Genomic DNA, 112021 nt, shown 5'->3' with positions numbered 1-112021 from the left:
GGCAGTGACCGAGGTCCCAAGAGGTTAATTAAGAGTCTGGAAGACAGCGGGCCTGAAGGGTGCACCATGGACACAGCAAAATGTAAGCGTATCCCCATAGTGTCTATAAGGGCCACTTGCATTGGGATGCAAAGCTGGACATGGATCACTTATTCCTGGAGTAAATCATTAATTGCCCTCTTCCAGAGAGCAGAAAAGTTTTGATTCCTGGGTGTGTCTCCAAGGCACAAGGTCTCCTGGAGCCATCTTTCATGTGATAGCTTGCCTGCCATCCCCGGGAGGAGCCTGCACCCTCTCCACCCTGCTTCCCAGGAGAGCCCGGGCAAGGACCGTGCAGCCCTTGTCCTCCCTCCCTCTTGGTTTAGCAGCTCTCATTCTCCAGCGGGGTAGGATAATCCAGCCACCCTGCCCACAGTCCAAATACAGATATTTTTTTTTCCAGATGATTTTTAACATCTGGACGCTCTTTGGGCTGAATGGGTTTCTGATGGCACGGGGGCCAGGGGCGGTTGGGGAGGTGAGTGGGAGGGCTTCTCTTGGTACTAATTTAAAATGCTTAAACAATTTATAACCATTCCTGAGGTATTTTAAGAAAATGAAAGCTGGGTAAGAAGAATGGTTGTCCTGTGGATGTTGTTGACTACCCCATATATGCCTCAAATTCTGAAAGATATGCTTGGATCTAACGGTATTTGCATAGGCACAAAGAGAAATATTGTTAGCACGCAACCAGTTGTTGTATGGGGGAGGGCTGAAAAGTGGATGGAGAGGGGGGAGGATGGGAGAGATAAGGAGAGAGGAATACCAGAAACAGAACTGCACAAAACGTTTTCTGTAGCTCTGCTTCCCAGGATTACAAACAACCCTCCAACATATTCACTAATTGACATGCCTCACGTGCAGCAACATTAGTGTCACTACTATTTCACTTGGCTTGGTGCATGCATTCTGCTGACAAACTCTTCTGCCTTCGGATGAAATTGTGGATGGTTTCAAACCTTTTTTTTTTTTTTTTTTAAATAGTCTTCTTGGCTCCCAACAGCTTTGCCTGGTTAGATTTCCCCTTCTGGCTAAAAAAAGAAATTAGACTGATCTCTTTTGGCAGCTGTGAAATGGTTGCATATTGTGTATGTTTTCTTGATGAGCTTGCATGAAATGGAATTTGGTTTTCTTTTGATGGATACACCACTTTTAGCACAATGTCCCCACAAGATTAGCAAGTGTTTACTTTTTTTAGAGGAGTTTTTATGTGCATGTAATGTCATGTATGCCATTTCTATACAACATTATGAATAGCGCATAAAGCCGCTTGAACAGGGAAATGGAACCGATTGAGGAATGTTTCCCCAGTGCATGCGCAATATGATTTGTGATGGTGTGTAATTTGCTAATCACAAAGCTTCAGTCGATGGCAAAAATTCCATGAAATTCAGGTTTTAACTCTTACCACTTCCCAGAGCCAAATTCAGGTGCTGCATAACCTATGAAACCGGCTGTGCTGGGACTGCCCTAAGAGCAGTTTAGCCCTGTGTCCTGTAATGACAGTGCCCAGACGCGGATGCCTGGGCAAGAGGGCAGACGTATACGGTAGTTCTTACTTTCTTGCTTCCACAGCCTCCAGTTTTTTTTAGCTCAAGCTCCCTGAGCTCCCGGTTTCTGCGTATTTTAGAGCCCACAATGAAGAGAGAGAGGAGGTGCAACTTCCACTGAAGACGACAGATATTACACTGAAAAGCACCGTGGGTGAATGTGATTGCTCTGTCGTCTTGTATGGTTATGTGCACGAGCCTCAGTCTAGCCTGTGTTTCAGGGCGATGCTCTTATTAAGAATAATATCAATGAATGACAAAGGAGATGTTCCGAGACAACAGGGAAAAGGCCAAAATGAGTATAAAAGGGTAATAACATTATACGAGATCTTTATTATTATAATATTATGAAATCAAGTGGCTGGCATTCTGCCATTCTCTTGTCCAATGTCTAATTTACCCATGAAGGTCTTTTTTGAAATTAGATTCAAGAGAGTCTGGAGAGGACAGGGGGGCACGGAATCTATTCTCTCTTGAAATTAAAAGCTTTTGTGAGGTGGAGGTGGCATCATTTAATTGTTTGTCTGACAGGACTTCTCAAGATCAAATTCAAATGTAAGAAACACTAAGTAGTGGAATAATTAACAGAGTGTTTTGGTTTCATTTATTATATACTCTTGGCCTGCCTGCTTGCTGAAACTCTTCAGCACTGGTAGGAGCCATTAATGGCTAATGGGGAATGACAGACTCTGGCCTTGTAGGCTGCAGTTGGACCACCAGCTGAAGCTGGTTTAACTGTGGATTGCCAACAAAAGTCTCCCCTGTGCCTCTCTTTCCCATTCTGTGCCTTCCCAAGGGGCTGCTGAGCCAACTGCGTGGGGTGGGGTGGGGTGGGGTGGGGTGCGGTGGGCAGGCGGTCGAGGGGGCTCCCACAGGATTAGTGTTCAGGCTGATCTTTGAGCTTTTCTAGCTCATCATGCTGCTTCGCATTGGCAACTCATGCGGGGAAAGTGGCAGAAAGGTGCAGATGAGGAAACAAAACGGGGAACTGAACCTACCCGCAGCAGCTTCTTGTTAGATCACCTTAACCCAGCACTAAAGCTGAAGTCCCAGGGTTTTTCCTACCGTGACTGCCGGCAGAGCGCTGCTTCTCCAGACAGGCTTCATCAGCCCAGCCGCCGCTAAAGCTGGGGCTTAGGAGGCTTTCCGAGCCAGTGTAGGCAGTCCACCGGGCACTGCCTTCTCCAGCTTGGTGGATCTCCGTGGAACCAGGAGTCTTCCCAGGCAGTCTGTCCCAGGCCCAGGGCATGGAGACACACGGTCGGTCTGTGGCTCTGGGGCAGGGTGCCAGGGACACAGGCAGCACTCCAGCTGAACCTAGCTTCAACTCTGCAACTGGCTTGTTTCAAGTAAAGCACTTTGGCATCATCATGTGGGCATTCTTCCACCTGATTTTGGTTACACAAGAGTATTTTCAACCCGCTTGTCATCGGAAGTCTTCAGTTTGGAGTAGGGACAAAGAAGTAACAAGGAAGAAGTTCTTTTCTGAGTTTTTCCGAGTCTTTTCTTTTCACTTCTGCCTGAAGTGGTAATTGTGGGTTCTGCCCTTTGACATCAAATTTGAACTTGCCAACAGGAAAAAGGGAAGTGTTCAACAGGAACTCCACTGGAGTTACCACTGGTGAACTGAAAAAACTGTAAAACGGCTTTTGTTTTGTTTGAAATTTCCCTATTTCTTGTAAAAATTATACTGGACATAAAACATTAAAGAACAAAATTCTGTTTATCTACCAAGTAACAGCGGATAAATGAAGTTCATCTCCAAAGAGAGAGGGGGAAAAAGCAAGAGAGGAAACATAGTGCCCTGGAAAGGGTTACTGTAAGAATTTTTTTACCCTTTCCCCTCAAGATAGTAGCCAAACAATGACAGTTTTATTGATTTGTAGCTGTTACAAGTAGGGTCTTACTTGTACTCTTGCAGCAGCTTACACTGCACTTAACTGTTTCTTTGTGGCTGCAGCAGATAATGTAATATCTGCCTGTATAACAGCTGGAACAGCTCCAGCTATTCAGACACCAAAACTGGAAGAGCTGATAACAAAGGAGGCCTATGTGAAAACCAGCATCGTTCCAGCACATTTAGCATACTGGGCTCTGCCTTCCTCCTCCTCCCTCCTCTTCTTCCGTTTACAGTTTCCTTTCCTTGTGTATCTGTTTCTGAAGTTGCTCAGCCTCTGTCCTCACCTAACCTTTTGACTTCCCCCTGTTTTTTCACCTCTCCTTATTTCCTTTGATTTCTCCTTGTGGCTTTTGGGCACCAAAGCCAGTTCTGGTAAATATAAATTTTGTTTGGGGGTGTTCGTGTGTGCACATATGCTGGGAAAAATATACTGTGACTTATGTTAGCTTATGTTAAGGCTGTAGTGAACTCCAATTTCAGACCACTCTGTTCTCCCTACCCTCAATGCCTCTTTTTCCCTCTTCCTTTCAGCCAGCTGCTCCTTTTTCCTATCAACTGTGCTTTTCTCTTGCTGGTCACTGTCGTAGCAAATCTACTTGCTCCAGAGCTTTTGCTTCCTTTCTGGCTTCCTCTGCAATTGCAGCTACCTTCTGCCCCTTTACATCACAGAAACAGCCCCATCTTGATGACTCTTCCCATGCTGCAGCCCTCCTGTTTCTTTTCTGGGATTCTTTGCATGGGCATGTCCAATTGTTTCGTCGTGTTCACCACATTTTGTCCTCCAAGTCTCTCCTCCATGGGCATGATCACAACTACCGTGTCCTTAACCTTGCCTTTCTTCACTCTGCAGGCTGGTACCACTGCAGATGCCCGCAGCCTCTCGGTTCTGTTTTCACCTCTCTGCAAGGCACTGGGTGTGCAGTCTGCGATTCGGGCTGGCCACGATGGGCAATGCCCTTCTTTGCCTGAAGCAACTTTTCATAGAAACCCACAGTCACTTCCTCCTGACAGGGTCAAGTGTACACCCAGGAATATGAGTTTTGGGGAAGGGCAAGGTGCGGCTCAGTGATGTGAGTAATATAACTGCCCTACCTGGTCATGGGGTGGGAACGGGGATCAGCAGGAAAGCTTCAACACCGTTGGTTTGTTCCCGGGTGTCCTGGTAAGTGTAATGCAAAACAGTCACTCAAAATAGCAATTGTCTCTTGAAAAATATGACTCATTTTGACACTCTTGGCTGCTTTAACCGCATAAACCATTTGTAGGGCTCTAATGACTCAGTGTGAAAACTCACCCACGCACCTTGTGAAAGGCGAGGGCAGCGCTAGAATTAGCCCCAAGCGGAGTCCACCACAACACTTCTTCTAGGGAGCCGGTCCCGAATGAAAGGAGACCCTGAGCGCTGGCAGCTGTATTTCCAACACGGGGTGAAAAGCACCAAGAAGTGACTTCCAGTACTAACCTGACCAGCCACTGGAAACAGATGCCTTTTTGTCTGGCTTTTGTTTTCAAATGGCCAATAAGAACAGATCAGCACTGGCACCATTGTCTGTAATAAGTGTGTTTTCACCCAGTGGAATAGTGTGGTGTGCTGTAAACAATTATGGCACTGAGTAAAGCATAATCGATCACAGAAGTGCCACAAAGGGTACATTTGCCAAAGCATGGTATAAAGACCAGGATCTGTATGATGGAGCTAGCAGACTTAAGACAGTGAAAAAAGAGGTATCAGCATTCTCTGGAATGAAATATAAAATGGAGTGACATAAAGATATTGCATAGCCCTTTAGCATTGCATTTTCTGCATCACAGCAAAGCTCAGTCTTCTGCTTGTCAGAAGGTCCCTCATTCTGATAAAGTGGTATTTTGTGTTCTGAGTAACTGAAAAACAAATGCCATGTTTCTTCTCAGATGCAGACTTAGTTTACTGTTGCGCAGTGAGAGATCTTTCTGTATGCTATGGGTCTTCTTCATTGCTATATTCTTGATGCTTTTTGTTGTGGTCACTCTGCTAAAATCAAGAATGGCAAATGCGGGTGTTCAGAGACACCTCACAATACGTGGCCACAGAATAAAAATCTAGGTCCTATAGGGAATATTACAGCTTTCTAAAGGCTACATCCTGTGGCCATAGCTTCTTGCATTTCTCCTTTTCTTCCACCCCTGGACAGAACATCTTTTTATCACAGATGAAAGGCTCCCTCCTCCTAGCCAAAGCTTATGCTGATACAGGTGAAGTTAAGCTGCTCTGAAACTGTGGGTAGCAATACAGCTCTTCAAGATGCAGGTAAGAAGGAAGTTTCTTTGCAAAAGCAGATGGTTGAAATACAAGGGGGTTTGAAAGCAGCAACACAAAGATGTCTCTCCTCCAGACAGAGAGATAAGCAGATCCATCCAGAGTTCTGAAGCTTTAGGCATAAAGGTGACAGAGTATGAAGAGAGTAGGTGGTGAAGATGTGAAGGTGGTGAAAAAAAGGTGAGGTAGGAAAGCTAATCCTGACTCAGAAGAATATTTAGCCTGACCCCAAGAACAAGCCAAGAGATCAAGTCTAGCAGAAGAAGACTTGCATTTGGGAGCAGCTTGTGTGTTTTACTTTCTGTTTTTTGTTTGATTCATTCTGGGCACAGCAGTTACCACCTGGCTTCATCACCGCTTTCTCCTCCCCCTGATTAGAGATGAGTTTTGATTAGCTGCTTTTAGCAGTAAGGTGACAAGCACCATGGTGTTCACCTTCCTCTTGTATGTATCTGTAATAGCAAATTTAGTCTGCCTGGCTTTCTACGGTCTCCTACAGGGTTTACTTAAAGACCCTGTAGAGAAGCTAAGGTTTATATGACAGGATAGGTGGGGACAGCTTCCTGCTTCTGATCTCCTCTTGACACCCATGCTGAATCGATGTCAGCAGGCCTCCCGGCAGTGGTTGCTCACATGTGGGACTCTACAGAGACACATCAGGTAGCTTCCACGCAGGTTAGCAGACGCTCAGACAGACCGACTGCATCAGTTATATTCCTGTCACATTGTCAAACTTTCGAGTATTTGGAGAGAAGCATCATCACAGAGGAGTAAGCTGTGCCCCAGAGAGGGATGAGGACTAACTAGAAGCAATGAAGGGAATATAACTGAGGCATGTTTTCTGTATCTAAGCAAAGATAAATTGGAAGAGCTTTTTAAAGGAAGCTTTTTCACTCTATCCATTTGAATTTGTTACCCATATATCAATCCTGTTCACAACTGAGAGAAAACGTAATTGACTTTCAATTGTTTATCTTCTCTGCAGTTACCTGCAACTCTGCTTTTCAATAGACATCTCACAAACCCAAACATAGTATTAAGTACATTCTTATTCAAACAGAAATGTCAGAGTACTGGAGTACTTAAAGCAAAAAAACCTCTCCAAAACTGTCACACCTAGGGTATACCTTTCTGCCCCAGGAACAAAGTCTTCTCAGAACAGTATTTTTTATTCTTTATTGCCAGTATGATACAGCTGAAGATGATGAAAATCTTCAAGTGTGTTTCACTTGAGCTTATAATATGGGCATTCTACAGAAGGCTGTAATGAAATGTTTCCTAGACAGATTAGTACAAAATTAATGAACGACACTCTCAAGATCACAGAGTTTTCATTGTTTTTACTGTTGTTTGATAGCATTTGTCAAACTTGGCAGAAAGGGCCTGCCATCATACTGGGAACTTGTGCACTTCCTGTAACAAAGGAAACAACAATCACCAGATGCTGTTAAACCTCTTGAAACCCTTTGCACCATTTTCTGGCACTAGTTTCCGGCAAAATTTCACAAGCGGCCTATCTCCCTTGGTCCGACTGCACGTTTGTAGTCTTTCACAAAAGGAGTCTTTGGTACGTTCACGGACCAGCAATGCTGGGAGAAGGATAGAGAGAACTCTCGAAAACCTTGCAAGAGCCCAGCCCACCTCCCAAGATACAGTGAGAAACTTCAGCCCTAAAACTAGAGGAGGGATGGGGAAACTTTTGGTCCAGGGGATGCCTACAATCCACAGTTTAATTCTTCCTGTTACTACTGAATAACACTGTGATGTCATTGCCATCCTTTGAAAGCTACAGAAACAGGAAAATATTTTGAATGAACAAGTGCAATTGGTGAGTCATCAAGAGGAATATTATTAGAAATAATTATTCTGTACTTCTGACCTTAAAATATTAATCTTTGTTGATTTTTACAATAGGTAGCCATGACACGTGACTAGCATGTCTCAGCCACTTCCAGGATGGAGTACTGAGACACAACCACTCTTAATTACTTAAGACCAGGAATGAAAAAGAATAGAGTAAAACTAGCCAGTAAGTGAAAGACTAACATTATTCAAATTATTATTTACTCTCAATAAAAAAAGCTCTCAACCCTGCTCATACCGGCATTGACGGGGAATAACTTGTTTGAAAAATGCTAGGGCTGTTACTAGGAGGCCGAAAGACGGATGTTTCCAGCAACGCCAAGCCCTGGAGCAATAGCTAAGTATTAGCTAATATCTGAGAAAGCCCTGGTCATGGTGTTTGCTAAAGAGAAAGATACATCGAGAAGAAGAAACGGCAGACAAAAATAACTTTTGCAATCCCAGAGCCTCCCTTGGAAATTCCCCACCTATGAACAGTATTCACACAGAAAAGGTGGTGCTCACATCCTCTGTTTACTTTATCTCATAGGCACTGACATCATAGGCCAGGCTTTCCCGGAGTTTTATGCCAAGCTTTTGTCAGAAAACACCTAAACATTTCCTAAAGCGTGAATACATCAACAAGAAAGCGGAAAGCGGGGACACTGCGGGAACTGGGAGTGGGTATTCCCAGGCAGGTTGTTACGCTGCCGAAGTCTGCTGCTGGTTTCAGCCAAGCAACAGGCAGGAGGATGTGCAGCGCGTCTGCGCATCCACGTGCAGCTGCCCGGTGGAAGCACACTGCCGCATTGACATTCAGGGAGCGGGCTGAGTGCCAGCGCGAAGAGAAACAGCCTCATGCTAATTTCTTCCTTTTTTTTTTTTTTTTTTTTTTTTTTTTTAATTAACGTTTGTCAAACTTGGAGAGAAGCCCAGGCTGCAAAATTTGGACACAGAATTCAAAGAGCTCAGAAGCTGGAAATGTTCACATACAGGCTCTTCATTTATGCCTAGTTTTTTTTATAGGTCGTACAGAGATGACTTAATTGGTCTTACAGTAACTTATAATTAACAATACAGTGATTTTTATTTTTTTTTATTTCATAGTGCACAGCGGAGCTATACTCGAAAAAAATAGTGCCAATGTTTAAAAGTAGGCAGGCGTCTGTTTTCCTTTTCAAGAAGAAATTTTCCCTGAAGTTCCTCTCTTTTGGGTAGGGGAAAAGGGGAAGGCCCTTAATGCTGTCAGCAGAAAAGAGCGAGAATATTTTGACCAGATCTGGGAGTTGTTTTAACAGTTAGTGGTTTCTCAAATTCATGTGAACTTCCTGCACAGCACTCACTGGTACAAGTTCAAATGATTAAGAATGATTAACCTGTGTCGTTAATGAAATACTGAATTCTTGGCATAGGATTGAAAGCCGCTATTACACTCTTGCAATTTCAGTACTAAGCCACTATCTCCACAGAAGGTTCTCTATGTGAGAATGGGATTAAGAGGTAAAAATCCAGCCCTTACTTTGCACTTTCTACCAGCACAGCACATAATATTCAGCAAATCATCCTGTCTGCTGACATTAGAGGAGAATGGGTATTGGAATATTATATTTTTTAAAGACAGTCATGCATGTAACATCACTCAAACATCCTAAATGGCCTGTAAACAGCACCTCTAATAGGGTACCAAGCACTAAGGCTATTTCCAGTTCCTAGCAGGGCACTTTCATCCATTGGATCCTATCCTAGAGATAGGATAGCCCAGGGAAATAAGACAATGAGTCACATTATGAGGTTCAGAGGGATTTCAGAGCTGCAGAAACCCTAAGAAGACGTTGCTAGTGTTCCTTTTCTGGAGCTTTGAGGAATACAGGCAGGAGAATGAGCTGGCTGCAGAGGAGCCTTCCTCAGCCATATGTTTCCAAGAGCCAAGTCTCAGCTCTCCCTGAGGCCACAGATGAGACTGAACTATTGCAGTGCTCCCAGCAAGGACAAAACCCACGGCTTCTCTGACCAGATTCAGCAAATGAAACTCCTTGTTTGTCCTTCTGCGCTACTTCTAGCTCCATCTACAGTGAGCTTCTATTTTCCTTCTAGATGACATGTAACAGTGGCACCGTGCCTCCATGCTGACGTATTTCAGAGGACGGAAAATGTTAAGAGACCTTGGAAGAGGAGCGCTGTATATGAAAGTGAGCTCTTACGAAAGTCCTTCTGCCCCAAATACTCTTCAGAAGACGACTGTTGTATAGCACAGCACAGCCTCACGTGCATCCTACTAACTTAGGGACACCTTCATTTTTTTGGTCTTCAGTTCTGACATTGCATTTGCTAATAAGCAACGTATGAAATCATGTGAATCAAGTGATTTAATTCTAACGTGGCTTCTGCTTCCTGCATTGATCCAGCAGTGGAATAATTACACAGATAATTGCTTTTTTAGAACAGCCTTTCAGGCTGCTTGTGACAGACCTCATTGCTCTCCTCATGCTCTTAAGGCGGGCGGTGTGGCTGCTTGCTGCATCAGTGAGACTGCTTTCAGAGCAGGGTCAAGTAATTTTCCTGTCAAAGTGGGCAAATGGCTTGCTTTGCCAGATGACAATTAAGGGCCACGTATCACTCTTGAGACAACAAAAGTGTCCTGCTTAGATTAATGCAGTTTCAGACAGTACCGCGAAAAATAATGTAGATCCATTACATATAATTAGCACGCTATTTAAGAATTACTTTGGCATGAAGGAGGCTAGCTTGTCTTCTGGAGATTTTTCTACCACATTGGAGGGTTTTTGGCCATGCTTGTCTCAACAGATTCACTTCTAATGGAATAAGAGGCTCTATTCATAAGGGAAGGTTTTTGATTAATTGCGTTTGTTATATTAGCACGAAGGAGGAGTTTTGTGGGGAAAGTATTTACATAAACAGCATTTATACAGCACAACATTTGCAATCCAAAAGCGTCAGTGAGCTGCTTTGCAGGCAATGCAGAAGGGGATTGCTTTATCTTAAGTTGAAGTAAACCCACTGTTAAAGTAAATATGCAGTAGCAACACCAGCTAACAAAGGGAACATGAATAACTTTTCTAATTTAAGATGAATGTGGGAGGATATAGGTAGGCAGCAAAAGAAGTTGGAAACTGATTTCCAGTGTGATTCATAGAGATTTTCAGCAGCTGCTTGCACAGGTAAATTATAATAGTTGACATTTACATATAGCTTTTCACTTATTAAAATCTGATAGGTCTAGGGCTTTTTCTTTTGGGCAAATGAAATACTGAAGCGCAACAAAATTAAGAAACTGGCTTACGGTACTGACTGTGTCAAGTATCTTGTCTTTCAGACACAGAACTGATCCCCTGATTCCGCAAAATACTGCTCACCTTTAAGTGAGAGAAATTAATTGTAAGATGAATGGATTTGCCTTCAGAAGTTAGAGGAGGATTTTAATATCGCTGGAATTGTAGCACTATTGTCTGTGGCTTATGAACAATGGTAACCAAAAGGATGTACTAGTACTTTAATAAGGTTATTTCTTTGTTCCCCACTCCTTCATTACCAATAACATCTAGAATTACTCCCTACCTACGCGTTTACCAAGACCGAGGGAGCTCCCTGTTGCCGTTACATTTCCAACCCCTTCCTCCTACATTTCTCTTCTCATTCGTATTACACAACTAGATTTGGCAGTATTTTTCCTTAACAGAGATCAAAATTAGGTGTTCTAACACAAGAACAGAAAACAAGAATAATCCAAATGATGTCCACGGAGCTCTACTACATACTATAAATGAAAGCGGCATTTGACCCCATGCATAATATAAAGTGACTCTGGAACGGTGACAACACATGGAAAAACATTAGAAAGCCAACAGTAATTTTCAAACAGTACTTTCCACATTCTTTGGTCTTATATAGATTTTGTTATCATTGCTTTTGTTAGAGGCAATGTAAAAATAATTGCAAAAAAATATCCATACCGGTCTATCTAGGGGACCACCCCCCCACCCAGGAAAAAAAAAAAAGTGAGGAATAACGTGGTTGTCCATTCACAAATTTGTGTAGGGCTGCCCTAGGAGCATTCCAATATTATTGAAAGGTTAGTTTATTACTTAATTCATAAACTTCAATTCAAAGCAACAATTTACTTTTGCTTGCAGCTGATAGCAATTTTGACCCAGCCTTTTAGAAAGGGTAATGCTGTATTATTTCAATATTGTCAGTTAAATACTTTATACTAAATGTATGTAAATGGCAGTGATAGACATTCTAAATTCCTTTAAAGTCCTCTGCAAGCAATTTTCTTTCAGCACTGTAGCATATCAAGATTACAGGCTGTCAGTATCCTTCTATAGACCTTCACACTAAATAACACTCTACAATGAAGTAGAGACATGTTCATTAATAAGAATTTATTAGTATATTTGGAAGGAATCTGCAGTAAATCTTTACAGCACAAAACTAAACATGGCTCCATGTTGAGTTCAAAGTGTGCACGTTACTTCTTAAAAGTGCATGACAAGCATCTTGTTAAAAACAAACGAGAAAAAAAGAACGTTCCCCCTTCCTCAACAAAAAGGAACCTCTAAACTCACAAAAAAGCAAATGGTAGAAAACTGTATTTTGGGCAAACCAAGTCAGCTCCAAACAATTTTAATAAGCACCTATTGTGGCTTCTGAAATCATTGTTGCATGCATATCTGTAGTCATATTGGATTTCTCTTTCAGCTTTGACTGGAGTAATGTGTGTTCCATTACACCAATTTGTATGTCCATCTGAATGGTTTCTTGCTTCAGTTTTGTTAAGGCCTGTTTAATCTTCACTAGAGGAGCTGTTCAAAAAAAAGATAAACAGTGCAACTCTGTGTCAGCTATTTAACACAAAAGCATTATTTTCTATAATTCACTCCTTAAACAAAAGGGCGTTCTACTCTAAAGACATGACTGTACTGATACATCATTTTTAATATGCAAGACACTTTAAAGATAGAAACAGGCAATGACAATTTTGCTGTCTTCTTGACATCTAAGATCTGCATAAAGACGTGCATCAACATTGAGACAGATTTTTCAATGATGTGTTTTGCTCAGCTGAAGGCCTCATCCCAATACCTAACTTGGAGTTTGGTAGAGAACTGAAGACACTTTCAAGCAGGAGGTCATCTTACCTGTGAAAAGCTAATAAAATGTTTTGTGCTCCATACTTTGTTTCTAATCCCTCAGCTCCCACTAATATCACCCTAGGGATGCTGCTGCTGCATCATACTGATCCTTATAATTCTGGGCTCTAGATTTTACCTTGACCCTTGGCCACGCCATAATACAGAAAAAGCGTTGCGAGGCAGGTGAGTAGCTCCTTCAGAGTGAAGCAAGGGTGCACAACATTTCCTTAAACAGTAACACTTACAACTACTTGAATAAATTAGTGGTAATGGTTACAGTTAAATATGGATACAGTTTGCATATTTAGCCCTACTGTAACGTGCATCCATTTATTCCTGCATTCATACTCCTTATACATTTGCAACAGAATGCATTTATCAGCAAAAATCTCAAACAACCAGATCCTGAGTCTGAGATAAACTAATTCAAATAGGTATGTAGCTTTAAGTATTAAGAAAAAGTACAAACATCAAAACACCAAAACAAATTTTCTCACTGACTCCAGCCAGCCTTAGTCGGGGAATCTAACAGCTACTGCCAGCAACTATTTCAGAGTAAAAGGGCTTGAACCTGTAACGTGTGATATTTTTCCAATGAGTTGATAAATATTCAAAGCAGAGACAACGCCCCCCTGCCCTCGTTTTTTTTTCTTTTTAATTTTACAAATACTTACCAAAGGGGGAAATCCTGGAATCTCTACCTTCTGCAGACTTATGTAACCTTTTCAAAGAGGTTTAGACTACTGAGTTTCTTAGACACTTCTTAAAATTTTAATATTGATATTTTGGATTAGTCACTCATTCTGGTCTTATTTTATTTTTCTTTAATAAAGGACAAATTATGCACCTGTCACTAAGGAAATGGGCGTGTGATTTGAGGCAAAAACATACTTACCACCATCAGTCATGCTGCTTCCTTTCTCTTCAGTTTCCTGCTTTACTCTCTCTAATACTTCTGTAATCTTAAAATAGACATTTCTTTCTTAACTAAACCAGATGAATGTCAAGTTAAAAAAAGAAAACAAAAAATTATCTGCTGAATAACTGTATTACTTAAAAAAATGAACTAATCTTAGTTGTTGTATATGGAGAAACAATTTTTTTTCAAACATTAAGAAAATTTAACTGAATTAATGTTGTAAAAATTACAGCAAAAAGAGTAAGAAGTTGGCCAAACAGCACGGTGTTACGGCGAATCTGCGCATCCCAAAGCAATAGAAAGAACAGTGTGAGTGTTGCAGTATGATGCTGGATGGCAGACAGGAACCAATGTCCCTGCAGACCAAGATTTACCAAATGACCATGCCAGCTGCCCTTCTGGAAGTGTCAGGACTTCAGCAGATGACAGTGGAAACCTGAGAAACAGCACTGCAGCAACAGACGGTGCAACAGTTAAGTCTGCTGGCAGTGGCAGGGGTATGGGTATGTAAAATGCACGTATGAAGAATAAAACTGCATTTCAGCACTGACTATCGACAAAATTTGCCTTTGTACACAATGAAGAAAAAGCAAAGACATGATTCTAAGGTACAGTCTAGGTAATAATTTAGTATTTTTGTCTATAATATAAAAATGGCCTTCATTCAGGATTCAATAAGACTTTTCAGTAAGAAAAAAGAAGCACTGCTGCATTGTTATTGCATGCCTGCAGTGGTACTGGTGTTGCCGAGTGGGCTGAGATTTGATTCCGTGTCTGTAAGATCAGTAGTAACATCCAATGTGTCGTTTATCTCAGATATGCACCACTGCATCTACATAGTTTGAAGGCTGCCTACTAGTAACATGTTCATCCTTACTAATCAGACAATAATTTCCAAAGCACAAACACATTACAAATCTGAAGTCATCATAAAGTACTCTCTTTTTTAAACTTAATTCCTTGAGAGCAAAACAGAATGAAGCTCTAATTCTGCAGAATCCATACACAGAAATCTTTGCTACAGAACTCTCGTTAAACTGCTGTGTTTATTACCTACTGCGTTGGACTAGATGATTGTGCTGGTCTCTTCCAACTGAACTATTCTATTCTATTCTGAAAAGTCTCAATTTTACAATTTCCAGCACGTTGTTATGGTGTGATCTATTTTATGTGACTATTCCGGACACTTTATCATCTAATAAATAAAGTGGGTTTTTCAAAGCCAAACAACAGAGAAGTTTAAAAAATTCTGAATTGGACAAAAGGTTGAAAAATTCTAAATGAAATGCCACGAAACACATTGAGGCAGTTAGGAGTCAGGGGATTTTTTCTTTAAATTTGTCAGAGCACTGTTTTTTAAATTTTTTTTTAAACCACAAGCCCACAGAAAAAGTTTTAGGTATTAACATAATTTGCCTGGTATGGAAAGTTGCTATTTAGTCAAATATTGGTTTTAAGTGCTTGGAAGATAAAAATTTCAAATTTTAATTTTAACTAAAAATAAGAGTTAAGCTTTTCTTCTTCCAAAGAACTTATGGATATAATTTGATTAGTCCTTGATAATTCCAGGACACAGGTTATAAAATGCAGAACATTTACCCTCTTTTACAAACTGAGAAAATTAAGATCTCACAATAGTTTGCCCAAATTCACAAGTTAAAAATCAGTGGCAGCCTGGGTCTAAAATTTAGGGACTGGACTAGATCGCCTCCACTAAACAAACAGATTAATATTTAATATAAGAACAAATCAGAAAGAACTAGGTTCATAAAACCACAAACATTAACGAATATTGTTTTTAAATAAGCGGAAAAAAAAATATGCGAAGATGTGTTTTACCTCAGAAAGCACTCTAATCCGTTCAGTTACTCCTCCACTCCCCTCCTGGTACTTCTCTTTAGCCTGGAAAGAAACATATTTATTGCTGTAATGACAAAGCTAAAGAGATGTATGCAGACAGCTCAGAGAGAACACCAAAACTTGCTCTCACACATCCCAGTTCCAGAATTCTCCCACAAAGTCACAGGTTTACAGTGCTACATGTATGAGGACAAGCCTGAAACATCAGTCCCTGTAAAGAATATAATTCAAAAATTTAAAGCAGTTTTAAAAATTGTAATAGCCCTCATACACACACAATAAGAAGTATGTTTTCTAATCATTTACATGAGGAAAAAAAACACAGAAAATTTGCCAGAATGCAGACAGAACTGAGTCCTGAAACCCAGAATATTTCTTCGTCAATAGTAAATTACTATCGTGAAGTTTCTTAAAGTTTGATAGTAAGGTAAACAGAAAGCAAAGAGCTTAAATCCTGTTAGTCTTATTTTAATGTCACACCCACAAATCGGAAGGCTAGCCAAATGGCAGCTTATACAGGCCTCCTAACTAGGGGATCAAAAAGCTTCTCAAACAGCACTTTATTGGCATAAAAACTAAATGAAGTAAAGAAGTAATCAGAGTGCTTTGTGCATGTTAGCACGAGTAATCAATATAAGAGATGAGTGGTGGACTGAGACTGTTTCTTTTCCACTCATCACAGATGCATGAACTTCACAGGGGAAGCAGAACTAGCAATTTACTAGCTGCTAAAGATTGGCAACAGATTTTCGTAATAGTCAGGCAAAAAACATTTACTTTCCCCTGTAGAATAGTTGAATAAAAATAGCTAGCTTAGCTTAAAAACTATGTAATTTGACAGCCATTCAACATTTCCTCTGCTTTATATCCAACAGCAGAATTCCCAGATAACTCCTCCGAGTCTTCTTTGCTTTTACCCTCACTTAATAGCAAGTTAATATTAGAGAAGGCAACAACAAAAGATCAGTGCATTACCTCACTCAGCAAGGCTTGTGCTGAACGGTACTCTTGAACCAAGTGCTCCAACTGATTGTTGATGTACTTTTCCCTGCTGTTGATCTTTTCCAATGTTCTACTGATTTCGTTATGGAGTTTGTCAAGGTAACCCTAGAAAATCATATTCTGTGGGTTGACGGTATACAGAGAGTATGTAAAGAGTATTAAAACGGTGCTGTAATTAAGAAAGGATACGGAAGCCTACAAGCGAGAGAGAAAAATAGTACAGAAATGCTGTGTTTGGCCAACAAAAAATTATTCCTAATGTGTTCTGGTTTGCCCACCTCCCAAACATGTATTTTAAGCTTTACTGCTTCCATCACTCTGCCCCTCTAAATTAATTACAAATATCAATGTCAGTAAGTTACTCTAGCAGCTGTATTTGACAGTATTTTGGTTTTCAGATTGTATTATTGTATTATTCTATTTTGCCCTCTGTAGTCAGGATGTACTTATGGTAATGCATACGTTAATGAACCCTAATATCCCTGTTAATCTTCACATATACAACTCTTTCCCACAAGATATTTTGCCAGTCCCGCTGTCCCTAATCATCATTATCGTATGTTTCCCTTTTTAGTTTTACAGCATTAGCACAAATAAAATGAAGGGGGAAAAAAAATGAACTTAATTCTTAACGTATATCAAATAAAAGAGAAAATAAAACCACTGACAGATCAGTGAAATATTCTGCACATACAAGACATACCCTAGTTTCTTTCAAAGAAGATTCAATTCCATCCTTATGCTGATGCATTTGATCTACATGAATCCTCCAATCCTAAAAAAAAATGCCACAAAGTAAAACACAGGTAAGTACAACTTTTCTCTTTCTCTGTTTACTTGCTGGTATGCAAGGCAGGGTCAGTTCTCTTTTATACTGTTACCACGTATCAGTCTGCCACTGCCATGTTCATATCCAAAGGCACTTGCTTAATGTGACACAATTCATAAATATCCTAAACGTGACACTCACATCCATAAACAAACACTGATATCCCCACAGTAGCTATGCTTTTTAGAGTCTGTTTGATCTTCATGGAACTATTTCTGCTAGAAACCACTCTGGATACCAATACTGAAAATATTGATTATAGCTGTGCTAGTTCAGTTTATTCTTGGACAAAATGGGTGCTTCAAATGCCCAGCACCTACCAGTTCCAGACTATCAGACCTTCCCTTTCTACTTAGTCCTTACTATTATCAGGAGAAGAACAGAAAAAAACGAAAAAGGCAGAAATGCCTAAACTTGTTTTTGATAGTGGGACAAATTTACAAGGGGGAAAATTACTTGCAGCTTCTGGGTCATAGGAAACATACATGGACTCAGGGATGGGGGAGGAGAAAAGGTGCTGGTTTAACTTGATAGGTAGGCATCTTTTACTTAGAAATCAATTCCAGTTCCCAAGCTTTATCACAAATTTTTCCTTATCAGTGCAAACTTTTTACATCTCCCAGACCCAAAGCACAGCTGCAGACAGACTGAAAGTTCGAAATGAAGCAGAGTAGCAGCACTGCATAAGTACTGCTATTTCAGTATTGTGTTTCTGAACACGCTAAAAAATTTTTTTAAGATTTTTAAGCTTTTGGCACTGTACTGGTCTAGGTGTTAAAAAAAAGAGTGATGTTAATAAATCTTTATCACTTGAAATCAAACCTTAGGAGACTTTCTTGTAAAATACGTACTGTAAGGATACGTGGAAGGTAACCGTGTTTGCTTCAGTAAGATTATCTGATCAAGGATCTTTTCAATATGGATGCTAAGCAAAACACAGAGACACAAACTGATCGACAAACAGTAGTGGAGGCATTAACAACAAACAAACCTGGCTAGTTACACTAATGGATCAGGGCACGCGGACTGCGAGACTGTTCACACATTAGAATTATCTGACGGAGGACCTTGTCAAAATGGGATGATAAGGAAAAGGGGGAGGGGCAAACCCAAAATCTATGCAGACACAGACCTGTCTAAACACTAAGGAAGCATTTAGACAAACACTTCTTTAGCGACAAACACTAAAGAAGACAAGAACAAGAAACAAAGCTCTGCTTCTGAACCTGCAGATAAAAAGCAGCAGCTGCACCCACCAGTCTGGGATGTGGACCCGCAGGTCGACAGGCACAGGGGGCTGGGCTGCAGCACCTGAGCAAAAGGAATTCCCAATCCCGGATCTCCTGGAGGATACAGCCACTTATAATGTCTCACAACAGGTACAAAAGAAATCCTGTCTTAAAATAGCTGCACACTTAAACACTTGCCATCCTTCAATCACAGGCCGTGCCACTGATTTGAAGCGAGGCTATCTCCCTGCATAGGACACGCACATAACTACCGCGGGACCGGTGCTTCTGTCTCACTATCTCGGAAGGGCACAGACAAGCATCTGCAGCAGCTGCTCAGCCCATGAGGTTCACCCGCTGTGGTGCTGCTGCCCACAGTTCTCTTCCAGAATGAAACAAAGGCTAGTAGAGAAAACGTGCTTATGTTGTACGTTGGGTTTTAAGTTTACAGCAGACTCAAGGTCTTCTGTTGGTCTGGTGACAATTGCTCCCAATTTGTCAAACTTTAGAGTTTAAATAAAAACAATCCCACCCCTTCCTGCCCAGGACTTTACAAATCAGTTCTAGTTTCTAATGCCATTGATTAAACCATTAACCCTCTCCTGGTACTATGTACAGATGTACTGTGTAGGAAACAGAACATGATGCTTTTGTTGTAGAATGGAAAAAACACCAAACACTTCTCTCCAGTTATTCCTGAAAGAAAAAGAAGAATCCTCTCTTCATGTTCATTTTGACATGTTCCTTAAAGCCAAGAGATGGTGCATTAAACTGGAAGGTAGTAAACCTCCATTCTTACAGTGGCTTTCATTTTCCACATATGTCTTTATTCAGTTTTAATTTCTTAGTGTGAGAATCAAGCATGATGTTCTGTGTAACAGATGGGTTCGCCAAGGATCACAGAAAGGTGGCTCAAACCAGGCAATTCTTCACGTAGAAGAATGCAGTATAGCTTAAGACAGGCAAGCAATTTAACAGATAGTTGAGAGCTTATGCTATTTTTGGCAAGATAATTATCTTTCATTGAATTCTGTATCACTGCTACAGATTGCTCCAACACCCCAACTAGCTGGGTCACAGCAAATGAACAGTTTCAATACTGCACTGATCTCTGTGTGCTACACAAGCTCCTAGCGAGAATGTTTACCGCAATGCCAGGAATAGGTCCTAGGTTTGGACTTTGACTTGCCAAAGATAGACGTCTGCTTCTAAGCTGCTCATTCTAGACTCCTTGGAATAGACTATGGTGAGAAATACTCATGTCTAAGAAATGATGAATTTCATCTTGAGGTAGTTATCTGGATAGGTAAGTAAAATCAGTCAAAAAGTACTCACTTCATTTTGCTAAACATAAGGAGAGACCATGATGACTAGATCAGAAGTACAGACATACTTTATTGCCATTTAAAGTTCAGCAAGATGAATGCCATGCAAACAACCTTTCATGTGGTTGACAAATGGAACAGTTGGAAGGTAAGTTCCTCAGCTGTCTTCCAGGAAGATGTTTTACTAGCTGCTAAACTGAGGGTATAATTTTTCAGAACTATGAATACATTGGAAATGTTTAACGATTTAAGATGTTTTTACTGAATAAACATATGGAAATAGGGTGCCCTGTAAGTAGCAGAAAAAATTATTCGTATATAATATTGGAAAAAAACCTACTGAAAATTATTGCTTCTAGGGTCAAAGTAAGTGACAAAGATTCAGACAAGATAGCATTGGAGAGCCCACTATTCACAAATCTTGGCATGACAAAAGAAAAAAAAAAGTTGTAAATAGAAAGTAAACAACACTGAAATCACACTTTAATCACCATGTGTACACATGCAAAGCCATTCTGGCATACCTTATTGTCAGTCCTGACTGTAACTTTCAGCTGTGGAAGCACACGTTCCACTTCCAGATTCCATTCTGCTGCATCTATCGTGGACTGTAAAATCTCGTCGTGCTTTGCAGAGTCATTCATGTCCTGTGTAAAAATCACAACGTTTGTATACAAAATATCATCATTATGCACAGTGAGAACTGTTAGAAATCATGTTATAATGGCTTACAATGTTCATAGGCAAGAAAAAAATTACATCCAGAACAATCTAGACTATAGACATAACAGACTTCTTTAATGGCTTTCTTTGAATTCATAAAGACTAGGAATTGAAATAAATATATCTTATCATCATACTTAGAATTGAAAAGAACAAAATGTGTATAATAAGAAATTATAATACATTCCAGAAATAGCAAGGGGGGGGGGGAATTAAAATATACTCAAGAAACTAATACTACATTTCCCTAAAAGTCTCTGCAAACTTTCTTGCAAATGTTTCTAGCAACCTTGCAGTGATAACAGTTTAGAAACCGGATGCACATTTTTCTTTTAAAATAAGCTAATTCATTTTGGTTGGAATGTTTTTTCAAGTTTAGACTATAAAAGGACTTCCACACTTAAATCCAACAGAAATAAATGGCTGCTACAAACATAAAAATCTCTCAAGAGAGGACTGATGGGTAACAACTTACTGATCTGTACGTCTGTGCCTTTAGAACATTCAGGTCAATAAAATTCTCTTCATTGTCCGACTCTTCTTCCTTAAGGAAAGTTACAAAGTAAGACTTCAGTAAGTATTGCACAATCTTTCTCCATAATTTTATTTTGCAGGAGCACAGGACAAGAAGTATTAAATTCCAAATTTCTGACATGGAGAGTTTATGATAATGGAGCTTGCATTTACTTAAAATCTTGGGAGGAGACACAATATCTGGGACAAGATGAAAGATGAAAGCTACCCCACATTTTCCTCAGGGTGCCACAGTATTAAAAACTAAGCTTATCAACCAACTAAGAAAACCCCCAAAACCTAAGCCCTCTGTCATCAAACGGGCCATTATCAATAGCTGTATGGTAACTGTAATTTCTTATGCATTTCCTAAAGCTTTGCATTAAAAATAAAACCAACCCAAAACGAAAAACAAACCACAACTAGACCTATACACAGTTTTCAAGATGTTGTTTGCACTACGGATTTGGAGCTGCAGAATGATGCCACATTTGAAAAGCATGCAGAAAAACAGAATTCAAATTGAGGCAATTTATTTGTTTTCTTGCCCATGACACTACACACTGGGCTGACAGTTTTACAGAATTATCTATTATAGCCTCAAAATTGCACTCCTCAGTGATCACGATCGGCTCAGAACCCATCACTGCGTAAGTCACAGATGCTTTTGCCGTACATTACCCTCCATTTATCTATACTGAATTTCACTTGCCATTTTATCATCCATACACTTCACTCTTATACACCTTGTCATTCTGTGGCTCTTCTGTTAGCCATCATCTTTTCCACCGAAGTTAAACTTCATCATTCACCTCCTTTCTAGACAAGTCGTGTCTATGCTGCAATAACACGGGTCTTAGTGTAGAACCCTCCAAGACTCAGTGAAAACCTGAAAGCTCATTCCTGTACCTTACCTAGTTCTTAATTAACAGGGCCCACTTTATTTTATGCTGGTATATTTGGCCCCTAGTCCCCTGAATACTTGCAAAAAATTAATGGTGACTAGACTGGGACTATCTTTTGCTAAATGGACAATATATATTTGTACAGCACTTAGAAGAACATACTACAACACTACCATGACAACAACAAGACTAGTTATCAGAACTGAGGAGCCAAACCGTGCAGAATTCCTTGCACAGCCAGCCTCGCTGGCTTCTGTTCAACTAATTCCCTAAGATTTGCAGAACAAGGCTTGTTTCTGTCTGCCTCATCAATTTCATTCAGAAGAATAAAAACCAGAAGAACAATCAATGAATCTCATGATTAGCATTTAACTACTGGAAATACTGCTAAATTCAATTATGGATACAGCTAATACATACAAGACATATCAAAATATTGGCAGCAACAAAGGACCGGGAGGAAAAAACCCAAACCTTAGATCAGCGTATAGTTAATCCCTGTAGAACCATTATAGGCTCTAAAAAGTGGTTATCCACTTGGTATAATCCTAGCTCAATGGTTTTATTAACACACAAAATCAGAAGAGCTAATAAAACACATTAGTTGTGAAAATCATGGCCTCAGATACTACCTGAGAGCAAATCCAGAGGTTCTTTGAAGGGTTTCAACTGTGCCTTAGTTAACTGTTTCCTCCCCACTTCCCAATTTAACAGCTTAGACCTTAATGAGACACAGAAAAGAGCAGACCGCTGACTGTTTTCATATTTAAAGCTTTTAACCAGCAGCTTACATTTCTGAGGCTAGTCAAACATGCAATACAGAATGTCTCTTATTGCTCTCAGAATTATTCAAAACTTTTTCTGTGGAGACTTCAAAGCTGGTAAAATGCAACCAGGCATCCACATCACAATATCTGCATATTGTATGAAACTTAAGAATAAAAGTTTGGAATTCTTCTGGGCTAATAAAAATGAGAAAAATAATGCAATACTTCGGAAAACTGTGAGAAGAGGAAGAAGGGAAGCAAATTCTTCAACTGTTCCACTTTTGTGGACTACTGGTATGTAAACTGGGAGTATGATCAGAACCATATGACAACATTACTGGCACTCTATTTCAAACTTCTATGACCTTTAATTTTTCCCAAGCACTTGAAAAATGTGAAAACTAAAATGGGACAGTTGTGGCATTTTCTATCTAGTATTGCTGGGCATTAACACTCCAGAAAATTGGTTTGTCCTCAAGTTATTTATTGACACAGCAAGTGAACACTTCCAGGCTCACAGCTTTCATTATTTCGGTTTTGATCTGCATTTACTTTGCACAGAATCATCAGTTTTTGGAGAAATCAGATGTGAAACTAACTTGTTTTTGTAATTTTCACTTGTAATTGTCTTTATCTAACTTCCCTCTCCAGAAATATCTTGTTTAAGTCATCAGTAAAGAGTCACTTCAAGAAGACTGACAGAGGCCTGTGTAAATGACAATGTCTTGTGATAACATTATGCTATCAGGTAACAGCGAGACTCCAACTCTCAAAAATAATCATCTGAGAAAATCAATCAGCAAGAAACAACTTCTATTCAACATCCATCCATCAGTTAAGTCCTAAAATCATATTTGAACTTAGAGGTGTATTTCACAGGCTATGAAAATAGACGTGACGTCTTCACTGTAATTATTATAGTTAAAAAGCAGGAATAAACAAACCAGTTCATCCTCAAACACTGTCATCTTGTTGGTAAAGACTTCTGCAGCCAGAATGGATGATTGGGTATTACCATTTCATTCGTGGAATATATAGCAATGCGCTGCCATGACCTTTCTCTAGAGAAACAATTCTGTAACCTTTATTTAGGTCTTTGCTGGTGTTTTTAAACAAATGCTCGGTTTCCAGTTGTCTTTTCCATCTATGCTGTTCCCAAATCTTACGATCAACTAAGTACCAAAGTTACTGTTTCCAATTTACAGTGAAATCTGAGTTACAATAGTGAGCACTCTATTAATTAAGCACTGCACAAATTTTAACCAAATATTAGCCAATTCTGTAAACAGGGATCAAAGTTTTGTTTAACATCAACAGCTTGTATCAGCAGAAAACAAACAGTTCTGAATCTATGTGATTTTAATGTACGGTTAAATTCCACTTCACATTAACTGTAAATGAACATAAGAACATAAGTTCTGTCCCGATGAGTTAACAACCTTATCTGAAAGGAAACAAAAAACTCTATAGAGAAGCTGACAATGCAGGAAAGGAGATGCAGGAAAGAAGGGCGATGGAATAGCCAGCAGAAAAGACTTCTTGAACAAATCCAAACAAAATGAAGAGTGAGAAAAATTTCCTCAAACCTGAACAATACTTATATAATCAAAACCAGTTAGGTAAACCTACCGCAACATCCTCTTCCAGTTTATTAAGCGTTAATTCTGCATCATCTTCTGTTATTTCTTCTTCTTCTAGCTCTTCTGTTGGATATGCTGGCCTGAAATCAGTACAAACAACAGTAGAGCTTTTAAACACAGTAAATTGGAAATACCTCTGTAAATTGTTCCTAAGCAAACAAAACAGTTCATGAGAAGTATGGATGATATAGAATACAACTAGACAGTGTCTCACACACTTAAATAAATAAAATTAACACTCGGCCTTTAAAGTCGTTGTTAAAGTCTGTCTTAAAAGTGAGAGTTGGTTATTATGCCAAGCAGTACACTACATTCATACTGCAAAGATATCTTGGGAGTCAATTTCAAGTCATTTTCTGTTTTGGTCTAACCTCTTAAAATTTAAGTGCAAGTCACCCCACACTCATTTTTGGCTTGCAGTGGAATTTGTGTACTAAACAGAGGTACCAGTAAAATAATTTTGAGGTAGAAATTACTTCACTATATCCATTTCAAAACCCATCAGAGGGAAGGAATGAAATCAAGAGCACTTTTAAACAAATTTTCATATTCTTGAAATTATCCGTGACCTAATTTCTCCTAAGATTTCCTTCGGATTAAATACTCAAAGTTACTGTAGCCTACTTGTAACATGATCACATATTGTGCATACCTCCAACTGAAGAGGTAAAGATTAATTGATAGGACCTAAAAGAACATTAATGTGTTTAAACTCAACTGTCGGATTAATGAGCAGTTATGCCTAGGAAAATGACCAAAAAAAGGTCATCAGTCAAATCTTTATTAATTAGCTAAGTCTATTAATGGCCCAAACTCATCCTTGCTGGTAATAGACTAAATTGTGTGAAATTGCATTAGAAATTAATTTGTCCCACTGCTTCAAGCCTAGTTGAGTTCTGGAGCTCATGAAACTTCAAGTAAAACATTTTTGGTAATTACTATGTTTTGTCTTTACAATTATAACTTACATTTGTTTGCTGGAAAACAAAGCATAAGGGAGGATACTTAAAAGTGTACTATACCTTTTCCAGCTAAAGCCAGTGTATTTCAAGGCTTCTTCAGCCAAACAATCAAGAACATAGCATGCTTGCTCTCCGTAGCCTGCCTTTAATTTTGAAGGAGGAAAATCCACAGGCCTTCCCTAAAATAAATAGGTAAACTGTTTGTTAATGGCCACCCATCGATCAAGTTTCCTCTCAGGTAGGTAACAACATTTACTATGCTAAAACCAAAGCGTCCATTGTATATGAAGATTTTACCAATGTGAATACATATTCTTCCCCTATGCAGCTCCAGTCAGGCAACAGAAGGGAAAACAGAATAACCCAAGGAACAGATACAGCGTAGAAATCTTAAAGCACCTGGTAACAGAATACTCACAGGGAGCAGAAGAGTTGGAAGCTGCAAGGGAGCTAAATGGTCAAGCACACAAGTGGCACGCCAGCCAGGCAAGAACAGCTATGGAGGAACTCAGGTACTGAGACTTAACCACCAGCTTTTCAACTTTGCCTTGTTTGTTACAGGTTTTGTTTATAAAACACTTTATTTATTGCTATCCTATAGAATAAATATCTTAGGGTTTTTTATCAAGTAACTCCTTTAGAGAACAGTGTTCTTAACATCATTCACAGCTGTACCACAGTATAATCTCCCGTAAAATCATACTTTCCATAAGTTGACACACTCTCCTAACCTTCAGGGGGGAATTTAATATTGAAAAAAATCCCAATAATTCCTGGCAGTTTATGCAACCTTTTGCTCCTTAACAAAAAAAAAACCAAAAAAAAAAAGAAGAAGAAAACACGAACACAATTCTAAACCATTTCCTTCACTATGAATTATACTATTGACTTTGGCAGGAGCAGGATCACAAGCACTGTGTAAACTTTCAAGATAAAATCTTTGTAAATTCATAGAATGGTTTAGGTTGGTAGCGGCCTTAAAGACCTACTAGTTCCAACCCCCCTGCCATGGGCAGGGACACCTCCCACTAGACCAGGCTGCTCAAAGCCCCATCCAGCCTGGCCTTGAACACCTCCAGGGATGGGGCATCCACAGCTTCTCTGGGCAACCTGTTCCAGTGCCTCACCACCCTCACAATGAAAACTTCTTCCTCATACATAATCTAAATCTATCCTCTCCCGGTTTGAAGCCATTACCCCTCATCCTATCACTACGTGCCCTTGTAAAAAGTCCCTCTCCAGCTTTTCTGTAGGCCCCCTTCAGATACTGGAAGGCCGCTATAAGTTTTCCTCTAAGCCTTCTCTTCTCCAGACTGAACAACCCCAACTCTCTCAGCCTGTCAAGAAATTATACTACTACAAATGAGCAACATATGTGGCACTATAAGAAGTAAGTCTGATTTAAGCAATTTTACAGATTGTGGAACAAAACTAATTGGAATCATATATAATATTGTAAGACCATTTTCGTAGTGCCAAAAATTTGGCAAGTAGGTACACACAGTGTAAACTTCCAATTAACTAATTAACACAGTACACACTTACAGATAGGAAGTCTGTCCAGTCCTTGGTAACATAATCAGACAGCAGAGAAAGTATGTCATTACTGTTATTTCTGAAGGTGATGCACGTGCTTGGCAAAACAGCATGTTCAACACTTACGAATGATCGCAGTTCTGAGAGTACATTTGATATTACTGCATTGGGGTCATCATATTCTTGTGGCTGTTCGAAGGGATGTCCCGCTTTAGTGATCAGCCAAGCGGCAAGTGTGCAAAACATAAAGAACTGCTCACCCGGATTAGTGGGCAGTGCAAAGTAGTGCCTGTTTAAAAAGCGGGAAAAAAATGGTAAATATTCTGAGCTCCAGAAGTTCTTACAGCACCGGCTAGAAAGCAGTTTCTTTAACTGACTTTCTCAATGAATGATCCATCTCAACTAAATTCAGGATATCTAGTTTCACACATAACCACAGTAGACTAAGTTTTCTACGTGCAGCTCATCTGTTTCCTGCTTTGAGTAAGCTATTAATCAACACTAGGCTTCAAAGGAATCAAAAGGAAACCAGCTACTCCTCTCTCCTCCCAGTAGGATTATAAACTTTCAGTTAAACACCACCAAATTAAAATTTCCACATAAACCCAAGTTATTTCTCTTATTTACCTGAGCAGTCTCAAATCATGATGAGCTCGATTCTGTTCCCATTTAATTTTAAGGATGCAGAATCCATCCCATCACTTCATAAAATACCACCACTAACTAATTAAGAGCCCATGCAACGGATTCATTCAAATGTCCCTTACATAACATAAAATACTTAAAAGCTCAAAAGAATCAAAAGTCAAAGGTCAGTAATTGCCAGTAACTTGTAGACCATGAATGAGCTAAGATTTTGCTAAATCTCAGGCATTTTTCACAGGGCAAGTGATTTACAGTGCAAAACAAAATTTAAATTTGAAAACCATCCTGTGAATTGATTAGCAAAGTGATTGATAACTACTGCCAATATGACACACCAAACAGCCTACTTCAAAAACAAAATTCAAATGATCCATTGCTAAAGCTTTATATGTTTACCCATGACACTGGAAGCCAGGGTGGATTTGTCTTACCTTTTATCTACTTTAAAACACCTTGAAAAATGCTTTAGAAGCACATATTGCTCTCTGTTAAAGACAATTCAGACAAACAGCACAAAGAAAGGTATCTGTATTGGCAAATACACTTGAATAAACTTAAATGGCACTTCCTTGAGGGAGAAAAAATTTACTGAAGCCTTATTGCATAGAGACATGCGTCCTTTTTCTGCATATTGTCCTCATCCATGCTATTATACTACAGAAACCTCACCTTCTGTTCCCTTCTTAACATCGCCAAATACTCTTTCCTGAAACAGCAATACATACAGTTCCTTTTGCTCCAAAGTTCCCCAAACCTCTTCCCTTTCCCATATTCCCCCAGAGTGGCAAAAGGCCGGTGTACCTAAATCAGCACGTAAGCTCAGATCAGGAGCACATTTTTGAAGCAATCCTTCCAGCCATCCTCATCTACTGTGCTTTGGGTCACTTTAGACAGCAAGGTACACTAACTGGACCTATTTTGGATCACGCTGAATTGGAAGATGTGGTCCTAATGAGAATTTGGTCCACAAAATCAGACCACAGTGAGTCCCTCCCAAAATATAAATTGCGTGCACACTGGATACTTGGAATGAAACACTTCCCCTTAGACACAGCTGCTCGCTAATGGGGACAAAAGTTCGCTTCCTTGCTCCGAATACACTGATGGTCAGACAACTGGCTAAAACCAGCTTACAGCCACTGAGCTCATACTTGAGCCTCCCTCTCAACAAGAGAGTAATTTGGACTACGGTTTTCCCCCCTATTAAATTGCTGCTTACAGAAAGCTCAACTATGTTATATGCTGCTGTGGAGCATGACTGAAACTGATGGATGGATTTGAATGTTATATGGGCAGGCAGATGTTGGGAGCACATTGGTCTCATTTCCCAAGTTTTCTGTCTCCCACCGAAATTAAAAAAAAAAAAAGAATAAAAAAGATGTTACCTATAAAACAAATATGTATTGGAAATGAAAAACCAGACTTAAAAACAACAGGTCCAAGCCCCCTTACGAATACACCCCCCCACAAATAGTTACCCTGAATAACAGAAATTCATTTAAGGTAAAATTATTTTTTGCAGAGATACACTGGCATGCAAATATTCATGGAATCACGGAATTTCAGAGTTGGAAGGGACCTCTAGAGATCATCTAGTCCAACTCCCCTGCTAAAGCAGGATTGCCTAGAGCACATTACTCAGGACTGCATCCAGGCGGGTCTTGAAAGTCTCTAGAGAAGGGGACTCCTACTGGGGGGGTGGGCAGGGAAGGTCAAGTGACTAGTGACTTATCACATCTCAGCCTTTAGAGGAACTTCTCATTTTGAAAGCTTCAAAGTCATACAGGATGCGGTGAAGATGACAGGTTTTCACTTGACTCAGGCATCTTGTCATCTGAGAGCGAGCCAGCCTTCCTTTCCCAGTCCCTGACCGCAGTGGCGTAACCCTCCCGCCGGGATTTCTCCCCGCCAGCACCGAGGTCGGCCCGTGCCCGACGACTCTCGCTGCACCCGTGGCGGCTGCGGACCCCCACGCGTGGAGCTTCGTACCAGGCGGCGCGACCCCCCGGCCCCAGCCGGCCCCCCGCCGCGGCCAGGCCAACGCCTTCCGGGCGAAGCCGCCGCCGCCGCCCTCCCCGGGGCTTTCCGCGCCCCCCGGCGCCGCCGCCATCCGGCCGGCGGAGCGGGCGAGGGGCACCTGGAGAGCGGCCGCATGTTGTGGCGCCGCAGCACCTCCTCCTCGTAGCTGAGCAGCTTCAGCTTGTCCAGCAGGTCCTCCATCAGCACGAACATGTGATAAGCCGCGCCCGGGCCCCGCTCCGCCACCACCTCCTCGTCCCGCTCCCCCGCCCCGCGCCGGAGCCCGCCGCCCCCCGCGGCCTCTTCCGCCATCTTGGAGCCCCGCCGCCGCTGCCCGTAACCGAGGCAACCGGGCCCTACCAATCCTCGCCTGCCGCGGCCCCCCTCCTGACCCAATCACAGGCGCCGAGAAGCCGGGCCCGTCCAGTGCGAGCCACCAATGGCGACGAGGCATGGCGAGCCTACATCCAATCACCGCTCCATTGGGCTTCGTCACTTCCGCTCGGTAGCCACGGAGACGGCAGGCCGCGGGGTGGGGGGAAGATGGTGCTGTTACTGTGCTCCAGGGGCCGGGCGCGGGCCGGCAGGGGCCTGGCGAGCCGGGGCGGGCAGCTGATAAAGCCTCCCGGTGTGGGGCCCGGCCCGGCGTCACCCTTCAACCCGCGAAGGGTGTAGTTCTAAAAAGCTTTGCCGCTCCTCTGCCGGACGCGTGGCTCAACCTTGGGCTTGTGTGTGTAAGCAAGTTAAACGTTTACCCGATTTAATACTAAGCTGTGAGTGTTGTCCCAAAACTCGTGGGATCGTTTACCCGGTGTGCAAGCCGATAACGCGCGGAGTCGAGGTATTAGCTTTTTATTAGCAGTTCTGCGCAGAAAAGGGCGCTAGGGGGTATCTCCGCAAAGCTAGCACACCCAGCACTGATACAGGCATTCATTTATACATTGTAAAGTCGCATAATTAACGCATTCGTTGTTCCTCAAGCTTTTACTCGTGCTCGTAATTCCTTATCTTGAAGGTGATTGGTGTAAAATGTCCTCGTCTTCAATTAAAGGTACAGTGTCTCTTAATTTTACTGCGCAGGCTCACTGGGCGAGGGTCTTCAAGCGGAGGCGTGTATCCTAACTTCTAGAGGAGTGGTTTTCTTATGTTAATCAGTCAAGTTCACCTAAAGGGCACGTGTGGAATAGCCAAGTTTCTTCGTCAATCAGGCCACTAAAGTTTCTGGTAGCTGGTTTTAGGTCTGATTGTTCCTTCTATCCTATTGTCTTGTCAAGAATCATTTACCCAAATGATTTACAGAGTTACAATTGTAGAGATTTAGGTACCATGAGCACGTTAAGCCATGCAGGCTGAAAGGAGGCAGCAGCGATACCTACGGATAGCTGATAGCAAAGCTCATGGCCTGAGGTGCAGTAGCTTGCAACTGGATGTATGGAAACAAGTCTCGCGAGCAGTGGAGCTGTAGCTGGAGATCAGTTGCAATTGCCAGCTGGAACTGTTGCAGGGTGGTGGTAAATAGAGCGGCTGGGAAAGCTGGTTCTCCCAGAAAAGCCGGAGACTGTTGCAGGTTGTGTGTGTACTGCAAACACCACTCGGTATCTTCTAGGACAGGTACTGCATCCTTTCACTTGTTCCTGCGTTTTGTTTGTTGTTTTTTTTCTAAGCCTTCTTCTCTAAAATACTTCATACTATCAGTTTCTCCTACTGGATAGCACATACAAGGCTAGAATTGTTCAGCAAAAATTAAGCACTAGTGAAATAACGTTAAAGAGAAAATAGATTATGTAAACCTGCAGATAGCTCAAGGCATCTATGGTTCTTGTTTCAGATTAACAGCTTTCTGAGAAGACTGTCATGATAATTTGTATCTTAAATTCTTCTTGTCCTGTGCCTGTACAAGATTTACCTTGCTCCCTGCGTCAGGTTCCTGCGCTCTTGCCTTAGTAAGAGAGTTGCCGGTCTCTACAGTGGCTGTGGTGCTTATGCTCTTGTAATGCCAAGCACAATCCCAAAGTGGCATCGCTGCTGCTGTAGAAATCACATTTCTGACAATAAGTGATTTTTCCTGTTGCTCAGTTACAGCTTGCAGGAGTTATTAAAAAGTTTGTTCAACAAAGCCAGGCAGAAGAAATGTTTAAGGGAAAAAGCTTTTTAATCCCAAAGAGGGAGAAGAGAGTCAAAAGGCATGGAAGTTTCGCTTGTATAGAAATGTGGTTCACGCTATAGAAACAATCACTTTCATTTGTGGAACAGGAATGAACTTGCAGATTAAATAGCTGAGCTCTGGTATGCATAGGTGTGTCTGTGAAAGGAGCAGGCAAGAGGCAAAGTTCCATGGCTTTAGCAGAGCTGTATATTCATTTTGTGTATATGTATATATATATTTTTATATATATATATAAACCCTGACTGAAAGAAGCACCTGAAACAAGACTCTGGATTTTTTGCCTACTTGTGAAATCAGAACAGGTAAAAAAACCTGACATTCTTATTAACAGCTCTATGGCGTTATAAGTGTATGGGGCAGATGGGGCGGGGGGATACCTGGTATGTGTACATTGAGGTAAAAAGTGGTTACTTCCTGAGACAACTTTGGATGTTTAGAATGTGGTATTCTTCCTTTGGGGGTATTTCTCAATAACTGAAATATGGAGTTAGCATTTAAGTCGTAGGTGGTTTCACTGGGGGGAAGCAGAGAACTAATTCTCTTTTCTACTACAGAAAATGCCTCCCGAAGATTCAGTGAGGAAATTCTGGAAAGCTAGTACATTTGTGGCTAGTTTGGGATTTTAGCAGTATATGATTAACATGGGTTTTTTAGAACTTTACACATTCGGTTTTCTTGTTTGCTTATTGGTAAAACTTGCAATCCTCGGGCATTTCCAGTCCTCTTAAGTGTGTGTGTCCTTGAAATGTGCTGTTGTTAAGTTGACTTGAAAAGGAATTAATCAGAATTGTTTTACTAAGGAATAAAAAACTTTTGTTTGAGAGGGTTAGGAGAATTTTGTAATACTCATAGCTGCTCTCAAAATGGGTCACAGAGGAAACTTCACTGGGCAGAGATCAATCCTAATGACTGTATGCTAGGGGAGCCCTCTGTTCAGGGATCAGATTGAGTGCAAAGTTCAAAGGTGATGCAGGATGCAGTACATGTGGTTTGGTCACTGACTAATAGAAGAAAAAGAGAGCGTGTGCCTTCTGATATTTGTTTAATATAGTGGCCAAAGCAAGTGCAGTGTTGCCCCTACTGCTATCTGAGCTGTTCAGTGCTTGACTTCGCTGTGTGTCTTTTAAGATGCATTTTAGTGCCTTGCCTTGCTCTCAGAAACCCTGGCTGAGCTTCTGCTGCTCAATTCAGCCTGTGGAGGTTCAGTATGAAATAAGCGTCCTGCAAACTAGAGCGTCAGTAACTGACATGACTTCAGTGATCTTAATTCTAGTTGTACACTTTCTGTGTAAAAAATTTTGCATTGATATTTCACTACAAAGCCCTAGGGAGTAATTTCTTGGTTGTGTCACTTAGGTCTGTAACAACCAGGAAAAGCATGTTTCTTCAGTACTTTGCAGTGTGACTCTAACTATCAGCGTACATATACTTTATGCCTTTAAGACCCCAGACCTGCTGAAAAGAAGGCTGGCCAGGTTTTTTTCCAGAAGAACATTTTTCTCAACACACAACGGTGGGATTTGTGCTGAACAGGAAAATTTTCAGTTAACTAGTTATAGTTCTGTATTTCAGTACAGCGTTATGGAGTACAGCTAGAAGAGGTGAGGGAGCCTGCACTGTCCAGGCTTCACTCCTTGATGCAGCCCCCAAAGGCATTGCAGAGGTACTGTTGGAACCATGTTACTCTCAGAGCATCACTGCCAAACTGCACAGCAGATCACTCACTAAGGGAAATCTAGCATTGATTGCAGTTTCTGAAATCCAAACATCAAGCACAACGTATTGTATTAACCAAGTTGGAAGTGATGGGCAAATGAGCAAAAAATCCAATAAAACATGATGCACACCACTTGCGAAGGCAAGGAGGAAAAGAAGGCAGATACTGGCAATTGTTGCTAACGTGGAACAAAAGTATGTTTCATAAGTGTTTGTTTTACTCTTGCGTCATCTCTGTCTCAGGTTTAATATTTTGGTGCCCTTCTGTTGTTTTTTCCCCAAACAGAAAATTGAGAATACATAAAAGAATTGCACCAGCTTTACAAAATAAATAACATGCAAAAATCCTTGGGACATAAGATTCACATCCATCATAAATAAAGTCATGCACACCAATCAAAGTTTTTCACTAGTATTAAAAGAACTGGCTAGTAAGCCTGGCTAAACTTGTGCCCTGTGTTAGTTAGGAGTGGTAGATATAGCTGTCCTCTGGGGAGGGGAGAAGGACTAGGGGAAGCTCTTTAGACTCTTTTCAAGCAATTTGTTTCATGAGGTAATTTCTCCACCATGGTACACTGTATTTTGGAATAGCATGCCTAGGTGGAGGAAGAGTGCGGTCTATCAGTTACAATAAGATTATTCTTTTTTCATTGTGCTCAAGAGCTTTCAGTTCATTGTCATTTAACTGACAAACTAGAAGATATGATGGGAGAACATCCTCCTCCTCCTTTGCATTCCTACCCTAGACTTCCATACACGTATTTTTGGAAGTTAAGCTGATGCCCTTTCGATCTGGTGAAGAGTAAAATGTGAAAAGTTCTTTATATCTCTAATATTTGCAAATACAGGCAAATTTTCCACCTCAGAAAGTCAAATGTTGCAGTAATCAGAAATGTATTTTAGGAAGTAGAAGAATCTGGCTTGACAAGGGACGTCTTAGATCCTTTTGGAAATAGCACTTGACTATTTTTCCTCAGTGTCATGTTCATGGATGATGAAGATCAATATTCCCTAGCCCTTTAAGAATGCTGAGGGTAAAAACTTTCTATTTATTAAAAAGAAACAGAAAGTATCAGTCTGTGAAGGTTTACATGTTAATGAGAGGGCCTCAACCATTATGAAATGTGTAGTATTACATAATGACCGTAACACCAAAAATCTGGGCCAAGACGGTTGCAAACAAAAAACATGTTACAAAGGCCTACAGTCCTTAATAAGCTGTACGAAGGAGTAGAGTAAGTCTTTTACCTGCATTTAAACAGGTTTTCTCTCCTACTTTTATGATGTCAGTTTGGCATGAGTCTACTTAAGAACCAAAGAAGACATGAAGCGACAGAAAATACCATCTCTTCTCATCTGTTTATTTCACATAGGTGCTACGCTTTGGGGTACGTCTTAACTATATTGTTTATTAAAAATAATAAGACAATTTTTACTATTTTTTTAATAGGAGGGAAATAATTAATTCAAACACTGCTTAATAATGGTGAAGAATCTATTTGGGGCAATGTAAGATACTCCTGAAGCAAAAGACAACTGGAAGAGGTCTGCACGGATGGCCATGGCCATCGAGCACGTTGAGCACCCAAGCTGTTACCTGCCAACTTTTCTGCCCCACGGCTTGGCTGGTGGAGTATGACTGTTCAGCAGGCAGTAGTTGGCAGTTTGTACTGAATATCGTTTCAAGTACATTGGTTGAATTTGCATTGGAATGACTGAGGAAAAGTCACCTGGCTTACCCTGTCAGCTGAACTGGAGAGGGCATCAAAATTTCCGAGAAAGCGGCTGCAGCTGGAGACTAGGTACCAGCCGAACAGGTTGTGCTGCCTACCAGAGCATTTTTTTTGGTCAGGGATAAGGAGGGGCCGAAATATACTTGCAGACTAAATTTAAATTAACTTGCTCATTTGTACTTACGGGCTTTAGGTTTTACAGAACAGGAAACAGTAACAGGGCTGTTTTCCAAGGATTGCATCCTCCCTTGTCCTTTCCCACCTGGGGATGATGAAGTAATTTACTGGAAGAAAGGGGACAAAAACGTGCACAGCTATTACTACCAGAGGGATCAACTGGAAAGACAAGACCCAGATTACAGACACAGAACACACCTTTTCCATGAGAACATTCCTGGTGGAAACGCCTCCTTGAGACTTAGTAACTTGACCTTGACTGATGAGGGCCCTTACAGTTGCTATGTGGGAACACAGCAAACTAAAACAGAAGTGGAAGTCACGCTGCACATAAGAGGTCAGTAAGATGTCAAAGGTGCTTGGATCATGCTAGTGGAAACAGGATTACACCAACAGATTCCCTTGTGTTATTTCTCACATGAAATCAAAATCCTCCAACCCAACAGAGCACCTTTTGGGCCTGATGGTGTTATCAAGCAATTCATTTTCTCTGATGAAACGTTGTAACATGAGTTGAAAAAATTACAGTGCAGCACTTGTTCTCATCACCTGCTGCACTGTGATTTCTAAGGGGTAATTAGGTAGTATACTTGAGGTTTAAAACATTATGTGGCTTCTCAGAACAGTACAGACCCTGGCATTGACAACAAGTAATGCTGTGCTTTCTTCTGAAATCAGTCACGCGTTAAATTTTGTTATCAGTTATGTTTATTCTCCCCAGTGTTATTTCAAAAGACCAGTCACTTCAGGTGAAAAAGGATTTTGATAGTGGGAGTTCGTTCTTTATTTCTTTATTTCTTTATTTTTAAATCTACAGTTTCCTCTTACTATGCATTGGAATACCGAAAGACAGATACAGAAAGGATGCTGAAGTGCTATGCCTTTCTCACTTACCCAGCACCACGTATCTCTTGGGTACGAGGCAATACGTCCATCCCAGAAACAGATCGGAAGGAAGCCAGGGATGGAGTTCTGTATTCTCTTAGAAGTGACCAGAACATTATAAACACAGCTGATCCTTACTACTGTCATATTCATCTCCCTCATGAAGAGTGGGCTGCTGAATGGAAGATGCTAGGTAGGAATGAATGGAAGTCTCTTCCTGCATTGTTACTGAATGTCACGGCTGGTTTCAGAGCCAAATTACATACAGTATTTCTGCAGTGGGGCAACACAGATAAACGATGCACCTTCCTCTTTGAAACTCATCTGTTACAACTACAAGGCAGCATATGTCCAAGAAGTAGGGATAAGAAGGGGTAGCTCACACATCTATAAGTTAGCTTTACTCTGAAAATTTTTTCCATATCGGTCTCAAGTTTCAAGAGGTGCATAATAATCAAACTTTACACTCTATCAAGAAAAGAATGAAGTCAGGCAAAATAAATGAAAACCTTAGTGAATCCATGGGTTATATGAGGGAGGGGAAAGTTTGTCTGCTGCTCTAGATGCATATGCTCCTTACTCAGTCCATACCCCATCTTTTAGCGAGAGAGTCTTCAGTCCTGTTTGGCGCATTCTTGATGTACTTCTCTTCAAGTGCTTTCTGAAGTGCCTGGGTTGAGTGCTGGGGGTGCATGGGAGTGGAGAGCAGCAAGCTGGCATTTGAGCGTACCGCAGCTCATTTTGTCAGTTAAGGAAAAACAGGGCTGTGAAATTTCAAATCTCCATTTTGTCCTCCTGAATTTCACTGGAAAGTCAGTTCAAGGAGGTAACTGGTACTTTTCAGCTTCTCCTGTTTCTTAGGAAATATTTTTCAATTGGATCAAGAGCAAAGTAAGAGCAATTCTCTTGTGAGATGCGCATGGCTGCTGCCATCGCCGTGATTTCCCCCTAAAGTGTACCCAGACACTCAGTTCCTAATCCCTTGTATGTGCTTCAGAATAAGAGTGCAGTTTCTAATTTACATACAATATGGAAGGTGTCAAGTATGGCATCACAGTAGGTAACAAGTGCACCATAAGTGTCTATTTTGTTAATCTATCCTTCTGATCCACAAGAGAAAAAGGTACATTTCATTACACTTTTGTTTGCATACATCTGTCCTCTCACGGGGACATTTGGAAAATATACTGCTTTCCTGTTTCTTATATAATAGCAGTGTCGGGTAAAGTGTTGGGTTTTTTTGTCCTCAAGGTTTTCAACCCCACAGCTCTGTTCAGCCCCATACGCAGAAACCAAGCGTGGTTATACCATGTAAAAATAACGTATTAGTTTCCCCTCCAGAAGACTGCCAGCCACCACAGCCTCCTCTGGTTTTCCTTCCTTTGCAATGGATCCCTGCTGTCAAATTGGTAGTTGTGCTATGATATTAATTTGTCTTGCATTACTATTTTATACATTAGCTATGAGTTCCACTCACCTGCCCTTTCCTTCCCTTTCCTTTTTTTAAAAGCTATTAATTAATTGTAAGTGTTCCACACAGACAGGTCCACTGTAGCTGAAAGCTATTTCAAACTAAATACAATCTTGTTATTCTTTATATTAAATTATGTTTTAAGTTTTACCCTTTTGCTTTAAATGTGCAGGTATCTGATTAGTTGCATTTTCTCTCTGCTCCAAACGTGGAATTTCATGCTGCTTTGCACAGTAGCTTAGACTAGGCTGAGTCACTTTTATTAATGAGCCCCCAATTAGAGGAGAAATAGGCAAATGAAAACAAAATAATTTTCATAAGTATAGCTAGTACTGATTAGATATTTTTATTTTTTAATGTGAGATAGGTTTGCTTTTAAAATCTTCAGATGCTTCTAGAAGCCTACTGTGATGTTTGAATATAAAATCAAAATAGTGCATATGATATCAAAATCGTGAAATATGTTTTTATGTTTGTCCACAATAGTGTCAAACTTCATTAAAAAAAACCCGGAAAATATCTAATTTTCACTATTCACAGTATTTTCCCAAAAAATTGCAGAGGGTTCTTCAATTATCTGTTTCAGACCAACTGTCTAACGTGGAAGGAAGCAGCATTGCCATTCCCTGTGAATACAGCAGTAACACTGCAAACAGTGAAGGTTTCAGTGTTGTCTGGACGTTAAACAGAAATGCAGTGATTTCAGTCTTGGCCTCCTTCAATGGTACATCTCACTCTTACCAGCCTCGAGTCCACATTAACCAAAGTGACTTTTCCCTGATGTTGCATGATCTTGCTCCAAATGACAGTGGAGAATATCTGTGTAATATTTCAACACCTCACTACACAAAACTTACTGTGAGAACTTTGCAAGTTGGTAAGTTGCTACGCTGTCCGTTTTGGAGGATGGGGACCAGTGAGAGGAATGCAGAGCCAAAGGGTCAATCAGAAATCTAAAATATTGAGAAAAATTATCTTGTGTAATAAGTACAGGTGGGTAGAAAAGACATTTTATTATTGTTGTCCCAGGAAAAAAAGTTACCTAAGATGTATTTATTTAGAGAATTGAAGTTTCTTTTTTTTTTTTTTCCCCTCAATCAGCAGCTTGTGGCAAAGATCTCAAAATCGGTGACTGCCCTCAGTTGCCACCGACTGCCCTCAGAGCAGAGGGCACAGGGAAACTCTCAATCGTGTCCTAAATGCTCCACTAATAGCCGGCACAGGCTTTAAAGGTAGCAGGGAGATGAAGGGAAGCCCAAAGATGTGGTATAAATTTGCCTGCAGAAGAAATCTTGTAGAGGAGAGTGCACAGTTGTTGTTTTCAAAACTTTAATTCTACACAGGAGGCCTTTTTTAGGCCTGGGGATGTATATGTTTATATGCATGCCTGCATTTTTAGGACCTGTACTAAATTTCCAGTTGTGAAGTCTTAGTTACGGTTTTATTGTCTCCAGTTTCAAGCGCGCTTACTGATTAACTTTTCTGTCTATTGAAAACTCTTACTAAAGGTTAAAAAAATTTACTCCTGCTTTCTAAAATTGTAGTGCAAACAAATTACAGATTTGTTCAAAAATAGTATGCTCTTTGGGATGCAGCCTCCTTAAATCCCAGTCCAAAGGGAGGAGGGAAAAACTCCCGTTCAAGCAGTAGCACACTGGCATTTTATGCAATTAAATACAATACAAAAGACTAAAAACTAATACAGGGCACCTAATTTGTGGTTTTTTTTTTTTAAGAAATAAGAAATTGAAACAAGCCAGTGGGATGTGAAAAATAGATGCAAAATAGCAGAAAAGAAGCTAGAATAAGTGATATTAACTGCATATTCTTGTCTTCCTTTGTCCCCCCTCCTCCATGATAGCTTAGTTTCAGTCTGAAAACTTGATGTAGGGTGTGTTTTAAGTGGCAGTGGCTATATGGAATCTGAAGGAGGGGAGTTAGATTAAGAAAACGGTTAAGTCAGACAAACACACTTCCTTGCAGCTCGAATTCCAGCATGATCTTCCTTATCCTGTAAACCTTGTATTGTGGCTCTGAAGTGGAGAGCATTGAAAACCTCCAGGGAGCTGCACACTTAACTGGTGCTCCTAACTTATGCGCACAAGTTCATCAGTCTCCCTGTACGTTTACTGGAGACACCCGCACCTTCCAGTCCAAATGTGATCTGGGTCATCCTCCACAAATGCCTTTCTTTAGCTGCTCTCTGCAGATGGATCTTACAATAGCCGTAGGTGATACAAATCCCCTCTTTAGTGGCTAAATTACTGTGCTGCTCACAGAACTTTCCTACTTGTGGACCAGAAATACATTATACAGAACACAGAAAACACTTACCAGAGAGATTAGCATCTTTGTGGCAGCACAGGCTGAAAGCAGATAGGCAGAGTGAGACAGTAGGGCATAAGAGAACGAGCTAGATCAGTATGTTGGATGGTGGTTGTAGCACAGCAGCTGCTCAGCCATCTTGAAAGATTTACAAGGGCCACTGAAAAGGAGACTTTTAAGGGCAAAAGTGAGATGACTTTACAATCATTTTGGAGGCCACCTTCTGTGTAAAGAAAGGTCACAGCTTAAAGCTGCTCCTGCCAAAGGAACTGACAGGATGTGAATGCAGGTCTACATGTGAGGACAGAGCCAAGCTAAAGGCAATGACTAGATTAAATGGTCTCTTTTGGCAGTTCTCAGTTTTGAACTGTTTGCTAGACATCCTTAGGAAGTTTCCAGAGGAGTGCAGAATTTTTCAAATTCTTTGGATGAGATGCAGCAGTGGAAAGGAAACCTGAAGTAGAAGACTTGTACTTAAAGGAATGAGTCCTCCGGGTCTGAGCGTTCTCACGTTGTTGAAATTGGCTGGAGTAATGAGATGGTTGGTGCCGTGCAGAGGTTTCTGCTAGACGGGCTCTTATCTCCTGTGCAATCTGTTGTTACCACCCTCCTGAGGATCTGCTGGTTCTTGTGCCCACCTGGATTGGATGGTTGCATCAGAAAGTTGGGAAACATTTTAGATGAAAGTTGCAAAGATTTCGCAACAGAAATCATGAAATCTGCAGTCCAGGCTGGATAACATTTACTGGGTGGTTCTACTGGAAATCAGCAGTACCGTTAATGGCACTGAGCACTGTACTTGGAGGCAGTGTTTCCCATACCAGGCAGTTGATTGTTTTTAAATGGGACTTGTATTAAGAAGTCATCAAATCATATTACATGAGCACACATGGAATTTTGTATCAGCACAATTAAGTAAAATAATCTGCTTACAGGTATTCACACTTAAGTCAGTAAAGTACCAGTTTAAAGCCTTATAGTACGGGTCAAGTAACTTGAACATTGTAGTATTAGTAACATTAAAAAGAAATTGAGGTATTCTCCCCAAATCATTACTTTTAGATTATAAATAAGAGAAAAAATCCCAGCTTTGCTATACTTATTGAACAATAGTGTGCATTAATTTGCGATATAAAGCACTTTTGTTAAACTTTTTGGAATTTGTCTTTTTAAAGAAAATTCAGGTAACACCAATGAAATTGTGGTAGGAGTGATGATTGGTGCAGCGATCCTGGTAGCAGTTGGTGTCGGTGTCGGTGTCTTGTTCAGGGTATGTACAATCATTAGGAGATTTATTTTTGAGGGTACTATTAAGCTTAAAGGCATACCTTGAATGTTTGACCAAAACATAAATTTTATTTTTATGGGTTAAAGCATACAAAAAAGACTGAAAATATAGGATGATAAGTCTCAGCATACGTAAATTGTCCTCATTCTTGCTGTTTTCTATGGCCAGAAGGCCCTCCTTGGTACATCTACGAAATAGTACTTTGGTTGTAACAATGTTAACATGACCTTCCCTTGACCAGATGCTCTCCTGTGCTCTATAAAAAGATGAAAAAGTCGGTTACCCTTCACAAATGCTTTCTGATAGCTTGCTTTAAAAGCAGTCAAACTGGTTAATTTTCTCTCACTTGTATCTAAGACCCCAAAAAACCCAAACCAACACTTGAAGTCCCTCAAACAACATGCATACCTAGTCTTCATTAGGGCTCAAATTACTGTTTCAATTATATCCAATGTCAAAGCTCACCAAAACTTCAGTGTGAAAAGTTATACTGTTTGCTTTGTTTAGGAGACTGTTATAACTATATGGTCCCCAATCTGATCTCTGTACACATCACTCCTATTTACTAGAGGACAGCATCTTCAAGTGGATGCATGTTATTCTTGTGCATTTGTAATAGGCTGGCTCTGTCTTACAGTATTCTGTCTCCTTCCTCTCCATTTGTGGTGAGTATCCTTAAAAAATGAACTTTAGCTCTTAGTCCTTAGTGTACATCTTTCTGTGTCTGACAGTACAGCCCTATCCATGGACTAGATCTTCAGACTCCCCGGGCCTTAAGATTTTGTCACAGCCTGAATTCAGTAAGCTTCAGGAGACATTTTATGATGGTTACCATGCGATTCGACAAGAACACACCAGAAAGACAACTCTAAAATGATTGAGTCTGAGTCTTTTTTCATTTTTATCTCACTTAAAGATTCACTTGCGTACTTCTTAGTAGTCAATTTTAATGCTGACATGCTTTAAAGATGATAACGTACTTTTGAGATGTAGCAGTTTAATTTAAAGAATTTAAGCAAGATTCATTTATCTTGGGACCTGTTGAGACCGTTAACGTATAATCAGAGGAAGTGGAACAGTTTACAGGTTAGCTGAGGTTACATTGATGGAGGACTAGGTGGAAGAAACAGGGATGTTTCTGCACTGTTATGTGAATGTTTATTTTACTTGTCTAATGTTAAAATGGAAAACACTGATTTATCTTTATAATCAGTGTGTTCTGTTCCCATTAGGGGATTAATTTTACACATCAGTAGATTCTTACAAACATTTTTGTTTTCACTAGAAATGCAGAAGAAAAGAGGAAATCATATGAGCACCTTGACACACTGGAAGAAGATCACTCTCTGCACACATGGGTGCTACTGATATTGCTGCTGAAAAGAACAAAGAGTTCCTTCACCTTCCCTATTGAGTTACACTAAGAGCCACACAGAAATGTGATTATCTGAGCAACAGTAAAAACCAACTGAACTGATAAAAAAAAAAAAAGTAGTAAGTCAACTGATACTTATATGTGAGGACTTGGCATGAAAAACTGGAACTTGGATATCCTAAAGGGACAATGAAAAAGTTTCCACAGAAGACAATTCAGTTTTGAAGGATTTTTTCTTTTTCAGTATGAGGGAAAGAGAGGTCTTACTGCTTTGCACTTCATTTAGTATTTCAATTTCAAGCATAGACATCTTCCCTGTTTAAAAGTGGAAAAGATCTAAGAGAACATCCTATTTCAGAGCCACAGGCAGTCCTGATGGGACTTGTCCCTCCACAGCATCTCCTATGTCTCTTTTGCAGCTGGGGAACAAAAGTCCTTTGGCTGGTAGTAGCGGAAGCTTCTGAACTGACTATTCATATGAAAAAGTTTACTTTCTGTTCTCCTACAAAACTCCTACAGACTGACTGGCAGGACAGACAGAAGCTGGGTTATCACAGCTTTAAGGGCTGTCCCCCCGCACAGGTTTAGCCTGTGATGCTTTAACAATCTGCACATGAAATACGTGAGGCTGTGAAGCTTGACTGCATTTGCCCTTGGTTTTGTTTTTGTCAGAGATCTGCCAATTAGGATTTGTTCCAACGTAATGAAGCGGGCTGTTGGCAAATGTAATCTTTTATTGATCCCTGGGGCCTAGCAAAATAAAAACACAAGGAAATGAATGGAATACACTATAGAGTCTCTGGATTTTCACTTGATGTTTATTTCTGTAAGTGCTTATTTTTTTCTACATCTGCTTTAGTTGTGCCAGATTATATCAAGCATCTTCTTATATCTGTCAGCTTGGACTGTGTTTACTCCTCTTCATGAACCTGAAATGCAATTGAGACAGTATACAACTGTTAAAAATGGAAGCGTTGAGGGGTTTTTAGAGTAAGTTCACAAGTAAATGACAAAAGCTTCTCTTCACTAATGCTTCTGCTCCCTGGTATTGCCAGCTTGTATCTGAAATAGACTAGCACCAATCTAGCCAACCTTTGCTGTCTTACTTCAGCTAATAATACAGGTTTCTTGTCCTCATGCTAGAGTATATATCCCTTTGATAGCAGATGACTTCTATACAACCCTGTTTCAATAGATGGGGGTTGTTCTGAATCACACACACTTCCCAGTTTCCAGGAACATGGGTGCTAGTAGCAGCAGACAAGGTATTTCTAATGCTACGCAATTAAAGTAGTCTCTCTAAGGCTTTTCTCGCCCCAAAGGAGGTGTGTTATGACTTTTGGGACAGCACTCGCTGTCTGAAGATGTTTCCTGGCAGCTACTACCATTACCACCACAAGTTCCTTTTTGTGGAGATGACACCTCTGCATTTACTGTTGAGCTCATCATTGAGCGCAGTACTCCGCTCTAAGCCAGAGCTGGAATTGGTGTTGGCAAACTAACGTCGGACTAATAAAAACAAGCACCTGCTTTTCTGTGACTTATGCATATTTGAGGCAGAAAGAGGGTACTTGTAAGATACAGGGAATAAACAGCACTCCTAACTATTTAAAAACATTAATTATTCTCATGGTTTACCTATTTATTTCAGTTGCTGTGTGATGCCGTGGCTTTGTGAACTTATATGAATTTTCATTCTTTTTGTAGGGATGGAATAATTTAATGAAAAATATGTGGAAATATTCTACTCTAAAAAGCTGCAAAGCTTCTGAGCAGCAGCTTCCATCATATTTAAATGTGTGAGACACCAGATCTTCATGCAGTTTTAATGTAGCTCTGCTCTAGACAGTGGAGCTACAGCCATTTATATCAGTCAAAGGTGGTGACTTTATTAGTCCAATACAAAAGCAGAGTGTTTCTTCCCACAGAATGGTGGATACAGAAGAGAGAAGGAAGGTGTTGGGATCAAGTGTGATAAAAATACCAAATTTATACAGAAATAGTTTTTTTCCTCTTTCTTGACTTGGGATCTCACCCCCATAAAACTTATATGATGTTAAGCATGGCAGTTTATGTTTCACTTGCAAATGAAATAGATAAAGCAATGACCCAGCTCCTCTTTCTATCATTCCTACAAGTAACAGCCCCACTCTTCCTTGCCCTGGTTGCCACAAGGCAAGCACGGATAAGCAAAGGTTTGCTTTCAGTTCCAGACCAAGTTCTTGGACACCTTTTAGTTTCATCAATATTTTTTCTACTACCATTCTGCTCAAGTGCAAAACACCACAAATATATTTCTAACGAATTCCCAGCACCTAAGTGACTACTCACTAATATTTTTTTTCCATCTAGCTCTTCAAATCAATACAAGTTCACTGAAAGAGCAATGTTAAAATATCTGGCAAACTGCTAGTGCAGTAATCCCCAGGCTGTATTACATACATAGAAACCTACATCATCAGAGGGAGAAAAAGATGGAACTTTTTAATATCCCTTGCAAAAAAAAAAAAAATAAAACCAAGTCAACAGTTCTGGAAACTCTGGCTGCTGAGCACAAAAGTTAAATGACAACATCAAGAGGGCAGAGAATTCATTTCATCTAAGCATCAGATTGCTGTCCTAAAGGCTTACCTGAATGTTAAAAAAAAAAGAGTAGACTAAAACTAAAAAATGTAGTAGACATAAATGTAGTCCACGCTACTTTAAGAGATGTAACATATCTTCCTGCACACATAGCATCCACTACTGTGTATTAAACAGTCACATTTACCCGCCGTGATATAACCATACCTTTTTCATGCCAATATCTCTTGACTTGCTCCTCAGCTTATTAACTTGAGATTCAGCTATTTCGGCCCGTTCTTCAGCGTCGTCCAGATCATGTTGCTGTTTTCTGTACTTCGAAAGGTACAGATTGGCTTGAGCTTCCTGGTGAGAGAAAACAGTGCAGCCGATTGCCTCCTGTCCACATGAAACGAAGCTTTCCATTTCAAGCGGGATGGTAAGTGCTCAGCACGGCTAGGTAGCAGCTGTATGGGAACCCCTTGCCTCCTGGAGAACTACGATTGCTGTTTTACAGAGTTGATATTTCCAGTGGCACTTTCCCCGTTAGGTGAATTGGGAGCTTCTCACACGCCTCCTGAGGCAGTAGGAGGAAAAAAGTCTTTCCCGTTCCTTTGCTTTCCCCCTTCCCTTGCAAATTATACTGCAGTCTTAAGATAAAATTTAATACTTTTTCTTAAATATAATCCATACATATGCTACATATTTTATTTTATATATATTATAAATACATTTACACATACAGGGGGTCTATATGAATATAAATATGAATATGAATACACACACAAAATGTGTATTTGTACTAAAAGATTCTATGGATTAAAGATTGTGGGTTTAGGATAATAAATTTCTCAAAGGTAAAAGGACACAAATAGTTACTTACAGCTTCCTCTGCTTGGTGCTTGTAGCTCTTCACTTTTAATTGTAGCTTGTCAATCAGATCCTGCATCCTGGCCAGATTCTTCTTATCTTCCTCTGACTGCATCAGAACACCATTAATTGGGTTGACAGTGTTAAAAAGGCCTAAAGCATCTCCCATAATGAAATAGGTATGGCTGCCATATATATAATGTTAGAAACATATAGTTCAAAATACAAACAAGCCGTATTGTGATCATCCTGAGTATAGATGAGAAAAATTTCTATATATTGATTGAAGATGTATGTAAGCCTGGAGGCTGAGAACTAAAAGAGGGTACCCTCCCCATTCATATGTATGTAAATATAGATACATATAAACACAGATATATATGTGCACAGACTTTCAGGAGTGCACACATACATACAGAGTTCCTTGCTCAAGGCTGAGGAGCACTCTTATTATTTAATGAAGCAGACTTATGGGCCGGCCTAAAAGTATATAATTTGTATATTGCAAAGTCTGGTTTGGAGGCATTTTTGGTAAAAGGAGCCAGGTTTAAGCTGTCGCAGTCCATAAGCAGAAGGACCAGTTAATTCTGCCTGCGCACTGTATTCTAAGAAAACAACCTTCAGCCTCTGCGTACAAAAGTCAGCGTAAAACGACAGGTAGGAGGCTAAATAATCTCCTAAAGCAGATGGGTGGGATTATTTTAAGAATGCTGTTGGAAGCAAAAGGATCAGCGCTCTGTGCCAAAGACCTTTTTTCGGAAGGCAAGCAGCAGCCGTTAGCAAACCTGCGGGAGGCTCACGACGAGACCGTGCTGCTCAGCAATAGGTGACTGGGCAACCCTACACTGAGTGATGCATGAGAGCCAACTGAATCCTTCTGGCTCTTTTTAGCAACATCAGCACAGCTGAGAGACAGCTGGGCTCTTTCTTCTCTTGCAGCGTGAGTAGTTGTCTAAGCCTGCTCCATATTAATACTCTGCTGAAACTGTCCACATCCCAGCAATAGAGGCTTTCTAACATTATTCACAATGAGTCAGGCAAGATGATGGTAGCCCTAGGGAGATGTTCCTCCTATCCTGAAAGCTTCCTACAACCAGAAAGCTCTGGATAATGCCACCCTTCATCCTTCACTATTACTTGAGTTCTCAGCGTACCTGGTAAGTCAGCTCTTTTATGCGTCTCTCAAACTTGCGGGCTCCTTTTTGGGCATCCGAATTGCGACGGAGTTCAGCCTCAAGTTCATTCTCCAGCTCACGAACCTGAAAAAAGGAAAAACCCTTGCCATTATGCTATATATATATACACACATAAAGCAGCAGGAAATGTAGTTGACAGTTCAAGAAATACTCATTTTCTCAGCATCTCCAGAGTGTCGAATTTCAGGAAGAGATCAAAATGTAACCTTTCCATTCTGCTTTTTCATAAACGTGTTTAAGCTGCACCAGCAGACACATGCAAAGGCCAAAAAACTTTAACTGAAGCAAGCATTGCTGTGGCTTTTCCTGGTTTTAGATGTTGTGTCCTTTTTTGGGCTTGGTTTTGATGTATTTTTTTGTTTTTAACCAAGGGCTTGGTCATCCGCTGTGCTACAAGAGCTCATTGTAATTGGATGATGAAGAGGAAGCATGTCTCCAAGAACTACTGTGCATGTTGTGAAACAGAGGAAAGCATTCGTAGTCTCCGTTATTGGCCTCCATGAATGTACCAGGCAGCCCTAGGGCACCTCCCTGGTCTCAGTTCTATAAGGCAGGACATAGTGGTCCATAGTTTGATCACAAACTTACCCTGGATTCCAGTTTCTGGATCTGCTTCTTGCCACCTTTCAGGGCTATTTGTTCTGCTTCATCCAGTCGCTTCTGGAGATCTTTAATGGTTTGCTCCATGTTCTTCTTCATTCTCTCCAAGTGAGCGCTAGTATCTTGCTCCTTTTTAAGCTCCTCAGCCATCATTGCTGCCTGAAAAACAACCAGATTTTACAGCAGCTCTCTTATGCTTTTAAATTATGTCTCAGAAGAAATGACGGGAAATTGATCTTGGATTATCCACTACTTGGATCATTCACTGTACCCAAAGCTCCAGAGAATATCTTGTATGTGCACATCTTGCCTGGACAGAGAAAACACAAAGACAGAATAGCCTTGGAGTCCTTTTTTCCTCTGTATTCTAATGCTGGGATTTAATATTTTCCCCCTACCTTTTTTTTTTTTTTCTTTTCCCTTTCAGTATCTGTGCTATACAATGACGTCATTTATAAAGCCTACAAGTAAGCTTGTGCCATTCACTAAAGATTTTACCTAGGACTTGTTCAAAATCCAATCTTGGTGCTTGGAGCTCTTGAAAGGCAGCAGACTAAAACATCTGGCAGACAAATTTCCCTGCACAGCCATAGACGAGAGCTGCCTGAGCAGCTGTAACAGCAGAGCAGTTTCTGCAGTCTGTGCTGGGATGGGAAGCTCAGTTTCAACACCTTACATAGTCCCTGCCCGTTCTGTAAGACAGCTACTAACAAGGGTGCCAGTTAGCTCATTCCTGCTTCAGTGTTTTTCCCTGACACCAAGAGCCGTTTACAGATTTTGTACCCATCACTGAGCAGCCATGGGAAGACAGCAGTCATTGCAATCCAGGCTGGAGCTGAACCTAGGACACTCAGCATCTTCTCGGTGGCAGGCAGTAGTTGTGCTGTCAGCTGAGACACAGCAAAGACGTGGCACAGGAATAGCTTTGTCCAGGCACTCCAGACATGTGACTCACAGAAACCTACAGTTTTAGCTTTCATTTTATCTGTTGGTACGATGTGATACATCAGCTGAACTCTGAAGACATGAATTTCTCCAGGTCTGTGGGAAATGAAACTATATCTGCCCAAATTGTGTCTTCCCTAGGTGAAGAATGCACTCCATCTCTCCTCCTGGAATCTTGGGCCTCATGTTTTTCCAATAGACACCTAGTTTTAGAGTACCTCATTTGGGATTCAGTAGTTTTGTTTCTCACATCAGATTCTATGTACGTCAGGAGACCAGTTAGCGCTAGTTCAGTCTGAACTGGTTTAGCCTATGCAGATTTACCTGATTCAAAGATTACATGACCCGAGACTTTGAGGATCAGTGGCACTGTATTCCTGGGGGAAAACCAACCCAAACAAAACAACCAAACCCCAAACATCAGGAAGTAGTTCTTCCTTTCTTTTTACCTCTAGCCTGTTTTATTTTGTAGTTTCATCAGTTACCTTCAGATAACCGTGGAGTGCTTTGGATGTGTGATCTTTGTAACAAGCACAGAAATGGTGACCTGGGAATTAGTTACTCAGTTGTCCCGAGACCTTGCAGTACTGAAAAGAAGTGAGCAAGGAACCAGCCTACTTACGTCTGTGATTGCTTTCTTGGCTTTTTCCTCCGCGTTCCGGCACTCCTGGATCGATTCCTCCACTTCATTCTGCATCTGGGAAATGTCACCCTCCAACTTCTTCTTTTGATTGATCAGGCTTGTGTTCTTTTATTAAGTTTTCCCCAAAGGAACAGCGGAAAAGGAGGAAAAGTGATGATTAGAGACATAACTTCTGTAAATACCATAGCACACCAAGGCTTACTGATTTTTGCATCCTCTGGGTTGCAGCAGTATTTAGGAAGGGAGACTCAGGTATGTGGTAAGGGCTGGCCTTTACTCTGTAGCTTAGCTTCAGACTGAGGAAATATTGAAAATACTCTCAAAGCTGTAAATATTCAGCTTTTGATTCAGATAAAATAATAAGCCAGAGGCTGAAATAGAAGAATGAGTAAGGCAGTTCATCTCAGAAAATTAACAGTCCACAATAGGTTAGTCAGAGGTGATTAAAACAGAAGACCCATGTCATCAATGGGCTGGAGGAAACATTGCAAAACATTGCCAGACTGTAGCACATTTTGATTTCCTTCTGACCATTATTTGTTGAAGAGAAGCTTTGGTTTTGCAGCAAAAATGCTGATGCGTCAGGATATGCCCCTCCATGACCCTGCAAAAACTGCAGTGTCCGTTGTGACAAAGTCCAAAGGCCTATCTTAATGAAGACCTGTGACATGGTAGAGAGCACTTTGCTGTGGGGCCGTTTCCTGCCCTGCACAATACACCTATTGTTAGAACCCAGCCTCTGCAGTTTTTATTGCTGAGTAACATCAGCGCCCTGCACAAAAACATGACCTGCGTCACTTATCCAAAGAAATGCCTCACCGTCCCAGCCATGGCTTAACTGAAGCAGGAAACTGATTTTACAGCTCTTTCTGGGAACTGTTCAAAGCAATTGGCTGAATCATCAATTCCAGCTAACTTAAGGGAGTGAAGTGGCATATCTACGGAGTGACTTACTTCCTGTCCCTCATTTTCTCCCTTGAAGGAGGGCAAGGTGTATCTGCCTTATGATGGCCATGCAGAAACAGTGTCACTGCTTAATAGGCAGGGCTCAGTTTAACCCAGTGAGGGAGAGAGCACCAAAAAAGCCAACCTGAGTGTGGAGCAGGTTCACACGTTCGGTGGCTTCCAGCAGTTCATGCTCTGCCAGCTTCCTCGCCCGTTCAGTCTGGTCCAGTAAAGCCCTCAGCTCATCCAGCTCCGACTGGAGAAGGTTGTTCCTCCTGTCAGAGACTGCCAGCTGCTCCTTCAGATCTTCATTCACGTGTCCCGAGTCATCCAGCTGCACCTGTAGCTCCTGTAACACAACAGATGTTTGCATTTTTTACCAGCGCAACTCCATTTCAAGCCACTGTGCTTACATAAGAGGACCCCAGATTGCAGAGGCTGCATGGGGGCACACCTCAAGAATTCCATTGCTTCTTTATTGGAGAAAGGCTTCCTCCACACTGTAAGCTGAACAGCTTTGTGGCGTGTGGCGACACAGGGGAAAACCTGTGTGTTCAGATCTGTCAGAGCTCATGGTTTTGCCCAAGGCAGAACTAGCTGCTTAGACATGGGAGAGATGATGACTTAAGAGGTGTCTTAGCAAAGCACTTTTTTTTTTTTTTTAAAGCTATTACAACTGTTGAAGCAAACAACAAAGCTGTATATATGCACACTCTGTACCCTGTGCTCCAGCTAACTGACTTGCCCTCCACTTTTAAAGGACTTGTAAGCTCGCAAGAAAATCCCAGATTTTCAGTTCCTCATGCTGTAGCTTTCTGCCCCTTCCGGAGGCTGTAGCCAGCAAGGGGTTTATGACTGGATCTCATCCAGCTTGTGTGCAAGTCTTGGAAGAAATCCATATTTCAGTATTCTCTTATGCCAGACGTGATCACTAAGGGATTTCCCTGCTCATCCTTGAGAGTAGCTTCTCTCTTAATTACCATCAACGTTGCTGTTTTGCTCTGTGCTAATGAAATCCAGCCCACACCTGCCCCCGGGTGCTTGTTACTGGCAGCTCTCAGAGTACCTTTATTTGTGTCTGCATAGCACGCGTTGACTTTGTTGCTTCTGCAGCGTGCCTGTTAGCATGGCTGAGCTGGATTTCCATCTCATTGAGGTCCCCTTCCATCTTCTTCTTCAGCCGAATGGCCTCGTTTCTGCTCCGTGCTTCAGAATCAAGGGTGGACTGCAGTGAATCTATAGCGCGTTGCTGATTTCTCCTGAAAAGGACATGAAGGGTCAATGGAGTCATTTTCCTTTCTGCACAGGAACATAGATGTACGTGCAACAGCACTTAATGTTCTGAAAGTGTCTCATTTCCACAAATAGTATATTTCTGAATGACACACATAGCACAGGTTTCTAGTGCCTCACTGCCATCCAACTGGCTGGTGTGCGTCACACCCTCAGCTGACTCCTGATCTGTAAGTACCTATAGCATCCTTCTCCTGCATTTCCTGTGGCAATATTGGAGCGAGGAGTTCTCTCGGATCTCTTGCAAACTCAAGCAAGTACAGGTTGGAACCTAACAAGAAGCACTTCAAGCTTAGCGGTCACTCACCAAGATATTTACTGGATCATTTACTGGGGTGTTTTACATCTCAGCCTTTTTATGAAGGCATGAGTGGAGGGGATTAATCAAACTGAAGGTAGGCAGCTGCATTCTAAGCGAATTACTCCAGGTGCTCTTTATAGTAAATGGCATGTGTAAGCTACAATTTATTGTGTCTTAAAGTAGAGGTTGAAAAACATTTCTTATGCTAATTATAAGGGGAATAATTCAGGTATGGAAATCTGCGTTATGGACATCTAAAGTTAGAAGAGATTAAGTCCGCCCAATTTACAGCATGGTCCCCCCCGTGAAAGGCATCTTTAGTGTCAATTTAAAGATGGCAAAACAGATACAGACAGGTGCTTAATTTTCTTGACTATAACAGTCAAGTCCTACAGTGAAAGATTTGCTCTCTTTCAAGCAGAAGGTAACTCAAAGCAAAGAATATGACTCACACAAGGAAACATTTATCTCGCTGCTGGCCAAGTTTTGCTGAAAGCGTAGGAGTTCTGGGAAATCACTGAGTCAACAGGGAAAACCTTGAGGGCCTTACTGCTTCAGCAAGATACTGAACTGTGCCCTAGACGCCCAGGAAACCACACAGCACGTCTGCTGAACAACTTAGCAGCAAAACACTCATAACAAAGCTGAGTCAGAAGGCCTTGATTAGGATAGCTTGTCCTGAGATCTCTGTAATACAGACATCTGCAGGGCATCAGAAGACAGTATCTGAAAGGGATGAAACATTATTTGTTTGTGAAACAATTAACATATCAATCCTTGTATCTACACTGGCCAAGGTAAGCCTTGGACTTCGCCTTCCTTACGCTTTATCCTACCAATAAACAATGACACAGGTCTTGGATTAATAGCGCTGCAACACTGACTAATTCAAGACCAGAGTTTTCTGAGGAACTGCATACACGCAATGCTACACATGCCAAGAACCAGTGTAGCATCATTTTAAGAGTGTAATTCTTCAGACTAGAGTTTGTGCTGGGTGGGAGGGGAGAGACAAAAGACATCATCCTCCTGTCATCTAATTGCTTTCCATTTTTCCTGTTTATCCCTTTCTCCTGCAAGCTCCTCTCCTTTTATAGTCGTACTTCCTGTACCTCTGCAATTCTCACTGCTTATTCCAATGGTGTACACAAAATGGCAAGCTCCTCACACCCTCCCACAATCAGTGTAGCTATAGCTGCATAAATTAAGTAAATGCAGAGGTAAAGACCGTCTGCAGATGGCACCGGTTTGAGCACCACTGAGGTAGTGCTGCTGATTTTGCCCGTGGTTCCCCTCGGGAGGCAGCCATCCTAGAGGATTAGGAGAAGGCAGCTCACTAGATACTGTCAACATACAGACAGTGCTCCTTGGTCTGCTGTGACTTTGGTTTTGCCAGTCAGTTCTGTTACGGCTGCTATGTGAGATATATGATGGGCTTACGCATACGCTGGCAGAGGCCGAACTGACAGGACTATCTGAACGAAGAAACGGTAAGGTGGTAGGAGTACCCTTTGGCAAATAATCAGAGCTGTCTTGGTTTCTAGTACATACAGTATCTGCTTGTGCTGGCATAACTACCCATGGTGTATTTGACTGGCTTGGGTCTTGAGAATATTTCTGGTCTTTTGAGATTTTCCCCTTAAAAAAACATGCTGCTTCCTGCACAGTACCTTATATTCTCCATTTCTTCGTCCTTTTCTGTCAGTTTCCTTTCAAACTCTGCCTTAAGCTGAGAAAGTTCAAGCTGAAAACGAAGGGTCTTACTTTCTTCATGCTCCAAAGCTCCCTGAAATAGAAAGCACCAAGAGCTTGTAGTCCAGCAGTCCCTATTTTTTTTTTTTTTTTTCAAACCACAAACTGCTGCACAAGGATGATCCCTTCACACTTCTCTTCCCATTCCAAATAGCACTGTTTCCTCTCTGCCTCTCCCTCTAGTCAAGGACAGGAGCAGCTTACGTAGCAAAACAATGCATCTATTTGCCTTCAAATGCAACTTGGCAGCTGGAAAACTGAGCAGCAAGCTCCTCAGAGGACAAATTGTCAAACAGGCCATGGCTTACAAAAAAATTACCTTAGGCCCTGCCTGTGTGGTTTTGATATCAACAGATGTTCCTCGCCCCGTGCCCCTGGAAATTCACCCATTTCCAGACACCCTCTGGAAATTCACAGGCTTGTAAGGGATAGGCAAAAGCTAAAGCAAGATTGTTGTTGGGAAGGTGAAGGTGTCCACACCTTCCCCAGCTCACAAAGATCTCTCCAAACCGTGAAGTGTTGAAAGCCTCACAATTACTAGGCAAAATGACTTCCAGGAAAGAAATAACAGACACCAGGTCTATATGACAAAATGCAAAAATACTCTGTCTGCTCTTTCCAATTAACATGAAGACAAGTCTATGAAATAGAAGAGATTTGTTCCTATGTCTTTCTTCTTACATTTCTCTTATATATGGAAGTCAAGAACTAAGCTGACAACAGCCCGTAGTGAAATAACAGGGCCTCTGACTTCCAGGTCTTGCATAAACCAGGCTCAGTGGCGTTCTGTCTCCTTGCTGCTCACATCGAACAGGGAAGGAAAAAACAGAATTGAACACCATATATTTTGGAAGTGCTCTCTAAAGGGTAGAATTGCACAGGCTTAGCTGTGCTTCCCATGGGAGATGATGGAAACGGAATGGAGGTTCTGAAGACAAAGCTGTACAAAATCCTTGCTAATCTCTGGCCATCATGCAGCAGCTACGGGTCAGTCGAACACACACTTCATGCCAAGAATCACAATGTATAAATGGGCACAGCACACAAAAGTAGCGTGTCACCAGTCGAGGCTGCTGGAGACCCAAATTCACAAGGAAGGGAGAAAATCTGCATTAAACCATTTCTTTCACAATTCAAATAAGATACATCACTTTACTTTCGTTAGTCCCTAATATCACTGAGCTTTAGGAAGCCGTTCCACACAGTCCAGGAAAGTAAAGTGTGCCCCTTAGATGCCTCAAGAACCGATGTATTCTTTCTAGCAAGAGAAGTTTACTGACAGACCATACAATCACTCCTCACGTCTCAGAGCTGTGGAAGAAAGGCATGCTCTTTCCTCTGCTCTGATCATGACACCTGTTTGTTCGGCTGTGAAATCCCTGCAAAGTATAAAGCATCCTGTAACACACAAAAGAAGTTGCACAGCATTTAAGGTATTAACGGATCCCTGTCACTGGGTGATGTTCGTTTTAGCAGATACTATTTGGAGTACAATTCAAAAGAAATGCAGCCTTCACTAAAAATCCCTTTCTATGTGCTGCGTTGCTTCTAGCCAGCAATGCCTACACCCCTTCTCAGCTCTGCGATGCACCAAACTTTCAAAAAAACTGACAACCAAGCCCTTTAAGTGAATAACCAGGATTTCCAGTTGGCTTGTTCCATATTGTTGATTTGTTTCTGGAAGCTGGGATGAGGCATCCGTCTTGGGTACATGCATACTTGTCACTGTAGAAATTAATGCAGTGATGCTAAACGTCTTAACCAAACTCCTATAGGCAGTCAAAGGTTTTCTAAATGGCCTGTTTTCATTTGGTTTCTGAGACTGTTACCATGTTTTTTTCAAGCAGGTTGCAGTATCCAACACAATATCTGAGACCTTATCAAATTTAAAGTCATCGGGAGGTTTGTTTTCTCTTATTCTCAAAAAGAGGAAATGGTGAATTTGCTGTTGGAAACTAGACACTAGAAATACCTGATAATGCTCAGCATAATGCTCAGCACTTCCTGTTTCCTGAAAGACTGAAATATTCTATGATGAAGTGAGCGAGGTCTGGATTTTCAGGAGGTGGGCAGAGATTTCTGAGCTTCCTGAAAGGTAAAAAACCAAACCCAACAATAAAAACCCCAAACCACAAAGCACCTCCTTTGAAAGGGCCTCCACCGAGACCTCACATCTCCAAAATTCCCCAGTCACTCTTGAAAAGACTGGTTAGCAAGGCTGGGGGAGCTGGGTGCAGAGAGCTGACAACTGACACGCTGGCTGTGTTGCCGAGAGTGTGAAAAAGGAAGGAGGATCATGATAAAGACACCCTTTCCTCTGCCCTTGAGCTTTGTTTCCTTACCTCTGCTTCTTCTAGAGCCAGCTGAACTTCTGACTTCTCTTGTTCAACCTGTTTCTTGATTTTTTCTATTTCATGGAGGCTCTTGTTTCCTTCACTAATCTGATTGGTCAGATCAGAAATCTCCTCTGAAATAAAAAGGATGGGTGGATTTAGCAATCAGAGCATCCCAAATATACTGCAATTCACAGACCGTGAATACAGGACCCATGCCTCAAACTGCTACCTCAGGGGCTCGTCTGCACACAAGCGCTGCCTTACTTTCAATTACAGCAACTTTTTGTACCTGACACACTTTCTTGTAAATGCTTTTTGAAGTGGTCACAGCGGTTTAGTTTTTATCTGTGATCTGCAGGGTAGCAACACTGTGCTCTGCTTTGGGAGCTCTCTTGGCTTCATCCGCTGCACCTTTGTCATCTTCCTTGTTCGTCTCCTGAGACTGGCACCCCTGCCGGTGAGCTTCATTGACAGGTGCGCAAAGGGAAGCCTGCTCTCCTCTGGCCATACCAATTTTTTATGTTTAAAAATTTCATTGCCAGCATCTGTCAGTGTCTCCAAAGACATCAGAAAGCTAGTCTCAAGGATGAGATAAACGCCTTTCCCCACAGCCATTACAGGGCACCCGCATCCCTCCAGCTGTCCACTGTTGCTGCTTTTGCACTGGACATGGGCCCTGAATGAAGCCTACCTTGGAGGTTCTTGTTTTCCCGTTTCAGTGTCTCCAGATGGTCCAGTGTCTCCTCATAGGCATTCTTCAGCTTGAAGAGCTCAGTGCTGAGGCCACGGGCCTCCTTCTGAGAAGCCTCCAGCTCAGCCTGGGACTCTTCGTACTTCTGCTTCCAGTCATTGATGATCTTGTCAAACCCACGCTGCTTCTTGTCCAGGGAGGCAGCTGCTGAGTTAGCCTTCTCCAGGTCAATCATCATGTCTTCCAGCTCGTTCTGCAGCCTGTGCTTTGTCTTTTCCAGAGAAGAGCACTTGGCATTGGCCGCCTCAATTGCTTCCTCAGCTTCTTGCAGGCGAGCGGCAAGCTTCTTCCTACCAGGTGGGAAGAGACAGTGAAATGACCGAGTGCCACCACTGCTGTGTTACCCAGAAAAACTGACACTAAAGCAGTACCCTCAATAAATCAGTTTTGAAAGGGAAAATTGGGGGTGGGGGCCCAAGGGGAAGGGAGGGGGAAATCAAGCCTCTAGAGAGAAGGGGCTATGATAAAGAAAAAAACAGCTTAAATTATGAATGCTGACATGTGACAGATAATTTTGTGCATGTGTGTGTGTATGTGAATATTTGAAATTGAACTTTGGAACTCTCAAGAAGCAGCTTGCTACTTGCTAGCTGTAACCACTATGGGCTGGTTGTGAACTTTGATAAGACCTGGTCAAAATGAAACTGTTGTGTTCTTCCAATTAAGAGACACGAGGCAGAATCACCAATTAGGAGGCTGGTCATGCCTTGGGCTTTTGTTCATAGACTATTTAGATTGGGAAAACAAGGGTCTGGGAGTCCCAGCAAGAAGAGGTCCTGGAAATAAAGGAGGGCTCAGAAAGAAGAAGGTGAAGATGCTAGACAGAGAAAATATACTGGAAGTGAGGGAAGATCCTGCAGATCAGAGATGCACAAAGGCAGATGCTGGAGATGCTCAGAGACCTTGCTCAATAACACCTGAGAGTGGTACATGGGAGCAGCTGCACAGCACGAGCCAACATGACTTTCTGCCTTACCTTCCCAGGGCAGCCATCATCTCCCTGCTGGGAAAGGAAGTCAAGACCTAGGCAATGAAGCACTGTGCCAGGGCAAAACAACGTGTGAGATAACCAAGGAGGGTAATCCAATCTTGTTAGTTCTTAAACCCTGGTATCCACATCCACTGCCCCATGGACAAGGACTCAACCGAAACATTGACCTGCTCAAGCAATGAAAGGACACCCACAAATGACAGCAATGAGCCAGAGGGATTTTTTCCAACCAGATTGCCCCATTTCCTCAGCGCTATAACAAGTCACAGGAGCACAGTCCTGCCGGCTGAGGGCATGAAGCCCACGTAACCCACTTACTTGGCATCTTCCAGCTCCTCGGTTCTTTGAATGGCATCAGTCTCATACTTTGTCCTCCACTGTGCCACTTCTGCATTTCCCTTGGAGAGAGCCCGCTGCAGCTCTGCCTTGGCTTCTTGCTCCTCCTCATACTGCTCCCGCAAGAGATCACAGTCATGCCTGGCCGCTTGTAGGGCGTGAGCCAGGGCATTTTTGGACTGCAGGGATAGAAAGGCCACAGCATTGTAGGGTTACTTACAGTAAAAACCAAACAAACAGCTCCTAAAAATTCAAATAGAGGCTTAAGCCTTTTTCCTTACTGCCTCTGGCCTTGACAATCCAGGTGAAATGAGGTAAGAAGTGTTTGAAGTCATCCCTAACTGGTGACATGCTGAGGAAGCTATCAAGATTGAAGATAATCTAACACCTTTGGAGAAGCATCAAAGCTTTTAAGATGCAAGATCTGAGATTTGGGCCATCCTACTGGGTAAGTTTTATTTAATAATTATGGATGCTGATTATTTTCCCAAACTCTTTTCCTGTGACTTGTCTCAGTCAGGGGCAGGAACTTAAACAGGAAAAACTGTTCAATTACCAGGAAGCATTCTCACTCCTATGTCTCATTTCTTTTATCCAGCCTTTTATCCAGGCTACAAGTGAACACGAACGGTTTTCCCCATTCCATCTGGGACACAGTCAAAACATTACCTTGGTTTCCTCTTCTAGCTGTCTCCTAAGTTCTTCAATCTGTTGTGTAAATGAAGTTTTTCCCCGGGACAGCTGACTTATCAGTGACTCCTTCTCTTCAAGTTGTCTTACAAATTCACCTGTCACAGGATTTAACCAAAAAAAAAGTAAGATGATGAAATGACAAAGTCCTGGCCAAAATCGGTCTCACCTGTCCAATTCTGCTGAGGAAAAGGAATAACAGTGATTGCGGCTGACCTTTTGTGAAGCTTCTTCCAAAATTGTAACCATTAGACATTTCACTAGGGTAGTTTTTCTTAGGGTTTTGTCTGTTTGTTGGGGGGGGGGGGGATGTTTGTGGGTTTTGTTGTTTCATTGTTTTTTTGTTTTGGTGTTGTTGGTTTTGGTTTTTTTTACATTTTTTGTACTGCCGATACCTTGATTTGTTAATTTTAGTTCAGCTCATGGGTCAGACTAGGCTGATACTTAATTTCATGTGCAGTTGTAGCTGGTTTAGCTGGTTTTCTTTATACTTTTCTTCATTACTTTACAGTTTCAGAGGGCTGTGTACAGAACAGAGGGATACATAAGGAAAACTTCATTTATCACAAGAAGGGCGTCACTGCAGGTTGGAAACTGCAGCCTTATAGGAGTATGTAGAACTAACAAGAAAACACACGGGAAATGAAATGTATGCCTGTCTTTGAAAATACACAAAACAGTGGTATCTGATGAGGATGCAGACATTAAATAGTACTACTCTGGCTAAAAACGTAGCAAGCAGTTAGAGAATATGTGGCATTTTTGGTTGGATATGAGTTTCTTTTAGAGTGCAAGGCCCAAAGTCACACTGAGGAAGATGATATCCACACAGACAGCAGCAGTATGCCAACTCCTTCCTTCCCTCTGGCATTGCAAGATAGATGTACATGTCCTTGTTCCTGAAGCTGGGTACCCAGCCGGCACATCCATTTCAGCTCACGAGATGGTGTAAATATGGTTATGGGGTTTGTTTTAAAAGCCAGTCGAAGGCAAGGTTGCACAAATATTGAAGACAGAAAAGTCAAAAGACCCAAAGCCACTGCTTCCTTGAGCAATCCTAAGCCAGACATGTTCAAGCAGATGCCATTGCACAGTACATCTCACTGACATAATGCAGAGACACACTTGACAGACTTATTTCCCAGTAACTTATTTTAGGCTGAACACGCACGTACCATTCTCGCTCTGGAGTTTTGTCTTCTGAGTAGTGAGGTCATTCATGAGGCGAGTCATTTCCTCCAGTTTAGTTTTTGTCTCGTTCAGATGGTCTTCATAAGTGCGACAAAGTTTCTCTGCATTTGCCTAACAGGAAATCAGGAGACAAGACACACAAAGCTATAGCCCCCAGACAGCCATTTGGAAGCAGTAGCCTTCAAAATGTGTCCTTTTTTTGTTTGGCTTTCAGAGAAATGGCAGGTAGCAAAGACACAAATACCCGAGCAGTAGAACAGGGAATAGGAGCCCTGTGTTTACAGTCCCAGGCCTGGGGTCTTCCCATCAGACCACCTTCCCTATTTGTTTTCCATGAACTGTGTTGAGAACTGAAGCACCAGCATAAAAAGACTCTGTTAGAACTTCAAAGGCAATCACATGCCTATGAAGTTCAGGCATAAGCCTCCTCATAATTGCTAGATGGGAAAATCACCTCCAATGAAAATTGCTTTACTGATTCTGCTTTAATTGCCGTTTATCATAAGCTGAGTTTGATGACAGCTTTCTAACTTTCAGAATACTGACATTTATTTTCTTCACTTGCACTGAAAGAACTCTTTAGAGTGGTCTGAAAGCTACCAAGATTATCTACTCAAGAACAAAAGCTACAATTCAGCCATAGGAAGTAAAAACACACATGATGGTCATGCAAGCCTTTGCTTTGTACTCCTTGCTAACATGGGTGAAAACTGAACCAAGGGCAGGATCTGAGAGGACTCTGCTTAGGATAGGAGATATCCAGCCTTGGATGCCATCACCCCAGTCATCACCAGCCTGGGGGAGCATATTTTAAGTGACACAGTTTTATGCTCTGAGATGTACGGATAAACAATACGCCTGCGACTGGGGATGCACTATGTGTTTTAGATAGGCCATCTTAATTGCTCCAGGTAAGAAGTGTTATACCACCAGCTGGGGAATGGGGGACACCGTGCGTATTAAGCACCCTCAGATTGCAAGACACCACCTTCTAAAACATTTCAGCCCTACCAGGTGTCCTGGAAAACCATCAGACCGGCCTTAGCTACACGTGACTTTTGGGGGTTTAGGAAGCCTCCAGGACCCTTACTTTTCCCTTGACCATCTGCTCCATGTTGGATGACAGATCATCCACTTCCATCTTCAGCTCGCTTTTCTCCTTTTCGAGTTTCTGCTTGACCCGCTGCAGGTTGTCCAGTTGCTCCCCCATCTCAGCCACACTGTCTGCATGCTTCTTCCTCAGGGTGGCAGCTGTGGCTTCGTAGTGCAGTGTGGCCTCCTCAAGGTCCCGCCGCAGCTTCAGGAACTCTGCCTCACGTTTCTTGTTCATCTCCAGCTGGGCAGCTGTGGCTCCCCCAGCCTCCTCAAGTCGCTCACTTAATTCCTCCAGCTCTCGGGACAAATCTGATCTCTGCTTTTCCACCTTGGCTCGAGCAGCTCTTTCTGCTTCCAACTCCTCTTCCAGTTCTTCTATACGAGCCTGCCGAAGAGACACGAGTACCTTTGGGTCAACTTCATTATGATTCCCATTGGAATACCTTGAAGCACCTTACAAATTGCTAAATCCTCTGCCAGCCCACACTTTCCAACACAGGTGAAAGGACAGAAACTTGGCCATTTGTGCCAATAAATCAGATCTTGAGCTAGAGTAAGAATGATGAGTCACATCTTTCTCACAGTAGATTGCTCTCCAAGTTTGAGTTTGAGACATTTAGGGGAGTGCATTGACCTTATACTCAAGTACTTGACATTCAGTTGAAGTACATGAGAGAAGTTATTTGATAGTAGGAGTTGCAGCAACAAATTGTCATTGAAGGGGATGGACTCTTTGTTCCCAATTTAAGAGCTCTGTGACTGAAGCAACCTCTCCCTAGGAGCGTTAAGACAGGATTTTCAAATACACAAAAATGTGTAGAATTGAATGAATAATGAATATTTATTGGGAGCAGTCTTTTTTTATGAAACAGTTATTTTGACCAATCTACACTTCACATCCAAGTTATGCAGATGTTCTTTATTGACAAAAAAGCAGAGCTGATATTTTGGGTTAAGACATTTTTGTTTTGACTATGCTGACTTTCTTTGGCCTTTTCATTTCTGTTGAAAATTTCCTGTGCATTTGAGCCCTTCCCCTAAATTGCAAATGCATGCTTATCACTGCTGAACTGCTCCCCAGCAACTGCCCTCAGCTCCACGGTTAGGAACAATATTATTTGCTTAGAACAAAACACCAAAGCCTTTCTGCCTTGCCTCAAGCCGATAGCATTCTGTGGTCATGTGTCCTGATACTGGGAAGGAACCAATATAGAACAAGCATCCTGAGGGGAAAAGGGATCAGTCTGGGAAGCTATAGGGTTGCACACTTTGGGTCTCAAATCTGAGCTACTCATCCTAAGATACATGAGAAAGAAGCAAGCTGACCTGAAGCTCCTTGATCTTCTTCTGCAGCTGCATCACTATAGCTTGTTCATCTTCTATCTTGGAATTCAGCTGGCTCATTTCAAATTCTTTCCTGCCACAGAAAAAAAAGAGTCACAATTTTGCCTGTAGCTTCAAGTTAGGCTTTTGCAAAATGTAAAGAGTTGTTCAATAAAACATCTAACATATCTAAAAATGAAAGCATTCCTCATGTACTGCTATTTGCATGAAAACACATCTTCCTCTGAGCAGTGGTTTCCAAGTCAAGACTCTGCATGCATTTGTGCAACTATATTTTTGGTTCTTTGTGTCATACAAAAGTAACATTATTTTCAGACTCAATGGAAAAATATATTTAACAGAGTAAGATCTTTCAATAATACTGACATAGCTAGTTAGGATGAATAACTTTTTAGAGACATCCTTCAGCTTTCTCCTCTAAATAATGAAAAAAATAAATAACTTTTTTTTTTTTAATGCTGGAAAGTGTAATGAATTCTAATGTTTCAGGTATACTATGCACAAGTAAGACTGATTTTCCCTCCGTCCTTGGCTACACACTCTCCTCATGGAATTTCCTTTTAGCCACCATCAGAGCAGGATAACACACCTGAAGGCTCTGAAATGACAGTGGTAACCCTGCTGCTTTATTTTGGACAACAGAATCAGCCTCTTACTTTTTAAGCTTTTCTTCCATCTGCAGCTTATCATTCTCTAAGTCCATGACACTCTCTTGGGTCAGCTTCAAATCTCCTTCCAGTTTGCGTTTTGCCCTTTCCAGATCCATCCTCACTTTCTTCTCTTGTTCAAGTGAACCCTCAAGCTTTAGGAACAACGTCACTTATTAAATATACTGAACACAGATGGTTTACAACAGTCAGATGTATGCTGAGCCCAGTTTTGTTCTGAGCTCTATCAAGTTGCGAAGCAGAAGTACTTAAGTACAAGCATCCTATTTTACATTTTTTGTTTTCTAGCAGCTAGTGGGCATATGGGCTAAAGAAATGAAACATAAGGGTTAGTCCATGCTTTACATTTGTGCAATCGTTACAGTTCTCCTAATGGCAGAGTTCTTTTTGACTTCATGCCAGTTACCCTGCAAATGCAAACAGAATGGATTTTCCCTTGTTAGTGCAATCCTTTCAAAGATAAGTTTTTACAGCGTTCTTGTAATTATACCTTTTACAGACAGTAGAAGGACTGTATTTCTAAATCCGTGATCATTTCTAAAAGGACAGGAATACATTTCAAAGCTTTGCAACATTTCAGACTCATGAAAACTGTAAGTGGTGGACAAATAACCCTGGGGAAACACGAAGGCAGAGCTGGCTTACATCGTCCACTTGCTGTTCCAGTTTCACTTTAGCTTTGCTCAGTGTGTTGACCTTGTCCTCCTCTGCTTGTAGGTCATCCAGAACTTGCTGATGAGCTTCCTGCAAGGACTTTTTCTCCTTAGTGAGTTTGCTGATATTCTCATCCAGAGTTGCCATTTCTTCTGTCAGATTTTTGACCTGTGTGAGAAAGGAAGAGGTATTTGTAAGACTTTGAAGCAAGGGTTTTTCATAACCTGTCTCAAATGACTATCTGTACTGAACTTGTATGCAGGAAGACAATGGAAAGAAAGGGATCTCTCTGCTCCCTCAGCCCCGTGAGGCTCTTGGAGTGAAATTGCCATCAAGGGAGCCAATAGGTGCCAGTTCTTGTTGTGGATTTAGTACATTCTTTCAAGTGTAGTAAATGCAAGTGTAACTCCCATTGTGGTGGACTCCAGCTTCTGCTTCTCTCTGGGAGAAGCTTTACATTTACAGGCTCTAAGAATAAGAGCTGAAAGAACGCATGGTTACAGCAGAAAATGGTTTATTTAAAAATGCCCAAACTAGACATAATTCTTTAGCTGAAGTGCAGCAAAACTCACTTCAGAAAAAGGGAAACTTAGGCTCAAAGTTAACACTTTTTCCCTCATAAGGTCAAATAACTCTGTACATACTGATCCTTCAGTGTGGCCTGTGTAACAGACAGCGTAAAAAACCATCAGAAGACCAGTGGGTCTTGTCATAAAGGTAATCCATGTTCAACCCTTTTTGAACACATGGTGAAGTTCTAAGGGTACCTTGTTTTCAGTAGCATGCTTCTCTTTCTCTACTTTTGCGAGTGTTATTTCAAGATCATCAATATCCTTCTTGAGCTCAGAGCACTCATCTTCCAATTTTCTTTTCTTAGAAGTCAGCTCAGAATTCATCTCTTCTTCATCCTCAACCCGCTCCGTCAGTTCTTTGACTTTGGCCTCCAGCTGAATCTTGGATTTAATCAACAAGTCGCACCGTTCCTCGGCATCTGCCAGAGTATCTTGCTCCTGTTGTGGCACAAGGAAGAGGACAACAATTACTGCCTGGCCTTTTTTCTTCCTCACTTGTCCCCTATCCTCTAATCCAACACTACAGAGCAGCATACGGAAATTTTCTTACCCCTGATTTCAGAAGACAAGACCGACAAGTCATTAACGGACCAGGATGAGACAGTGGTGAGCATGACTAGTCACATATAAGACTACTTCCATACCTAACTGTCACGGACATTGCCTTGGACAGAACCTGTTAAGATTTGCGTTGCTAGCCCATCTGGTTATATGCTAGAACATGAGAATTTCTATCCGCCCTAATTTTTTGCAAGACTCTGACAAGACCATCAGCTTATTTTAACTAAATTGCAGTAACACTTTGATCTGTAAGCCTTTGAGTTTCAAAGAAAATCTAATAAATATGTGAATATATGTGTCTACTCACAGCTTGGAGCTGGAGAAGCAAATCATTTTTTTCCTGAACTAGAGAGACTTGCTTTTCTTCAAGTTCCTTTCTCCTGGCTTCAGATTTTTCCAAGGCCTCCTTCAGTTTCAGGAACTCCTCTTTCATATTGGCCATCTCCTTTTCAGTTTCTGCAGACTTCAGAAGAGGTTTGATCTTAAAGAAAAGCTTCATCCAGGGCCAGTTCTTCACAGCCATAAAAGCACGGATGTTCCACTGAATTACAAGAAGGGCATCCCTAGTTTAAGGAGGAAACAAACAAAATTCTCTAAAGCTTAGCCTGATTTGAGAAAGTGAGAATTCTTTTCATTCTCAGTCAGTTTTATGGTTTTGTTCTCAGTAATATTAGGAACTTGTACTAGGTTCCAAGATATACAAGAAACTTCCTCCGTATCTCTTGATTTTCAAAGGCATGAAAAATTTCCAAATCTGATTTTTACCAGAGCTGCAGGCAACTAAGATACAGTTGCTATTACTTTTATCATACACCCACTTTAAACCTTTAATTTGGGGTTAGCTATAGCCTTAGGGAATGTAATAATGGCTCTATTCAACATATAATTAAATGGTAATGACTATTATGCACTAAAATTTAAGGGGATGCTTTCATACCTGCGCTCCACTATCTTCTGAAACTCAATCCGCATCAGTCTGCCACGTGCTCTTGCCTGGATCATTGTTAAGATTTTCGCAAGTCTCTCATCCCTCATTTCTTCTAGATGTCCCAAGAGACCAGCCTTGAAGAACACCTGGAACATGCACAGATGTCATTTCACTATAACGAATGATTTTATTCCAGAGTTACACAGACCTTATTGATATTGTTCAGAAGGATGGTATTTTGATTGACACATTATAAAGTAAAAATGTATAGAGGGACAAATACTACTTGCATCAGGGACTGCACTATACAGTTCCATCTTTTTAAAACTGTGTCTCATCTCCACAGTTTTGAATAGGCCAAACTATTTTATTGCCACAGTATTTTTCAACTGTGGCAGGGTTCAAACCAGGTTAGATGAACCACAACTCCCAACTCCCAGAGATCCCTGCTGATGGGATCATGTCATAATTGCACATGGCCTCATTTCAAAAGCTGCAGCTGATCTTGTGGTCCATACATGTTTGAGTGTACCTATATTATATTAAATAAGCTATTGCTTTATTGGGGGGCATAGAGCATCAGCTACTGGTGTGTCTGCTTGTAGTGTTGCTGTAATAAAAGCTTTGTGTGAGCTTGAGCCAGAGAAATTAAATTCCTCCAGCACAGCTTAAAAATTAATATCACTTTGCTGTTATATCATTGGTTCCTTGCATTAGTAACTCTTCACTAATTGCTACCACCAGAAATTGCATAGTGTCCTATTCTGAAAATTAGATATTAGATCCAACACTTTTCTCTTTACATAAGCAGTGATGGGCTTTTCTGGTTACCTTGGTGTGTCCAAAACGATATTGGTTATGGTCAACATCTAAAGATGCCAGCAGTTTTTCAGCAGCTTTTCTGCTATCCACAAATGTATCCTCTGGGATCGCGCCTGGATTCAGAATGCGGTACCTGTTAATAACAGATGAGCAATGAGTAAAATTGACCTAGATTCTGCTTTTTTTTTCCCCCCTCTTCCCCCCAAACTTAAAGAAACTAAAATAAAAAAATAAAAAAATCGTCTAGGGTAACTTCCTACTTTGCATCTACACAGACACAAAGAGCAGAATTCTGCCTTCCATGTTCAGGCAAACTGAACAGAAAATAAACTTGAATGGAATAAAATACCTCAAATTAAACTGAGAAGACATGCTTTGCTTATTTTGACTGATGGATTAGGACAGGAGACAACACAGCTCTGCATTACCTTTGTTTAAAGTCAGCATAAAGCACCCTGTTTGGGAAACCCTTACGGCAAATGCGGATGCCTTCCAGGACACCATTACAGCGGAGCTGATGCAAGACAAGGAAAGCATCCATTTCACCTACAGGCGAAAAACAAGGCTAAATTAAAAGAAGCTGCTCCATAGGGCTTAATCTTCATTTCACCAAGGGAATTGGAAAATGTGAGGCGTCATCTCCTGAAAGAGCCACACCATTGGATAAGGTGAACAACACAGATAGTATTTAAGTACAGTCTTGGTGACTTGGAAGTAAGTATTGGAATGACATAGTTCAAATATACTACAATTTTGAGACTGTTGTGTCTTCCATACCTGGAGTTTTTGATTCATTGGGGATAATGCATCGCACAAAATGAGGGGCTGTAGACCTTAGGTTAGTCATCAGCTTATTTAAATTTTCCTGGAACAGACATATTGAAAACACCATTAGCTTTAGCTGTTAAGTGGAATTCCCGTCACTTACTTCTTTGGTTTGGCGGTTGCTAAGTTTATTAAGGTCATCTCTCTAAATGGTCTCCAACAAAATTATAAGCTTACCAACATTATTACAGAGAAATGTGCTCAAATAAACCAAAGTACAAATAAACTTTATTATAGGAATCCACACCAGTTTTAGCAAAGTCTTAAGAAGGCACGTATTTTACTTACAACCCCAGAAATGTCAGAAACAAGATGAACAGCAAGCAAGGTGCAGTATCATCCTGTGGAGCATTTCTGTAAAGCCAACTGCGTTTTTGCTTAGTCACTTCCCCGCTCAGAGAGAATAGTTCACTTTTCCCATCTGTTCCTCATAAAAGCTAGGTTTTTGTCCTCCTGGCCAAACATTTTCCCTTTATTGATCTTAATCAGACATCTCCCAGGCAGGCTGCAAGCTAGCTCAGAAGAAGTCAACCATTCAGTGCCTACCAGTGATCACCAAGCTCTGCATAAATTGTTTTGTCTAGTAAGCAGAAAACGGAGACCGTTAGAGGTGGAATACAATGTCATCAGCACAACTGCTCAAACTGAAAATGTCTCATATGCCAGTCAGGATGATAAGTGAGACAACCCAAGCTAGGTACTTAATGACTCCTTGCGTGCTGGAAAGTGGGCTTCTATTTGTGCATTATTAAATTACTGTCTGAGCGATCCTTCAGCTATCTTTACACTTCTTCAGCTGGTAAGATACAGCTCTTGATTTCCCATGATTTCCTTTCATGAGGAGTACGTCCAAACAAGATAAAATTACATGACTCGTGGCAGATAACTACTTCCTGAGGTTTTACCTACATTACAGCTTCCTCAATGTTACCCAGAAGAAATCTTACTAATGGTAAATTACAGGTCCCATTTTTCCCCACGGATGATCCTAGTAACAGCTTCCACCAGGAGCACATGCCGGTCCCAGTAGAAAGGAATTACTTGGGAAAAAAGAGGCTTATATGACACTCCATTCGACAACTTTTGTTTTCCATGACTGCTCTAACCCTAGGATCCAACTACAAACAGTAATCAGATAGAGACTAGCAAATTACTTGTAATCAGTTCCTATTCCACAGACATGAATGAAGCACTAAGACACAAAATAAGCGATAAAGGTTGTTCACAAGATTTTGTGATACTTTCTGAAATAGAATAGAAAACATTTCATCTCCTGCATGTTCAAAGAAGATGAAACGGAGCAGCCCCTCACACATGTGGTTTTAATAACAATATATTCACTTAGCCAAGGGCAATAACCCAAGCCTAGAATCAAATTCTGATGCTGGATTTCAATTTTTTTTGTCCAATCAATCCTTAACATTCCTCTTCATTGTATTGTCTTAACTCAAACCATCAGGTGGGGAGAGATAAACAAACCTTGTGCAAAGAGGACACTGTTTGAAAAGAAGCACCTTTCTTGCGTTTCTTTTCTCCACCCTGGTCAGCTGAGAAAAAAAAATAAAAAAAAAAATCACAATCTGTAGCTCAGTGAGGGGTGCAGACAGTGCATGGGAGACAGACAAACCGTTTCAATAGTGCTGCTTCCTTTGAATGAAAGGCATAGCTCATGACTTGATGGCTCTGATTGCTCAAATCTTATACAAAACTTTCTGAACATCAAGTGTGATATATCACAAGTTTGCGGCTCTCTGTCCATACTTAGGATTTTTGTCAAAGACCACTGTAAGCTTTCTGGGTTGTGTTTGCATTTCAGGCCTACACAGTATCACTTGTTATGCAGAAAGTCCATAAATATGAATAAGGCAAAACTAACTTTTAACCAAATAGAGTCACTTGTAGTTCATTAAAAAGCCTATAGGGTGAGATGACGATGAAAAGTAATGCTTCAGGAAAATTTATACTTTACATTGATTCTTGTGTCTGCTATGCAGTCACTGAACTTGGTTGAGTAATATTTGTCCAGAACAGAGGGAAATGAATATTTATTTTGTAATTTTAGATATAGTGGCTTTGCATCCCCTGAATCTTGCTTAAAGCTTCAGAGTCAAAATCACTCAGATCCTCCAAAGGAATGCTAGTTTCTGACATGACCTTTATGAAGTTTCACAACAGCTAAACGTGACCTAAAAACGTACGACAATTGCTGCAGCTTTCTAAACACTGGGCCATTAGATCATTCCCAGGAGGTCTGGCATTCTGTCACCTGTCAACAAGAGTCAACATAAAAGGAGAAGTGAAGAGTGCGATGTGCTTGATGCAATTATCCACAGCCTTTCCCCCTTTTGAAAGGGACACTGCCGAGACAGGAAGAAGCTAATCCAGACAGGCTGTTCTTTTCTCCTGACGCTGAGGAAAAGCAAGGTAGGATTCTGACTGACAGGAGTATCCACGGGCAAATAGGCAGTTGGTAACTTGCAAGAATTTGCTAGTGGCAGGTTTTTTGTTATTTACATTCAGCTCCGTCTCTTATTCACATTATGAAGTCTGCAGCCTGCTTGCTTTATCAGAAAGTGTCTTATGATTCATGACAACCACGTCTATAGAAACAAGGTTACTAATAAATAGGCTGTAAGTGATTGCAACTTCAGGACATAAGAGCTACATCTCTGTAATGAATGCCAGTCTTATTTACTTAAGATCAATTTTCTGGATGCTTGCTAGTTGCCTTCTCACAAATAAGAGAGTTATGTGTAATGCATACAGCTTAAATGCATTCTCAGGCATACATTAGTCTTGTTAAACAAACAAACAAACAAAAAAAACAGAAGAAAAAAGGAAGATGTATTGGCAAAATCATTTACTTTGGCCAACGTGGAATGGTGTCCAGGTACCTTCAGTGTCTACTTGCCACCAATCCAACAAAATATTCCCAAACTCTCCTTTAAACTTCGTATTTCTTATTTAATTCAGGGTGGCTAGCAAGGAGAACTACAGTGTGGGAAACAAGAGCGGCTCCTGTTCATAGGTATTTATGTACAAAATTTTTTGTGCAACACTTGTCTGCATATCTGAACACTTGCATGCTCAACCTCCCACTGGAGTGTTCACAACGCACAGATTTCCTTGCCAAAATTGCTCAGAGGTATTACGCATTCAAACTAGCTGAGTTAATGGCCTCCTTGTATAATTGTCGAACTCCTACAGATGCTGTGCACATCCAGATAATTAGTCACTGCCTCATTTAGCATTGAGTCGATTGCAGTTGAGAGAATTGTTTTGTTTCTGAAATTCATTTCCAAGCACACATCCCAGAAATGAAAGAAAACCCATGTGAGCTGATTCTGCTTACCGCTGTCAGCACCAACGTAGCTTTCAAACAAGCTTGCCAGGAGTTTGTTGGATGATTTTTGGAAAATACCTACTACTGTTTCATTAAGTGGGTCTTTGTTCTTCTCAAGCCACCCAATGATGTTATAGGGAACCTACAGCAAGACATTGAAAACAAACAAGAGGTTGCAAACACTCCCCTTCAGAGCAGCCAGTAGTCCTTTATGGTGTGGCTTGAAGCCAATGACCTTTTGTGAAGTGCTGCTTTCAGAGCAGTACCAGCCACCCAGTTTTTCATCACTTCCCCTCCAATTCTCTGCTTTCTAATTCCCAAGCCTCTCTTCCTAGTAATTACCATCTGAATCCTGCACACCCCTTCCAAACTATCTGGTCCCTACATCTTCTCGTGGACTCCATCCAGTTGGCTGAAGAGATGCCAGAGGTCATCAGCGTCCAAGGAGCCCTACTAGTAAGTGCTGAATTATGAAATGAACAAGTAATAATTTCACTTCACAACATGCTACGCAGCTTGCTACGCTGGAATAATCAAGATTTTCTGATAGAAATTTAATGATTAAAAAGCTAACTCCTGGACTTTGCCACAGCTGTTTAGTGGGAAAATAAGTTTCATTATTAATACCACAAGGGGACAGACATTCTAATTTTCTTTCCCGAATACATTAACAACTACAGATAAAGAGCAAGATGGGCATTATTTATCTTAATAAATACAAAATTAGCTTAATGTTCAATTATAATTTGAAATTAACAGCATCAGGTAGGTTCCAGCTCTGCTGGGCTGAGGCTCCATATCAACTCTAGTTTGATTAAAAAAAATCCTGTGTCGCTCTCAAATTCTTTTTCCCCATCTGGTCTGAAAACAGAGCTTTGAAACTGGGCAAGTTTTGGCTCAGGTATCACAGTACTGGGTTGTATTCCCATTCAGCCCATCATCAGCGGACCTGTTAACTAAACCTTCACAGGAGAATTAACCACGTTTCCCTTGGCTACCTTGAGACACTGCACTGGTCCTAACATGAGTAAAAAGTGATGTCAAATCTTTTTTTTTTTTTAAACATCTCTGAAAGTTACGCAGAAATTACTCAGTTCATTTGTACAGAGAACCAAGATGGAAACTTAGATGTTGCTGCTGCTGTTTAATCCCTAGTCTGAATCTGATTATAAGAAAAGTTATAAAGGCAAGGCTTATTTTCAGCAAAAGCACTATTAACCTTGCTCAGCTTGTTTCATTTTTTTTTGTGTATCCGAGGACCAGATGTCCTGGAGTGGCATCTTACTGTGTTGCAACACTTGTGCAGAGAGAGTAGATGTCTGCTTGTGCTCCTCACTGTTCTTTTCTTCCCCTCTTCATCCTTCCTGCCCTCCCATAGGGAGACCTCTAACACAAAATCTACCCACCAACAGAGGAACTTACTGCACCAGCATAATGAAGTAGTTCAAAGTGAGCTTCATATTTCCTTTTCTTATCAGGCCTGGGCTTCTGTAAGTTAGGCGACTTGCCAAGATGATTGTCGTAGAGTTTGGCTTTGAATGTCATATCTGTAGCTTTTGGGAACATACATTCCTCCTCAAGGATAGACAGGATTCCCAATGGCTGTGGATTTAAGAACATCTTTGTTGGAAAATGCTTAGGCTGCCTGATTTCGGTAGCTGTGCAGCCTTTAAGTTTCATCTGATGGAATTTTAAGCCTGCAGAATTTCTTCTCATCCTGAGGAAGAAGCCTTTGACTATTCTGTTAAAATAGTAACCACACCTTTGACCATTCAGTATGTCACTTCTGCCGTAGAAGGCTTTATGATGGCTTCCAGAAAGGGTTTGATTTACCTTTCAGGGCAGCTGGACAAACTAGAATTTTACTATTTGTGTCTGAGGAAAAGATGAACTAACTTCCTAGCACTGGACAGATTGTTTGAGGGACTAGGATCACGTGCAGATATCCTAACCCTGGAGAAGAAACTGATTGAGAAGAGCACTTAACAATCAGTCTTTCTACTCCAGTTTTTCCAAATGTCCTGCTAATGCAAGACACAAAATTTCAGCTTTCCTTACATATAAGCAGGGTTAGATGCCTTGGCGTAAGAGACGGCAGAAAGATACGGCAAGGGACAGCTGTCCCCACCAAGACCACATTATACTCACAAAGAAGAGAAAAGGAAAGGCATATCTCATGCTGGGGAAGTGGCGAGAGGGAAGCAATAGTTTCAGGCCAGGAAGAGCACGAAGGACTTTGCACATCAACATGTAATGTAAGAAACAGGAGCCTCACAGGGAGAAGTACGGGGCATATGACTGAAACTTATTATTTGCCCCGAAAAGCTGACAAGTAAGTTTGATGTTAAGCATATGTGGAAGAAGGTAAATGGAAGAACAGTAAGGACAGAGAAAAAGAAGCAAAAATCAAGGAAGATTATACAGCCATCCAAATTAACAGTTACAGCTTGTGGTTACTGTTCGTTCTGTAAGGCAAACTTATGGAGGTCAAGCCAAGTAGCCACAAATGCTACAAATATTGATTTTCCTTTGATTCTGTATTGCACGTAGAAAGGCAAGAAACTTGTCCTGCTGTTTATCCTGCTCTGTTCACTGGGACGTGAGGACATCTCCACAGGACCATCATGAATAAAACCAATTCAGCAAATACGTCTTAGCACTCCTGTACATACCTTCTCAATTAGATCAATGCAGGCCTGCAGGTCCATGCCAAAATCAATGAATACCCATTCAATGCCTTCCTTCTTATACTCTTCTTGTTCCAGGACAAACATGTGATGATTGAAAAACTGTTGCAGTTTCTCATTAGTGTAATTGATGCAGAGTTGCTCAAAGCTGTTAAACTGCAGGAGGTAAAAAAGAAGCATTTGCACCACAGTAAACTATGGTAAGGTCTTGGTGGAACAGCAAGAAGGAAACTGTTTACATCTAAAACCTTCTAAACAGTAACTGGTCGAGAAACTACTGAGCATAACACCGAAGGCAAAGGAGGCGGGGGAAGTTCAGTAGCAGGCTGCTGGCTGCCTCATGTGCCATTCTCTGGAGTGTGAGGATGCCCAGATTTGTTGAGGTCTCTCAGGATGCATGATAGAGTTTCCTTCAGCAGCATGCCACACCAGCCCTGCAAAGCAGAGCCAACGGGCCCTTTGCTCTGCTGCATACAGAGAGCAACACATAGCAGCAACAGCGTTAAGCACTTGTCTTCAGTAATGGATTCTGAGAAACAGAAGTTGTGACATGCTTTTCTCACGTACACTTGTTGACAATGATGATAGAGTCACAGAACAGCCCAGGTTGGAAGGGACCTTTGAAAGGTCCAGCCTTTTGTGGGAGAGGAAGCCTGGATGAGATTGTTTACCACCCTGTTCAATCGCATCTTGGAAGACCTCCAGTGAAGAGGTCTCTACCACTTCCCTGGGGAGGTTGTTCCAGTGAGTGATTGTTCTCACTGTATAAAATTTCTTTCTTATATTGACATGAAGATATATCTCTTATATTGAGATACAAAGAGGAAGAAATATCATACCCTATAAAAGATGCTTTCTCTAAAGAGAAAGAGTGGGGAACAATGCATTCTCCTAAAACACAGCCCAAAGAATGTGGGACGTTGTCTTTGCTCAAGGTTGCCACCCTCTTCCTCCCCAGGAGCTCTCTGTATGTCCAGCTGTGCTAAATAGTGTTTTCTACATCTATTAATGGAAAAACCTTGTAAAATCCTATACATAATTTGCTTTACAACTTTCTCAGCACTTTGCCTTCTCTTCCTTTAGAAAAAGAAATACCCACCCAAGAGCTATCACTTGGTATCTTTTATGTCCTTCCACCAAGTGCTCACACATTAATACTCACATCAAAGATTTCAAACCCAGCAATATCCAGGACTCCGATGAAGAACTGTCTTGGCAGCTTAGTGTCCAAGGTCTTGTTGATACGGACCACCAGCCATTTGAACATTCGATCGTACACTGCCTTAGATAAGGCTCCAACAGCATACAAAACCTAAAATACATGTTTCAAAATACCACTGTGTGGAACAGAATTCACTGTGGAACACAGAGATTTCAGTGCAGTAGCCTATATCAATCCCTACTTAAGGTTTAAATGAAATTTCACAATGGTTCTCATAATCACCAAGACATACTTAATACATCGCACAGCTTCTCCCATTATCCATGCTGACTTGTGTGCAAATTTTGGTTGCGCATATGTATGTATACTAGCATGTACATAAAGTGCTAGTAAAACGCCTCTTGGGAAACAGCTGGACAGTGAGTTGCAACTGTTTTAATCCCTTACGTTGCCGTGGAAGTTAGGTACCAGAAAGCTCACAGGCTGGATGCCAGCCGTGATGTCCAGAGCTACTGCCAGAATAGGGGAGGTGTGTGCTAAAGTTGCTCATTGCCACTTGCTTCTAACTTTTGAGGGGTGCTACAGCATAATCAGGCAATAGGAAAAGTCTGTCAAAAGTCTCGTTAGCCTATGCTCAACTACACTGACAGGATAGACCTCTCTCTAGCAGTTTTCTAGTTTTTGAGACTGTACCACAGCCTGCCTTCAAACAACAATTTTCATTGTAACCAAATTGCTGCAGCATCTTCTACAATACTGCTAGCAGTGCTAACCCAAGGACTTTTGTTTCCTAAATTAAGAGATACCTTTAAGTGGATATTACCTTTAGCTGATTGAGGTCACACAGAGCTTAAAATTACATGAATAATGAATGAGTTTTGAGTGAATAAATTATCCATGACTCAATTCTTCTAGGTAACTATTCTCACCCATAATTAGATATCAATCCCCCCCATGGTTTCACTGCACCTGGTTTCCTTGAGTGGCTGCTACTAACACATCATAAAAACAATCCTAACAAAGGCAGTGCCGGCCACTATTCCTTTGTCAGTCTCTATCGATTTCCTGCACTTCACTGTCTGTCCCCCAAGTTTGGGGATATAAAATAAGAACAACTACTAGAGGTACATGTTAATATTTCTAGCAGCTGTCTGTCTCTCTGAGACGTTACAGATGAATTGTCAAGGTTTGAGGGACAGGTATGCAAACACCCTGAGAGCTTCTCCTTACCTGTTCAACACTTTGACCTTTGGTCACATACTCGTTGCCAACCTTCACTCTAGGGTGCAATAAACCCTTAATCAAATCAGAGGAGTTGATTCCCATTAGGTAGGCGGCTTTGTCAGCACCTGATCAAGAGAAACAGTGTTTCAGCTGGCTTTGAACTTCTACATGGAAACGTGCCTAGCCAAGAAAAAAATATTAAGTACATCCACTTCCAAAGAGAAACTAGATAAAGACTTTTTCTTTTAATGATTTGTGCTAGGTGTGCCTGTACTCTCCCTTGTGGTAGATAAGCTCATCTAGCTACATTAGACCTCAATGGCCGCAAGAATCACACTTGAGAAACTCTTAAGCTATAGGGAGAAGAACGTATCTCCACACTGGTTATAGACAATTTCAGGTGCAAGAGGAAGTAAGAAGCAAGACCTGAAGACATGAATGAGAAAGAGAAGGCAACAACTTTTTACAACCATTTTGTTAAAATGGTCACAAAAATGGAATTTCATTGGGTTACTCTGGCTGTATCTATTCACCGTCTACTAAGTAATGTTACCCACCACAGAACAAGCCACGGCTACAAATAAAGCACAGCACTCTTGGCTGAGAAGGAGCTACATTGTGTGAAATCAAAGCAAACAGGCTACTTCTTCCTCAACACAGTGCATGATACATGCCAGACTTTTGAAGGTAAGGAGTAATTTTAGGTGTTATTCTTACTTTCAGTGCCATCAGCCTCTGCCTGCTCTTCTCTGGGTCTTTGTTTGAATTTCATGTTCCCGAAGTGCATGATGGCACCTGTGAGCTTGTAGGAACCAGACTTCTCATCGGGCACAAATCCCAAAATGTCCATGGCTTGCTGTGAAAAGGAAACACAGATATTTTGTCACTTCCCTATTTGAAAGCAGTGGCATTTTGCAGCCCCGCAATCTACCTTTGCATGGCAGATATTACTAACCTGCCAAGGTGTGTTATCTCACAAAGCAGCCACTGGAACACCATGAAGACCCAGCAGTGGCTGGGGAGCAGGAGGAGAGCTCCCTTTATCTAGCATTTTATGTATCAAAATTATAAGAACATTGTGCCCATGGGCATTACATGGAGCAAGGCCAGATTCAAAAGTATAAGAGCTTATCAGGCCTCGTGCTTCATAGTATGAGTGCAATTAAGACCCATTTCTACTTTCACGTCAGTCCAATAGTTTCAGTGACAGAAGTTAGGCTGCTGCCAGCACTCTCCCTCCCCACATGCAACTAATCTATGAAGCACAAAGTCAAATCAATACAGGCTTACATCTGTTGCCAACAATTCTTCTCCATCATCCAAGTTGTCGACTGTAACTACTCCTTGTGAGCAAAAGTGGTAGTCATATGGGTTGGTAGATACCAGTAGCATATCTGTAAAAGAAATGCCAAGGTCAAAACTGCCATCCTTTCAGGATATAAAAAAAAAATAGAGATGGAAAGATCAACTCTGACATACATTTGTTCCTACACAACTGTGGGTAAAGTGGTTTTAAAAATAGAGATGGAAAGATCAACTCTGACATACATTTGTTCCTACACAACTGTGGGTAAAGTGGTTTTCCGTTGTTTTTATTTTACAACTGCAGGGCAGCAACCAACTCTCTCATTCTGCTATTCCGGTCTGAAGACCAAGATTTAGAGAGAGCATGACTAAAAATAATGTGGGAATACTGCATAAATATCTATTAAGCATGTTTTGCAGTATACTGAGTTCATCGTTTCCTGTATAGCCCTACTTTCTGCCTTGCATACCTGTAGGGGTAAAAATCCCATGTAAGTACAGAGGAGAAAAAGATTTTAGTATGATCCAAGACAGGGACAGTGGGCATGGTTCCCCTCCTTTATAACAGACTCACAAAATAACAAATTCCAAGACTCTTTGCAGGTGATACTTGGCTCTTGATGAACAAAAGTCTGAATACAGCTCTCACTTTCTCTCCTCTTTCTGTTTCCCTCACATCAAAACCCAAAAAATGTAGTGTTGTTTTCTGGAAAACTATCTAGCTCCAAAGCTACAGGGAGAGTCTTGCTTCCCTAAATCAACAAAAAGTTTCACCCACATTCAGCAGACCAAGGCTTCATCTAGATTTCAATCTTGTATATACATACACACATACCTACATGTCTAAATATGTATGTAAATATATACATGTCTATCAATATACATGTATATAAAATAATATTGTCTGTCTGTTACCTTGCTATGTAGTCACTGTTATGTATTCATTTATCTGCACTTATATTTTTCTATATATATACTTATCTATATTTAGATATGTATGTGTTTATACACAAACACATACATTTCTTGTCTACAAAATAGAAGTCCCCATTGGTTTCAGCCTCTTCAAGAGCCTGCAAACATGCTCCTGCTGGCCAGAAAGGTCTGTGCTGTTGTAGAGTGCACAGACAGACAGTTTATGAGAAAAAGCGTGTTTTTCTAGCACAGGGATTCACAGGGGAATCTCAGTGCAATGCTTCCTTGAAATCTTTCCCGTAATCGTCATTAATTAGGCCACGTAAAAGCTAAGAGGGTTAGGGACTTGACCACGCACTATCAGGATAATAAGACTTCAAACCAGATTATGATTGCTATGGCTTAGTAGCAGTTTAGTGCAGCGATAAAGTGACTCTTCAATGTATTTTATAAAATGTGTTTCTTCAAAGCACAAATTAAAGTCAGCAAACCACATCACTTAAATAACTGGTGAGATAATAGGAGATGGAAGCAGAGAGACCTCGTCTGCTCTCTGCTCTCCTCCAGCAAGTCTATGGGACTGCATTCAGCCAGGGAAAACTTGAAAGGGGTAAACACCACGCAATCAGCGACAGGCAGCTTTGCATATTTTCCCATGCTACAGAACATGCTGGGATGCCAGTTTTGGCACTTGGGGCAGAAAGAGGGAACTAGCTTTTCTTCATGGACCTATAAGAAAATCTCCTTATGTGTGAAAATCTGGATAATTAAAGTTTTATCATCGCAAATGCTTTTGGAGGCATAGCATTTTCCAGATGTTTCGAGACCTTGGATTACACAAATTCACAGTGATGTTTTTTGCCTTTATAATGTTATGTTTTAAAAGTCCTGCCTGAGTCTCATTCCCTCAATCTAATCTGTAATATCACTTCACTTTATAGGGTACCTGCATCAGTGTATCATAGAAAAATGGTCTCTGTTGCTGCCATTGGAATAACATCTTTAACTTTAAAAGAGAGTATTTGGCAGCAGAAGCTCAGTTTTATCAAGTGGAAGCATAAGGGCCTTTCTGAACACAGGTTTGCCCCCTGCCCCCTCCTCATCCACTGTTTATTCAGCTAAAGGTTGGTTCTTAAAAGCTACAGATCCACGTAATGCTCACCCAGTAACTCTGGTTTCTTTCCTGACAGGATTTGGTAGAAGATGTGATAGTCTCTTTCACCCGGTTGCTGGAAAATCACTCGGGATTTCTCCAATAAATCTAGTTGCACAAAGAAAAATTCAGTGAGAAAGGCTCTCCGAGCTTTCAGATGAGCAATTGTACTGTTTTAAAAAGGAGAGAGTTTGCTGCTTACAAATCTCAATATCAGCAGATGACAGCTTGCCTGTGGTTCCAAAATGGATTCGGATAAATTTACCCTAATTCACACAGAAGAATATTCTAATTAGTGCATACAGTATACACAGAGGGAAACAAAGGATACTGCTTGAAGGCAATCATTTGGCCCAAAGAATCAGTTTATGCTAACTCCTTGACTTTGGACAGGCAGATTTTCGAGGAGAAACATCAACCAATGATACTACACTTTTCCAAGATTAAATCTCTACATACAGCTATGTAATCAGCTTGTGGGAAAAGGATAACTTATCTGCCAGGCTAAGACACGGGAATGCACGTAGCTTCCAGTTTCATGATGCAGGTTTACTGTAATGCAGGACTCAGAGCAATAAGCCTGGGCATGAGACACACAAGCTCCTTTTTTGACTCCTCCTCATTTGCAGTCCTGTCTTATATGCAACTACTTGCGTCAGAAGGGTGCTGTGATTTTACACTGCTTTGCCCATTAAATTTGCATATTCATCTCACCAAATTTCAGTTTTTATTTAATTTATCATATTCAAACACATCAGCTTTTTTAAGTAATTAATTTCCATTCCAGCTGACAAACTCCTTATACAATTGTGTAGCTTTCCACAGATGCTTACAATTTCTGACCCCTCTACACCCCTTCCAATTTCATCTTTAACTGGATTTTTTAGGGCAGCATGGGCTACAAACCCAGGCTGTCATCCTCGTGCTCTTCTTTTTGGACCTTGGAGCCAACATCAACCAGATGTGGCAGAGGCAGAGCTCCTGAGGGGAATGCTCTCCTGCAAGCCTAATGGAAATGAGGAGAGGCTCAAAGCCATGTCAGCACTGAGGGACAAGCAGGGGCAGCTTACTCAGCCAGAAAGGTAGATGATGTGGATCAAAGGTAGGAGTACTGCTGCATGTGTGGGTCTGCAGAGGGGGAAGATGAGGGAGGGAGCAGGGACTGTGGAGTATTTCTGACACTTAGTGACAAAGTAGAGCCATTTTAGCGAGAGGGAATGACTTAGGCTAGTGGAAAACACGGTAGGAAAATAAGGCTATGCAGCAGAGACACTCCGGGGGAAGATCTGCCATTGCTGTTCAAAGGGCTTCATAGCCCTAGGCTTTGCTTCTCTCCTGATCATATACAGTTTAAACAATTATTCAAGGTGGATCTTTCTTTGTTTCTTTTTATCTTTAATCCTTCCAGTATTTTTTCCTGGTTAGTTCCTCCTTTATTTTTCTTCCACCGTGTGGAAATCCAACCATTTTAGTGGACAAAATGAGAAGAAACTTATGAAGGGACTATTACACAGATGTTATTAACTGGCCATTGTTGAAGAGGACATCATTACATTATGTTACAGACTTACAAAACGTGAGGAGTTGTCATTTCTCAGGGTTTTGGCATTTCCAAAAGCTTCTAGGGCTGGGTTTGCTTGAATGATTTGATCCTCCAAGGTTCCCTAGAAATCAAGGTTGAAATACTTATTGTGAAACCTATGGGCCACAAACTCAGCTGTCAACTGTAACTCAGCCATGCATTCACATATAGAGAGAAGCCTCCATAGCAAAGTGATATAGCTCCACCCTAAGGGTGGCACAGTGTGAATGGCAGAACAGCAAGATCCGCAGTCAATTATGAGCGCTTAAAAGGCTTCAAACATTCTGCTGCTCTCTACTGTTTTTGCTTTGTAGATTTGATATTTTACGCCATCTGCATATGAAAGAAATCACCATATATTCCCATGTACTGTGAAGCATGTGGGGACATACAAGTGGATGCATGTAGGAGAGAGGCTATTGAAGACAGTGACAAGCACTAAAATGAATTAGATTTGAAAGCACTTGGAGCTTGTAAATTTTGGGATTCTTGGAGGTGAGAAAAGCATTGACTGTCACTTGCACACATGTCCGTTTGCTGAAGCAAATTACTCTAAGTCCTTGGGCTTGAGGAACCCTTCACTGGGGGAACCACACAAAGTGAAATGCTGAGGTTTGTGACATGGACTGGCAGAGCACAGTATCATTTTCACATGGAAAAGATAAAATAGCAAAGCTGATGACTTACCCCAGTTTTGGTAGCTGGTTGCTGTCAGAAGAGGCACACAATGGAGGGAAAAAAAAAAAAGAGAGAGAATGTGATTACTAACATGAAAGACATCACAAAAGATACAGATTAGCAAGGTTAGATGTCTATTGGGCACCAACACACCAGCAGGGCTTTTTGAATCACAAAATAGCCAAGTTCTGTTCCTACTTAGCTCGTTGTTTTAACCACTGCTCCAAACATCTACCTGGTTTTGCTCTGGAGATGTTTCACAGTGAACCAAAAGGCTAACTAACTGGACAGAGAAAAGAGACTGGTGCCACGTGGTAAGAATAAAAGGGTGTAAATACAGACAGACAAGTTTTAAATAATTAGATCTTGCTGCACTTGAACTCTTGGATTATTTGGAAAAAAAAAAAAAAGCGTGATGATAATGAAAATAAAATGTGACCTGAGGTGGCAAATTACATGGAATATCTTCCAACTGCAGTATCTGTTATTTGCACAATTGTTCTATGAGCACGCCAGGTTTCAGACACCATTATGAACACCAACCCCATTGCACACAGAAAGCTGTCTCTGGACCACTCCTTCATTTGTTCAGAGAGCCTTGCAGGCTTCAGTTGAATGTATATTAGATTTTGGTGATGTGAGCTATGCGTACAGCATCCAAGCCTGGCTGAAATTTTGGCCTTATAGATACAGTTCATCGGAATCAGTTAGTTCACCACAGAAGAGTGCTGAGCCTTCAAGTGCAATGAAGCTCGTAGTGAATAAGCTCATAGCAACATAAGATAAAAAGCAGCATGGATACAGTATTCACTGTAACCTTACAGAGCACTTATAAGCAGAACAGCACTTATCCAAAGAGAAATACAGAAAAGCTGATTTAAAAAAAAAATCTTTTGTCAAAACATTCCTTTTTTGTGGACAAAAAAGCTTTCAACCAAATAGACATTTTGATGAGAAATTATAATACTAGTCCTTTTGAAGACTATTTTCTATGTGAAAAAAAATCAAATTTCTTAATCTTCACAGTCTCCCCGTCTTTCAACCGGGTTTAACATGATCAGAAACGCATTTAACACACATGAAAACTAAAAGTCCTAGAAAAAAGCAGCAGCAACAAGCAGCTGTTCAGGACCAGGCGTGGTTTTGCTGCTCTGTCTGGAGCACGGCAAGTTAGGTGAGCGTTGCCTTTCTACCTTCAGAACAGCATGCTCTCAGTAATGCCATGGAGAAGCGCCAGTGTCTTTTCCCAACGGTTTATTTTCTTAACCATGCCTGTTGAGGTCTAGCACACGGTTCAGTGTCTGGGATGTAGACCTGTGGGGTTAGCGGTACACAACAGAAAAACCTTGGGAGTCGGAAATGTGTGAAACAGACTTACGTTCTTTTTACCAGGTTCACCCAGGGCTGCCACTGTGGCAAAGTACTGGATGACACGTTTCGTGTTGACAGTCTTGCCAGCACCGGATTCTCCGCTAAAGGAAAGAGGAAGATAACACAGGCATTGCTCAAACCGCTGTAACTCATCCTTTCACCCTCCTGTCCTGCCAGCTCCTCCCCGCACCCAGGCTGTTCTCAGAGTCACTGACTGATTTCTGCAGCCTGTTGTTTGGCCATTTCAGTGAAAATGACATTAAGGTGACCGAATGAAGAGGTGAATACCTACGATAGCAGCAACTAATTCTCCACATGACTGGGCTCAGAAATCTAGTACAAACCCACACTACGCTGAGCTTCCTTTAAGGCCATAAAGTTTTGTTACATATATCCAGACTGAGGATCTAGGGTATATCTATATACAGCCAATGAGCTGGAAAATGTACAGAAAAGCTGCAGTAATTTGCTGGCATTATCCAGGAGCACGTGTGAACTGTGTAGAGACACACCCAACTTTCCATCTTCCATGCTTGTCAGTAAATGAAGTGCCACTTCTTTTCTGCCTTGGTCATCTCCCTCCTTTTAGATGCGTCTACACAACATTCTTAAATATAATTTGCAGCAAGAGCAACCGCATTGGAAAGAAGGAGTCTTCCCAATCCAAAGGAGGGCAGCCACAGCATGGCTAACCCTGGAAGAAGCTCCTTTAACTGCCTGCTGAGTTGTTTTCATGCCTACTTGGAACAAATACCAGATGGGGATCAGAAATGGGCCAGCCTCTATCAAACCCTTAGCTACTCCTTTCTCATGGGGCTCAAGGCAGGCATCAGATGGCCAAATCGCCAGTTACGTGGCTTGGATCAAGTTCCAGGCTAAATTGCCTGGAGCTTTCAAGAGTCAACTTGTATTTCAGTAGGATTTTTTTCTTTTAATTTTTTTTGCAGCAACAGAGTCTCAATTCAGTCAAAAAAGAAGCACTTACGTGATCAGCATAGACTGATTCTCCCGATCTGTGGCGGAGGAGGGGAATAAAGAGACAAATTTAGTAGGCTGTACAAATTGCTTATTATAATTGCAAATGAGTACCAACTATTCCAGAATCAGTCCTGCAAGAACAGGAGAGAATCACATGAAGCAGAGATGGAAAGATAAAATCTCGTATCATCTAGTCCAACTTCCAGCAGTGCAAGTTCTAGCCCTGCCCTGAATCCTCCTCTCGTGTTTTGCTGAAGTCGGTATTAAGGACCTGTCAGTCACGCACGTCCTCCCTTTGTCTGGGAAACTATAATAAGGAGAGTAATTTCCTGTCATCAGAATGTTTCTTTTCTTACTCCTGAGTATGCCTTTCCTCACACCTGACCCTTCTGCTCCTGCAATACTAGACCAACCCAAGTAATTTTTCTGTTTGTTCACGTGCTGTTCCTTACTATGCGTATGTGCTCTTCTTTACTTGGCCTTGCTGCTGGAATTAAGTTTTATAGCATCCCTGCTATTAATGGCCTGACCAGATATTAGCATTTATTAGAACACTTTGCAACCTTAATATATTATTAACGAAGTACAGCGAGTGCCAAATCATAGCAGCTTCCCAAGCCCTTGAGCCTAAATTCCTATATTGTTTTTTAATTCCAGTCGTCATAAAAGGCTATATATTGGGCAGCCTGGCCATATTTCATCCTTATCTGATAGAAGAGCATTTCTTTGCAGCCACACACACATGACTTTCCTCAGCACCCCTCTGCCCAGCGCCTTCTGCCCCCTCGCAGCTGTGGCACTTTCCATGTTATTAAAAGCAGGTGACAGCAGGGTGTGTTCCCAACAAGTCTCTTTGGGATTTACCCCGCCGCCTCGCAGGACCTGGTGTGAGCACATCACTGCTGCCCTCTGCTGATAAACTCGTTTTTTCCAGTAACTTGAGGGTTAGGGCGAGAAAATTTCACGGGAAAATCTGGAGTTGGTTGCCGCAGGGCTGGTGCCCAGACCCACAGCAGTCAGCGCGACACCAACCCACGGCAGGTTTGTGCCAGGCGATGTGCACACAGCACCCGAGATAGCTGCCCTTAGCTAACCTTTGAATGCACACATCTTGTAAGCCTTACGATACTGTCCGTAAGTTTATTTTTGGGGCTGGGAAAATGCTTACAGACCTTTGGGGCACGGCCCTGTTTCTGTTACAAACTGATGGGCTCACCCAGTTCAGACAGCTAAACTTGTGCGCCTTACAGATAATTCATATACAGAGCTTACTGTTGCCAGAAGTACCACAGGGGAGTCAGGGGAGTTTAAAAAAATAAATTTTATATATATACACATATTAAAAAAAAAAGTATATAAAATTGACTCATATTGCTGAGCCCCTGTTGCTTGTGAAGTATTTGCACATTTGTTACACACTGCAAAAGCTCTCACAAACTTCCATCCAGTACCAATCACGTCAGCTAAATAAAGCGAAACGAAATTTGAAAGCAAACAGTGCCACTTACTACGCAGCATGTCGTGGTACGCGTTATCAGCAATGGAGAAGATGTGGGGAGGAGCCTCCGAGCGCCTCTTGCCTTTGTAGGCAGCAACAACCTCCGCCTTGTAGACAGGCAACCACTTGTAGGGATTTATAGTCACGCAGAATAAACCAGAATAGGTCTAGGGAGGAACACAAAACAAAAGTGAAAAAACCCACTCAAGAAATAAGGAAAAAAGTCTTAGTTAGCCAAGCAGGACCCGGTGTTGCCAGCTTCTGATTTGAGTTTGAATTCTGACTTGAATTTCAGCCTTTGATTTCATTTTTAAAGCTGCTGGTCTGCTAAGTGACTTCTTGTTGGCAATTGGTATCAAAACTACAGATATTAAACAGTTTTACAAAGGGAGGGAAAGTATTTTCAAGATGACCACCAGAAACAGTAACAGCCCCTTCAGCAAAACAAAGGAGCAGCAAATAGACCTACATCTGATTTTCTGCGTTGCTATCCCATGAGAGCTGTTTCCTCTTGGAAACAGTCATTGCGAAGGAAAGAAAAGCTGCAGCTTTCTCATTTGAACTGCATTATTAGGACAAGAAACAATCTCCCATTATTAATTTGATATGAACACCTCGGGGCAATTTCTGGTGGGTGTTCAAAGAGAAACTTCACACTGTTATTCCCCAAAGCTATGGAGCTTTTTTCAGCTTTTGGAGAAACACAGTTGGTAAAAATCTAGCTTTATAGTCGCTCTGTGGGCTACCTACATCAGTTAGCTGGGGCCTGGTGGTTCTGAGGAAGAGCGAATTTTCGGTTGTAACCCCAGGGAATCGGTGTTAGCTAGTAACTTTTCAGGTACTTAGTCCAGGTTGAAGCAAAAATCTTCAAAGAAACCCAGTTATTCTATGGGCACAAGCACTATGTGCACACAGATTAATGAGCTCAATTACATTCTAAAAGTTTCAGGTGAAAACCAGGTGTCTTCCCCTAAAAGTACCATTAGGACCTGCTCCAGAATGGCCTTGGCATGAGTCCTCAGTCCTATTTTCTACAAGGAGAAGAAAACGCCCAACCAGTAAATGGATTAAGGCAAGATGAAAAATTTAATTTTCTACCTATACTGATCTGCAAGAAAAGCTACGCTTTAGGCCACACATGCCCGCACGGGGGTTATTAGAGAAATGCAGGAAATGTTTAACGATCAGAATTTAAATGGGAAAAAGTTTTATTTGCTCCTCTGATGAATACCAAAAACCAGAACAGGGATTGGCTAGAAAAATCTATAGATTCCTCTGACCGATTTCAGATAAAATTGAAGGCCACAAACTGAGAGCAAAAGTTTGGCTTCATAAAATTAGATGCTACTGAAACATGTACTGGTGCTGACAGAAATTATGTTCATGATGTCACAGGGAAGATACAAAGCAAGGGAGAAGGCCAGAGCAAAACGAGTCCAATGTCATCACTGAAAATAAAAGGAATAAAATTACCGAACTAAAGATAGAAAGGGTCATACTTAAAATAAGTCATATGTGGGCTCTAATTGAGGCATTGTTTCTTAACAAGGAAACCTCCATGGCTGCTATTGACATGGATTAATATTAGAAGAGAAATAAACTAGGTCTCCTCAACACCTTGATTACTGAAAATATGCCCCATGACACCCCAGCTAGACACCATCTTATTCATTCAGTTTTGTCTGTCTGTATTCAGACGCAAGCCAGCTCCAAGCAACTTCTTTCCTGAAAAGATGAGCAAGACCCTCAGTTTTGTGGCTTATCAAAGTTGCAAAGTGAATATGAAGAACATGACATGTTCAAACATGGAATCTGTACTTGAAATGCAGATTTCTAAATATACCGTTGTAATGACCCTTACATAGATCATCCAGTTCTTGTAGCGCTTTCTCAGATTGTACAACACAGACGCCTCATTCAGATGGGTCAGCATAGCCATGTCCTCGATCATGTCAAATTTGGGAGGGTTCATTGACTGTACGTCATCTTCTTTTATAGTCATGGTCTGCAAAGACATGTAAGTACGGCACCACTGGAAAACACTGTCATCACACATCTTATAGGAGAACATATTTTTCCCTCCCCCTGTAGGTGGAAGTCCTTCAGCTCAAACCCGGCCTACATACATGATACATTTGTTTTCACAGCTGTCAGAAGAATGGGGGAAGGCCGAGATGATAAAAGTAAGGAGCGCGGTGGTGTGGCTGCAAAAGGAGCCATGGGATTTAGCCGCAGCCTGGGCTTTTACCTCTGGGGGCCAAACCAGACCTGTCTGGTTGCACGCCTCTGCTCACAGACCGCCCGCTGCTGTGTGGTGGGGCTGATGCTCGCTTACCCACCACCGCACTGCTGTTTTCCCCTTGGTGGTTTTTCATGTGTCATTCTGATACGGCATCAGTTACCGGGGCTTCGCCTCCACAGCCCCTTTCACGAAACTGGCAATTGAGCTTAAATTGGGACAGGTAATTTCTGGAGCTTGCTGCTCCAGCCTTGCTAGTCACGGGTCAGACAAAACCAGTTCTGTACCCTTCCGTCTGTCGTCTCCACGGTCACTTTGCCACCGCTGGTTTCTGTAATTTCAGCTTCGACGTAGGCTTGCTTGTCATCAGGAACCCAACATTTCTTCTTCCCTGTGAAATTAAGGAGATGGAGGGTTCACAGCCCTGCGACAAACAGTAACACCATGCCTCGCTAAGTGAGATGGCTGGGGTTGTGAGATGGCTGGGGTTGCTTTTTCCACACAAGTGACACAAAACCTCTGGGACCGCGGCAGATCGGCAGTGCTGGGGAGCTGCCTGCCAAAGCGGGAGGCGTAGGGCTCCCAAATGTTGTCTCCCCTTTGAAGCTACCGCTTGGCTTCCTCTAGATCCTTCTAGCACAAGGTGTCAAAATATTTCACAAATGCTGGCTAAGCCTCAGCCTCCATGGGAAATGCATAATCATTATCACCAGGGTGCATATGGAGGAACAGATCCAAGCCCAAATTAAGGCATTTGCTAAAAAGTCACACAGAAAATTGTGATCTGAGCGAGGAATTCAGCCCACAGTATTTGCCTGCCAGCTATCAGATTTTACCTTATCCCTGCACATTCTTCTGAGGTTTGTCCTGAAAAACAGCAGTATTAAAAACTCATTGAGTTATGTATGTAGCTTTTTAGAAGTCTGGAGTAGCTGCACTAGAGCTTTAGGTCTTTAGTTAGAGCAACTAATCTGAAGAGCATATTACTGTGGTTATTGGTGTATTTATACTTACTGCTACACCTCAGGGCTCATGTGAATCCATTTCATGAAAAATAAATTATGGGAAACTAAAAGCTAACATCAGGTTGTCATGCAGCCTGCAAATCAAACAGATGTACAGGTACAACATAAAGAGACATCTCGTCAGGCCGCAGAATCTCTCCCATTACAGGAACATCGGTGTGTGGTGTTTTAATTCCAAATGGACAAAGCGATCCCCTCTTTAGCTGAGCAGTACAAATATGCCTTACTTCTAAATCTAATTACTTACTTACTTAGTATAAATTGATAGATTATTTCTATTTAGTACGACCTGGAGGCTTCTTACAGCTTTGCAGAATAAAGAAACCAAAGCATGGTTGAACCAGTCACCTCAGCAGCAGCAGCATCACAGCAGCGACAAGGGAAGCTCTGCATCCTGCTTTGCTCCGCATTCCCACAGCTACACTTGGATGTACCCCTTTTCCTGCTTACCCTGCCACTGGCAGCATAAAGGGTACCACAACTCACCATCGAAGGCGACGGTCTGCGCCATCATCAGCTCCTTCTCACTCTTTCGGAGGAAGGGAGCAGCCTCCCCGAATTCCGACATGTCCATCATCTTGGCAAAGGTTTAAGGTGGCACAGCTCAAAGAGGAGAAAAGAAAGGGACCTGGTCTACCAAAGAAAGGGGGGAGAAAAAAACGTTGTATTTCTTGGTTGACCTGAGACAATACAAAATACTCAAGACAACGTGGCAGGAGGCTGATCAAAGCGATGATTAATTCGAAACACAAATATCTAACACAGGGGCTATACTGCACCCTTAGTTAAATCCTTCCCTGGCTCAGCTTATTTAAAGCCAGCCAGATCCTGCGTGGTTCAAAACCTCGACTTGGGCCACAGTTATCTCCACAGGAGAATTTAATCTCTTCTTTGTGGCACAAATGGTGCTTAAGAGCAGGAGATAGAAGGGACCACTTGAAGTTGTGATTTTAAAAACCACTTAGTGGGGGCCTCTTCTGGCCCTGTCAAATTTGTCTGGAGCAGGCTCATGCTCTCCAGCACACCTCCCTGGGGCTGTGCCACTCAGACACTTCAAGCATTGTCCCAGGCAAGCCTTTTCAGGGAATCACGGAGCAAGACTCCATTGCTGCAAACTGAGAACTGCTGCAGGGGTGTGCACTACATACGCCCTTGGTGCGGCTCCGGGGACACGTGCCCACACTCCTCCTGGAGAAAGCTGGCACTGGAGCTGGAAACAGCTCTGCTACCTGCAGCACGCTCCTCTCATCGCACAAATTAGCATGTCGGAAAAACCAGGACTGACACGGCTCCGGGAGGTCCTGTGCTGGTGTCCCTTCCCAAGAAGCTGGGACCTCCAGATTCACCAGCTTGGGTATCCCCCTGCAGCAAGGCACGGCAGAGGGCGAGTGTATCTGCAGTTTTGGTGCAAGAGCTTCACAGTTTTTTTAGACTGATTTGAGTTTTTTAGTCCAGCTTAACACCTACATTTGTTTCCTCAAATGACAAGGCCATGGTGTTTAGCAGCCTTTTATCATGAAAGAGAGGGCGGGGGACATGGGTGTAGGTGAGACCGATTTGCTGGGTTTGTGCTGCCAAGCAATTAATTTTATCATTATGTACTCTCCGAAGTGATCGTACCTATACGTTTTTAATAATTTTTTTTTATACACACACACATATAAATACTTATACACACACACGTATGAAAAATAGTCAGGGTGCTGTCCAGAGAACGTCTAAAAGAAGTTCCATTGCTAAAAGGTGTACACACAGACACAGTTAAAGAATGTCAGGGTTTTTTTCCTTTGACATCAAGACACCGTTTGATTACTATTCAAAGCTGTACAAGTGACCCTCAGATATTACCTCTTCCCTTATTTTATTCACAAATTTTCAAGAGCCCTATCAAGACACATACTGTAGTCCCTCAAAATTTAAATCCATTTCTTTCTAACAGAGTCCTGGTAGGGATAAAAACTCTTCATCAGCCAAGGCAGTTTTTTTTTTCAATGGATTCCTCCTGGGTAATGTAAAACCCTAAGACAGTAGAGCTGTCAAATGTTTTACTTTCAGCCCTCTCCTGCTGCTGCAGTACAAGCTTGAGACCTTCTGTCTTATTGCTGTAGAGCAAGAACTTCATTCCTCAGAACTAGCCTTGACTTTTTTCCTTTTTAAAGATTAAGGGCCTACATAAGCACAACTACTGTTAATTATTTTAACATCATCTGAGCTGACCAAAATTCCCAACTGGAGACACAACTCCAAACTGGCATGGCAAAGTCTCTCTCCCATGGGGAGTGTGTCTTAGCTCTGGTGGAACAATGAAATTACATCAGTTCATACATTTAAACAGAACGGCATTAGAGCATGTAAGTGTCATTTCACATTAAATGTGCAAATGCCAGTGTTAATCTCTAGGACTCAGGACAGACTCTCACAAGTCCTAAGACACACTAAAGTACTCTAAACCACTTCTTTGCAACCTAGCTCCATTTGCAGACCTCTTAGGGACAGTTACTCAGCTATCACCTTCTTATCTCATTTTATTTTTTTTTCATACTTATATTCAGGGCCAGTCACTATGGCAAACGTGCTATGCTGTAGAGAAGCACTACAGCAGGTAGGAGAGAAGCCCTTTTTCTTCAGTAATCTCATGTGCTTGGAGTTACGACAGAGGCGAGAGCCCAGGCAGCGCACACCTTGCGGGTGCAGAGAACTCAGTGAGGCAAATCCATTGCCAGATATGACAAATGGGAAATGTTGTGTGGCGTATGGTCATAGGATTATTCTTAAAAGGCAGTACAGTTGGGAAAAACAAGGCAGCGCTAAAGATGTTTGCTTTCCTTTTAGTCTGTTCCAGCTAACAACAAAAAGAGCCGGCCCTTGTATATGAACTTTGGAAGATCGCTGAAAACACCCACTCCCTGTAGAAAACCAATATTGCTACATAAAGTTAAGTGGCATGCCCAGGACTACCAACAGTTTGGTGGTGCGTTCAGAGTTGGAAAGCAGGGACCTCATCTTTCTTTGCCAGGGATGTTGGAAGAGCTACTGCAGTGCTAAGGGCTCGTCCTCAATAGCAACGAGAGCAAACATCACCTGTCTTTGAAAGGGAACCCAGTAATTCTCCAAGGGTTGTAACGCAGGTTGGATTAAAAAACTCCTTGGACCAACGAGCTGCTTAAAATTGTGAGCTGCATAAGCCATCACCTCTTGCAGATGTCAGAGAAGACAGAAAATATGACTTGCAGGTACTGGCTAATCACTCCACTCAGGCGCATAATTACAAGGTACCTGACACTTTCCTAAGCGGTTATTCTAGCTGGCTAAACGAATGCGCTGATGTTAGAGAAGAAACATGTATTTGCCGTCCTAGCATTCAAGCAGCATCTGAGGATGACTAACACAGTGCTATATGTTTAGTGATATTACTACAAAAACCTTAAGCCTCATGAAAACCCTTAGTCGCATCACAACCACGGTACAGTGTTAGAGCCCAGCTGGCTACCCGCATTTAGAAGTGAGAGAGGTTGGTACTCACCCTGGAGAGCACACAGAAAGCGTCACGGCTCCTCCTGGTCCAGACTTTATATGCCCCTATCTCAAGGTCACTGGTGATAACTGCTTAAAGGCATCAGCAGTTTTCCTCCATGCCTATATTTGTCCGCCAGATCCTGGGTGAGGAGACAATGCCCGAGGAGGGGACACGTGTGGCTGTGCCCTGGTGAAAGGGGGGGGGACAGGAATGTCAGCGGGGAGCGGCATGCTCCTCGCCGGCCACCCCTCGCCACACCATTCTTGCTCCATGACTTCATGGAAGAAGCTTTTCCTGCCTCTATGTTTTCACAGGGGCAAGTATTGCTTTTCCAAGTGCCTCAGAACTTAATTACCATGGGCTTGGGTGGGGGGAGGCGGGGAATGTGTGCGCATACTTGTGTGGAAATTAAGACCATTCAGATGTAACTTCCCAAGACTATGAAAATCAAAGCTTCTTGCACAGGAGAGAAGTGATTTTAAAGGGAATTCGGTAACATGAGCCAAACTGCCTTCAAGCAACAAAGCTAGGATGTGTTCCCACATCCCAGTCAAGCACTTTAAATCCCCTTCTTCAGAGAATAAAAGCCAAGCCTCTAGGCTCACATTTGGGATACACAGGTATTCCTCAGTTTATGAACAAGGCAAGAAGGTGAAGAAATTTAAGAATATATTGATTCTGCCTGGAAAGTGAATCACAGATAATGAACAAAGTTGGCATCAATTTTAGTGAGTGCTTTGCTTCAGGAATCTCATTTGTGAGACCAAGTTTAGGCAATGTCTGGCCTTCTTATTGTAAACTCGTTTTTCCTGTAAAACAAGCGCCATAAGTAACTCAGGTCTCATTTCACATCAACCATAAACAGCAAAACAACTGACACATCCAGATTGATTCACTTTTACCAGCATGGCTAAATATATACGTTTCCTTTGGTTCCAGCATCAACTGAATATAAAAGCACAAAGGAAAATAAATATTGTGGGTAATGCTTGTTGGCCATAAGAAAAGGCAATGTATTTGGGCTTTAGAAAACTTAGTTTCAAGGAAGCAAGGGGGAGCAGGGAGGGAGCTTATCCACAGCTTCATCAAATTCTTAGCTACCGGCAGGAGCAAATGGTTTTGTTTGTGACCAGGCAAGAAGAAAAATGTTTGCATACTGTGTCGGCTATTTTTAAAGCTGTTGTCCTGATGACTGGAGAGTGACAGGTTGTAGGTTTGTAAGACACGGAGGGATTTATGGAAGTGATAGACTCAAAGATGGGAGATTGATGTGGCAGGTCTGAGGATTTGAGTGCTTTAGTGGCCTGGTATTTTTAGCGTTTGGGGAATGCAACCAAGGGACAGAGAACCACTACTGCTTTGCTCGAGGCATGCCCACCTCCAGACAGGCTTAAGTTGAGGAGAGGGACCTCTGTTAAAGTTACGGGTGAGGCTTTCGGTCCTGCTCTGGATACATCTGTGAGAGGAACGAGCTGAAGATGAGCGGTGTGTGTCACGCTCCGGCGCTTGACTGGCTCTCATGCCCTTCTCATTTGTTTCCTTAAATCAGAATCGCATCCCACCCACCCCAGCCTGCTGCTTTAGAGGTGCTCAGGGCCCTGCAGCATGGATGTGTGTTGATGTCCCATCCAACTCATCACCTTTTTCTTTTATATCCAGCAAAAAAAGAAAATAAAGCTACTGATCTCAGCTGCTTATGTGAACAGTGAGTGAATGTGCAAAGCTCAAGCAGAATCTCCTGATCACATAATTTGAAACAAGGTAAATTGCATCCATCACCAAGATTTACGGATGCTGTTAATCTGCTGTGAAGACTGAGAATATGATTATTTCATGCCATGAGGGTGTAACGCGCTGATACTCTCTGCCCCTTGCTCCTCTATCACATTGCCAGTAGCTTTACTTCTAAACACAGTATTCCCATTACCACCTCTCTTGCTTAGAAGGAGGTATCTTCTTACAAATACGCTGTTATCACATTTTTTTCTGTTCTGCAAACATTCAGCTTTCATCAGTCCTGCACAAACACTGCAATCTCGCTCCCACGCCTCCCTTTTTCTTTTCTGGGGCTGCAAACAACTGTTTCCGTTGCTGATGCCAATGCAATTTCAATGCTTCTGTCGCTTAGAAAGGGACACAGCCAGTGCTGGTTCAAACATGATCAATTTATTTTCCTCGCTAACCTGATGTGAATTGATACCGCACATGTTATTCCTGCCTTTCTGGAGTTCGTTTGCTTTCTTTTAATATGAACCAGAATTTGCAGCACATTTACCCTAGATTAAAATTGTAACAGTGACAACCAAAGACATTTGTCTCTCGCAGGGGCTACTTTTAGAAAGGTTAATGCTGGTCACCGTTTCTAGGGAAACAAGGGACTTTGATAAGAAGCCCTTGTGACTAACCTATTTTTAATAACATTACATATTGGAAAGGAATGCAATAACGTTTATCAGCTCGAGACGCAGATAGTGTCAATATTGTGGTCTTATATAGAAAAGTTGGCGCCTGGGATCTGTAAAAGCACAGTTATGAACCCTCTCTATTTTCTTAGAAAAAATACCAACCAGCCAGCTGTGTTTTGACAGAAGCTGGCCTTTAGGCTACTCTTAATAAAACGTGCACTGTAAGAAACCAGCACTCCTGAAGAGTGAGATCAATGAGATAGAAGGACAGCAGTTGAAGATACAGATGCTTGGAGGAAGCTGCTTCTGAATCAGGATCCTCTGGACTGCTCCATAAGCAAGCAGAAAGACTGTCCCTCTGTGTAATGCATCTAAGTGCCTGTATTGAAAAAGATTGAGAACCTATTATTTACCTTTGGGGTTTTATTTTGGCTAACGGTCCCTGCTGCCGTTGCAGTCTCCATTTAAAGGATAAATCGGAAAGAGCCAAAATGATCTAGTTGGATGCTCTTTGAAAGAAAAAGGTTATCCACTTGGGAATAGTTTCAGTAGAAGAAAAACATGAATGTCATACCCAGCAGCAAATCCTGGCCCACTCTGTCTGAGTGGATGTACTTTCTCTTGTGAGGAATTATGGTTTAATTCTTCAAGCCGTTGATGCCCCAAAGAGAAATTGAAGGGGAAGAAGAAATTAGCTTTAAAAATAGTTGCACTCCGCTACATCTCTGAAGGATGAGAAAATTGTCACTAAACAGTACATTTAAAGTGTGTTTATGACAGCTAGATTCGCTTATTAGAACTGGAGATTTTCAGGCTTCTGCAAGCCTTTGTGCTCCCCCTGCTGCAGTGCACATGCTTGGCAGCGGGCACAAGCTCCTGCAACCTGAGAAGATACTGGGAGCTTCTGTTTGTGCTCCTTTCAGAATCATCTTTTAAAATAGTTTCCTCCACTTAATTCTTTGCTGATAGCTACTGAGTGGTGCGACAGTAAAAAGGAAATTTAAATTTCTGTAGGGAAAGCATCTGCTTCCATGCAAACATGCCTGGGGAAATAATTCCTAAGCCACCAAAAATGTTTTAAGTGCCTTTTAAACCACTGAAATCCATGATCTATTACTATCGGTATGGTGAGCCCTGAAATGGAACACCTCTTCCCGCTTTGAACAGCTTGAAATCACCAGTGACTGCGTAGAATTAACGGACAGAACCACAAGAGGAGAGCAGCCGATCTTGTTAGCTTGGTAGCTCACCGCAGCGTCCATCCCTTGGCCAGGCTGCCAGCAGGCCCTCGCCTCTCATCCCCTGCCAAGCTGCAGGCTGCATCGGCACACTCCCCTCCTAACCCGGGCTATGATAATAAACATTTCAGAGCTGTCATTGCTGCCTCTCCCCTGCTGACATTCGATCATTACGGTATCTTAAGAACGTTTAAATAGGTCAGGATTTTAATGGGAGAGCTCGGCTTCTGGGAGCGAGACTGACAGCGCTTTGAGAGCAGATTAACAGCGCTGATAAATCAATCTCAAACTGACTCACAGCCCTAAAACAGACAGGAAGGTGAAAACAGTAAGAAGTACGCCTAGTTAAATAAATGGTCTCAGCTCTTCCACTCTGAAGATGTACCAGAGAAGGGAATGCAGGTTTCTGTCATGTGCCTTCTCACTCTTCTCTCTCTAAAAGCTGATGCACCCCATCCCCTCTGAGATTTTCTCAGAGTTTTCAGTCTCCAATAATCTTGAGCATCCCACTTTGCCAGTCAGGGCAGAGAGTACATAATGGCGTGTTTTCAGAGTTATTGTGCATCCTTTTCCCAACTTTCACATATCCTAATTGCCACTAGCAAGTTTTGGGGTTTCCCTCCCCCCACCTTAAACTGCTCTGCATTTTCCGTAACCACTGGGGGAAGGCAGGGAGTTAAAAGCCCTAATAATGTATGTAAGTAGTTCAGGTTAATCTTTTCAGGATTCATTAACTAAGCATTTATTTGCACGGCATGTCATTTGAATTACCATGGCCCGTTCACCAACTTTATTATGCCCTTCTGAAGTGAATAGTCGGAAGTACTTTAGTCTTGATCAATGCAGAAAAGAAAAAAAATAATCCATAAATGTCTCTCCGGGGTTTGTATTGCACAATCTGTCTTCAGAGACAGGGTACTTCATTACCCCTACTTCAGCCTGTGACTACGATGCCTGTCTCTGCTCAGGCAGGCCGAGAACCACATTTCCATTTCAATAGGCAGCACTGCCCTAAAATACTCCTAGGCCTTCAGACACAACATATTCTAGCTCCCCGGGCCAAGCTCCTGCAAGATAACTTGCCTTTCTTTGCCTTTTTTGCATTTCAGCTGCAAGGATTCAGAGCCTGCCTTTCAGGGATGGGCAGAGGTGGGTACGCTCCTCGCCGCTCGCCTGGTTTTGCTGCTGTGAAGGTTTATTTTTCAGAGGAGCTGAGGGGGAAACAAAGGAAAATATTCATGCATTTTCAGACACAAGTGATTTTTCAGTTTTTTGCATCTGTAACTCTCCACGTCCCAACTCGGCTTCCTGTCAAGGATTGTTCGCTGTCTTGTGTTTACCTTATGCCAACTGCAAACTATGCTAAAAAAATGCAGCAACAGTTTAATTAGTGAAATAATTGCCACGGCGGGATACTTTATTAACATTGCAAGTGCCGACAGAACAAGCCCGATGTGATTGACGTGACACTAAATAGCACGAAGGCACTGCAGGAAGCAGACTGTATGAAGTTTTTTTTAGCATTTACATTCTGTAAGCAAAGGCAAGACACTGTTTCTTTCCAAGCACAGCTATGCCAAGCTGGTCACCTCTGCCAGAAAACTCAGTCAGCAAAGCTCCTTGAAGAAATAAGGCTAGTTTTTAAAGGAAATCTACTTCCAGAGGTATTACTTTCTGCTGTGAGCCTGAAAAAACACAACCCTGTGCTTCTCACATGGTCTAACGACCTGATGCTTCTTGTCAGTTGAATTTAAACACCTTCAAAAATGGACATGGCATCCTTGTCTCCAGCAGCAACATTCCGGAGCAACTGGCTGGTGTGTGCATGTAAGTATATATATCTGTTAACACATACAGATACATTTTTGTATGTCTGTATGTATATCTAAACACATACATACATACATATGTATGTATATATGTGAAAACATGTTTATTCTCTAACCCCTCCCCTCCCAGCGATGATGCTCCATGCTTCCAGCTTAAATCAGGTAAAATTACCTTTTTCCCCTGGAGACCTGCTAAGCTGATCCTACGAATTGGCACTATGCCACAGCTGAGCTGTGGTGGACTCCGCCACTGCTGCACTCCCCGCTTCCACTACGCCAGGCTCCTGCTACCCAGGCTCAGCACCAGCGAGGCACGGAGGCTGATGCTAGAGCTGAAATCCTGCCACCAGCACGAGCCCCGCAGCACTTTAGGCTCAAGTCTCTTTTCTGCACAGGGCATTTCTATTTTGCTGGATGAGCACGTCACGTCTAACCCTGGATTATTTCCTGAAAAGGTGCAGCAGGGCACCATCAGAAAGGGCTGAGCTGCAGCACGCTGGGCTGCCACAGACTCCCACTGCTTCAGCGCTGTTTGGGGAGGGCAGAGACGGGGGTGCCGAGATGCCAAGAGTTACAGGAGAGAGTGTCGGGGAGGCCACGGTGAGAAAAGGCCATGCTGGACCACCCAGAGAAACCCATGGAGCCCTTTGGAAAAAGGCTGTGCTACGTGTCTAGACCAAAAACCACTGAAAGACCACCACTGAAATCGGCCGGGCATTGCCTTTGCAGAGGAGGGCCGCCTTTGCCACAACAGCGAGCAACAGCTGAGATTTCCAGTGAAGCTACAGGCGTAACTCTCTTTAGAGCCATGCCAGCTCCCCAGCAGCAGCTAATCCTGTTGTAGCAGAATTGATTTTAAATATCTTTTATTTTTGTAATTCAAATACACATTTTGTCTTTACAGGGGAAAAAAAAAATGAAGGCGATGGGGAGGAAAAAATACGCTTGAGGCTTAATGCACAAAGCCAAAGTACCTGCCACATACACTGTTTTAGGCACTAGAGTCTCACACAATGGTCTAGAAAAGAAAAGGGAAAGAAGAAAAGAAAAAACGCATCTTGTGTGATGATACTGTAAAAACACTGAGCAAGAATAGGAAACATGACCTGCCTCATTGGGGATCTCTGAAGCTTCACTTTGAATACCAGTAGCTCAGCAGCGTGAAAACACCAAATAACTCATTTGATAGGACCATCAGCCCAGTTGAGTAACTTGTAAAATTTTCAGTAAAATTCACTCAACAGAAAACCTCAGGTTTTGATCTACCCAGCCCGTCCCACAGAAACTTCTCACCAGCAGCAGACCATTTTGGAACAGTCTTGATTGAAGATCTGTTGCTGTACTGCCCCATAGGTGCAGATGGTTATTCATCTCACCTCTCTAGATGCTGTTCTGCGGGTCCGGTGCCTGTGCCTTCCCTCTGCTAGAGGAGAGAATGGGATCCTAACAATAACTCCAGCAGGGCAAAAAAATAAATTTTTTCATTTATATAGCTATATAAAGATGTATTTATTTTTTTTTAAATCATTACTGATGTTTTTCAGAGACTCCAAATTTACAGCAGAAGGCTTAGCTGCAAAATTTAACACAGAACTTTGAAAAAAATATGGGCTCTTTTGGGGTATGAAAATACGCTATAGAAAAAAAGAAAAGAAAGCTTTATTTTTTAAGTTGGATTTTTCTGCTGCTTGCCTGTCAGGATATACTGGTCCTGGTTGGAAACTTTGGTCCTTCTTGTTGTACTGCAGTTGATGAACAGGGATTTTCCAGAGCAGAAAAATCTCTCCACCCATCCTCACCAAAATGTGCACCAGAACCGCAGAGAAGAAATTGCAGAGCTTAAGTGCAGATGATTTCTGTTGCATTGCCAGCATGGCCTGCATAGTCTGGATGCTTACAGTCATCCATTACTGACACACCTTCATACTTCAAGATCTGCAACGTATCCATCAGCAGGAAAAAAAAAAGAGTCACTGCGATACGGAAATTACTGACACCTTTCTAGGAAATGGAAGCCGATTGAGGCAAAGGTAGGGGCTACGTCCATATAAACAATGAGGCATTTAATTCTCATTGCTTTCTCTGTGTTATGGAGATACAAAGCTGCTTACCTTCAAAGAAGCAGCCTGTTCATGATCACAGGAACCAGGACCAGCAAAAAACACCGGGCAATGGGGCTGTAAGAATTTGACAGCACCCTGGGAGTCAGAGTCCCACTCTTCTCCATGGGGAGACAAGTTTCTCACCAGATGGGTCGTCTCTTTCACTCTTACTTGGTTTAAGTAGTAGGAAGTTTACCCACGTAAAAACTAATGGCAAGTTGTGCTTGCCTGACCAGTTTGTTCTGAATCAAGAACAAGAGGGGCAGATTTTAGATATTGAAAGTATAAGGAGCAATAGCACTAAGTAGCACTATTGTTCAAAACAGAATAGGTAGACACATTCAAAGATAATAGCAATGTTTCAAGTTACGTCTCAGGGAAATTTGGTTGACTCTTCAGTGGACACAGAGACTTGAATTTTAGCTACTTGTGGCAATCAGAAAACTGCCCTTAATATACCTGAACTTCTTAGAGTTTTCTATTGCCACACAGGGCGTCTCTGCCTTGGCATGAAAAAAGCATGCAAATTGCAGTATGACACCAATCAGTGGAATTTATTTCAATGAGAGAAAGAATCAGAAAGCAGATGTCTAGATCCATTCCCCAGAAATAATAAACCAAATGCTGTTTAAGACTGAGTCCAACAGTGGGCATCAGTTCTGTCCCATACCCATGCAACGCAGACAGGTCTTACTGATTTGATCACAGCATACACATAAAGTTCAAAGAAAAAACCCCACCAAATACTCCCTTAACCAGAAAGGACATGGTCTTTCAGGCTACAGCTTCAAGATGTGTTTTAGTGAGCATGAAAAGAAACACGTATGAATGAGCGACTTTGTACAGCTTATGGAAAGGAGGTTGCAAAACGACTTAATGAAATGAAATCTTCCATTTTTCCTATTCCCCACACCACAGCCTGTTTGTTAGCAGTAACAACATGTGACATGTCACACGGGGCTCTGCTGAGCTGAGCTCCAGACCTTAAGTCACTGATAAAGTCGTAACATGGAAAAAAGGGCCGTCCGAGTCCCTTCACAATAGCCAAGCCCTGGGAGTCAGCAATACTGCCTGAATCCAGCTATCTCCATTAAGTGTCTCCCACCACCGTTATCAGAACCAGAAGTGAAAAGGTATTAGCAAAGGAAAGATATTTTTGCACAGTGCTCTTTCCCTGGTCGGGTTCATGTCTGCCTTCCACCACCCAGCTTGGCAGCAACGGGCTGAGCGAGGAGCGCGTGTGTGTGCGAGGACATGTGTGAGGACCTCAGCCAGCCATGGCAGCTGCTTGTAACGGTGCGCATTCAAAGAGCAAGTGACAATCGTTTTCAACTACGCCGTAACATACTCATAACATGTAGTTTTCCTTAGCATCACCTCCTTTCTCTCCCTGCCCTCAACCAAGGACAAAACGATTTAGGAGCCGGCCTGTAATCTCCTTCCACACCGTTCTCTTCCTGGACTTGCAGGAAAGCCCATGGCAGGAGGAGAGCACCAGGAGAGCTCATGGCCTGTGGCTCTGCATTTGCAAAAAAAAAAAAAAAAGACAACCATATATGGGCAAGAAAGAATAATTAGCAGGTATTGTTTCAATCTTACTCCTGCTTTATTCATTACTGTCTTGAAAGACACCCTCTTCCTCCCCCCAAAATAAACCTCTCATTGAAACAACAGGATGGACACATCACCTTGAATGTTTTTACAACCTGGCAAAACACGTTAAGCACTGACATCTAATTCATCATTCTCAAGATTCAGCACTTGTCACGTCTATCAGAATTTCTTTAGAGATCTGGAATACCAAAAAAGGAATCCAGCCAAGAGAGTGTCTTCCTAGCCATAAAGGATTAGGGCCCTTAAATAAAAGCTGAAGATTCTGCGTGAACTGATGATAGGACCAGATCATTCGTATTAAAAATGCAAACGCGCAGAGGTTATACTATCCTCCTGCACCAACAGTATTTCTGATCAGCCAGTCTAAGTAAATCCAGCCCGGTATTTATGTATTCAACTTGAAGAAAAATACTTATTAAAGGCAGAATTACAGTTAGGAATATGACAATGATGCTGCCATTAGCCTGCAACCAAGCATCACTGATCCAGGAAATTAAGAGATCAGATAAAAAGAAACCCAACTAAGTTGAAATAAGAAACATACAGTTAGGGAGTTCAAAAAGTCTTACTGTTGTGCTGTAAAGTGAGAACAGACTGCGACTAAGGCATCTAAGCATTTGTATTCCTACAAGCTTTTTTTTAAAGCTGATTCCACCTTTCTGAAGTCATTGAATGAGTAATCACTAGCATTCTTTCATTTTATCAGGCTTTTTTTTCTTTCCTCCCCTTCAGGAAGCTCCCATTTCAAAATGACTACGTGGAGACTGAACGAGGAGCAGCAGCTGTGGCTCCTGTGCAAGAGTTCTGGCTTTCTGGAGGAGCAGAGCGCCCAACAGCAGAGCGCTATTTTAAGGGCAGAGCTACTGGAGAAGCCTAAAACAACCAGTGATCACCAGCCAGCCCTCCAAAGAAACTTGCACCTCTTTGGCATGACTGGAGCCTTACAAGGCAGCCTGTTCCATTCACAGGTTTGGCTTTTAGTTTGCAGTAGAGCCAGCTTAGGGCTTTTTTTTTTTTTTTTTTAAAAAAAAAGGAAGATCACATACAAAGAAATGGTGTGAAGATCCTACTTCCTGAGTCTTTCCAGCACCAAACTTCTGGTGTTCTCTGTGGTTCTGCCTCATTCCCACCAGCAGGCAACGTTTCAGTAGTATGAGGGACATTTCAAGCAGAAACGTGCAAGCCACTCAATCACTGAGCCATTTAAACTTTAAAGATAAGTGACACAGTTAATCCACCAGTGAAAGTCTGTGTGTGCCCTTTCTCCCCAATAAGAGTGGCATTTCAGCTACTGCAGAAGACTGATAATAAATTGCATTATCTCTGATACCGCGGTGGACCCATTTAAGAATTTTTAGTCTGGCTGTAGTCTATATGTAACATTAAATACAGCCATTGCTAATAACTTGGCTTAATTATTAGCTAATTTCTGCATATACATGCAGGCAGAAGATTTCAATTATTTTTAATTATATGGAAAGTACCAAGTGTCAGTTTTATTCCATTAAGATCATTCAGAACTCCGTAAAACTCGCAAAGGCTTAATTCTTTAAATGACACTTTTTAATTAATTTGAACTCAGGCTAATTAAAAGATTTGCAGATTGCAACAATGTAGTCCATTTTCAAAAGGCAAGCCTTTACAGCTGCAGCAAATATGCTCTATTTTCCATTCCGATCAAAGATTCAGCCCCTACTTTAAGTGCAAAAACCTCTTCAGCCTTAACAGCGGAATTACAACTGACAGCAGGTAATAGAAGTGCTCCAAGCTACCAACAGTCTCTTGAGAATACCCAAGTCCAGTGCTCCAACTTGGGTGAAAATCTGGGCACTGGAGGCAGGAACAGGAGCTTTAGCTAGAGCCTTTGGTGGTAACAGCCTTGGCTTAATCCCTCTCACTTACCCAACCCTTACCTGTTTGTGCAGCGCTGTATAAAGGGGGAAACTCATGCCCTGCGCTGACAGCCACCCTGCAACAAAATAAGGGAAACTCTATTTGCTGGGTGCCCCACAGAAACGCTAGCTTCAATGGGTAACTTCAAAAAGGGAAGATGAAATATTTCACTTTTAAGTTCGTAGCCAATGAAAACAAGGCTTGTGGTTTTGCTATAGATCTCTCCGCACCCACAGTTACTTTCATGCTCACTGATCAAGTCTAATGACATTTGAGAAAGGGAAAGTGACTCTGGTGAGGGTCCTACAAGTCAGTAGCTGGTTAGAAGCTGGACTCTGAAGCTAACACGGGCAGAAGCTGTTTTTCTCGTATTTTGCACATCAGAGCCTGGGCCAACCTCCATAATTTCCAAGGCAGCATCATGACATGCTGTTTCCATCCCAGTGGAACAACCTCCCCAGGGACCTGGTAGGGCCCCCATCAGCGGAGGTTTTAAAAATGCAATTGGACAGGGTGCTAGATAATCTCATCCAGGCTGCTTCTCCCATGAAATGTTGGGCCAGATGGTCTTTCGAGGTCTCTTCTGACCTGGGCTGTTCTGTGATCACCAGAGGCACAGGGACAAGAAAATTAAGGTCACTTTTGCATAGAGCAAAACAAGGGCTTAAGGAGGACAGAGGACCTGATCCCACAGTGCGTAAGTTTTGCTGCTTTCAGCATGCACTGCTTTAAATGTATGAAAGTCATTAAGTCCTTGACTGGAATGAGCAAAGTTGGGTTTTTCAGCACAACACCTTCACACAGCTGCTGGCAATGAGCTTCCTTCATGTACAAATATAGTTAATGTATACAGCGATTGTTGGCTTGATTTCTCCGTTTAGAGTGAGTAATGCATATAGCCATAGTAACCAGCTCCTGCCGCTGAGTCTTCTCTTCTGAAGTCAAGCTATTTATGCATGGATCCATGAAGAGGAGTTCGCATTTCTCCTGGTTGGAAGAATAAGTGGGGGAGACCTGGCCCTGCAATTCTGCAACACGCTGCCACAATGCCATGGAGTGACCTTGCCTATTGTTCTGTAAGTGGTTTTCCAGCATGTCACATGCATCTGCTACCCGCTTTATCGACCCACTTGAGTCTATATAAACTAGCCAATATTCTCTTCGCTAAACAGGGTTATTAAAAATGCAACACCGCATGCAGTAGTATCTCCAAACAAATTGCCCAGTCAAGGTATTAATAGTTTTGAGGTGTTCAAAAACCGTTTTCAATGAGTTCATAGCGTTTCACAGCAAAAGAGGTTTGTAGCTAGCATTCACATTAGCATTTTGCCTGCCTAGAGGATCTTGAATCTGAGGACATTTAGCTTTTAATGTTTAACAGATACAAGCATGTCAGAGCCTTTAACACGTGATAGCAAAATCCAATTTCACTTGCCTAAATCAGCCTTTGTAAGTGTTGCTACCCGAGTGCTGAACTCAAGTCCCAGATCTGATCTAAGCTTTATCCCTTTCTAACTGGGTAAAAATAAACACATCCTTTCTTACCCTTTATGGAGACAAAATCATTGCAAAGAAGGAAGTACATGTGTACTGTGAAGAACTGAGCCACACAGCAAAGATTACCCCAAAAGGACATGCAGCAAGTACTACTTTAGTTGTTGAGCTCTTTATAAGAAATCGTGGTGTTTATATATAAAATCAATGATTCAGATGGTATCTTAGACTACAGACTTGTGCCTGGAAGAAGGGAAAATCCTACCTCCTTCCCCAGAAAGTGCTAAAGAGATTACAGAGACCTTTGCATAGAGGAATAATACATAGAGACTAAGAAAAAGCTCAAAGCTATTGTGATTTTTTTTATTTTTTTTTTTATTTTAACTGTTACACAGTACCTTACTGAATGAAAGGGAAGCTGGCTATGTGCATGAACTGTGGAAAGCAACTTATTTTAGACAACACTAAAACAGGTTTGACCTAAATTGCTGAGCTAACTTTACCTTGGGCTATGCACAAGTGCAGAAGTTACCAGAGCCCAGCTGGCATCAGTAAGCCCACTGAATCCCTCAGCATATTCTTGAGTTGTGAATCACCATTGTAATTATCTAATAAAAAATTACCAGCTCATAAAGTGGTTTGAATGGTCAATTGTTTAACATTTCAGTCCAGTGGAGTTCTCATCCAAGCACACGTCCTTACTAGATTTGCCTAGGACTGACAATATTTAACGAGTCTGGAAGAAATCCAGGAAAATGTTATCACTGAACAACAGACAGAGACTAATGCCAGACTTCAGCTACCTGATTTAAAATTTTTATCACACTTCAACACCGCAATGAATGGAAAATACTTTCCAAAGATTAGTGCCACTCCTCCTATCTCTCTGCTAATCACTTTCTACCTGAAGTTCTGAGAAACAGAAGAATTTTGGGGAGGTGATGGTGGAGGGGACACTCCAGTTGCTGTAAAGCAAGCCACCCCATGCTTCTTAGCTTGTGGGACAAAAGACACTTGTACGTCCTGCCTATCCATGGCTGTAGCGTAATAGCTTTTTTAATTGCTCACATCACACATGATGGTAAAATTCCTACAGAATTTAAACACCAACATTTTAAGGACTTTCCCTCTAACCTCAGGCTTATGGATGTAAAACATGAGTTATCTCAGTATCGGGATATTAAGAAAGGATAGAGGAGACTTAACAAGTATCACCCTCCTATCAAACAGCGAAGTCATCTCCTAGAGAAACTCTGTACCTCGGGACTTGCACCCACTTGGGATCAGCCAAAAGGCTTTCCACCCTCTAGCAACAGTCCCTTGCAGTCCTCCTTGCATGCAGGCTTGGTAAGCCGATAAAATTGTATCAGCAGTTTAGGTCTAGCTTCTATGCTTTCTTCTCACCAACTCATGAATACACATGAGAGTTTATCATCAGGCCTCGAGTAGTTAGATTTATTATAAACAAGGCTTGGGAGCAGGATGGAAAGGGGGAAGGAAAAAATGTCATTTGAGTACTCCAGGCTTCAGAAATAGAACTAAAATTGGAGGCTGTGCGACCTCGCTTCAGCACCTGCCTGCGTAAGCGCTCTGCTTCCAGTGATGTGCTTAGATGCTATTTTTCCCCTGGGGGCTCTGCCTCATTCTGCATATGAGATAGGTCTGCGTGGGGAGGAAGGCAAAGTCAGGTGGTGAAGGAGACACTGCCGTCTGCCTGTCCCTTTTCACTCTGCTGCAGAAGCTGCCTTCTGTATGAGTCAGAAGTGGGAAAAGATAGATGATCTTAAGATTCAAGTAATTGCTTGCTGCGTTAGAATGCCAGGAAGCTTCACCACCAAGTACCTGTGTGATGGCAAGCAAGCCATTTAACACCAGCCTTTAGACTGGCAACCACCACAGTGGTTTTATTTTCTATGCAACTGGGTTGAAATTCCTCGATTTGTATGGAAATGCTGAGTGGAAGCACATGGAAGTACTGTGTACATGACAGGGCTGCAGCCAAAGCCACCAAGAATCATCCTTTGGAGTTAACAGAAAACACATTTGTACACGTGTATTAAGTGTTACGGACTAACAAATGGAGGCTTTCAACTTTTCACATAAGGAGCCCCAAATTAGCTGCTGACCCCCATTTGCATCTTGATTCTCTGTTGATAACATGAAGGTAATCACGTGTAGATTCCATAATGCTAAGTACCATACAGAAATGAATGGGCGAAAAAAGGGCCGCACGTTATATGTTTTATCTTAATCTGTTTAACAGCTACATATCAGCAAAGTTCTTCACACGTACACAAGCGTTTGAGCACAGCCTAAGCAGCAGCATGTATTTGAGCAGTTCGAAGCTGCTGCTGTGTCCTGCTCAGGCAGGGGGAGGCAGGAGCAGCCTCTGTTCTGAGGGGCCCGTTACCTCTCTGGGGGAAAACAGTCACCTTGGAGTGTAGCGTGCATCAGCCAGCCCAAAAATTGCGCTCCCCAAGTGCGCCGTGCCTAAAAATATACAGCACTTCAGCCACTGACATTAAACAGGTGAAGGAGTGACAACAGCCTCATGCACACAGGATGCTGCTCCCCAGAGTATTAACACCCCCATGCCCCCAGTAAAAACGACTTTGGCTCTTGCTGGGGAAAGGCATAAACGCGTTTACTCGGTCTTTGCAGAACACAAGGAAGGCAACAGCACAATACCTTGAAGCATTATTCTGAGGAGCTTTTTGGTGTTGAAGCAAACCGTTAAACTGATACTGAAATGAACACAATAGCTCTCTGAGATTTCCTGCTGCCTTCAAAAGCCACAACAAAGAAGCTGTATTGATTCACCTCATCCTGAATACAGGGAAGAAAATTAAAGGCTTCTTTTAAAACCTAGATTCGCTTCCAATTGCTAGATACATGATAAAAATAAACCAAAGATATTTTTCTAGTCTTTATCCTCAGGAGATAAAAAGAGAAACAATTAAGGTACTTGATATGATACATAAGTAAGCAGAAATGTCTCCTGATCATGGCCCCCACACTCCAACCAAGATTAAACAAAATATATTGTAATTGAGCAGCACTGGATTTTATTTTTTTCTCCTGGGGCTTATCATAAGCCTCTGGATTTTTAAATTACAATAGCCTTATATTTCCTTCAAAGGTTATAGGACATTCTGGCTCTACTGTAAAACACAACTGAAATGCAACACTTGCATATCAATATAAGCAAATAATACACCCAGATAGATTATTCTGAAGTATAACTGAGCCAAAACAACAGCTGCTTACTTACAAAATTAGTTTTTAATAACTTAATACAGTGCAAAACCCTAAAACACATTGATAGCTCTGTTAGTCTGAAGAAAAATTTAACCAATACAGTATTTGGTCTCTCATGTAAAGGTTTAGCTATGTGCGGGGAACGCAAGGGCCAGCCGTCCCTGCTGTGTGGGGGACCCCAGCAGTACGAGGTGCTTGTTCTCTATGCCGAGATAACCTTTTCACAGATGTACTTTGGCCCAAGGGATAGGGTCCTACAGAATACAATCGGCGCGTATTAAATGACAACCCAGAGGCTGGGGTTAGACAAGAGATGCTGTATCACAAGCCAACCACATTAAGAGAAAACTGCAGTCAATTATACTACAGTAGCTAAGCCAAGGAAGTCTGAGATTTTTTCCACCCCTATTAATTTCTTTAGGATCTGATGACACAATTCTCCCCTTGCCCTGCACTCTCCTTTCCTCATCCCAGTGCTGGGAACTTCCCACAGAAAAACGCTAAGCAACCAATTGCAGTAGCACTTTCCCTAGACTCCCCATGTTGCAACGAGGAATGTGAAGCCACCTTTATCACTTTTCTCAAATACTGAAGAGTTCATCTCTGATGCAGAACTTTAGAAGATGTTTCAAAGCCCTGCAAGCCAGCAGTGCTTTCAGAGTCCATCTAAGCGACAAGAGCTACTATGCCCACTCCTGCCACACACATAGTGTGCTGCAGTCAGGACTAGGATTGTGTACTGACTGAAAAGATACTTCAGATCATTCCCAAATATGCTTCAGGGTCCTTTGTACCTTCTTCCCTCCTGCCCCCATACACTAAATAGAGGTTTTCATTACCTGCTCAGCTACCAGCCTAACAACTTTGGATTCAGTTTTACAAGTGTAACACTATGTGTCCTTGATACAAGTAGGCTGAACACCTCCTAGGCTTCTTGCCTAGACTGTGGCCAGTTTTGTCCATGCAAGTCCATCTTTCAAGCTAGGCCAGAGCCTGCACTGCAGGACTCCAGTCCTGTGCTAAGTGAACCCAAATTTCATTCCTCCCAGCCGGGTGCCTTACCCCCAACATGACCTTTTTGTTTGTTTTGCTTGCTTCCCCAGTCAACATTGAGAATTTGTAAAGCCAAAGGAGAAAGTTGCTGTCTCACTAGCTTTATTACATTGTTTTCCTTTTAGTGGTTTCTCCACAAGCCTTCTGTTTAGAAAGGAAGATACTGGCAGAAGGAAGAATGCAGCCTGCAGTGATGCTCTTACACATGCCTCCTGGAAAGATGGGGTAGTGGGGCAGACACCACACAAGTTTTAATAGAGGTACACCAGTAGACTTGTATATTTCCATTTCCAAGACATCCTCAGTAAAAAAAGATCTATTGTTTGAGCAAAGTGGCTGCAATACTTGCTAAAAAAAAAAAAAATAATCAACAAAAAAAAAACCATCAAAAAAAAAAAACACAGCCCAACAATAATGGGTTAAGAAGACAAACTGTAAACACATCAGTGGTAGCAACATATCATATAAGGGCTCTCATAATACCTGAGCTTTCATTTTCAGACAAAACTTAAGTGCCATAAAAAAACCCAGCCCAACCAACCAAAAAACCCCAACACAAAACAAACCCCACCTTCTAGACTCGAACTTGCATTTATAGTTCAGTTAGAAAGCTGTTAGAGGAGACAAGGAGAGTTTCCAGTCACATAAACGTGACACTAACACTGAGCATGAAACACATGCATGGATCCAGCTGGCTCTTCTGACTAATTCCCCTTTACGAGAATCGTCCATAATAAGACAAGATATTCCAGATGACCACCAGCTCTTTGGCCAAGACCATCAGTTAATGCCAGGTCAAAGGGCAACATGTCAGAAGGGACACGAAGTTGTCCCTTCAGAAGAGTTTAACATTACTGCAACAGTGAGAAGCTCGGGCATAACAGATTCAAACAGAAGCTGGACATAAAAACAAGGACCATATACGTTGTTATTTCTGTTTTGAAATGGATACCCTCTTTGGTTTTTGGTATCTAATTTTTCCAGCAGCGACCAGAACAATCCAAACTGCCATTCAGGAGGTGGGGTAGCACCTTGCCCAGGACGTCAGCCATGGTCTGGACTACCAGGATATTTACATCAACAGCTGTACAGTTTTCAGTGTGGCATAATTCAGCATAACTAGTTATCCCTCATTTCTGTGCACTCCTAGGAAAGCAGCCAATTTTGATTGGACAGGGGTAGAGACACATGAATGTGTCACTGGGGATATAAAGCTAGCAGACTGTTCCCAATTTCATCATGCTGCAGAAGGGAAAGAGTTGGAAAGGAAGCCTGTTTCAGTGAACAAGTCTGAAGATTTCAAAAGTAACCAGATGGGAATGCATGGAAGAGTTTATTTATATATAAGCCAACTTTGCAAGGTTGAAAGCATTTTTTTGTGAAATAAGTACTTGCCTAAAAATACTTGATCTTTGGCTGCTAACAATAAACTCTAAGAAGCAGCAGCAGACAACCTCTCCTCACATCTTTACAAGAACACTTAAACCAAACCTGTAAAGCTGAGCGTCACAGTTTCCGTGGCATTTACCCCATTTTTGACCTGTGCTTATTCCAGGAGAGTGCATTGCTAGAGGATTCCTGGAGAACTAGACACATACCTCTGAATCAAGAAAATTGCGAGCATAAACAAGACATAAATCCTGACCAGCAGTTAACACCAGTTAACACTTTTGGCACTGGTGAATCCGTAGCATAAGTGGATTTTAGACTTCTTTACTCAGAATTTATATTTTGGTTATACCATCTCTAAATAAGTCCTACTACTCACAGTCAGTACTAAATACTTACTGAAAAACCTATCAGAAATCATGTCAGCTGTTCATTATATTTCTTGTTTCAAACAGGCTTGCTTACCAGCGTTTACATTTAGGATCACTTCCCACAGCAAGGCCATGCTTTCAGTTTCTAAGGCTCAAAAGTCCTCCCATTTGTGCAGGATATTAACTTCGTCCTGAAGTTAAGAAAATTCCAGCCAAAGTTTCACAAGCCTGGGAGGAAAGGGTTTTTTTGCCTACATTAAGTTGCGTATGTTAGCACAAATACCACACCATAGATATTTTGACCACATCAATAAAAAAAAAATGCTCTGTCTCATTTACAACGGGGATAAGTATGGGGGAGGGCAATGACAATGTGGGAACAGGTTCAGGAAAAGCTTCATGTTCCATCTTCTGTGCAGGCAAGGATGATCAATTGCTCTGAATTCAAAAGTCAGAGTTCAATTCCACAGCCTTTTTTATCCCAGAGACTCCACTACTAGATCCAAACAGCACACAAGAAAAGCTTCCTAATTTTAATACAAGACACAGACTTCACCAGGGAAGAGCAAGTGGTAGGCACTGTCACTTGGAATCAGTGGTGAGAGAGGTAGAGATATGCAGAAGCAGGGGAAAGCAAAAGCCTAAAATAAACCGTGAGCAGGGAAGTAGAAAAAGATCAAAGAACACAGAAACAAAACCAAAGAGAAGGGGAGTGGTAAGATGTAGACAATATACAACAGATGCTGAGTTAAGAGCATCAACTCCAAACTGTTTATCATCTCATTATCCCTCAAAAAGTACAACAAAAATGAAGTAGACAGCACAGAAAACAGTAAAATAAATACTGCTTTTACAGCAGGATTGAAACAACATACAAAGCTATATAGAACCACATGCTGAATGGAAAACTTTCTCCGGTTACATAGAATAGCAGGCAGCTACTTTCAGATAAGAAGTACTGGAGTGCCCAATATTAAGACGTGAGGTTGCTCTGAACTAAGACAGCTCAAGAGTCCCTGCACTTGTAAACCAGGCA

The 112021-nt window shown here is 41.8% G+C and overlaps 3 protein-coding genes across 12 annotated transcripts; 1 reads left to right on the top strand and 2 right to left on the bottom strand.

The window, feature by feature from the left end:
• Positions 1–12015: 12015 nt before the first annotated feature.
• IFT57 (intraflagellar transport 57) lies at positions 12016–29993 on the bottom strand. 2 transcript variants are annotated; one of them, XM_063349232.1, is made up of 11 exons: positions 29773–29993; positions 27117–27279; positions 25515–25633; positions 24482–24572; positions 21143–21211; positions 20469–20591; positions 17265–17336; positions 16535–16666; positions 15539–15601; positions 13676–13742; positions 12016–12450 (listed from the first exon to the last, which is right to left on the bottom strand). In XM_063349232.1, exons 1-11 carry the CDS (start codon positions 29964–29966, stop codon positions 12272–12274), a joined length of 1272 nt encoding a protein of 423 aa, XP_063205302.1. In that variant the 5' UTR covers positions 29967–29993; the 3' UTR covers positions 12016–12271. The 2 variants fall into 2 exon arrangements, with proteins under 2 accessions (XP_063205302.1, XP_063205308.1); XM_063349238.1 differs by having other exon boundaries at positions 29808–29943.
• A 169-nt stretch (positions 29994–30162) lies between these two features.
• HHLA2 (HHLA2 member of B7 family) lies at positions 30163–43582 on the top strand. 9 transcript variants are annotated; one of them, XM_063349298.1, is made up of 7 exons: positions 30163–30495; positions 34828–34925; positions 35464–35784; positions 36265–36525; positions 38390–38680; positions 41304–41398; positions 42702–43582. In XM_063349298.1, exons 2-7 carry the CDS (start codon positions 34862–34864, stop codon positions 42729–42731), a joined length of 1062 nt encoding a protein of 353 aa, XP_063205368.1. In that variant the 5' UTR covers positions 30163–30495; positions 34828–34861; the 3' UTR covers positions 42732–43582. The 9 variants fall into 9 exon arrangements, with proteins under 9 accessions (XP_063205368.1, XP_063205387.1, XP_063205395.1 ...); XM_063349317.1 differs by having other exon boundaries at positions 30454–30495; positions 34800–34925; XM_063349281.1 differs by lacking the exon at positions 30163–30495 and adding an exon at positions 31130–31265.
• Positions 43583–43591: 9 nt separating this feature from the next.
• Positions 43592–92493, bottom strand: MYH15 (myosin heavy chain 15). Its single transcript, XM_063349220.1, has 43 exons — positions 92346–92493; positions 89309–89455; positions 88085–88188; positions 87420–87563; positions 85569–85725; positions 84068–84095; positions 83090–83183; positions 81721–81741; positions 81023–81115; positions 79654–79717; positions 79461–79559; positions 77369–77472; positions 76796–76934; positions 76085–76203; positions 74855–75004; positions 73678–73848; positions 72428–72607; positions 71015–71147; positions 69142–69209; positions 67615–67702; positions 67266–67383; positions 66847–66970; positions 66025–66161; positions 65395–65650; positions 64722–64964; positions 63946–64122; positions 63289–63434; positions 62615–62705; positions 61284–61673; positions 60178–60304; positions 58982–59100; positions 58295–58491; positions 56926–57275; positions 56241–56365; positions 53817–53932; positions 51619–51811; positions 50698–50901; positions 49587–49712; positions 48008–48178; positions 47378–47482; positions 46237–46332; positions 45582–45719; positions 43592–43720 (listed from the first exon to the last, which is right to left on the bottom strand). The coding sequence occupies exons 2-43, from the start codon at positions 89397–89399 to the stop codon at positions 43703–43705; spliced, it is 5814 nt and encodes a 1937-aa protein (XP_063205290.1). The 5' UTR covers positions 89400–89455; positions 92346–92493; the 3' UTR covers positions 43592–43702.
• Between the last annotated feature and the right edge of the window lie 19528 nt (positions 92494–112021).

This window comes from Chroicocephalus ridibundus, chromosome 1, assembly GCF_963924245.1.
Source record: "Chroicocephalus ridibundus chromosome 1, bChrRid1.1, whole genome shotgun sequence".
Taxonomy (NCBI): Eukaryota; Metazoa; Chordata; class Aves; order Charadriiformes; family Laridae; genus Chroicocephalus; species Chroicocephalus ridibundus.
This window is presented reverse-complemented; position numbering and strand designations above follow the sequence as displayed.

What these genes read in the sequence shown, in the direction of transcription:
- HHLA2 (XM_063349250.1), top strand. Translation starts at nt 31,082, where the DNA reads ATGTATGGAAACAAGTCTCGCGAGCAGTGGAGCTGTAGCTGGAGATCA. An exon ending in CTCGGTATCTTCTAGGACAG is followed by an intron (nt 31,266 to 35,463) that starts GTACTGCATCCT and finishes TACGGGCTTTAG; the next exon opens with GTTTTACAGAACAGGAAACA. An exon ending in AGTCACGCTGCACATAAGAG is followed by an intron (nt 35,785 to 36,264) that starts GTCAGTAAGATG and finishes TTAAATCTACAG; the next exon opens with TTTCCTCTTACTATGCATTG.
- MYH15 (XM_063349220.1), bottom strand. Translation starts at nt 89,399, where the DNA reads ATGATGGACATGTCGGAATTCGGGGAGGCTGCTCCCTTCCTCCGAAAG. An exon ending in CAATGAATCAAAAACTCCAG is followed by an intron (nt 67,384 to 67,614) that starts GTATGGAAGACA and finishes TTTCGCCTGTAG; the next exon opens with GTGAAATGGATGCTTTCCTT. An exon ending in TGAACCTGCTCCACACTCAG is followed by an intron (nt 49,713 to 50,697) that starts GTTGGCTTTTTT and finishes ACTTAATAAAAG; the next exon opens with AACACAAGCCTGATCAATCA.
- IFT57 (XM_063349232.1), bottom strand. Translation starts at nt 29,966, where the DNA reads ATGGCGGAAGAGGCCGCGGGGGGCGGCGGGCTCCGGCGCGGGGCGGGG. An exon ending in TCTCAGAACTGCGATCATTC is followed by an intron (nt 25,634 to 27,116) that starts GTAAGTGTTGAA and finishes TATTTATTTTAG; the next exon opens with GGAAGGCCTGTGGATTTTCC. An exon ending in AAGCAGCATGACTGATGGTG is followed by an intron (nt 12,451 to 13,675) that starts GTAAGTATGTTT and finishes TTTTTTGAACAG; the next exon opens with CTCCTCTAGTGAAGATTAAA.